The 144,179-nt window shown below is 43.3% G+C and overlaps 3 protein-coding genes across 3 annotated transcripts in view; all 3 read left to right on the top strand.

The window, feature by feature from the left end:
- Window positions 1-1,204, top strand: part of LOC115097566 (keratin, type I cytoskeletal 18-like) — a 19,926-nt gene extending 18,722 nt beyond the window's left edge. The window contains exon 8 of the mRNA XM_029613503.1: window positions 955-1,204. Coding sequence (XP_029469363.1) covers window positions 955-1,094 — 140 coding nt within the window. The 3' untranslated portion in view covers window positions 1,095-1,204. The remainder of the gene's footprint in view (window positions 1-954) is intronic.
- Window positions 1,205-21,660: 20,456 nt separating this feature from the next.
- Window positions 21,661-27,843, top strand: LOC115098168 (zinc finger and BTB domain-containing protein 26-like). The gene is made up of 2 exons (XM_029614554.1): window positions 21,661-21,851; window positions 24,771-27,843. Exon 2 carries the CDS (start codon window positions 25,092-25,094, stop codon window positions 26,286-26,288), a length of 1,197 nt encoding a protein of 398 aa, XP_029470414.1. The 5' UTR covers window positions 21,661-21,851; window positions 24,771-25,091; the 3' UTR covers window positions 26,289-27,843.
- Window positions 27,844-45,872: 18,029 nt separating this feature from the next.
- On the top strand, window positions 45,873-142,837 carry LOC115097565. Its single transcript, XM_029613502.1, has 7 exons — window positions 45,873-46,317; window positions 49,019-49,112; window positions 49,239-49,374; window positions 78,661-79,876; window positions 97,284-99,069; window positions 132,386-132,474; window positions 138,324-142,837. The coding sequence occupies exons 4-7, from the start codon at window positions 78,671-78,673 to the stop codon at window positions 139,623-139,625; spliced, it is 4,383 nt and encodes a 1,460-aa protein (XP_029469362.1). The 5' UTR covers window positions 45,873-46,317; window positions 49,019-49,112; window positions 49,239-49,374; window positions 78,661-78,670; the 3' UTR covers window positions 139,626-142,837.
- Window positions 142,838-144,179: the final 1,342 nt, after the last annotated feature.

Raw genomic sequence — 144,179 nt, 5'->3', positions numbered from 1 at the left:
ATTTTAAAAACTTTATTCGCCATGCAACCGGCAACCCGTGTAATTCTAACAGCACTGGGGTAATATCAGGGGAGGGGAATAAAAGTGAACTGGAGGGCTTGAGCCTGGGCAGCAGAAAGGAAAGTGAGCACTGAGCCTGGAGAGGAGGGAAGAAAGGAAACTGTGGGGCGGAACTCAAGCTGGAAGTCAAGGTGGGAGGACGAAGAACGAGCTGGGGAGAGGAAGAGCTCTGCGGGTTTCAGGGACCCTGCCTGATGTAACTTTTACGGTACTCTTAGGAGAGTTCTGCATCTTTGAGCGGTAACTTAAAATGCAACACCAAAAAGTTCATTATTACTCAAAGCCAGTGAATACACTGCTTACAAAACAGAATGGAGGAGGGCAGCACAGGGCTTAGCATTGGCCCTGAATGCAATTACACACGCATGTTCAGCTTCACGTCAGTACACATATAGAATGTACCAGTGTTGTGACCTTTGCTGCATATGAAGATGTGTTACTTCTGGTCACATTAGAGGCAGTGAGCAGGGGGTGAGGGAAGGGCCCTTTAGGCAGCACTAAGCAGTAGCACTGATCTGGCTGCTGAGCTCTGAGGGGACCCCCAGTCTATGCTTTGCACTGGGAAGATTCAGGCTGCAATGCTTGCACCCTCATCTGTACTCCTGAGATGGAGGGCTGGCTGCGATGCCCGATCTGAGACTGGGATGGAGAATGAATAAAACACGGTGAAATCCCTGACTGGTGTGTGTACAGGTCCCTGCCACCCCCATTAATATGAAAAAATACAGATTATGTTTGCCAAAACCAAAAGGAAAAGGCTGGAAGCAAATATAGACTGTTTCTAGAATGGAAATTACAGCCATCATATTTTAAGCTTGGGGCAGTGTTTTTTTTTCGATATAAAGTCTACTTTTGCTCTGTTTGAATAATTAGTATGGCTTTTCTTTTCTTTAGAAGAGCCTAATGTGACAACCAGGAAGATTGTGAAAGTTGTCACCCAGACCGTGGTTGATGGAAAAGTTATTGATGAATACAGTGAAGTAGAGGAAATGGAAGAAAGCAAAAAACTGAAAGCCCCATCATTCCAGGAATGAGCATTACTTTTCCTTACAGATCCTCCGGCATGCCTGGATTCAGGGCAGGTGCACTACCTCCCTCCTTGATTTATGTTCTCAGTCATCAAGGCTGAAATGATTTTTAGACTAATGCATGTTATAAAATAAACACTTTAACAATAGAATAATTTCTGTGTAGCTCAGTTTGACCTGTTAAGATATAGAAGCTCTTTGTATTCATTCTACAAATTACAAGCAGTCAGATATTATTTCAAGGGTGACTGCGATGCTCACTACTCTTTGGTAAACAGCATGTTCTTGCTTACCTTTTTGGAGATGGCCAATGTTTGGACCCAATGGCTTTCTCTTCTGCATGCCTGGGTGTGTGTGAAAAATACTATTCACAGGAGCTATATATAATGCCTGTGGTATGGAAGTAATTCAGTGACAATACCAAAAAAAACCCCCCAAAAAACTTGGAGACCATACATAGATAATCCTGGATTTAGGCATAGGCAATTGCCGAGGGTACCAAAACTTGAAGGCACCAAATATCCAGGCCTAAGAGGAGCCTTCTCCCATTTTACTTTAAGGATGTATATGCCACTACCATTTCAAAGAGGCATCACCGTGGCACTCTGAACACCCCCTCCCCTGCTTTCCAATCTAACAAAGTAACAGGTGGCAGCAGCAGAAGACCAAATGGTCTATCCAGTTTGCCCAGCAGACTGTATGTGGTGGGAACTGCTGCTCTCTGCAGACCATCCCCAGGCCCTCTCTCAAGGGTAGCAACTGCCAATGCAATGCAGGTTTCCCCCCATTTTATTAATGGCATTTAAAATGACCAAACTTGAAGCCATCTAGTGGTTCAGATGTTAGAGGTACAATCTGCCCCTCTACACCGACCCAGATTTGAGTCCCACTAAAGCTCGACAGATTGTGCTGCTCTTATCTTTAAACTGAATCAGAAACTATGTCTTCTGGTGGCTGTATAAAAGAGCCTTCCAGGGGAGGTGAAGGAGACAGAAAGACGTAATGGAATTCAAGAAACCCTGGGGTAAACAGAAGGTTCCCCAGCTGTGAAAAGAAGGCCAGAAACAGGGCCACTGGAAGGGATGGGAGAAACGGGTGGCCGGACTTTGTGGCATCTCGCCGCTGCTGTGACTGCAGATTTCCTGAGGAGCCGGGCCTTGGGAAGAGGGTCATATCAAAAGACACCCCCTCTCCCTGGCCTGCCCCCGCCCACTGCAATAGCAGAGGAGGGTTCCCCTCATCCACCATCTGAGGTGCCCGACCAGAGGTAACTGGTACCTATGGCACTGCAGCAGGAATTAAATTGAGCAGACTACCTTCATGTTCTTTGTCTCGGTTTCTACGAAGGTACAAATTACATGGCACTAACGGCAGCATTAATACTGAGGTATAATTAGCAACTGTAATATCCTGGACTGTTGCATGCACAAGGCCAGTTGTGAAGATGAGAACAGGAGGCAAAAGGAACACATCTGAGGCAAAGATTCAGTGGAAAAGGAGGGGAGAGGACTGCACAAAGAACAAGGATAGTTGTCAGAAAGAATCAAGAGTATGTTATCAAAAATGCAAATATGTTGGGTTTCTATGCTATCCAGTGCATTATTTTTTTATAAAGGGTAAAGTATCACTGTCCCACATCATTGCAGGTACAGTTTATTTTTCATATAAATGCATTTACTTATTCCAGAACTTATTGATATTTATTTTTAACTTTTATATACCGATCTTCTTGCATGATATAAAAGGTACCACTGTCCCTGCTGGTTCTGTAACCCAGAAACTAGAGGAGAGAATATAGGGCCTCTTTAAAATAAAAAAAAAAAAAAAAAGTCTGGCAATGACAAGCAAAGTCAAGGAAGGTAAACATTCAGTTTGAAGACTCTTATATTCATAAGTTTTCCCATTCTGTGCCTACTAAAAAAAGGTTTGAGAGAACACTTCCAGTTATCATTCTTATGCAGTTTCAGGTTTCCTGACTATGTGTCATGTAATGGTAAAAGGGCACCCTTCCATTATGTAGTACTAATTAATGCACTGAAATCAAACACCCTCCCTTCAGCTCCACACTCCTACTTCCTGCCTTTGAAAGGACCATTTGAGAATTAAGTTCCAAGGACTTACCGTATATACTTGTGTATAAGTTAAGCTCGTGGATAAGTAGAGGGTATTTTTTGGGCCAAAAAATTAAAGAAAATTGCTGTGACCTATGAATAAGTCAAGAGTAAAAAAAAAACCCATGAAATCAAGATGAAATCATAAGAAACATTTTCATTTAACAACTTTAGAAAATCTCGTTTATTATTACCATACACGAAGAATAAAGGGTCTCATTCAAATCATTCCAAGCCCAAGAGTTTGCTGTTGTCATCTGTTGAATCATTATCCGATGCTAGTTAGTCTTTGTCTTCGTAGATGGCATCTGATTCATCCATAGCATTGCAAATGCTGCATTTCAACCATGACTTCTTAACCATTTCTGGTGGAATTTGAATCCCTGGAGTTCTTTTCCCATTTCGCTACCAAATCAAATGTCTGGTTCCATCAGGTTCCTTCCTTTTGTTAACTTTAATTGACCAGAACACATCCAGTGTTGCCACATAGGGTGCAATTGGTCCTTTAACGACTTGTTGAGACAGACATTTAATGGCTAGAGCATTAATGCCAGACCTCCTGAAATCACTGCGTCACCATTCTCTGTTATATATGCGCGTAACATATCCCACACCAGTAGCGACTGGCGTTCTTCTTAGCCCAGCGCCTGGTCACCTATCCTACACATCGCACAGCCACAATTTAATTCCCTCCTCATCCATTCAGCCTTTAGGGTGAAACACGAACAGTTATGCCTGCTGGAATTTTTAGGTTTTTGGGCATCGTTTTCCTCTTGAATATTACCACCGGGCACAGTTTTGTGCCATCTGCCAGGCAAGATAGGACTACCATGAAATGAGTCTTTTCATGACCAATTGTTTTCAGAAGTCTGGTCTTCTCACCAATGCTGGCTACAGCTACAGATTGTTAGGCATATCAACTGTCATTGGTGTTTCGTTCATATTACTAATGTTATTCATATCAAAATGATTCTTTATTCTGTTCCATAAATTCATTATTCAGCAAACTGACCTTTTCATTAAGCTTTTTAGGCAGTTTCTGCGACATCTTTGGGCACTGATAAAACACACAATCCATATTGGTTCATGAACTACGAACACCAGCCAGCTGACGCTGTAAATTGTTTCAGACCTTCGGTTGCTTAATACTTTTCTTCTTTTACCATTTTAAGCGCCCGTATCCGAATGCTGAAGCAAGTCACAATGTAGCCAGTCTATCCGCATTCCCTTATCTAGTCATTCAAATCCTTTTCTATTCCAATCAAAAGACACAATTTTGAAACATAACACTTTCCTTGACTTTGGCATTTCTTGCAGCTTTTCCTCATTTTTTCTCCAATCTATGATGCATTTCCTACTAAACGTCAAATTCTTTTGCAGCTACACCATTCTTGGCCTCCTTTGCACTTTCAATAATTTTCAGTTCAAGCGATGCAGTGCAAGATGCTCTCTTTTTCTACTCCGATCTCATTTTCCTGAGGGTAAAAAGTCATGGCTATCCCTGGATGCTTGACTCCTTCCTTACCTCCCGATCCCTGAACTCACCTGCCGCTATCAGGACGACGACGGGACTTGCAGTTGCTCGGGGATGTCCTCCCTCCTTCCCCATAGGGTCACACTGTGAACCCCATAGTTCTAAGTGTGCCAATCAGGCCCTGGCAGGGGAGGAGGGAGGACATGCCTGAGCAAACAAGTCCCGTCACTGTCCTGATAGTAGTGAGTGGGTAAGTTAAGAGAGTAGGAGGAAGTGATGGAGTCTTACTGCCACCCCATGTGGGAGGAGAGAGGATGCACCTGAGCAATCACAACTCCCATCATTCTGAGAGCAGTAGATGAGTTAAGGGACTGGGAGGGGAAGGGAGCAAAAGGAGTCCACCACTGGGGACAGTCATCAGAATAATTAATGTGGATAAGACAACACTGTTTTTAAGGATGAATTTTAAGAGCTTAATTTCTCGACTTATACATGAGTATATTCAGTAGCCCTTAACTCTTTCAGTGCCCCAGGGAAAGGGCTGTAAGAGGGAAGAAAAGTAGATGGGTGCTGCAAGGATGGCCCTTCCAGTACAGTGAGGTGTTGCAAGCTTTAATCTTATTTATTTATTTAGAAGCTTTTATATACCGATGAACGTTGGGAACATCTCATCGGTTCACATTAAACAAAAAAAAGTAGCTAAAAGCGCTTTACAAGGAACAATGAACAATGCACATAGTATTGATAAAGCGAATAAAGTCACTTAACATACAAGGGGGGAACCAACTAAAAACATGAGGGAATAATAAGAAATAGACAAGGTACGTGGCCTCAATAAATAACTATTTACAGGTAGAATGTTTAGTTATATAGTTAATTAAATAATTAATTACAGGCAGAAGAAGTAAGAGGATAAGATGATTAAAGGTGGAGGGAGAGCTGTTATGAAAATGCTTGTCTGAAGAGGCAGGTTTTCAGATTCTGCTTAAATTTTTTTGGGCAAGGTTCCTGCCGAAGGAAGGGAGGGAGTTTGGAGAAGCCTTTCCTTCCAGCCCTTGTAAGTAAGCGCTGAGCAACTGCCCTGTCAGTCCAGAAAACTGAGGCAGAAAATGGGATAGAAATTTAAAAAAAATAGTTGTCATAGCATGGAACTGATTTGCAAAGGAGTTATATAATTAGCATGTAGGTGCTTAAGTACGTAGACTGTATTCGCGTACATGCCATTTTATAGTCAAAAGTACCTGCATATTTTTTGTTTTATGCACGCATTTACCTGTGCAAAAAAGGGGTGGACTGGGGAATTTCTGGGCGGGGCCAAGAGGTAAGCACAGAAGTTGCTATTTCATAAGATTTCCAGGAATACATGATGTCTGCTATTGTTGGGTGGGAAGTCTGGGTGAAGTACTAGACGTGTCTCAAACTGAAGGCAGACCAGGTGAATGAGTGGAGGTATCAGCAAACTAGTAATTTAAAGGTACACAAACAAATTTTAAAATTTACCTAGGTCCACATATAAATCAGGGTTTTATGTGAAAAAGTTATATTTTTTCCTGCATAAAATATGTGTATGTTTATAAAATAGGTAGAAAAAGTATTTACTTTCCATGCATTACGCACTTTTGTGCATACTGAAACATATGCGCATTGGTTTGATGGGTGGCTCATTTACAATGTGTGGATTAGATCCACACAGCTTATAAATAGTAGATCTCTGCATGCCCTTATTAATGTGTATATGGGGCTGTGTGGCATTCTTTGAAAAAGTTAGCCTCAGAGACTGATGTGCAAGAACCATTCAGATACTAGGCTAAAGGCAGGACATATTAAGCACAAAATGGGAGAAAATGTATAGCACATGGGTGTCTGTGGATGAACTAGATCCAGTTTGGATTCCCGGAATAGACTCTCAGCTCTCTACCAGGCTGATACTGCCAAGTGTGCTCAGCTGAGCGCACTTTTTAACCTGTTTTTTTTGCTGGCGGGTAAGGTTAGGTAAACAGACGCTCAATTTTACGAGCGTCCATTTTCCTAACCAGTGCACGGTCACTTCTCCTGGGCCAAGGAGGTGTGAAGGGTGTGCAATTATCCCCAGCACCTTCTTTTAGCACGACCCCTCATTTGCATTCTGTGTCGCATGCCCAGGAGAAGGGGCTGAGCGCATGTTCAAAGAGCAGGTGCCGAAAACAGATGCGCTTTTTTAGCTCGTCCGTACTGTATCAGCCTGTAAGCCGACCGGGGTTGGCTATCGCTGGGAAGACAAGAGGGGAGAGAGTCGGACTCAGTCATTATGTAACAGTGATATCTAGTGGTCAGACTTAAGGACCACGACTGCAGGGTTCTAGAAGGACAGGAGTATCTGACAGAGGAAAGTTGCTGCGATGACTGGACTGAAGTAAGTTGGGAGGAGACAAAGGAAAAACTTTTCACATAGTTGCAAATGATGGTTCATGGCACCAGATCCCAGACCCTGTTTCAACTGAGTTAGGTCAAAAAAACCAAGTCAGTAAATTCGAAGCTAATATACAACTGTAAACCAGCTTACAAATCAGTCGGGCGGATTTTAAAAGCCCTGCTTGCGTAAATCCGCCCGGATTTACGCGAGCAGGGCCTTGCGCGCCGGCGCGCCTATTTTCCATAGGCCTGCCGGCGCGCGCAGAGCCCCGGGACTCGCGTAAGTCCCGGGTTTTTTGTCTGGGGCGTGTCGGGGGCGGGGCCGATCGACGTGGCGTTTCGGGGGCGGGCCCGGGGGCATGGTTTCGGCCCGGGGGCATGGCCACGCCCTCCGGAACTGCCCCTGGGTTGCGTCTCGGCGCGCCAGCGGCCCGCTGGCGCGCGTGGATTTACTTCTCCCTCCGGGAGGCGTAAATCCGTGGACAAAGGTAGGGGGGAGTTTAGATAGGGCCAGGGGGGTGGGTTAGGTAGAGGAAGGGAGGGGAAGGTGAGGGGAGGGCGAAAGAGAGTTCCCTCCGAGGCCGCTCCGATTTCGGAGCGGCCTCGGAGGGAACGGAGCCAGGCTGCGCGGCTCGGCGCGCGCCGGCTGCCCAAAATCGGCAGCCTTGCGCGCGCCGATCCTGGATTTTAGAAGATACGCGCGTATCTTCTAAAATCCAGCGTACTTTTGTTTGCGACTGGTGCGCCAACAAAAGTACGCGAACGCGCATTTTTTAAAAATCTACCCCAGTATGTTTTGCCTCACTATTATACAGTACTATAACTGCATAAAAAATACAAAACCAGAAAACAAGGAAGAGACATGCATAAGAACCCCAACAAGAAACAGGTATGAATGGGAGGAAGATTCTTTTTCCAAAGGGCTTACAAAGAAAAATAGTATCAGACAAGGTATAGTCAGGGCTGCAGCTTCCATTAGGCAGTCACCTAGAGTTTCAACATTTTGGGGGTAGTAAAATCCAGCCAGTGTGAAACCCAGAGGAGTGCTGTGCCAGAGCCAATACCACCAATAGAAGGAAGCACTGTTCTGGAGCTGGGGGATGAGGTGTATGACCAAGTGTTTATCTAGGGCATAGAATATTCTTGCACTGGCCCTGTAATGATTTTATTTATGAAATTGTAACCAAACTTTATTGGCACCTGTTAGAATGTACAATATCCTAAATTTATTAACCTTAGTCTATGTGCCTATTTGTAAACCGTTGCGATGGTATATAACTTAGCAACGGTATAGAAAAGTTTTTAAATAAATAAATAAATAAATGGTGTAGCACTGTAAGAAGCACAGTTTATGCAGTTCCAACAAATGATGGAATAGACAGACAACCTCAATTATCACACTGCCAGTAATTTTCAAGCTATACAATTTCATTTGGCACTGATGAGAAATTGCAGGTCTTGGTGCCTTATACAGAGACATAAGTTCTCTGAAGAGTGCCTCCTAGCCAGTCTGTCATAAATCTTTCAGGTATTTCTGTGTGTCAATTAGAATCAACAGAATTCACAAAAGCATTTAAAATGCTTTTTGGGGGTTTTTTTTAAACTTGACCCCCATCTATACTGAAATATTAAAACAAGCAAGAACCTCACACAGTGTTCCAAAGGTATAAAGTTATATACAGACGTTGAAATCTGTCAGGTGTAGACAAAATTATTAAGTGAGCATTGTACTTTCAGTGCTGTGTGGAATAGACACATCACTTTCCAGCTGTTTCCCCTATTAAACTGCATATGGATTCATTTATATCAAGAACTCAACCAAAGAAAAGAAAAAAATGGAAGAGTAAAACAGCCAGAAAGTTTACTGATTGAAATAAGTTGGGTATCCCAACTATCCAATAAAGAATCTAGGGCAGGGATGGCAAACTCCAGTCCTCTAGGGCAGCAAACAGGCCAGGTTTTCAGGATATCCACAATGAGCGCGCATGAGAAAGATTTGCATCCAGTGGAGGCAGTGCATGCAGATCTTTCTCATGTATATTCATTGTGGATATCCTGAAAACCTGGCCTGTTTGCGGCCCTAGAGGACTGGAGTTCGCCATCCCTGATCTAGGGGATCCATATTCAGCCACGGAGCAGCTAGTTAAGTAAGCTGTATATACAGTACCTATCTGGCTAACTTAACAGGGTTATACCCGGCTAACTTAAAATTAACCAGCTAACTTTAGGACAGCCCTACAGCGTGACCAGAGTTAGCCGCATAACTTATGTGGCTAATTCCAACCCACTCCAGACCACCCCTAAATTATGCGGCTAGAATTTAGCTGCATATGGCTTCAAATATTACCACTTCACCATTTAGACAGATAACTTTTTAGTTATCCATCTAAATGACTTCTAAATGTCGGCCTCATAGTTATTAGACAAAGTTAGGAATGTTTCAGTCACGGTCATCAGCTAAATGCCTCCTCGGTAGAATCAGGCCCAGAGCGACCTGGTGTGCACACCGTGCATTTTCACGGGGCGGCAGCAGCAGGAGAGGACGTGAGGCTGCTGGCAGAGCTCAACTTGCCAGCAGCCAAAAACGAAAAAAAGGCCATGAAGAGAGGCAGGCTGCCGGCACAGCTCAACCCGCCGGAAATCAAAAGTGAGGAAAGGCTGCAGCCGTTTTCCCTTTTAGCTGCACGCGTGCGCTCACAGCTTTCCAGGTCCTCTCCCCCCCCCCCCCCCCCCCCCCCCCAATTGCAGAAAGGCCAGTGCGGCAGAACCGAAGGAAAGACTAGCCTGCGGAGCTCATCCCACCATGGCCTGAAGTGAAGAGGAGGATGGTGAAGTCCATGATCATCCCACCGTGGCTTGGAGAAAAGAGGCTGTGTGTGTGTGTGTGTGTGTGTATGAGAACCCGTGAGCATGTTTCTGTGTGAGAGCTTGTGTGTCTGAGAGCTTCAGTGTGTATCTGTGTCGGAGCTTGTGTTCGTGTGTGTGTGTCACATATAGGTTCTCACAGGCATGCTCTCACAATGTGTTTAAGGGAGAGAAAGTGAATGTGTGTGAGAGCACAGGCATGAATATATGAGATGGAGTGTGTAATGATAAAGTTTGCGTGGCCCTACTTCCCCCCATCCATGACAATCTCAGGGTGACTGGAAATCAAAAGATCTCAGATATAGGAGCACAGGAGATTTTTTAATCCTTATTAGTTTTAATTATTGGGTGTACTTTGATATTTCTGCTGTTTTGAAATATTCTGTTTTTTTCTACGAAATATTAGAAAATATTTTAATTATTGGATTTTTTTTTAATTCTTCAGATGTTTTGAAATTGGTGTTTGGGTAGGGTTTCTGTTTTTCCATTGTTGCTCTGCTTACAGAGGCTGTCTTGTGGGTTCCAGTTCAGTTCTTCTCAGCATGTTTCTATTTATATTTTCTGGTCTATTTATTCTCTATCTGTGTTCTCCATATGTGACCTAGGTGAGGTACTCTGCTACCATAGATTTTATCTGTAGGGATCTACAATAATCTGATTTGTTCTGTTTTCCTAGTAGGAAGTGTACTGATGTTCTAGGGCCTGGTGTAATATTTGCAGTGTTACCATTTTGTAGATAAGGTTGCTATTGTTTGAGTGCTGGCAGTTAGGTTTGATTTCGTATGGGAGGTTTACAAAAAAGTCTAATTCCATAGGAGTTCCAACCATCTTTTTTCCAGTATTTTCTGGTTGGCACCACAGCAGTACATGTAAATATAATATGCATGTTGTAAGTGATATTTTTACCTCAGAAGACGTACTTTTGAATGTTCTTTTCTCATGTAAAACCTATTATAAATGCATAATTGAATTGTGTATGTGTGCAAGGCTGTAAGGTTTTTGGGGAAGGAGTGTCAGTTTTTAAAATATAGACTGCTGGAGGGAGCTGGGCTTTTTTGTTGATGGACCCGGGTCAGAGACTGAATGAATTGAGTGCAGGGGGTGAGGGGAAGCACAGTAATTGTTTGCACAGTGCAGAAAAAAAAAAGCTAGCACCAGTCCCGAGTACAATTCCAGTCTAGCACCACCTTCAAGGTGGTGAAATGAGGTCTTTTCTTTCTAAAGACAAGATTGGAGCACACACAATGTCTAAAGGCTTTATGCAGAGTGCTAATTTCCAAATTGTGTCCATGTCCTTTTGCAATTTGTGTATTACTTCCACATAAGATGTGTACCTCTCAAACAGGTCAATACAGTAAAGTGGGGCCGCTGTTACCCCACTCCTAACCCACTTTCTACTCACTTTCCGGCCGCGTTAGCCCTTCCTGCGATACACAATCCCCTTTAACCGATTCTTACCGCCTCTTTAAATCACTGGGTAACCCCTTCCACACGCGGCATGTATATTACATGTAAACGATCAAATTAGCTATTCCCTCCCATCCAGTAACGCGCGCCCCAACTATCGCTATTTTACCCTGCTGTTTTGCCGCGCGTTTAACCTGCTAACTTACCGCCTACCCTTACCCCTGCGTTAGAGGCAGGGGTAAGGGTAGGCGGCAAACTTTCCCCCAAAAGGAAACCTCTAAAACCTAAAATCCCCTCCTCCCGAAGCGACTCGACATTACTTTTTGTTGCTTTCAGCTCCTTCCCTTCTCTGCCGCCCTCCGGAGGGGGCAGCCGGCGGTGAAAGCGGCTTGCAGCGTTCCCCCCCGCGCAGGTCCCGGTTCTCCTGGCTTGGCCCTCATCAAATTGTGAAGACAGGTGAGAGCCCACTGTTCTGTGCCCTCTCCAGTCACGGCGCAAGCAGAACGAAGCGAAGCGTACTTTCATTGGCCTGAGCACCCGTCAATTTGGGCGCTCCAGCCAATGAAAGCACATAGACGGGCGCGCAGCCAATGAAAGCACATAGACGGGCATGACGCACGCCGTGATGTCACGCGCGCCCGTCTATGTGCTTTCATTGGCTGGAGCGCCCAAATTGACAGGCGCTCCAGCCAATGAAAGCACATAGACGGGCATGACGCACGCCGTGACGTCATGCGTGCCCGTCTATGTGCTTTCATTGGCTGGAGCGCCCAAATTGACGGGCGCTCCAGCCAATGAAAGTACGCTTCGCTCCGCTCGCGCCGTGACTGGAGAGGGCACAGAACAGTGGGCTCTCACCTGACTTCACAATTTGATGAGGGCCGAGCCAGGAGAACCGGGACCTGCGCGGGGGGGGGACGGGACACCGCTGCGAGCCGTTTTTGCCGCCGGCTGCCCCCTCCGGAGGGCGGCAGAGAAGGGAAGGGGCTGAAAAGCAACAAAAGGTAAGTTGGCACATGTCGAGCCGCTTCGGGAGGAGGGGATTTTCGGTTTTTAGGTTTTCATGGGTTAAAGATGGGATCCACTTCCTGGTGCCTGTCATTTCAAATGTCATTTGAAATGACAGGTACCAGCGTACCCAGGATACTGTATAGGCGCTGTATTAAGCGCCTATACAGTAAAATGGGTTGCGCGGGCCTAACGCTTCGCCTAACCCTTCGCAGACGCGGCTTGCATTTGCAAGCAATTTAAATAGAATATCGAGTGGTATGCGATCAGAACAGTGCGTGGGACAAACGAGGGTGCGCCCAGCCCTGCCGCACTCTAACGCGGCCTTACTGTATCGACCAGACAGTTACAAGCCTCACTTTCAACTTTTAAGCCTCTCAAAAGGCACTTTTCTATCACTCACGCACAGAGTCTAACCAGGAGGGCCATGAGAGTTTAAGACGGACCTTAACTGCAAAGGGTCCATAAAGACATACATCTGTTCTTGAAATTGTATACAGCACTTACAAGGGAAATTAAGTTTAAACTTTGCTCTTATATGTAACGCCTCCTCTCTCATATTCAAAAACAATTTCCTTCTAACCTGAGTTTGTTTTACTAGATCGGGATAACACCAGATTTTATGGCCGAAAAATAAAACATGGCTGTTTCGGAAATAATGCTTGAAAATATTATTTTTATCAATCAGAAAAGCAAAGGAGACTAATAAAGATCTTCTTTGCATTACTACCAAGTCACGTGACAATTCCAATAGCAGTGACAAATCAGGTAAAGATTGTTCTTCTTGATTTCCAGGACTTTGTTGTCTTGAATAAAGATAATAAGCCTTTGTTGTTACCGGCTTAGTTTCTTCAGGTACTTTCAAAACCTGTGCAACATAAAACTTGAACAAATCAAGTGGTGCTATGTTTTTCAAAACAGGAAAATTTAAGAAGTGCAAATTATGTGCTCTAATATTGTTCACTACTTTTTCCAGCCTTCTGTTTACTTCATTTTCACTTTGGATTATAGTCGATTGTACTTTCTCCATTTCAGTTATCCGAACCTCCATTTTCTCCAGATTTTGTTTCTGCTGGGCAATTTCACCAGCATTTTGATTAACTTGATATTTTACGTCCATAACTTCCTTGGTGAGTCCCAAAATAGCTCTCAAGAGATTGGAGTGCACCCCCTATTGTCAAAGATATTTCCTCTGTAGGCTGGATTAGATATAAAAGAATTACATGTTAAGATGTGCTCCTATATTTTCTTAGCTCTCCTGAATTTCTTTTATTATTTTAAGTACAGGAAATTAAATTAATAGTTGATGGAATTGCTGATTTTGGAATATGTAAGTCTATATTGCCTTTCAGTACTTAAGTAATTATCTTACGACTGGATACTTGTATTATATGTTAAAATTCAATAAATTAAAAAAAAGGCACTTTTCAAAAGTTAAAAAGTCTTATTTAATCCATACATTCAACATGGATCACAGTATTTACATACATAAAATAATACTCAACTACATACAATATATTGACACCAATAAAATATCAATAAAATAAAAATAAAAGTCAAAACTCTGCATCTATTTGTCAACAGCTTATTCTTGTGTGTATGCTTATTTAAAAAGAAAAGCCTTCCCTTTCTTTCTAAAGCATAAATAGTCTTATCAACTGAAAATTAGGCATGCACATTGAAAGCTACGTCTGGGAGTTTCAGCACATGCACAGTTGAACAAGCGACCACATTGCCAGACACATGGCATTCCACAGCATAAAGAGCACCTAACAAAGGAACATTTACCAGTGCTAAGTGTTATGGAATTGGAGCGTACCCCAGTTCAGTGACATATGAAGAAAAAAGATGTTTACTACCATTTTCCTCATCAAATGGAGGAAGACCTTTGTACTGGGAACAGCTAAGATGTTGGGTAAGCTGCTTACTGAGCCTGTCCCGGCAAGGATGTTTGAAAATCCTCTGTGAACTAGATGAATTCTTGCTGCTTACAATGGCCTGAATACTTGGGCTTGCCAAGGATCTAACTACTAGTTGTAGATCCAATAGTTTGTTTTCCTCCTGTGTAAGAAACTGCCCCACAAAATCTTAAATGGTGTTTTGGGATTACAATTCTTTTAAAGAAAAGAAAGCTTTGCATTCTTGTAATTCTGTTGTAACTTTAGCTTTCATCACTGATATTAAAAACTTTTGTATCTCTTTCCTCAAACAGACATAACAGAATTGATTCCATTAACCAGAAATCCTAGTCTACAAGTATTATTACATTATTCCTCACCTCTTAACATGTTGTTTTCAAGAGAGGCAATTCCTGCTACAAGATCATTTTGGACCACAGACACAAAATGGAAAAAATAAATACTTTAGTACATCTGTCCCCTTTGCTAGTAGGAACTTGTTTGGTCTTGGTCATCTCCTCCTCTGGCCTCCTTGAGTTGATTGCTTGTGTGAGCGCCCTTGTTGGCCATGAGCTGAAATAACTCTTCAAGGTGAAACTTGTTGGTGTCAAATTTTAAAAAATTCTTTCCTTGTCTTTTTGGCCACCATCCAAGCACAGGGTCTGAGTGATGAGCGGAGGATAATCCCTTCTTGATCTTTTGGCCAAGATTGAGAACCTGTATGATATGGAGAGGAGAGAGGTTAACATCCTGCTGCCTGCCTCCATAAGGGACACAATTACACACCCATAGCCAAAGAAGGATTAAACTTTCTGTTGGGGGAGGGGGGGGGGAAACCTGTTTCCTCTTCCCTTCAGTGCCTAGGCACAATGTTACCTCACTGCCAGTGGTTAACTGGCCTCATTTTTTCAACATAGACTAATCCAGTCCTGCTTTTACCCTCATTGAATGCCTGGACTTGTAGTTCTGATTTCTGCATTTTGCCATGCTTTTCTTACAATGGGGTAAAACCAAGACTTAAATCAACCTGTCCTAAGTCAATTGGCACCACAAAGGCATCTTTCTGCCCCCTATAAGCTCTGACAAACAGGAGACTCTTCTCTTGGGTCTTCCTTGCTGCAGTAAAGAGGAATAAGCTGATTCATATGGATGACCCTTTTAAAATACATGTTTCTTTGGTTCCAAAGATATTGTTATAGCAGGACTTGGATTTTTCTAATCAAACCCATTTTCTCACATGGGCAAAATTTTCCGATGCTATTGTTATAAACTTATAAAGTATTTAGCTAACTTGGGAGAACGAGTCCCTTAAAAACTTTTCACTTGCTGTAGATACCTTTCTAAATGATTACAGCATGGAAATACCTAAATACTTTCACAACTCTGTTTGCACTGAAATTGTGCCTCCAACACACACCCACCACCGGAATTTGTCTTTTTCCCCATTGTCATAATGATGTTAAAACTGTTGAAGGAAATGGAAGACATTTTCTCTAGTTTGCACTTAAAGAAAACTACAATAGCACATTGGTCAAAGGAAAATTTGCCAAAAAAATATTGATACTAATAAGAAAAATAGCTGCAAACGAGCCTCTCACTGTTGTAATGAAGAACAGAAAAAGCTCTCTCCCCTTTCCCTCCACAGCACTCTAACAAGTTGCAAACTTGTGCTAATTCATCCTAAATTCGGACTCCTGGATAAACACTGCCACCTTCTGGCAGTCAGGAGCTTGTAATTCCAAGTCTTTGCGAAGCACCTGCCCTTTGATGCTTCCATTTCATACTTTTACAATCATTTTAGGCCTTTCAGGTATCAGGACCCTCACTCTGCCCACAAAGTCAGATTCTGCATCCTACAGCTTCCTTCTTTCCAAGGGCTTAAAAGATCAAGTTGGGAAAAAGATACTGGCACTATGACAGTTTAGGATTTGGCAGCACCTATTTTATTTATTTAGTTGTAATACTTCTATCCTGCATTATCTACAATCCTAAATGAATTACAATTAAAAAAAAAAAAAGTATAATATATAAAACTATACAAAACTGGTCTCTGACTCTAAACATACATAGGGTGAATGATCGACTGTCTATATCCTCAGCCTGTCAATTGCAAGCTGTTATACCTTTATCTGCCTGCACAAACAGGTAACCCTTTAGTTCCTTCCCAAATGCAGGTCTTGGTGCTCAAATTCTTTGGCAATAAATTCCAGTCAGTCCTATAACTGCAAATACTCTTTTCTTAGTTTCACACAGAATCTTGGTAAATCCAAAAATATTTTGTCTTTGTAAAAATTTGAGAAACTGTGAGTACTCACAGTTCCACAACAAAGCATACAGGGACCACTCTGCAAACCTCAGATAGTTGGGGTGACCTACATGGAGGGGCCATAGTTAAATCTCATAATGAAATGGCCTGGTAGTAGAGATGTTAGAGGCCATTGCTTTGGCAGATTTTGGGCATCTTTGGTTCAGATGTTGAGGACAGCATTAGGAAACGAGTTTAAAAGACAGGTAGAAACACCTGGAGAAAGGGAAGCTGTGCTCAGTTGTATAAGGGAACTTATCTGTGCAAACTGATTGAATCTCAGCTGGGCAGACTAGATGGTTCACTTTGGTTTTTATCTAATGACATTCACCATGTTATACTGATATAAAAAAAAAACCAAAACAAAACAGATTAAGATTTTAGTATGACACCATAGAGCTGCTAAAAAATATCTCAGCTGTAACTATTAGAATATTTGAATAGCATACCCAATCCTTTTGATATCTTAAATTTAGGATTATACTTACTGGAAATCTGTACAATTTAAAGTACAAGGCTGTTCATTCATGTACTCTCTAGATAAAAATCAAGGAATTTAGCGTCATATGCTGTTAATTAAATTTATTCACCATCATTTTTTTTTTTTACTGAAATGAATAACAGTTTACCCACAACTTAATTGTAAATGTTTAGCAAAATCCTTACTTTTAACTAGCTCTCACTGCTACGTGCAGAAAAAATCATAAATGATACTATTACAAAAAAATCATCTGCTTCATTTTGTCAAGCCTTCATGTATGGACTTTAAATATTTATGAAACACTGTGCAAAGATTTAAATATTAAGGGGTAGATTTTAAAACATGCGCGCGTGTCCATGTGCACGCGGTCCCCATAGTGTGCCCATGGACGCACTGATTTTACAACATGCGCGCACATGTTATAAAATCAGATGGTCGCACGCACGTGTGCAGGCAAATTTTTGCTAACCACGCGCGGTGACGCAATCGAGCCTCCCCCAATTCCCTACCCAAACTCCCTCCCTCTTCCCCTCTCCACCTCCTAAACCCTTCTCAGCAACTTACTTTTTTTTTTTTAATTTTACTACTTACTGCTCCCGTGGAGAAGTAGTTTGTGTGCGCTGGCCGGCTGCTGGTGCGCACTTCCCCAGCACAGCGGCTAATGGCTGCTGTCCCGGCCGGCCTCCTTCCAGCCCAGACCATGCCCCCTGGCCTGCCCCTTTTTCTGGACCCGGCCACACATGTAAGTGCCGATTTTTATGCGTGCGGCCATTTTAAAATTCTGCCTTAAATGTTTTAGGGTTCAACCAATCTTGTCTCTATGGTCTATCCCACATTTTTCATCAAGGATCCCAAAAATTTTTACCAGTTAAAATCATAAAAGTAACATTTTCTTGTGTCTGTCTAGAACAGTGGTTCTCAACCGGTGTGTCGCGCACTTGCTGCTCTTTCCCCTCAGCGAGACAAGCACTGCTGCCATTCCTGCTCGGGCTATCAGCACATTCAAGCTCGAGGGGGAATGGCAACAGTGTTTGTGGAAGCCAGCAATAGGAACATGATCTTTTCTTCTTCCTGCCCCTGTGGCCCGGAAGAGGAAGTGATGTTTACCGGGCATGTGGGAAGAAGAAAAGGCCATGCAGTACTAGCAATCGCATCCCAAGACTCTCCCCGGCCCTGCTACACTCAGCAGTTTGCCTGTGCTGCGATCAACGTGGCACAGAGTAGTCAGCTGAGAATGTGACCGCCGGGATTTCCTGCCGCGCGGCTGTTGGGGAAAGTTGTCCATCAGCTGCCCTAAGCTGAAGCTTGGTGCTGGCTGGCCACTTTGCTAGGGGCTGCAGGAGTACGGTGCCAGTGCCCCCCCGGCTCTGACCTCCCCTTCTCTCGCCAGCGCAACACCAGCAAGAAAACATAAAAATCATAATCAAATTGCAAAAAAATAAATAAATAAAAGGCTGGGGTGGGGAGAAGAAAAAAAAAGCAAGTTTGCTTACCGTAAACGGTTTTTCCGTAGATAACAGGATGAATTAGCCATGCTGTCATGGGAACTGTCCATCAGGGCCCAGGAGGCGGAGCTTCTTCGTAGAATACAGAGCTTTGCTCTGTGCGGCGGCACGTGCCTTCCCATGCAGAAAAACAGTCTCTCCTCAGTCTGTGATGTAGCAGTTGGTTAAAACTTGTTGACTATCCAGGGTGGTGGGTGGGTCAGCATGGCTAATTCATCTTGCTATCTATGGAAACACCATTTACGGTAAGCAAACTTGCTTTTTCCCGTTGATAGCAGGGCTGAATTAGCCATGCTGTCATGGGAGTCCTAAGCTCCCGATCATGCTGTTACAATGCTTAGTTTTAAGATCTTTCTTTCCTTTTTTTTTTGCGTGATCCCAGTGTGGATAGTCAGCTGTAACTTAGGTGGATATCGTCTGTAACACAACTTTCCCCAGTTTAGCATCGTCCGATGTCTGTTGGTCCAGACAGTAATGCGACAAATGTGTGTAAGGAAGACCATGTCGCTGCTTTACAGATATCTATTGGTGGTACTTGTGAAAGGTGGGCCAGTGAGGTTGACACTGCCCTTACTTGGTGTGCATTCGGGCGAGAGAGTAAGGTTAGTTTCCTCTTGTCGTAGCAAAATTGAATGCATTGGGCGACCCAGCTGGATATAGTCTGTTTTGCTACTGGGATCCCAGGAGTGTTCGGGTTGAAAGAAACAAATAGTTGGGACACCCTTGTGTCTGAATGTGTACGACGTTTATAATATGCCAACGCCCTTTTGCAGTCCAAGGTATGTAGTAATCGTTCCCTTTCGTTCTGATGTGGTTTGGGGAAGAACGTTGGTAACTATGGATTGGTTTAAATTAAATTGTGTGACTACTTTTGGTAGGAACGATGGGTGTGTCCGCAGTACTACCTTGTTATGGAAGAATTGCAGGTGTGGGGAGTAGTGCACCAACGCTTGGAGTTCACTTACTCTGCGGGCTGACGTTAAGAGTGATGAGAAATACTACTTTCCAGGGGAGGTATTTGATGTGAGCCTCATCCATCGGTTCAAATGGCAATACCATCAATTGCTCTAGCACTAAATTGAGATTCCATGGCACTGGAGGCTTTGAGTTGGGGAGGTCGAAGATGAGTGATGCCCAGAGATGGGTTGTTCGTTAAAAGGCTGGTGGTAAGCGGCTATTGCACTGAGATGTACTCGAATCAACGAGGTAGCGAATCCCGTCAGGTACAATGAGTGTAGATAATCCAGTAATTTCTCCGGTAAGCAGTCTAAGGGAGGTATTTGTTCAGAGGAGCACCATGACATATACAGTTTCCACTTGAAACCATAGTTTCTACAGGTAGAGGGTTTTCTGGAGGCTAGGAGAACAGTCCGTGCGGACAGCAATATCCCATGCTCCCTCAAGAGGATCCGCTCAATCTCCACGCCATCAAGTGTAGGGAGCTGTACATGGGATGTAACAGGGTTCCCTGTTCTTGCATCAGGAGGTCGATGCTGTCCGGAAGCAATATCGGATCCGCTACGGACAGATGAAGCAGATGAGTGTACCAAGGTTGGCGTGGCCACGCTGGTGCTATCAAGATCAATTGTGCTGCATCTCTTATGCACTTTTGTATTGTTCGTGTTATAAGGGGGATCGGAGGGAATGCATACATGAGAGGTTCTGTCCATGGAAGGAGGAATGCATCCTGGGCTATCCGGTGTTGGCTGGCCCAAACTGAACAAAAACGAGGGAGTCTCGTGTTGAGTTCTGCGGCAGAAAGGTCCATGGTCGGTTGCACCCACGTATGGAACAACATTTCCACCACCTGCTGGTTGAGTGTCCATTCGTGTGGGTAGAATATCCTGCTTAGACTGTCGGCTTGAGTGTTGACGGCTCCCGGCAGGTATGTTGCTTACAGGTGATTAGAGTGTCGAGCTGCATGTTCCAGAATTTGCAGGGTTTCTTTGCACAGGGACCAGAAACCTGACCCTCCTTGTTTGTTGATGCAGAACATCACGACTTGGTTGTTGGTGTAGACCATAACCCTTCGTCCTCTTAAGTGCGGAAGGAACGTGTGGAGGGCGTTCTTTAATCGCTCTGAGCTCCAATAGGTTGATTTGCAGGTCTTGTTCCTGCGCAGACCACAGACCGTGTGTTTGCAGGTGGTCCAGGTGTGCTCCCCCAGCCCTTGCGGGAGGCATCTGTAGTCAGGACCGCATTGTGCCGGGGAGTGGAGAACAGTGCTCCTGTTTGAAAATTTTTCCCCTTGAGCCACCACAGTATATCCTGTAGCATTGCCTGAGTGAACTTCACTTTGGTTGTTAATGGCTATGGGGCGGATTTTCAGACTCCGCGAATAGGCCTACTTTTGTTTGCGCTCCAGGTGCAAACAAAAGTACGCTGGATTTTAGTAGATACGCGCGGAGCCGCGCGTATCTGCTAAAAACCTGGATCGGCGAGCACAAGGCTATCGATTTTGTATAGCCGGCGCGCGCCGAGCCGCGCAGCCTACCCCCGTTCCCTCCAAGGCCGCTCCGAAATCGGAGCGGCCTTGGAGGGAATCCTCTAACGCCCTCCCCTCACCTTCCCCTCCCTAACCCACCCGTTACCTTTCTCCGGGGATTTACGCCTCCCGGAGGGAGAAGTAAATCCCCGCGCGCGAGCGAGCCTCCTACGCGCCGGGCCGCGACCTGGGGGCGGGTACGGAGGGCGCGGCCACGCCCCCGAACCGCCCCGGGCCGTAGCCACGCCCCCGTACCATCCTGCCGCAGCATTTGCCATCCAACAGTAGCACTGAGCGTGTACTACCTTGAATCATCCTAGTAACACCCAGAGCATGCCTCCACAGGACCAGCTAGCATGTGCCATCCTGCCCAAACAAGGCACCACACAGCGGCAGCGCCATCCAGCATGTGCAATCCCGGCCCCATCCTACCACAGACTCATCATTTCAGAACAGAGCGCTCAGCAAGCAAAAATAAATCGCTTGAACTTACCATCTTGGGAACCTCTTCACGCTGCAGTGCTAAAAAAAAAATCCAAGTCCTCCGTAGCCAGCGCCCGCTCGAGCCTCCTAGTTTAGGAACAGGGCCGGCAGGCACCCAGCGCAAGCCGCCAGCACGGGCTTTGCATCTCATAGCAACGGCCCCGCCCTACTCATGCACCCGGCTGAGCGCAGGCCCGCCCCGCCCCCCTGGGGTCTCGCTTCCGGTTTCCGCTTGCTGCTGTTAGCGAACCGGCTCGCGGGAAAGAGAAGGGGTCGGAGGAGGTTGTTGCGTCCGGGTATGCGCTGGACCAGCAACCCATGCTTCTCTCCGCCACAGATCGGTGCACATTGTGAGTACAGCGGTAACCTTTATGAAGACCTGAAGTTTAGGTGTTTTTATTCTGACGCTTGTCTTGTAATTTCTTTAACAACGGTGTTCCTTAAAGAAATGTGCAATAAATGCCGCTTTCTAATGAATATTTTTTCTAATATATGATAAGGAAAATAAAATGGCTTTCTTGAGTCTCCGTGAAGTAAGATCGCGCTAACTTGCCTATGCAAATAGTTTCGTAGGGAGATTAAGAAAAGGAAAATAATACACTGATTTTGTAACGTGGAAAGATGGAGTAAAATTATGGCACGATTGAAAGGTGTATTGACAGCTATAAAAATAGCTGAAGTAACATTTTCTAAGCAAAACGAAATGTGCTTCCAGAAGTTGTTAGCGAGTTTATCACACTTGAGATGACAATTCCTGAGGCGATGTAATAACGTGTATTCAGTAGAGCACACAGTTTACCGGCAGTTGTGCATATAATTTGTGAGTGTAAATGTTACTCCCAAGCAACTTTTGGGGGTAAGCTTATAAATGTTTTTGAAAATTATTCCCATAGTATACAAAAAATGTTCTTCCTCTTCCACCTGCCAGACCAGTAACCTGTGGGATTCTCCTTCCCACCAGCAGATGGGGGCAGAGTGAAAAAGCTTTTTCTCTGAGGTCAGTACCATAAAGGCTGGCCCAGCAGAGGGGAAGTTAATAGTCTCTGCCTTCAGTAGTTGGGTCAGAGCACAGATCTCGCTGGTCCAACAGTGTAAGAAGGGCCCTAGGGCAAAGGCCTTCCCTAAGGTCACTTTCTTTAGGAGTCTGGGCCGGGGTGGGGACTCCATGAGACGACAGCCTCCGTAGGTCTGATCTTCCCTCCCCAAGACAACCAGTTGTTTTGGTCTCCTGGTTTCCAGATGAAGTCATCTATCTGAGTTAACTTTTTTTTTTTTTTTTTAAGTAGCCTGACCCAAACCATTGCTATCTCTCTGCCTGGATTTAGGAAGGCGGAATGCATAGGGAAACAGGTTTGAGGTTCCTCTATGTTCTCAGGTGCCTCTTAAGGTACCTAGAAGTGACCAATGACTTTGGGAAGTCAGACTATTTCTTGTTCACAGGACCCAGAAAAGGGCAAGTAGCATCCTATATAATGAAGAACAAACCAGTGTCAAAAGGGCTAAGGGTGCATTCCACAAGAGCACAAGCATCATCTTGGGCAGAATACAGAGCAGTTACGCCTAGGGACATTTGCAGGGTGGTCATGTGGTCGTCTATCCACACTTCTACAAAACACTATAGATTACACCTTCAAGAAAAGGACAAGATGAGTTTTGATATTGGGGTCTTGGAAGCAGCACTAGGATCTCACCTGGGGCAAGAACAGCTTAGGTACATCCCACAGATTACTGGTCTGGCAGGATGAAAAGGAAGGTTCAGTTAGGTCTTACCTGCTAATTGGCTTTCCTTGAGTCCTGACAGACCAGTCTAGATCCAGCCCGTAACTAAGGAATAAACAGGCATGTGAATAAAGGAATAGAGTTTAAGTAAGTTAAAACATAAGGAACATGGGAGCACAGCTGAATGCGAAGGTAGGCTGTTCTTCACGTACCATTTTCTTTCATTTTGTGATGTGTCCAGGATCCCTTACTGCAGAAAGTAGGGAACCAGTGTCTTATAATACCATGGAAAATGCTACCCTGGGGAGGACAAGACAGACTAAGGAGCAGGTCGGGTAATGAGCTAAGTCTCCTTAAATTTAAAAAAAAAAAAATAGGGATGTAAGAAAACAAGCAACAAGCCACGCTTTGGCAAAAGGCTACTGACTTCCCCTCTGCTGGGCCAGCCCTTATGGTAGTGATGTCAGAGAGGAAGCTTTTGCACTTTGCCCCCATCTGCTGGTGGGAGGGAGAATCCCACAGGTTTCTGGTCTGGCAGGGCTCGAGGAAAGTCAGTTGACAGGTAAGACCTATTTGAACCATGTAAAACTGTTTTCTGCTTAGTGACCTCACATGGAAATCCCATGTAAAAGAAGGCATTAACTAATACTCCCAAATGCAGAGAGATGACTGGCCCAACTCAGGTTTTCTTTAGTGCCAGAAATTTTACTCCTGATCAGAGGTGGAGTAAGTTTCCAGTGCTTGTCAGTCTACAGACAGAAGCTGAAATTCTGACACACAGACAAGGTAATTAGGATTTATGCACAGAAAATATGCTTTGTGTTCTCAAAGCATGTTTGTACATAAATATGCTTTATGTACGCAAAAAAGGTTTTCTGCACTGAAAGCATTTTTGTGCACATAAATCATATTTTAAGGGCACAAATTGTATTTTTTGCGCATGAAATTCCATAAATCACAGCTGAGAGACTCCCCCACTTCCCCAAGTTTAAAATGAAACTGAAGTTTTGGCACACACTTTGAACCTACACTTTATTGCTTTGGCCCCCCTGTTCAGTAAAACTTTGCTTTAATGACAAAATATGTAAAGGTACAAGTCTACAGCAGGTGAAATGGTTAAGATTTTCCTTGGGTGATTAAACTATTGTGGATGTTGGGTTAGTCCACTTTTATATGATATGCAGAAATAAGGGTTAACGAATAAGTAGGTGAGACCTTTTTAAATACATCTGTGGCCAGCTTTCTAGAGTTATCCTCTCTCGATCAAGTTGGTGAGGAAGCTGTGCAGTAATACTGGGGTTTAACCCTCAAGTGGTTGGTTGACTCTGAAACTGAACATAGAAGTAGCTGCCCTTCAAGTGCTAAATAATGAATTAACTGCTAATAAAAATGAAAGTTCATCAAACGGCAGAAGAAAAAAAATGTGGAAATGATGGCATGCATAAAAAAATGTCTTGTGATGATAGCTGCAAAGAACACACTCTTTACTTGAGACTACCATATTTTGGCACAAACATTTATCTTTATTAATTTTCACCTTTTTGTTGCAGGCGCTGTGGGGCACTCTATAATTTAAACAACTTTAGAAAAGCCTTAGGAGCTGAATTAAGGATGATTTCGTTTGATTGCTTCAAATAAGAATCTTTTCACCCCCATATCAAAATATGTTTTAAGATGAGCCCTGTGTGGACTGTGACTTAACCTTGATCTCCCACTTGCTAAGCCATCTGCTAACACAGAAAGATCAAATTTTGTGTGTAATATTAGTTTTGCTGATTCTCGAGCAGTTAGATCCTGAGTGAGGAACTCTTCAACATTACACAGTATTTGGCCCTTTTAATGATTTTGCTTTAATTCTCATATAAACAAAAATGAGTCCACACCCCGATATCTTCTGTTTTCAGTTTGACAGCTATGGGGACTCCATATTGCAAAATATGAATAGTCTGCGACAACAGAAGCAATTCTGTGATGTTACAATACATATTAATCAGACTGAATTTCATGGCCATAAGGTTGTTCTAGCCTCCAGTTCTCTCTTCCTAAAGAACCAGTTTTTGCTGAGTAAGTCCGTGGATATTAAAATCTCTACACTGCAGAGTGCTGAAATAGCAAATCAGTTGCTGCTCTCTTGTTACACTGGCATCCTCTATGTTTCCAAGAAAGAATTGTTCAGTTATCTTTCTGTGGCAAGCTATCTTGAAATGGGCCATGTGGTAAAAAGATGCAAACAGGTGCTGTCACTGAATCTAAAGGATAATATCTTTGCCCAGAGTCAAGGCCCGAAAAAAGCCCAGGCTCTTTCCCAGCCCCAAGTGTTAGGTAGGGATTTTGAAAGGGCTAGGAATCCAGATTTTAGAAATAAGGAAAGTAAAGATCTCTCTAGAACTGATGTACAAGAGCTGGATATTCGAATTATCAAAGTGGAAGATGAGCAAGGTCTTCTGTTTGAGACAAATGATTCTGGAGAACAAACCTATCCTCCACTATTTGAACCACAGCAAAGTGGCAGCATTTCAACCTTTGCAGACAAAGAGGTGGAGCACAGCTTTCATAGCTCCAGTGGTGACATGGAGATGGTAAGTAATATTAACTTTATTGTCGCTGCCAAAGAATTTGAAATTCAGAATCTGAGTCTCTCCCAGGAGAGCCCATATGTGGCACAGGATATTGGGTTTCTTGGGCCCTACCACTGCACAAAGTGTTACAGAGTCTTCCATCGTATAGAAAACTACATCTGCCATATTAAGGCACATGACCTGTATGTGTGTTTGCGGTGCGGCAGAATTACCACTCAAAGAAGTAACCTTTCAAAGCATGTCAAAGTACATATGGGCATCAAGCCTTTCCAGTGTTCGATCTGCTTGAAAATGTTCACCAACAAGCGGAATTGGTTGGACCATTTGAACGTTCACAGTGGAGCCAGGCCCCACAAGTGTAAATACTGCAACATGAACTTCGCTTATAAACCTGCGCTCTCTCGACACGTCAAAGATGTGCACTGGAAAATCATTTCAGCCAAGCCTTTTACTGGAAATAGCCAGGAAATAACAATGAGCAGTAAATAAAGATGTCAGCGTCTTGCTGTGTGAACTGGATAAAGAATGACAGATTAAACATTTTGCTGCTGCTTGGGAGAGCAACGAGCAGACACTTTTGGGTCTAAAGAATCCCACTGGAGAATTATCATCTTTATTTTGTTTGCCTAACTCCTGATCTCAGTGACCTAAATGAAAGAAAACTGAGCCCTTCTGCAGAGGGGCTTAAGCCAGACTGAAACAGCAAAGATTATTCCCCTGGTGGAGCCTCCCATTCACCTAGATGGCCCTTGTAACTGATGCTCGGGGAGGAGGAGGGTGTTTTCAGATAAAACAAAGAAATCGCTGAATTTCCATGTTTGAATGGATCTGCACTGAAGTAAAGTGCTAATCTTGTGCTGAGATGAGATGGCATTAAAGTTGCTTCACTTGCAGAGCTGAAGGGCCCTGATAAACTGGCCCACATTTCTACCCTTTAATCTAGTCCTGACAGAAGGAAACTTTTTTGTATCCTACAGCTGATCATGCCATGCAGAATTCCTTCTGGTGATCTTATCTCATTGTCTTCTAATTATTTCCCGTATGGTTGATTTGTCACTTCACTTTTGTTTGACTCATAGACTTTAGTAAATGTTAGAGAGAACCTGCATATTGGGGAACAAGACTAGACAATGATGCAGAGAGAGGATTATTGGAAAGCCTGGTAATAAGACAGCATATTGGATTTAGTGTTGATCTTGTAACTATCATAGTCAAAGATGACTAGTCCTGAAGTGGCCTACCAGTGGAGGCTGGCACTTTAATAGATTCCGGGCATGCTTGGGACTGATGTGGAGAGTGGTGGTTGGAAAGGGGTTGGGTAGAGGACAAAGTGGGTAGGGAAACAATTGTGAATTGAATGCAGTAATTTTATATACTCATTTACATAAAGTAGAAGAATCACAACTGGGCAGACTAGATGAGCCAATTTGGTTGTCTTTTTTACAGTCATTTACTATGTTGCTAAGTAAGCTGATATCCGATGCTGTACCAATAGACGAACATAAGGGAAATGACAAACCCAGCCACATATGAAGACAAGTAGAAGAGAGGAATTAAAGATGGCAACTCCCAGCTTCTTACATGGATTTATATTAAGGTGTGATCCCCTAGAGTCTGGCAGTAGGCATTTTGCCATACTCTCTCTTAAGCGTACTTCAGTTAGGCCTTTATTAAAAAGACCTGGCCTTGATCCTTTGTCTCAGTCTAATTACCAGCCTATTTCCTCCTCATCATTTATCTTAAAGGTTATTGAGGTGCTAAACAACTTTGAGCTTCAAGAGATCTTTGACATCTATCAGTTTGGATTCAGAAGATCTCTTAACTCAGATCCTTCTTTCAAGCCTGGGTACAATCAGGAGAGGCCATGATTCTACTTTTCTGGCTTAGAGAGAGTGGGATCTCAGGTGTGGTACTGAAATAGTTGGAATGCTATCTTAGTCAGGCCAATACAGTAAAACCCGCGGGAGAGCCTGCACTCCAAGGCGAGCGCCCACTCTCCTGTGCGTGCAATTTAGTATGCAAATGAGGGCCCACGGTAAAAAGAGGCACTAAGGACACTAGCGTGTCCCTAGCGCCTCTTTTTTGACAGGAGCGGCGGCTGTCAGCGGGCTTGAAAGCAGATGCTCAATTTTGCCGGCATTGGTTCTCAAACCCGCTGACAGCCACGGGTTCGGAAAACGGATGCCGGCATAATTGAGCATCCATCTTCCGGGCTGCGGGCCGATTTTAAATTTTTTTTTTAATTTTGGGGCCTCCAACTTAATATCGCTATGATATTAAGTCGGAGGGTGTACAGAAAAGCAGTTTTTTCTGTACACTTCCCCGGCACTGGCAGAAATTAACGCCAGCCTTTGGGCATGCATTAATTTTTTAAAGTAAAATTGCGGCTTCGCTGCACATTTTGCTTTCTGTATCGCGCGGTAATAACTAATAGGGCCATCAACATGCATTTGCATGTTGCGGGTGCTATTAGTTTTGGGGGGGTTGGCCCTTACTGTATAAGGGGTAAAGCTAGCGCATCAAACGCGTGGCCAAACCCAGGCTAACAGTGCACATTGGAGCGCACTGTACTGAATCGGCCCGAGTGAGATCTCAAGTTCACTGGCATCAGATTCATTCTGGAGTTCCACAGGGCTCAGCTATGTCAGCTTTATTTTTCAGCATTTTCATGACACCTGTTTGCAAGCTTCATTCTGGCCTCTGTGAGAGTTACAGATTATATGCAGTTGATATTCAGTTTTTTCAAACCTTGCATTCTATTTGGGAAGAAACTATTGCTGATATTTCAAACTGTTTCTCTGCTATTAATCGGCTTCAGCAAAACAGGCTGGTTTTGAATTTAGCTAAGAACGAAATTTTAGTTTTACAACGTGATGGTGTAGCATCAACAACATGGTCATACAAGTGGCTGAATCTAAGAGCTTGAGTGTGCTGACCGACTCTAACGTTTTTTCCCCCAGATAAAAGCGGTAGTTAAAAGGGCTTTTTAAAATTGCATGTCTTACGTGGCTTGAAATATTTTCTGGGCCAAGCAAGAGTTTTGTTCAGTGATTCAGACCTTTATTTTTACCTCTTCTAGACTACTGCAATTCTGCTATATGGACTCCCAGCACTTGCTCTGAAGGCTCTGCAACTGTTGTAAAATGCAGCTGCTCGGTTCATATCTGGATGTGGTATAAGGGAACATGTTACCCTGGTTCTTTTCAAATTTCACTGGCTGCCTGTAGCTTGGCAGGTCAAATACAAAACAGCAGTGTTCATAAGTTATTTGTCTTTGATTCTTTTCCCTGGGCTAATGCAATGCTCCATATCTATAACCCCACCCATGCACTGCATTTAGCTCAAAGGGGTCTATTAGATAGTCCATGTTTGCGCATGGCTCATCTAGCTGAGACCAGAGAAGGCATTTTCTGTTGCAGTGCCAATATTTTGGAATCACTTCCTGCTGACCTGCTCCTTATGACTTGTTTGAAATCTATCAAGGCTATGCTTAAGACTTTCTATTTTCAGCAAAGCATATTCTAGCTGTCAGGATAGTTTATCAGTTGATTTTTATTGATTTTATTTGTTTTAGTGTTTTATTGATTATGGATGTATATTTTGTTTGTCACCTAGAGCAGTGTTTCCCAACCTTTTCAAGCCCAAGGCACACTTACATTAACAAAAATGTTGGGTGGCAAGCCAACTTCCATGGAGTAGGCAGTGAGGACATGGAGAGGACTCGTATGGCTAAAAGAAGTCTGAGGAAAGCATTGAAAGCCCCACCAATCTCTCTTCCAAATTGTAAAACAAAAGAAGAGGAGGGGGAAGAGACACACATGAACCCATCACAATGGACCAGCTCCCTTTATATACAGTTGCAAGATAAGGGAGAAGTCAGTTTGGTGAAGGCAGCTGGCTAAATTAGTTACCTTGGCTGCCACATGCAGCTGCCAAAGCTCCTTCACTGCTGCTACTCCCAACACTCAGGGTAAGTCACATCCAGTGCTCGGTGCAGGCTTCCCCCCATCTGCCTAGGGAAAGAACAGAAGTTGGAAGGACTCAAAGGAGGAGGCTCAGGATGGGGAATATGAGGAGGTGCTGTGTGAAATGTGTACCCCACAAAAAAGGGACCAGCTATTCATTCCCTGATGCTGTCCATTAATTACCACACTCTAGGCTTGAGAGAAGAGGTATACATGTTCTCAGAAAGAAGCTCCTATATGTTTAAGAACTACCGCTGGTTTCTCTTGATGTTGCAAGTTGCTAAGAGCAGAGCTCAGGTGCTGGCCTGGATCTGAGCATCAGGCAGTGGTGATTTTTCTGTGGCACACCTGATCAGGTCAGAAGACGCATCAGTGTACCACAGCCTAGAGCAACTGCACCAAGTGACAGAAAATAAATAGAATTTAGAAAGAGACATCCTCTAACCCCCTCTTTACTCCTGCAATTAGCCCATGTGCAGACAGTGACAGTATGCTTTAGAAAACACTCCATTCTACTTGATCTATTATAACAGCAGACCAAGGCTTCTTGTAACACTAGGCTGTACAGTTCACATGTAGTCTTTAGAAATCCCATTTTGAGCCAGTGTAAAATTAGTTTTGCTTTTTTCCCTGCTGTTAGTTTGAGAATTGTAGCATGATTTTGGCTACTCTCATCAGCTAACAGTGAAGGAGATAAAAATTCACCTGCAGGTGACCACAGTTGTACATCTGATGACTGGGAAATCACTATAGAGCAGAGGGATTTAGTAAGAGCAAAGAGTTTTATAATAACCAGAGCTAGAGTAGTGTAGACTTGGGTAACTCCTTATCTGCCAGCATCTATTGTGTTAGGTGTACTCTGTCTTATGTACAGAACTATGTATGCCTGGTGGTGCTAGATAAATGATAACCTGGGCTTAGTTCGTGTGACCGCTCCTGTTAATCATCATGAGGCTCGATTTAGCATTCTGTTTTATTTTATTAAAATACTTGATTCTTGGTAGGACTGTACATGGATTGTTCTGTCTTATGTTACTGGTTTAGTTTGAATATATGGAAATGATCTTTGCAGTGCATATGTGTTTAATAAACTGTTATAAAAATTGTAAATCTTGTTGCATTCTTCAGGGACTGGGAAAAGCCCAGAATAACAACTACTTGCTAACTTGAATCGTGCAAAAGCCAGAAAAGCTTTGTAGAGAAGTCCTAAGAGATGCTAGCATTCATTTATAGTAACTGACCAAAAACAGTAGTTTTTGAAGAACTGGCCCTGTCCTATTGCAAGCCAAAGATGTGATCATGGGCATTTTGTGAAATGATTCCCCTCGGAACACACCACTCCCTGTGGTACCTAAATGCCCCACACAGAGCTGGTGTTAGACACACTGGGGTCCAGGGTGGAAACTAAAGAGTGGGCCCAGCCAGTGCAAGGGGGAAGGGGGCCCTTGTGGACTCTGGCCCCCAGGAGGTTGCCCTGCTAGTGCCTCCTCTTTAAAAAAACAAAAAAAACCAGTCCTGGCTCCATATTTTGTTTGGTTACTCAGTGATCACTTCCTACTGTATGTCTAGGCAACACAGTGTAGGCATTTGCTGATAATATTCAACTGATTTCCACAGTAAAATTGGATCAGGTATCAATAGTTTCCAAAAAGAGTTTGTGTAGCTTCTTGGTTGTCTTGCCGTAAACTCAAATTGAATCCTGCAAAATCAGAATTATTGTGGATATGCAGGCAAAAATGAGCTACTAGTTCTTCTCCCAGATTGCTTGAGTAGAGTTAAAACACCCAAACCTTTTGCATTTTTTTATCTATTTTGGATGCCCAACTGGATATGTGGGAACAGATTTCCCATGTGTGGTATAAACCACATTTATTAATTACAGATTAATACATCAGATGTGCCTATTATTGTCTGAAAGTGATCTACAAACACTGGTGGTAGACTGAATTGATTATTATAATTCATTTTAGCAGGGGTATCCAGGAATTAAAGCAGTTGCAGCTCCTGTAAAATACTGCTGCAAAGTTAATAGCTAGGAAAAAAATTTTCAACCATGTGACACCAATTTTAAGAGAGCTGCAATGGCTTCCAATCAAACAGCGAATCTAGTTTAAAATGTTTTTCTCTGGTTTTCAAATATCTTCATTTAGTAATACGGATGTATTTGGCGGATTTGCCCTGCATTTACCATCTACCTAGACTACTGACTACTTCTTGGCAAGCACTGGGCCCAGTGTAAATAAGGTATGAGTTAAAAACTGTATGCTGAAATTCAGCACACAGTTTCTTAACATGAAAATTTAGAAAAATGTTTTTGTGTCGAGCAGGGCTAAATTAGCCATGACACGTGAGGTGATGTGATCTGATGGCACCAAATGGACTGTTCTGTCTAGCACAAAAGAGCTTTGACCTTGCTGAGCATGCACAGATGTTCCCATGTGAGTACTACCTTGTCAGCCTCTTCAGTTTCATTTTGTCTGCACAGATGGTTACCCTCTAAAACTCTCCAAGATATTGGGAAAGGGCTCTGGCCCCTATGGATTCTGGGACTGCGATTATGACCATATGTCCATCTCTGGAGGGCATGCTGTCTGCTACTGCTACTGTAGCCCTGACCATGACTCTGCCAGTTGCAACCATTGTGGCAGGATATTGCTGAGGGCACAGAAATACATGCTTATAAAATGTTTGAGCTCTTCCAGTCCCTTGAGCATGGGCACCATTCTTCCTCCCACTCCTTGGGTCGAGCAAGGCATCCTCTCTTCATTCTCTCCTGGACCCCTTGGAATCCTCTGGGGCCTTTGGGTCAAACAAATCAAAGAAGCATGGGGTGCCAGAGCATCCTAGCTCTGTGCCCATTCCCAAACCTCAAGCCCTACCGGGGCTTCTGAGGTCTCTTGCAAGAAACCACACTCCTCTTTGGAGAAATCCACCAAGCAAGTGAGTCATAAGGAGCATTTGGTGCCGTCGACATACAAGACAAAGCAACTGACGTCATAATCACTTCCAGTGCACCCAGCACTATCAAAAGCAACACAATTGGTGCATTTTGTGCTGTCAACACACTTGGTGCAGATAAGGCAGCCAGAGCCATAGACATTATCATAAGAACATAACATAAGTTGCCATATTAGGTTAGACCAAGGGACCATCAAGCCCAGCATCCTGTTTCCAACAGAGGCCAATCCAGGTTGCAAGTACCTAAACTTTAAGTAGATCCCATGCTAGTAATGCCATGGCTATTCACTCAGTCAACTTGATTAATAAGTTATTGGACATCTCCAAGAACTTAACCAAACTTTTTTTTTTTTTAATCCAGCTACACTAAATGCCCTAACCACATCCTCTGGCAACAAATTCCAAAGCTTAATTGTGCATTGATTGACAAAAAATGTTCTCCAATTTGTTTTAAATATACTACTTACTAACTTCATAGAGTACCCCCTAGTCCTTCCATTATCTGAGAGTAAATAACTGATTCACATTTACCTATTCTAGACCTCTCATGATTTTATAGAACTCTATCATATCCCCCCCTCAGCTTTCTCTTCTCCAAGCTGAAAAGTCCTAACCTCTTTAGCCTTTCCTCATAGGGGAGCGATTCCATCCCCTTTATCATTTTGGTCGCCCTTCTCTGTACCTGTAACTATATCTTTTTTGAGATGTGACCAGAATTATACACAGTACTCAATGTGCGTCTCGCCATGGTGTGATAGAGGCATTATGACATTTTCCGTTTTATTCACTATTCCCTTCCTAATAATTCCTAATATTCTGTTTGCTTTTTGATTGCCGCAGCACACTGAGCCAACATTTCATAAGAACATAAGAAATTGTCATGCTGGGTCAGACCAAGGGTCCATCAAGCCCAGCATCCTGTTTCCAACAGAGGCCAAACCAGGCCACAAGAACCTGGCAATTATCCAAACACTAAGAAGATCCCATGCTACTGATGCAATTAATAGCAGTGACTATTCCCTAAGTAAACTTGATTAATAGCCGTTAATGGACTTCTCCTCCAAGAACTTATCCAAACTTTTTTTGAACCCACATCCTAACATTCCTAACATTCTGTTTGCTTTTTTGACTGCTGCAGCACACTGAGCCGACGATTTCAAAGTAGTATCCACTATGATGCCTAGATCTTTTTCCTGTGTGGTAACTCCTAATATGGAACCTAACATTTTGTAACTACAGCCTGGTTATTTTTCCTTATATGAATCACCTTGCACTTGTCCTTATTAAATTTCATCTGCCGTTTGTATGCCCAATCTTCCAGCCTCGCAAGATCCTCCCTCAATTTATCACAGTCCACTTCTGATTTAACTACTCTGAATAATTTTGTATCTGCAAATTTGATTACCTCACTTGCGTTATTCCTTTTCAGCTATATATATATATATATATATATATATTCCTTTTCAGAGATATATATATATCTCTGAAAAGGAATAAGGCAAGTGAGATAATCAGTGAGGGTAAACAGTGAAGTGCCTTAGTATGTTTGTATAGAGATATAGATAAGCACCTGTCCAGGTACAGATAGATCCCTGAGGCACTCCACTGTTTACCCTTTTCCACTGAGAAAATTGGCCATTTAGTCCTACTCTTTCCTTCTTTTGACCAGTTTGTAATCCACAAAAGGACATCGCCTCCTATCCCATGACTTTTTTTTTTGTTTTCTTAGAAGCCTCTCATAAGGGATTTTGTCAGACGCCTTCTGAAAATCCAAATACCCTACATCTACTGGTTCACCTTTGTCCACATGTTTATTAACCCCTTCAAAAAATGAAGCAGATTTGGGAGGCAAGACTTCCCTTGGTAGATCCATGCTGACTGTGTTCCATTAAACCATGTCTTTCTATATGTTCTGTGATTTTGATCTTTAGAAGAGTTCCCCCTATTTTTCCAGGCACTGAAGTCAGGCTCACTGGTCTATAGTTTCATGGATCATCCCTGGAGCCCTTTTTAAATAATGGGGTTACATTGGCCACCCTCCAGTCTTCAGGTACAATGGATGATTTTAATGATAGGTTACAAATTTTTATTAATAGATCTCTAATTTCATTTTTTAGTTCCTTCAGAGCCCTGGGGTGCATACCATCTGGTCCAGGTGATTTCCTACTCTTTAGTTTGTCAATTTGGTCTACTACATTTTCCAGGTTCACAGTGATTTGGTTTAGTTCATCTGACTCATCACCATTGTAAACCATCTTTGGAACCAGTATCTCCCTAATATCTTCCATTATTAAGCACCGAAGCAAAGAATTAATTTAGTCTTTCTGCAATGGCCTTATCTTCCCTAAGAGCAGCTTTAACCCCTCCGTCATCAAACGTCCAACCGACTGTCTCGCAGGTTTCCTGCTTCGGATATATTTTTAAAAAATTGTATTATCAGTTTTTGCCTCTACTGTGGGAAATATGCGCTTGCCAGCAAGCCATTTCATCAGGGTTAAACACTAACTTCCCTTCTCCCTGACCTTTGCCTGAATAAAAGCATCACTTGTGCTTAAGTCTCTGCCTAGGAAAGGATACCTGACTATCATGTATTTCTCTGGCTTGTGCTTAGCCCTGAATTCCTGGGGGAGGGGCTGGGTGTTCCCTAGTCAGAGGCAGGACAAAGTCAGGAGGTATGATTTCAGCAGCCAATGAAATGATCCGGGCACACCCCCTGAGCCAAAGCCAATAGTGTAGGGACTCGTCTGTTGCTATGGGAAAGTAGCCAATCATGTAATGACACATCATCTGCCTTTGTATGAATGTACAATAAAAGAGAGTGCTACACTGTGCTCAAGTCCTTTTGACCTGCCTGCCATGAAAGTTGCCTCAAGTGTGTTCTTTACCTCCATACTCTATACTCTACAGCCAACTTCATTTCAAATTCTCTTAGCCTGTCTTATCAATGTTTTACACTTAACTTGACAATGCTTATGCTTCTTCCTATTTTCTTCAGATGGATTTTTCTTCTAATTTTTGAACGATGCTTTTTTAGCTAAAATAGCCTCTTTCACCTCATCTTCTAACTATGTCAGTAATAGTTTTGCCTTCCTTCCACTTTTCGTAATGCGCGGAATACATCTGGACTGCTGTTCTAAGATTGTATTTTTAAACAGTGTCCATACCTGTTGTACACTTTTAACCTTAGCTGCTGAACCTTTCAGTTTTTTTCTATTTTCCCTTTTGAAAATGTAGCGTTAGAGCTATAGATTTACATGTCCACATTCCAGTCATTAGTTCAAATTTGAGCATGTTATAGAAACATAGAAGTGACAGCAGAAAAGGACCAAATGGTCCATCTAATCTGCCCAGCAAGCTTATGGTACTATCTGCCACACCATACAGGTCACCTCTGTACTTATCAGTTTCCCAGACCGTCAGTCAGGGCCCTTGTTGGTTGCTGAGTCCAGTTCCCTGTTACCTCTAGCCATTGAAGCAGAGAGCAATGTTGGAGTTGCATCAAAAGTATCAGGCTTATTGGTTAAGGGTAATAGCTGCATCAGCAAGTTCTCCCCATGCTTGTTTTCCCAAACCGTAAAATTCAATGTACTTGTTGATTGCCCTCTGAATCTAATTCCCATTTTCCTCTTTTCCACCCTGCTGTTGAAGCAAAGAATAATAATGGAGTTGCATCAAGGGTATGAAGGCTTATTGATTAAGAGTAGTAACCAACCCACCAGCAAGTTTCCCCCATGCACTCTTTTCTTCATTTCCATCCTCTAGCCTTTAGGGATCCACAATGTTTATCCCATGCCCTTTGAAATCTTTCACTGTTTGTCATCACCTCCTCCAGAAGGGCATTCTAGCCATCCTCCACCCTCTCCATGAAGAAATATTTCCTGACTTTGGTTCTAAGATGGCCTCCCTGGAGTTTCATTACGTAGCCCCTAGTTGTAGTGATTTCTTTCCAATGGAAAAGGTTTGTCGATTGTGCCTCATTACACACCTTCAGATAACGGAAAGGTTTTATCATATCACCCCCTGCTCCTTCTCTCTTCTAAGGGTATACATGTTTAGGTTCTTCATCCTCTCCTCAAGTCATTTGGTGGAGACCCCCCACCATTTTGGTTGCCTTTCTCTTGGCTGCCTCCATCCTGGCTCTGTCACTTTTGAGATACGGTCTCCAGAACTGAACACAATACTCCAGGTGAGGCCTCACAAGACCTGTACAAGGGGATTATCACCTCCTTTTTCTTTCTGGCTATTCCTCTCTCTGTGCAACCCAGCATACTTCTGGCTTTAGCTATCACCTTGTCACATTGCTTCACCATCTTCAGATCACTAGACACTTAACCCCAAGGTTCCTCTCTTGCTCCAAGCACAACAGCCCTTCACCCCCCCAACACATACAACTCCTTTGGATTACCGCATCCCAGTAGTACTTCTGAAAAAAACAATAGTCTTTGACATATGTCTAATCTTCTCCCCTAGATTTTGGAAATCTTCCTGTACCTAGTGGACACCGTTTATGAGGTCATTGGTTCCCAGATGGATGATAACTTTTATTTCAGCGTTCTTACTTTCTTCTTTAATTGCACTGACCATCTGGTTTGCATTTCTATTAGTTGAGCATCCTGGAATGCATTTAACCATTGTGTCCCCATCAAATTTAGTTCCCAGATTGGTTCCTCTGACAGTCTCCCAGAAGAAGCAGCTTTCTTTTATGACATTTGACCATGTTAGATGGTTTCTGGGTGCATTTGGTGACTCTTCCCTGTTGCCAAGTGGCCCCTCTTCACCAAATCCTGCACTCCACTAAAAATTAGATCTAAAATAGCTCGTTCTCTTGTCTGTTCTTGAACAAGTTGCTCCATGAATCAGTCGTTGATTCCATTCAGGAACTTTACATCTCTAGCATGTCCTGATGTTACATTTACCCAGTCAATACTGGGGTAATTGAAATCACCCATAATTAGTGCACTGCCAAATTGGTTAGCTTCCCTGATTTCTCCTAGCATTTCATCATGCATCTCATCATTTTGGCCAGGTGGTCGATAATAAACTCCTTTCATTACTCTTAGCCTACACACTTGGGAATTCTATCCATATAGATTCTACTGTGCTTTTAGTCTCTTGTATGATCTTTATCCTGCTGGACTCTATGCCTTCCCGGACATAAAGCGCCTCACCCTCACCAAATTCATCCTACCTATCATTGTGATATAATTTGTACCCTGATATAGTATTGTCCCATTGGTTATCCTCCTTCCACCAGGTCTCTGTGATGCCCATTATATCTATCTCATTATTCACTGCTATATAGTTAAATCACAAGCATATTGTGATAAATTGCAGGAAGGTCTTGTGAGACTGGAAAATTGGGCAGCCAAATGGCAGATGAAATTTAATGTGGATAAGTGCAAAGTGATGCATATAGGGAAAAATAACCCATGCTATAGTTGAACAATGTTAGGTTCCATATTAGGTGCTGCCACCCAAGAAAGATCTAGGCGTCATAGTGGATAACACACGTTGAAATCGTCAGTTCAGTGTGCTGCGGCAGCCAAAAAAGCAAACTATGTTGAGAATTAGAAAGGGAATGGTGAATAAAATGGAAAATGTCATAAGGCCTCTGTATTGCTCCATTGTGAGACCGCACCTTGAATACTGTGTACAATTCTGGTCGCCACATCTCAAAGATATAGTTGTGATGGAAAAGGTATAGAGAAGGGCGACCAAATTAAAGGGGAATGAAATAGCTTCCCTATGAGGAAAGACTAAAGAGGTTAGGACTTTTCAGCTTGGAGAAGAGACGGCTGATAGAGGTGTTTAAAATCAAGAGAGGTCTAGAACAGGTAGATGTTAATCAGTTATTTACTCTTTCAGATAATAGACTAGGGGCCATTCCATGAAGTTAGCATGTGGCACATTTAAAACTAATTGGAGAAAGTTCTTTTTCACTCATCGCACAATTAAACTCTGGAATTTGTTGCCAGAGGATGTGGTTAGTGCAGTTAGTATAGCTGTGTTTAAAAAAGGATTGGTTAAGTTCTTGGAGGAGAAGTCCATTACCTGCTATTAATTAAGTTGATTTAGAAAATAGCCACTGCTATTACTAGCAACAATAACATGGAATAGACTTAGTTTTTGGGTACTTGCCAGGTTCTTAAGGTCTGGATTGGCTACTGTTGGAAACAGGATGCTGGGCTTGATGGACCCTTGGTCTGACCCAGTATGGCATGTTCTTATACACTCTAACTCTCTCATCTTACTTCTTAGATGTCTGGTATTGGCATACAGACATTTCAAAATGTGTTTTTTGTTAGTATTAACAACCTGCTTTTCAGTTGATATGGATAATTTGGAATCCTTTAGCTCAAGTGATTTACTTACAGGCACATGGACTGCTTTTGCTTTTATTGGAACCTCTATTGGGATGCCCTAACTCTCTCGTTTCATTAGTATCCTTCACAGATACCTTCCTCCAAACCATGCACTACTGAGTGACTGACTGCTTTAGCCCTTGTTCTAGTTTAAAACTGCTCTGACTCCTTTTTAAAAGTTAGCACCAGCAGCTGGTTAAGGTGAAGCCTGTCCTGGAAAAGTCTCCCCCTTCCCCAAAAGGTTATCCAGTTTTTTACAAAACTGAATCCCTCTTCCCTGCACCATTGTCTCATCCACGCATTGAAGCTCCGGAGCTCTGCCTGCCTCTGCCAACCAGCATGTGGAACAGGGACCATTTCAGAGAATGCCACCCTGGAGGTTCTGGATTTCAGCGTTCTACCTAAACTTCTAAATTTGGCTTCCAGAACCTCCCTCCCACATTTTCCTATGTCGTTGATGCCCATATGTACCACAACAGCTGCCTCCTCCCCAGCATTGTCTAAAATCCTGTCTAGGTGATGCATAGAAACATAGAAATGACGGCAGAAGAAGACCAAATGGCCCATCCAGTCTGCCCAGCAAGCTACGCAGTTTATCCATTTTTTTTTTAATATCTTTCCCCCCCCCCCCCCCCCCCCCCCTTTTTTTCTCCCTCCCACCCGTCACTATTGGCTTCCAGCACCCTCCGGCCCCAATTCCCTTCCACCCCTCCACCAATGCAGAGAGCAGCGCCGTATCCGCATCCCAGTGAACATCCAGCTCAATCAGGGGTAGCAACCGCCGCAACAAGAGGCCACACCCCTGCCCCATACTCTTACCCACCTCTGTTTTGTTTGTTTGTTTTTTTTTTTGTTTTTTGTTTTGTTGTTTTTGTTTTTTGTTTTTTTTTTTTCAGATGGCAGCCCTCCATCCTTCCGCTCTGTGAAGGTGGAACACAAACCACTGGCCACTGGCATTCTGCTCCGTGAATGTCTCTGTGGCTACTGCCGCTCCGTGCAGTGTTTTACCGCCTCCTCTATATTTACGCCCACTAGACTTGATGGATCCACAGTGTTTATCCCACGCCCCTTTGAAGTCTTTCACAGTTTTAGACTTCACCACTTCCTCCGGAAGGGCATTCCAGGCATCCACCACCCTTTCCGTGAAGAAATACTTCCTGACATTGGTTCTTAGTCTTCCTCCCTGGAGCCTCAGCTCGTGACCTCTGGTTCTGCTGATTTTTTTCCGATGGAAAAGGTTTGTCGTTGTTTTTGGATCATGAGGTCTGCCAACTTCGTACCAAGCAAGCAAGTTACCGGGCAGTCCTCACGTCCACCAGCCACCCAGCTATTCGCATTTCTAATAATTAAATCACCAACTATGATGGCTGACCTCACTCTTCTCTCTTGGGCAGTAGCCCTGGGAGCCTTGTCCTCTGTGTGAGAGGACAGTGTATCACCTGGAGAGCAGATCCTTGCTACAGGATCACTTCCTGCTATACTAGGGTAATGCTCTCCACCAGGAGACCTTTCTGATCCAAGGCAGCACCGGGGCTTCTAAACTGGATTTGCTACTTGGCTACTATGTCCCTGAAGGTCTCATCAATGTACCTCTCTGTCCACCTCAGCTCCTCCAGGTCTGCCACTCTAGCCTCCAGAGATTGGTCTTGTTCTCTGAGAGCCAGGAGCTCTTTGCACCAGCTGCACACATACAGCCTTTCACTGGCAAGTAAAAAAAATCATACATGTGACACTTGATGCAAAAGACTGGAAAGCCTGCTGGACTGCTGCCGTCATCTTAATTTTGTTGAGTTCCTAGTTAAGTGTAGGTTGCTATGGGAGTTGGAATGTATACAATTAGAGTCCTTTAAATATACTCCACTATTTCACCTTCTCTCCAAACTAAGTCCTAATATTTCCCAAAGCTATACTTACTGATTCTCTTCAACCACCAGCAAGTTGATCCTCTCTCAATGGATGGAGAGGTTTGAGTTTTGCTCATTGTGACCTCTGGAGTCCTCTCCCAGGGGATGCGGGGAGCAGTATGAGATGAGCCTTCCGGTCCTCTCTACTCCAAAGAGTGTAGGGCCTCTGGAAGCTGGGGCTGGAGTTGAAGCCTGGTCGCTTACTGTGACCTTTTGGAGTCCTCTCTCGGGGGCTGCTGGAAACAGTGTGCAGAAGCGCCTTCCAGTCCTCAGTTTGTCGTATTTCTTCTTCTGTTATTCGGATGGTTGTTGATCTGGGTTCTATGCTGGGAAGCTCTTTTCGAGTCCCCTCATCCTTCCTGGCTTGAAAGTTTCCAGTGTCGCCTTCCTTCTTATCTGTTCTGTCCACATCCCAGGCTTTCTAGGACCCCTTCACCCCCCCCCCCCCCCTTCAGCCTCCTGATATCAAGTTCAATATGCTGGATCTGATATGTTTCCTCCTCCTCACATCCATCAAGTAGGCGGCTCAAACCACCCGGAGCCCTCTAGGGACATCTCAGGAGGATGAACAGATTTTGGTCTTGGAGGAGGATGCTTCTTCCTCAATGCCAGCCCAAAGATCAGAAAAATCCATCAACCAAATAATTGAGCTGGTAAAGAACTTCTTCATCTTGCTCATAGACAGCTGAGAGCACTTTGCAGCCACTCCTATCCCGGTTGTTGACATTACAGACAAAGGGAGCCCCACAGGTGCAGGGACACTCTGGATGGATCTTCCAGAGCTCCTGCTGCAAACACTCAGCTCTCCTGGGGGAGAGGCCGGTCCTGTTTTAGAGAACAGCTGGATGAATCCGCAATCACCTTTTTTGTCATTGGGGTCCTGGGTCAGGGTTCACCCTACTTATGCCTCTGAGGGAGAAAACTCAATCAGAATACTGTCTGATCCTCCTCCGGATCCCCCTGAGCACTCCTCCCCACCCAATGTTAAGTTCCATCTGAAAATGAGAAAAGTACAATGGGATCTTTATGTGGCAGGACATAAACCAAAGGCTGGAAGTCTATGGTCTTTTGATAATCCTGACAACACCCACAGGGTTGGCAATCTCCATTCATAAAACTCTACTCAAGAGGTGGTAGTGTCCCCTAATTTGTTTACCAACTGCCTGGAAATTCAACCTCAAGTATAGAGGCCAACAATTCCCCAGGATTTAGTCATTTAACTCCTTCACCAATTGGTGATAGTTGAATCACCCCTGAAGCAGCCCAAGATCTGTCCCTTTTCCCACTCCCCTCTGGGTAAGGATCCTCATTTGCTGGACAACTTCAGGAAGACTGTATTCCACAGCTGGATGTTGAATTCTTGGAGGATTGCTCACAGTTATACATGGTGCAATATCTGCACAACCAAGACTTCTAGTTCTTTCTGTGGAGGGGGAAGATGAATCCTTCCATCGGGTCCTCCTGGACACAGAGGCATATCTATACCATTTTATTTACTCTGTCAGCTGCCATCATTGCTGCCCATCAGATGGCTTGGCTCTGGGCCAGCAGTCTCAGGGAAAAAGCTCACCAATTTACCATGTGTGGGCAATAACCTTTTTATAACAAAGTCTGAAATACAGTAATGCAAATCAAGGAATCGGTATACACTAAAATCACAAAAGGGCACACACCTCCCACTAAATATCCATTTACAAAAGCAAAAAGAGGTGTATTATCAAATCCCAGCAATATATAAAAAAAATCGTTAACCTTGCATATATTTTTTGAAAGAGGGATTGTCAGATTTAAATGCCAGATGCAATCTGCAATCTTTTGCCTGCAGTGGGCTTTAAGTTGTAATCATATTAACACTTTGTCTTTTCCATCATTTCCAATCTTCCTTTATTTTATGGTGAAAAAATGTAAAAGTTTAACTGTAAACCCTATTAACTTTATATTCCATTATATTATTCTCATAAAACAAACTTATCTTTTTCACATGTCAAGAAGAAACTTATGTTCTCAAGATAACACTGATGTGTTGGCATGATTGTGCCTGCCTCAGGGGAACAAAATGAACACTGAAATAATAAATATAAACACTGAAATATTGCAATGCTACCCTCTTATTTAAATCTGTCTCTAAATTATTTTTAGCAACTTTTCACCTTCAAAAATGTAATCCTCCCAATTAAAGGTTGATACAACAAACTTTGGACCAATCCCTTTTCAAAATGTAAATGGGCAAATCACCTGATTCTTTCCCACCTATCAAAATAGTCAAACCTAATTTTAATATATGGAACCCCATAAGGAATATTGAAACATAAAATGAACACCATGTCATAGCCAATCAAAACATAGAAATTGAAGATGGCCGCCGAGGAGTGAACAGCAAATGCTGAGCTCCGAGGCTTTTGAATTTTTTTTGGCGTTTTCTCTTATTTCCTGGAAACTTTTTTCCTCTTTGGTGGCATAATGCCACATACTAAACGAAAAGCCAAAATAAGAGATTACCTCCGATACAACTGACTCGTCAACCTCGGATTGAAGAAGCTTTTGCTGGACTGTTGCAGATACCGCCGGGAGGAGGGGCCGCTGGAGGCGTCAGCGTGGAGCAGCCATTGAGCCCCCTGGCCATTGAAACATCTTGGAGCTCTGGCGCGCCAACGACGCCTGAAGCTCTGCTTAGGAGAGTGGAATCTTCCTTAGATATTTCTGCTTTGCTGGAAGAAAAATCGGCCATTCAGATGACTGAACCCCAGAGAGGAGGTGAGGTACTAGTAGTATCCTCGGTGAGCCCAGAGATATTGGGCTCCAGGGAGTTACCCGCTGCAGAGACGCAGCAAGCTGTGGAAGGATCTACCTCCCTAAAGCCGCGAATGAGAGGAGAAGATCATATTCAAGTGGTATGTGGAGTCCCTCAATCTATCCCCTTTAAAGAAACTTTAGAGGAAATATTAAAAGCAATTTCCTCAATGGAGAATGTGATTGCCTCTCTGACTTTGACTGTGAAAGAGTATTGAGAAAAACCAATCTTTAGAGAAAAGAGTGGAAAAAAATGAATCTTTAACACTTGGTTTGGAAACTAAGGTTATTGAAATGGAGAAGATCCAGGGAAACCTGATAAAATTGGAGAATATACAAATGGTCAAAATGGAAAATCTAGAGAATTACATAAGAAGGAATAATATAAGGTTACTAAATTTTCCTAAAATGCGATTGCTATCCCATCGAGAACTGCTTAAAGACTAAAGAGGTTAGGACTTTTCAGCTTGGAGAAGAGACGACTGAGGGGGGATATGATAGAGGTGTTTAAAATCATGAGAGGTCTAGAACGGGTAGATGTGAATCGGTTATTTACTCTTTCGGATAGTAGAAAGACTAGAGGGCACTCCATGAAGTTAGCATGGGGCACATTTAAAACTAATCGGAGAAAGTTCTTTTTTACTCAACGCACAATTAAACTCTGGAATTTGTTGCCAGAGGATGTGGTTAGTGCAGTTAGTATAGCTGTGTTTAAAAAAGGATTGGATAAGTTATTGGAGGAGAAGTCCATTACCTGCTATTAAGTTCACTTAGAGAATAGCCACTGCCATTAGCAATGGTAACATGGAATAGACTTAGTTTTTGGGTAATTGCCAAAAACTAGCTATAGGAAGAAGGGGTAGGGGAATGAGGTGAGGAGGGGGCTGGATTAGGGAATATATGACTTTTTGCTTTGGTCTGTGTGTTACTCACTCCCTCTCATCCTTTTCCTTGTATACTTCCTGGGAATGAAGGGGCTGGAGCAGGATGCAAAGGGCTGTCCTCTGCTGCCTGCAATTTGGGGCTCTGGCCCCTGTGCAGGGTGAAGAGCCTTATGTGTTTATGTCTGTATCTAAAAGTAGCCCTGCTGAGGATGCCCTCTTTGCCCCCCTTCTCTTAGTCCGTGCCCTGATCAAATGTTTGACTGGCCAATATAGAAAAATTATATTTTCTTAATATTATCTAAGGGTTTGAAAAGAATGAATTTCTAGAATAGTTGTTAGCATTTTGACTGAGTTTGCTGCTCTATTCTAGCAGACAAGAGTATGAGGTGTTTGTAAAATTGGAATCTACAAACTCCTGTAAAAGCCAGCTCTTAAAATGCACTGGGGTTAGGGAAATGTAGTAGTATGAACTGTAATATTTTTTTTATATTCTGTTGTTTTGGCACTTTGATGTACACAGTAAAGTGTATTATATTCAGGTACTATAGGTATTTCCCTATCCGCACAGCGTTTACATCTAATTTTGTACCTGAGGCAATGGAGGGTAAAGTGACTTGCCCAAGGTCACAAGGAGCAACAGTGGCATTTGAGTCTTGGGTTGTAGCCTATTGCTCTAATCACTAGGCTAAAAATACGAGAATGAGGATTTCAGTGTAAAAAGTTTATCCTGTAAATTAAATGAAATAACCCTCCTCAATGAAAGTGAACGGACAGTGAACTACTTCATCCCAAAGAAACCACACCATGGGGAGAAATATTAGCACTGAATGGTCTTGATTTAATGACATGCTTTGCTAGGTCTCAAATGTGGTCCTATTTCAAGCAGCAGACCACCTCACCGGCCTGGATGATCACAGGGTTAAGCTCCGCCCCCAAGCCAACCAAACGGGCTCTACGAATTCTGCTTTTGCCCCCTGCCTGGAGTAGTTCTTATGCTCCTAGGACAAACAATGGGAAAAATGAGGACTACAACTTCGTGCATGCTATGGGGCAAAAGCAGGGCCAGATTAACCAATGTGAGCGAATAATCGCATCGCACGGCGGAGAAGAGTCTCACCCGGCCACTGACGCAATAGGTTTCGTAGACGTTCCTTTCGACCCGGCCCTCTTCCCTCGCGCATGCGTGCTGGGATACGTCATCCCCCTGACATGGGCCGGAGAAAACTCTTCCCTCCCACCCCCGCGTGCGCATCACGTTATTGTAGGACGACAGTCTCGCGATGCGCCCATTAACGGGATATTTCTCCCCAATGGAACCTGGGGAAGAACAGTCTCGGTTGGCGGTAGTAGTAGTGTGCTTCCTCTCCTCCCGTAGTGCAGTTTGAGCGAGCGGGGCGGATAGTAGGCCCCCTGGACCGTCAGTGCCCAGAGCATACAGCATCTCGAGATGGGAGGAAGGGAGCCTACGCTGATGCGGTTTCGGAAGATTAGGCCGGGTAACTGAGGATGGAAATTTTCCAGGGATGTTCTAGAGTTTGGAGATGCAATTGCTTTGCTGGGAGGCATGCTGACTATGGGTTGCTACCTTACTCTCTGGTGAACCCAACAACCTGGGCCGGCCCTGACCCTTCCACCTCGATCAACTGAGTACTTAGGTTTGTAGATCTGATTTTCTCAGGGCATTCAATAGGATTACCGGCACTACAACTTTCTGCATGGAATGGGACAAAACCAGGACTGAATTAGCCTGTTTGCCCGACCTGGGTGAGGTGGCCACCCCTCCTCTGATGCATGCTTTCTAATGGCATACAATGTCGCTAATGTATTTACTGGCAGTGATACGATTCTCCCCTTTGGGCTTCTGATGTGCATCCTTTAGCCAGGGACTGGAGTTGGAGTGATGCTTTTCTCTGGTGATGGAGTTCATCTGCGCTGAGTGGCATGCTGGCAAACTCCCCCTTTTAAAAGAAGACCGTTGTACATATTTTTAAAGAATATTACCGTATGATAAATGAACCCTGTAAATGCATATTATAAGAAGCTTTGGTTTTGGAATGTCAGTCTGTTAAAAAAAAGAAATCCATTTCATTTTTGAAATACTTCTTAATGTGATGATAGCAGCATTGCAGAGGCGAGAACTGGGGTGCTGATGCCACTGAACAAAATTTATGGCAGCATAAATATTTTTTTTCTTTGGCCAGCCTTTCCAAATGGTGCTCAAGATGACTTACTTGCATTATTAGAATTCAGGTATAATAAGTCCCTGTCCCACTGTCTGTCTTAAGTGAATACCTGAGGGAATATGAAGTGCTCCTTGTGCCTATGGACAAATCATTTTGTAAGTAGCAGCAGCTTTAAAAGTCAAGTTCCCATTGTTACAGTTTATAACCATAGCCTAACACAGCAGGAGGACAATTCCTGTCTGAGATCCTCCAGTCAGTCAGGTTTTCAGTATATCACTAATGAATATGCATGAGAGAGATTTCCATCCACACTTCTTCAGTTGCAGGCAAATATGTCTCGTGCAAATTCATTAGAGATCCTGAAAACCGGATTGGTTGGTGGCCCTCGAGGACCAGCATTCCCACTCTTGTCCTGAAGTGATTGTACCATTCATTTATAGGCATAGTTTTTAAAAATCGGTAGTCCTCCTTTAAGATGAATGTTGCTTATGATTATAATGTCTTCTCCCTCAAACATTTCCAGTTTTGTACATTTCAGTAAGAAGTTAACACTCCCCCCCCCCCCCTTTTTATTCTGCCCTCTCTTCTTCATGTGTCTCATGCATATTCATTATGGATATTCTGAAAATCAGACGAGTTAGATATACTTCCAGTATGGGGCTGGGAAACACTGTTCTAAATCAGGGCGGCAGTTTTTGTAAAGTAAAAGTGAATGTTGGGTTTTGTTTTGTTTTTTTAAATAGAATGGTTTGCTTAAAGCTTTCAGTGAGTATATATGTAAAAGTAATACAGTTACAAGGAATGTATTTATATACACAACCATTATGTCTAACAGTAGGAAAACAATTCTTTTAATTGCATCTGAGGGCCACAGCCAGGTCTGCTTTTCAGTATATCCACAATGAATATTCGTCATATTTGGTCTAAGAACACAGCTAATTTGCATAGCATGATTACTCTGAAAACTAATCCTGTTTGCAGAGCTTCGGGATTGGATTTCAGAATCCAGGGGTTCTTTTAACTTTTGAATTGGACTGTTTGTGTAAAGAAAAAGTAAAAAAAACAATTGTTAGATTTCAACTTTTCCTATATCACTCACTGCACCAAAACAAATAGTATCAGCAATGCCATTTTCTTGCACTTAATATTTCAAATATGCCACCTCCTGCACAGTCTTGTGACATCACCATGCATCATGGTATTTGAGATTCTTAAAGCAGAAAAATGGCTATCCTCCTGTCCTTTTCCATTATGCTCTTCATTTTTTTTTTTTTGTCAAATGAGGCATCAGAAATTTATCAACATATCATAGATATTGAAAACAAGGGAAAATGGTTTTTTGCTTGATTTTTTTTTTTTTTTTTTTAATGGGTCTTATGTTGTACTGTGTTCTGACTGTATTCCACATTAAGCCATTTTAAACCTTGGAAAGGCAGATCACTCTTAAATTACATCTTTTCTTTGATATGCATTACTTAATAAATCCTGCTTCTGATGTTCTTCCTATAACATTTACCAAAATATTAGATTTTTTTTGTTTATAGGTTAAATAAGTGTGGCAAGGCTTATTTCCTCTTGGTGTACAGAAGATGGCCAAATATCTAAGTACCATAGGTCCTCCTTTCCAACCTAGACCCTGGATTGTGGCTTTCTTGAAGTGAGCATGTGAGCCAGACCCTCCATTCCTGAGTCCCTTGTACTAATGGACTTAGCTATGTAAATCCATTGTGCCAACAGACTTTTAAGCATGCATTGGGACGGACATTGTCCTCTATATGTGTTCACTTTTAGTACTGCATAAAGAATGCATAGAAGAATATATTTTCTCATTCAAGAATTTCCTGAGAATTTGAGTAAAAAATGAGAAAATACTGATTTACTTCTTTTCCACTTAAGTATATTTCCCACTCATGTGGGATCTGCTGCTCTGTGACAGTAATAATCTGGCAGTATGGTTTTTATGGCTGGGTGCCATCTGACCCCAATTCCCACAGAAAGCAGTACTATAATGGGATTACATTCTGGCAGAGTTCAAATACTGATTTTATTGATACTGAATAATGCCCCAGTCTCAGCTGTGTAGGGCTGACTGCTGTCAATACTACATATTTTCTTTTTCTTTCTTAATGTCTTGTACCAATTATTAGTTCTTAAATGTTCTTTTTTTCCTCAGATGACTGACCCCATCAAATATTCCAAACTTGGAAATTATATCTTGAAGAACTTGGAGATGCTGGACCTTTGATTTTAGATTTAAAAGAATTAAGGTACTTTAATTGGTGATATATGTAATGGGTTAAACTGGGTTAATTAAAGATTTTCTGTCAAATTCAGGCTATGTAGATGGGTGGAAGGTGAAATTTATTCTTACCCATTAATTTCCTTTCCTTTAGTCCTAGCAGATTAGTCCATACAGATGGGATGCACCCTCCAGGCAGCAGATGGAGGCAGAAACAAAAATTCAAGAGCTGACTTCATACCCTATAAAAGGCCTGTTTCTTAGCATCCACTCAGATGAATCCAGAACAGGTGGGTTAATCACCTCTATCAGCAGATGGAGACAGAGCAAACTGACATAACAGGATATATATATATCCCTGCAGTGACATCAATCTGCCAGTATTCTCCGTCTCCAGCAGATGGTGGACGTGCATCTCCCTACTGGAGAAATAAGGAAAATAAATTTGCCCCACTCACCTACAGTGATACCAAAAGATCCCTCCCCCAGTTGTGAATTCCTGAGGTGATTTCTCTGGTTCCTCAGATGAGTGCCTTGGTCCAGTAGCTGGTTTTTCAGCCGGTGTGAACTTAACTGTTAAGCAGCTGAAAGGCAGCGAGTGCAGGAAGTTGAGTGTGGCGGTGACAGCAAATGCCCTCTCCCCCCCACAGCTAGAGACCATCTCCGTACTCAGCCAGGTAAGTTTAAAAAAAAAAAAAAAAAAAAGACAGAGAAGGAGGGGGTTTTTTTTTTGTTTGTTTTTGCAGTAGGGCTTCCTCCTTCCCCTGGTCTCCTTGCTCAGCACGCCGTTCCAATGTTCATCCTGCTCCGTGGGAGGTCGAGGGACGTGGGCAGCCTGGTGGGTTGAGTGGGCTCTGTAGGCTAGGCCCCGCTCTGAGGCTTTTTTGCTGCATGCTGCCTGGGGGGCCTCAATGTCATTGTGCTTGCTTTCTTTAGGCTGCCCTCTACAGGATTGCCGGTTTGGTGTATGTGTCTAGCTGTGCATCCAAGTTATGCGTCCAGATTTTGGACGCTTAGGCAGGCCTAGTATTCTATGCGTCCAAGTTAAGGGTGCCTTAGGTAACTGCCGTTTATCTGTGCGCACAAGTTGAATGCTGCTTTTCGCTTAATTTTTTACAGTGTCTATCTTACAGGCTGATAAAGTAAGGGCGCGTAAGAAAAAGTGCGGCAGTGCCGGGCACCCGCTCGTTTGCCGCGCGCACAGTCTGGATCACATACCACTCGATACAGTATTTAAATGGCATGCAAATGCAAAGCGCGTCCATGAAGCGCAATCCATTTTACTGTATAGAGCGCTATACAGTATACAGCGCCTATACAGTATCCTGGGTGCGCTGGTACCTGTCATTTCAAATGACATTTGAAATAACAGGTACCAGGAAGTGGATGGTTCTCCTACGCTCGGGCATTGGGGATTGCCAGTCCTCTCTCCCCGCCTCCCGAAGCAAGGCGCAGGGCGAAAATCGACTCGACATGTTATTAAAGCAAATAGAAATTGTAACAAAAGTAAACTTACTGCATGCTTCCAGCAGCCCCAGTCCTCTCTTACCCTCCACTGAGGCGCCCACCGCGGCTCCCCTGCCTCCCGGGGGCAGCCGGCGGCGAAAGCGACTTCCAGCAGCCCCGCCGGCAAAGGTGCATGAACGCATGTCCAATTTGAGCGCTCAAGCAGCGAAGGCGCATGAGCGCACGCTGTGACCTCTGACGTCCATCTGGGCGCTCACGGCGTGCGCTCATGCGCCTTCGCTGCTTGAGCACCCAAATTGGACGTGCGTTCATGCACCTTCGGAGGGGCTGCTGGAAGTCGCTTTCGCCACTGGCTGCCACCGGGAGGCAGGGGAGCCGCGGTGGGCGCCTCGGGAGGAGGGAAGAGAGGACTGGGGCTGCTGGAAGCATGCAGTAAGTTTACTTTTGTTACAATTTCTATTTGCTTTAATAACATGTCGAGTCGATTTTCGCCCTACGCCTTGCTTCAGGAGGGGGGGAGAGAGGACTGGCAATCCCCAATGCCCGAGCGTAGGAGAACCGGGCCACACCATGTTACTCGCTTGCTCCAACCCACCCACTTATTTGGCCGGAGCCTGCCTATTGCTGTCACATCCCTCTAACGTCAGGGTAGGCGGTAAATTAGCGGGTTAAAGACGCGGCAAAACAGTTGGTTAAAAAGGCAATAATCGGGCCACACGTTACTGTATGGGAGGGAATAGCTAATCCAATCATTTACATGTCATATACATGCCGCGGGCAGAAAGGGATACGCGTCGATTTTAAAGAAGCGGTAAAGATCCGTAAAAACGGATAGTGAATCGCGGGTTAGACTTACGCGGACAAATTGTGGGTAGAAAGCGGGTTAGAAACAGGGTAACCGCGGCCGCGCTTTACTGTATCGGCCTGTTAGCTAGGGATGCCTAGGTGTTGGATGCCTATAAAAATATAAATAAATGTTAGACACTAGCTTCCAGCTGCCAGTCAGCACACTGCCGGTCTAATGGCGCCTATATCTAAGAAACCTAAGTGCCTTTCTCTTTGCATATTCTGGCATCTCAACCTGGAGTGTCTGCTGACTTGTGCCAGCACTGTTTGGAGGCTCAGGGAGAATTATCGTCATCTGATTTCACTAAACCTGGTTCTTCCCAGCTGGATGTAGGTCTGGGTAAAGACTCTTCAAGTGCGGCACCTTATTTTGGAAATCCCCTAACTGATTCTTCAGTCAGGGAAGGCAGTTCAGTGAGTACCCCTCAGGTACCTGCTGGTCTGGAAATCTCTAGATTTTCATGGGTAGAATTTTTCTAGGGATTGCAATCCTTTTTTCAGGCACAGGCCTCAGCCCCGTCCAATGCTCCCAGGGAAAACTTGTAGGTGCAGACCTTGCCTGGACCTACAAATAAGCACCGGAGTACTCCTAGAGCGGCAGCAGAATTACCCGGATAGCATGGATGATGCCGATCCTCACTTGAGGATGGTGAAAGTCCTCCAGGATTAGAACTATATAAGACTATGCTATGGTTCTTCCATAAAGATTAACTGCCGGCCCTGAATTCCCAGATCTTGAAAATGCTGGGAGTACCTGGGACAGATTCCATGTCTGATCCAAAGAAAAATCCCATTTTGGTTTCTCTGCGTAAGGTCTCTTGTTTTTTCCCTGTGATGGAGGCCATTCAAGAACTGAGTGATCTTGAGTGGGGTACCCCAGATGCTAATTTCAAAGGTTGATTTTTGGAAGGCTTGTACCCTCTGGATCCAGTGATGAGAGAGCATTTAAGTTTTTCGAAAGTGGATGTACTTGTATGTGCAATCTCCAAGCGGATGACTAGCCCCGTGGAAGAAGGAGCGGCCTTGAAAGGATGTACATGATAGGCGGATTAAAACTATCATTAAACAGGCATTTGAAGCAGTGGCAATGACTTTGCAAATAGCTTCTTGGTGGCTCACTCGTTTACTTATCTCTCAAGAAATTGTTGACTCTGGTGAATTCCAGGGCAGTTATGGAGCCAGCGCCCGCCTTCTTGGCAGATGCAGGCTGTGATTTGGTCCACGCCTCAGCCAGAGAGGTGGCTTCGGTAGTAGCAGCCAGGCATCAGCTATGGCTGAAAAATTGGTCGGCTGATGCGACCTCCAAGGCTAACCTCACGAAACTGCCCTTTAAAGGCTTGCTTTTGTTTGGGAGCGAGTTGGAGAAACTGGCCAGTAAGTGGGGTGAAGTGTAAGTAGGGTTTATCGATTACGGAGGATAAGAAGCAGATGCCTCTCTCCTTTAGCATGAGAGGTTGTGCTATAGAGGATCCAAGCGGTTTTGACCCTATAGAAGAGCGACCTTTCAGAAAACTCGAACTTGTGGTAGGTCTCAGTTCTTTCGTCCCAGACAGCCCAGAAGGGGCGTGGGCTTGGTAGTGCATCTTCGCGAGCCTCCCAACAAAGGTTTCCTGATCCACCCCCGCGAGCAGGAAATTGGAAGATGCCTCTCTCTATTCTAACAGAGGTGGGTCGAGATCACATCGGATCAATGGGTCCTGGAGGTGATACGAGAAGGATATGCGCTAGAGTTTCGCAGTATTCCTTGGGACGTGTTCATGATCTCTCCCTGCCGATCCCCCCGTGTGAAGGTTCATACCATCATCAGTCTAGAAAAACCAGGAAATAAATAAATAAATAAAGAAGAAGCAGGCAGTGGAGGATTCATTGGCAGGGCTCCTCAGTCTAAGGGCTGTGATTCTGGTGCCCATGTCTCAAGAAAATATGGAGCGATATTCAATTTATTTCATTGTAACCAAGAAAAAAGGAACCTTTCGGCCCATCATGGATCTTAAGGGTGTCAACAGTCACCTGAGGGTGATGCATTTTCACATGGAAACCTTGCCCTCGATTAATGGCCATACAGTCAGGGGATTTCTGACCTCTTTGGACCTGTCTGAAGCGTATCTTTATATTCCCATTCAACTAGAGTATCGATGCTTTCTGTAGTTCACGGTTCTGGGATGCCATTATCAGTTTTGGGCACTGCCTTTTGGTCTGGCCACCGCTCCCAGAACCATATCCAAGGTAATGGTGGTAGATGCAGCAAAATTGAGAGAGGATGGAATCCTAGTATGCCCATATTTGGACAACTAGCTAGCTGATTTGAGCCAAGTCGCTGGAGCAGAGCCACCTGGTGATCTCCCTGTTGCAGGAATTTGGCTAGGTTGTGAACCTGATCAAGAGCAATCTTTAGCCTGCTCAATTGTTGGAATACTTTGGGGTTCAGTTTGACATGAAGCAGGACAAGGTTTTCCTGCTGGAAGCTCGTATTCAAATGTTGATGGCATAGATACGTCTACTGATGACCACTCTGTGCCCGACCTTATGGTCCTACCTGCAGGTACTTAGTTTAATGGCGGCAACCTTGGAAGTGGTTCCATGGGTGAGAGCGTATGTGTATCCTCTTCAATGCTCCCTGTTCTCTTTGTGGAACCCACAGGCTCTGGACTATTCGATTTGGCTCCAGCTACCGATGGAGGTCTTCTCAGACTGCAGTGGTGGCTGCAGTCATCATCTAAGGAGGGGAATTTCCCTAGCACCACGGACCAGCTAGTACTGACAACGGATGCAAGCCTCCATGGTTGGGGAGCTCACTGTAAGGAGCTGACAGTGCAAGGCTGCTGGGATATAGAAGAGTCGCTCTGGAACATAAATCGTTTGGAAGCCAGGGCAGTCCAGCTGGCATGTTTGCAGTTCAACAACAGGCTGCGGGGTTGAGTGGTCCGGATAATGTTGGACAACACAATGACTGTGGCTTACATAAATCGGCAGGGAGGCACCGAGAGCCAACAAGTGTTGCAGGAGATAGATCAACTTATGGAATAGGCCGAACTACATCACCAGATGATCTCAGCCTCGCATATAGCAGGAAAAGACAATGTAAGAGCAGACTTTCTCAGCAGGGAAAGTCTGGACCCAGGAGAATGGGTGCTATCAAACGAGGCATTTCAACTGATTCTGGATTGCTGGGGTCTCACATTTCTAGACATGCTGGCTACTTCTCACAGAACGAAAGTTCTGCGATTCTTCAGTCGCAGGAAATCTGAAGTCATTAGGGATAGATGCCTTAGTGTAGGAATGGCCAGAAGGCAAGTTGCTGTACGCCTTTCCTCCATAGCCCATGTTGGGCAGATTAGTCTGAAGGATCGAGTGCCACAGAGGGATGGTGCTCTTGGTTGCTCCATATTGGCCCAGGAGACCATGGTATGTGGATCTGCGGCGGTTCCTGGTGGAATCACCCTTTTGGCTTCCGGTGAACAGGGATCTGTTGCAGCAGGGTCCTATTCTTCATGAAGATACAACTCCCTTGAAAGGGCTCGCTTGCTGAAACATGGATACACTGCGGCAGTGATTTCCACCTTGCTAAGAGCTAGAAAGTTCTACACTTCCTTGGCCTATGTGCGGGTTTGGCGAGTGTTTGAGGCCTGGTGAGAGGAGCGAGGTATTCTTCCTTGTTTGGTCAAAATCCCGTGCATTTTGGAATTTTTGCAGGATGGCTTGAATAAAGGCTTGGTATTTAATTCTTTAAAGGTACAAGTAGCGGCTCTTGCTTGTTTCAGAAGTCTGGTGAATGGTGGAGCCTTGTTGGCTCATTCTGATGTAGCCCGTTTCCTGAAAGGAGTGAAACATCTTCGTTCTCCTTTGCGGTTCCTGGTGCCCTTATGGAGTCTTAATTTGATATTGGAATTCTTAGTGGGCCCTACATTTAGACCGATGTGTAACCTGAACTTGGGGTTATTGACTTTGAAAACTTTGTGGCAATTTGTTCTATGCGTAGGGTTTCAAACTGCAGACCTTGTCTTGCCGGGAGCCATTCCTCCGGGTGATTCCAGCTGCATACTGTTCCTTCTTTTCTACTAAAGGTGGTCACTGACTTTCACTTGAATCATTCCATCTCCCTGCCCTCTCTGGACAAAGAGAAAGTATGTAGAGGAGTATTGTCTGTTGCGACCCTTGGATGTCAAGAGACATATTGTCTGGTATGTGGAAGACTGATCACCTGTTTTTGTCCTTCACCGCGGTACTAGGCAGAGAGAGCTGGCCTCGCAGGCTACCATAGCTCGCTGGATTAAGGAGATAGTCATGGCTACATACATTGATGCTGGGAAGCCTTTATCTACTCAGGTCAGGGCTCATTCCACCAGAGCTCAAGCAGTGTCATGGGTGGAAATGAAATTGTTGTCTCCCATTAACATTTGCTGAGCTGTGACGTGGTCCTTGTCACGTACTTTTTCCAGGTATTATAGTCTGGATGGGAAAGCCCGGGAGGATGCAGCCTTTGCACATGTGGTTTTGACTGGACTGCAGGCAGTCTCCCGCCCTATTCTGGAGTAGCTTGGGTACATCCCACTTGTTCTAGATTCATCTGACTGGAGGCTAAGAAATGAGAAATTACTACTTACCTGATAATTTCCTTTTCTTTAGGATAGTCCGATGAATTCAACTTCCCTTCCTTGGCTGCCAGATAGTTGTATTATGGTCCTCCTCTATGGCTACATGTTACAGGGCTTACTGGAAAGGGTTCGTCCAGTTCCTAGGCTAGTGTTTATACATTCTTGTCTGAGCTCAGTGTTGCCTGTTGGCTGAGTATTGGAATTTTTATCTGTTTAATCAAGTTTTGCTAATCTGTCCTCAGTTGCTTTTGAAGACAATACTGGCAGGCTGATGTCAGTTTGCTCCATCTCCATCTGCTGGTAGAGGTGCATAACCTACTTGTTGTGGATTCATCTGATTGTCTTAAAGAAAAGGAAATTATCAGGTAAGTAGTAATTTCTCAGTGCTGCCTCAGTTCCTCAGTATGTTATGTTGCAGCTAGAAACCAGCTAGGAGCCATTGTTAATTCTGATTCCCAATTGCTATTATAACAAAATAACCTGTCATCACCAACATCTCCTTCTTTTTGGATAGTAGCCTTAAAACCTGAATACCAATTCCAAGTTCACAGACAGGACTGCTGTAATCTGCTGTCACACTTGCTGTTGGCTCTTCTGAGTGTAAGATTCTCCTGGAACTGCAAAGAGAGCAAACAAAAAAAGGACATTATTCCGCAAGAATAGTTTTCTTAGTCATACCACAAAGGTCAAGGACTGAGGATATGTTCGATGAGTTTCTTCTCCAACAGAAGAAACAGGCAGCGGTGATTACATGTGCATTATAAGATCAATTATGTGATACTGGAGGAGGGCGTTTGTCAAGATGCCCTTGAGTGGAAATTATATCTTGGAATAATGTGGAAAGCATTTCATGCAGGAGTTAGTAATTAATCAGCTGGGGATGAAGTCTGAACTACTTCCATTGAGGAGATAACTCGTCTCATGCAGTTGTCAGATATGTAATTTATAGCACATGAAGAGAATGATTTGATTCTACCTTCATGGAAATTTATGTGAAATAGACCAGTTTTTGAATCTCATCTAAGAAGAAACTCATCAAATGTAGCTTTTGAGATTGAAATTTTAAGAAAGGCAGTGTAGTATATGATATTAACAATAACATCTTGATTTTTTTTCCCCTTGAAGCCTTGTAGTGGTGAAACATATTAGATCCTGACGTCAGGAGTTCACTGATGAGAATTTAATCTTGTGTGAATGTGGTATGGTAAATTGGGATATCGTTGGTGGATTGTGGGAAATTACCTTTTTAATAGATGTGAGATGAGTGGTATGCATGAGATGGTGAGACTGCATCACTTTTATACTTTTATGAGGTCTTTTGTATATTGGGGCCATGTTAATTGGGGATTTTATATATATATTTTTTTTTTCCCATATAGATTCCTTTTTTTGGATAGTGTGTACATATAAATAGGTACATTTCACTATATGAAAACCTCCACACCAAAAAATGTTTTGCTTTTCTTTTTTAGCATAAACAGGTAACAGGCTAATTCCTCAGTGTTCGAGCAGGTCAGTCCCCAAGAGTGGGTTATGCACCTTTGCCAGCAGATTGAGACTGAGCAAAAGCTAACATTATGGCTATATAGCCCTACCCCAACGACAGCCCCCCAGTATTCTCTATCTCCAGCAGATGGTGGACATGCCTTGCCTTTCGGAGGATTGTCTGTGAGTTTAAAAAAAAAACAAAACAGGAAAGGAGATATCGGAAAGACTAGATGTCTATGTAGCATCACTTGTCTCCTGAGGTGATACCATGCAGTCCCTCCCTCAGAGTGCCTTCAGTCCGGTAGCCTTGACTGGTGTGGATCTAAATTCAAATTAGCGGTTGCAAGCTGAGAGATGCTCGGCGGTGAAGGCTTTAGCAATCTCCCCCCATAGCCAGGACCTGTTCCTGCTCTCAGCCAGGGAGGGCTGAGCTTAGGTAAAAAATTTTTACTTAAAAAAAAAACAAAAGGAAGAAAGCAGGAGTAGGGTCTGCAAAACTATCCAGAGGCCTACTATGCGGGGCCTAGCCAAATGGCTGTTCAACCCACCGTGCCTGCACTATCTCCTTATCTCTGGGAAATTCTGTAAGATAAGGAGATAGTGCAGGCACGGTGGGTTGAACAGCCATTTGGCTAGGCCCCGCATAGTAGGCCTCTGGGTAGTTTTGCACATTTATTCCTGCAGGCCGTTGGCGCGCGGCTGTGTGTGCATCCCTTCTCGTCTGTGCATTCAGTTTGGGCGTTGTTCCTTCTAGACGCACATCTTTGTCCAGCTTAGGTGTCCAGTTGGATGAATGGCCTAGGCGCATGTGCTTGGACAGGCTTATACATGCGAGTAATGTAGGCATGAGCCTTTATCGGTCTGCATGTTTATAGCCCATGGTGCCCACGGCGAAGAAGTCTAAGCGGCTATCTATTTGTGCTGCATGCCACATCATGGCCATTCAGCCGGAGCTTTCTTTAAGCCTGTGTCAACGCTACCTGGATTCTTGGGGAGATTTATCTCCTGATTTTGCCAGCGATGATCCATCTCCTCTGAGGGGGTGTCCTCTCCCTTGATTGATCCACAAGTCGAGTTCTCAGGGGCACTAGCTCTCAGTACGTCAGGTTCAGGCCTATGGGTCCTGGAATGAACCCAGCCTCCTTTTCCTGGGTAGAATTCTTCCAGGAATCGCAGATGTTTCTGCAGGACCAGTCTTCTGAATTGGGAGAGATCAAGTGCTGAGATCAAGCTCGAATGCAGGTGTATCATGATGATATCGATGATGAAAGGGGTGGCTCTCCTCCTCCCCACATTTGGAACCATATAGAACTCTTCTCCATTTCTTTCAGAGAGATGAGTTGCTGGGATTGATCTCTGAGACCTTGAAGACCCTTGGAGTGGCTGGGCCTGACTCCTTGGACACAGAGGAAGGATCATATTTTGGTTACCCTGCAGAAGGCTTCTTGTTTCTTTCTCCTCCTGGATGCAATCTAGGAGTTGATTGATCTGGAATGGAGTGCACCAGAGGCGTCTTTTAAAGGAGGGCAGGTTTTTGGCAAGTTTATACCCCGTGGATCCACAGGCCAGCGAGCAGTTGTGCTTCCCTAGGGTGGATGCCTTGGTTTATTTTGTCACAAAATGTACTACCATCCCAGTAGAGGGAAGTGTGGCACTGAAGGATACTGAAAATAGGAGGACTGAAGTCAGCCTTTGAGGCAGTGACAGTGAATTTGCAAATTGCTTCTTGTTACACCTTGGTAGCTCGGGCTACCTTGCGTCTTTGTCAAGAATCTGGTGGCACTGGGTCCAATCTTAGACCTATGGTAGAACTGGGGGCTGCCTCCTTGGCTGATGCGGGTTGTGACTTGGCACACACAGGTACCAGAGGAGCTGCTTGTTATCGCAGCTATCTTGTTATCTGTGACCAGTTGCACAGCTGTGGCTGCGCAACTGGTCACAGATATTATTTCAGAGTCCATTCTTACCAAACTGCCCTTCAAAGGCTTGCTTTTATTTGGCAGTAAATTGGAAAAAATGGCAAGTAAATCGTCATTGCCAGTTTCAGGCCTTGCCTTTCAGTCTAGCCACGGTGCCCCGGACCTTTTCTAAGGTCATGGTGGTAGTAGCAACAACCCTTCGCAAGGAGGGCGTTCTAGTTAATCCCTATCTCGATGACTGGTTGATTCAAGCTAAGCCAGTGGGAAATAGTCTTCCTGCTTCCCGTTGGTTGGCCAGATTCACCACCGAGCTAGGCTCAGTGGTGAATCTGGCCAAGAGCAGTTTGCAGCCGTCTCAGATCCTGGAGAATCTCAGGGTTTGATTGATGCAAGCCAGTGAAGAGTATTTCTGCCGGAGTCGCGGATCCACATGTTGATGCTGCGAATTTGATCTCTGCGGAAATCTGTTCGCCCGATTGTGTGGTCTTATCTACAGGTCCTGGGGTTGATGGCTTCTGCATTAGAAGCAGCCCCCCGGGTGAGGGCACATATGTACCTTCTTCAGCATGTGTTGCTTTCTCAGTGGAGTCTGTAGTCGCAGAACTATGTGATGAGGCTGCTTTTTCTGTTAGAAGTGAGATCCCAATTGGGCTGGTGGTTACACGCGGATCATCTCGGGAATGGAATTTCCTTGACAACACTGAATTGGTTGGTACTCACGACAGATGCGAACCTCCAGGGCTGGGGCGCTCACTGTCAGGAGTTGGTGGTGCAAGGGTGCTAGAATGCAGCAGAGTGGCAGTGAAACTTCAACAGACTGGAGGCACAAGTGGTTCGGTTGGCGTGTCTGTGGTTCGCCGAGCGGCTAGAGGCTCGGGTAGTCCGGATAATATCAGACAATGCGACAACGGTGGCTTACATCAATCATCATGATGGAACCAAGAGTCAATGTGTCGGAGGAGATAGATGTTCTCATGGTGAGGTCGGAGCAGCATCCCCTAATCATATTAGTCTCTCATGTTGCTGGAAAGGACAATATCGGAGCTGATTTCCTCAGCAGGAGAAACTTAGACCCAGGAAAATGGGAGTTGGCAGATGAGGACTTTAAGCTCCTGCTGAACTGCTGGGGCCTAAAGGATCTAGACCTGTTGGCAACCTTCAACAGTGCAAAGATTCCATGTTTCTTCAGTCTCGGGTGAGACCCAAAAGTGATGGGCATTGACACTCTTGTTGGGGCCTGGCCACGCGGTGCCCTTCTGTATGCGTTTCTGTCCTGGCCTTTGATAGGCAGGCTGGTCCAGAAGATTGCAAGTCAAACCAACACTGTGCTTTTAGTGATTCTGGATTGGGATTGAGGGCTGTGGTACGTCGATCTCCAGAGGCTTCTGGTGGGCAGTCCCCTCAGGCTACTGTTTTGGGTGGATCTGTTTTGTCAGGGGCCCATTCTGCACGAGGATGCTGGTCGATTCTATCTTACGGTTTGGCCACTGAAAGGGCTCTGTTGTTGAAGCAGGGTTTTTCACCTGCAGTAATTTTCATTCTTCTTCGGTTCGGAAAATTTCTACTTCTCTAGACTAGTTTGGAGGGTCTTTGAGGTCTGGTGTTCTGAGCGAGGTACTCAACCACTCAAGGTGGATATTCCTTTGATTTTAGAATTTTTATAGGATGGTTTGCTTAAGGGTTTGGCCCTGAACACCTTGAAGATTCAAGTTGCTTGTTATAGGGGGGGAGAGTTCATGACGGGCCTTTATCTTCCCATCCAGACATGTATCATTTCTTGCAGGGAATTATATATCTGCGCCCCTTCATTGTGGCTTCCAGTACCTCTGTGGGACCTTAACTTGGTCCTCACGTCTTTGGCAGGTCTGACTTATCAACCACTGCGTACTCTTTCCTTGCGGCTGCTTACCTTGAAGACAGTTTTTCTGGTGGCAATCTGTTAGGCATGTTGGGTCTCTGAGCTGCAGGATCTTTCCTGCTGTGAGCCTTTTCTCAGTATGACTCCGGGTATGGTTCAACTTTGGAATGTGCCCTCCTTTTTGCCCAAAGTGGTTTCGGAATTTCATTTGAATGATCCATTTGCCTGCCTTGGACAGGACAGAGGTGAAGCTAAGTAAGGTCTTTTGCGTTATTTGGACATCAAATGCTATTTACTGCAGTACTTGGAAATGACTAAGGCTTTTCGGAAGTCTGATCACCTGTTTGTGCTCCATGGTGGATGTAAGCACTGAGAGGAGAGGATCACCTTGCTGGTGGCTGAAAGGAATCAGTAAGTTTTTGCTTGGGACATTGTCTTTTTCAAAAGTATTGGGGCAAAATTAACTATTTGGGAATATTATTTAGTGTGTTTGTGCTTTTAATAGTCAGTAAAGCAGTGAATAAACAAGTTAGACTGTATTTTTAAATGGTCAGTCTGTAAGGCAACTAGTAAGCAGAACTGAGTGTTTGTATTTAAAAAAAAAAAAAAAAGTAGCCAGAAGCTAGAAATAAGCTAGGAGCAGTGTATACCTAAGTAAAAAGGTTGAAAAGTTCAGCACTCACCTTGGGAAAAGTGTTAGGATAGTGTGATTTGGTTTGATTAGGTACCAACATTTGTTAATCAAGAGAGCAGTGAGTCATTCTGGCTGACTAACTGAAGTTAGACTGTTTGGATTTCCCAACCCTCCCCTAGCTCATCCTTTAATTTATAGGCAGGTGCCACTTTCACCAAAAAAAACAAAACAACAAAAACTTTATTGAGAGTTTGATCAGTCCCTAGTAGGCCACTACCAGACATATAGTGAATTCACTAATACATTTAAAAGACGTTAATTAGACACATTCCTATTCTCATAGCTACCTAAAACTTAACTAGGAACTGAACAAAATTGAGATGAAGGCAGCAGCCCAGAAGCAAGAGGGGGGCTTCCCAGTCTTTTGCATCGAGTGTCACATGTATGATTTTTTACCCGCCGGTGAGAAGTTGTAAATGTCCATTCGATGCAAAGAGCTCCTGGCTCTCAGAGAACGAGACTGGAGTGGCAGACCTGGAGGAGCTGAGGCAGAGAGGTATATAGATGAGGCTTTCAGGGACATAGTAGCCAAGTCCCAACTTCAGACTGGCAGCCCTGGTGCTGCCTTGGAGGAAGAAGGTCTCATGATTGGAGGACATCAACCTGATGCAGCAGGAAAGGATCCTGTAGCAAGGACCTGCACTCCAGGTGATGCATTGTCCTTTCGCATCGAGGATATCTCCAAGGCCTACTGCCCAGAAGGGAAGGGTTAGATCGGCCGTCATAGTTGGTGATTCGATTATTAGGAATGTAGATAGCTTGGTGGCTGGTGGGCGTGAGGATTTCCTGGTAACGTGCCTACCTGGTGCGAAGGTGGCGGATCTCATGCGTCACCTAATTAGGATTTTAGACAGTGCTGGGGAGGAGCCGGCTGTCGTGGTACATGTGGGTACCAACGACATAGGAAAATGTGGGAGGGAGGTTCTGGAAGCCAAATTTAGGCTCTTAGGTAGAAAGCTTAAATCCAGAACCTCCAGGGTAGCATTCTCTGAAATGCTCCCTGTTCCACGTGCAGCTCACCAGAGGCAGGCAGAGCTCCGGAGTCTCAATGCGTGGATGTGACGATGGTGCAAGGAAGAGGGATTCAGTTTTGTTAGGAACTGGAGAACCTTTTGGGGAAGGGGGAGTCTCTTCCGAAGGGATGGGCTCCACCTTAACCAGGGTGGAACCAGACTGCTGGCGCTAACCTTTAAAAAGGAGAGCAGCTTTTAAACTAGAACAAAGGGGAAAGCAGACAGTCGCTCAGCAACGCATGGTTCGGAGAGAGGTATCTTCAAAGGATACTAATGATGCATTAGAACTAGGGCATCCCGACAGTGAGGTTCCAATAATAAGAAAAGTAGTCCAAGTGCCTGTAACTAAAAACTCACCTGAGCTAAAAAATTCTAACTTATCCCTATCAATTAAAAAGCAGAATGAAAATACAAACAAAAAACAAACTTTGAAATGTTTGTATGCTAATGCCAGAAGCCTAAGAAGTAAGATGGGAGAATTAGAATGAATGATGACAGACTTAATTGGCATCTCAGAGACATGGTGGAAGGAGGACAACCAATGGGACAGTGCTATACCGGGGTCCAAATTATATCGCAATGACAGAGAGGAGCACCTGGGAGGCGGTGTGGCGCTTTATATCCGGGATGGCATAGAGTCCAACAGGATAAACATCCTGCATGAGACTAAATGCAAAATTGAATCTTTATGGGTAGAAATCCCTTGTGTGTCGGGGAAGACTATAGTGATAGGAGTATACTACCGTCCACCTGGTCAAGATGGTGAGACGGACAGTGAAATGCTAAGAGAAATTAGGGAAGCTAACCAAATTGGTAGTGCGGTAATAATGGGAGACTTCAATTACCAAAATCAAGAAGAAGCACAATCCTTGCACATTTGCAAGTACTAGACAACACTGGTGCAAGAAGAATCTTACTACCACCAACAGTTTCAGTAAATACTATTTTATTCTAAACGTATTCAGTGTATCAGAATTTTTGTATTGGCAACTCCGTAGTTCATAGTAGTGAGTTATAGCAGTCCCCCGACACGGTCCCGTGTTTCGCTATGGCTGCATCGGGAGGGACCAAAACAATTTATAATCTGCAATACAAGGCAAATATAAATAAATAAAAAAATGGTGGAACAAATGGCTACTCAAGCATTACAACTTACAGTTCACATACCTTTGACAACAGTAACCGGAGCGCGAGCGCCCTCACAGGTGACAGTCATTTAAAGGGGAAGAAAGGCGCGAAAAACGGCTGGTCTCGCAAGAGCTGTCTAACCCAATTACCAAGAAGCGGATCCATTCACTCAGTCAGTCAAAAAGATACCATTCAATATCTTTATTAAGTCCTTTAGGGGAAACAGCGTCAAGCGTAAAAATCCATCTCTGTTCCCTCCGACCAAGAATCTCAGGGAAATCACTTCCCCGAGATGGGCGATGAACCACCTCTATCACTGTGAAGGAGGAAGGAGAGATCAGAGATGGTGTGGCCGAAGTGGGACCAGTGAATCCGCTTCTTGGTAATTGGGTTAGACAGCTCTCGCGAGACCAGCCGTTTTTCGCACCTTTCTTCCCCTTTAAATGACTGTCACCTGTGAGGGTGCTCGCGCTCCGGTTACTGTTGTCAAAGGTATGTGAACTGTAAGTTGTAATGCTTGAGTAGCCATTTGTTCCACCATTTATTTATTTATATTTGCCTTGTATTGCAGATTATAAATTGTTTTGGTCCCTCCCGATACAGCCATAGCAAAACACGGGACCATGTCGGGGGACTGCTATAACTCACTACTATGAACTACGGAGTTGCCAATACAAAAATTCTGATACACTGAATACGTTTAGAATAAAATAGTATTTACTGAAACTGTTGGTGGTAGTAAGATTCTTCTTGCACCATTGTTGTCTAAGACTTCAATTACCCCAATATTGACTGGGTAAATGTATCATCGGGACACGCTAGAGAGATAACGTTCCTGGATGGAATAAATGATAGCTTTATGGAGCAATTGGTTCAGGAACCGACGAGAGAGGGAGCAATTTTAGATCTAATTCTCAGTGGAGCACAGGATTTGGTGAGAGAAGTAACAGTGGTGGGGCTGCTTGGCAATAGTGATCATAATATGATCACATTTGAATTAATGACTGGAAGAGGAACAGTATGCAAATCCACGGCTCTCGTGCTAAAGTTTCAAAAGGGAAACTTTGATAAAATGAGAAACATTGTTAGAAAAAAACTGACAGGAGCAGCTACAAAAGTAAAAAGTGTGCAAGAGGTGTGGTCATTGTTAAAAAAAAAAAATACCATTCTAGAAGCACAGTCCAGATGTATTCCACACATTAAGAAAGGTGGAAAGAAGGCAAAACAATTACCAGCATGGTTAAAAGGGGAGGTGAAAGAAGCTATTTTAGCCAAAAGATCTTCATTCAAAAATTGGATGAAGGATCCAACAGAAGAAAATAGGAAAATGCATAAATGTTGGCAAGTTAAATGTAAGACATTGATAAGACAGGCTAAGAGAGAATTTGAAAAGAAGTTGGCCGTAGAGGTAAAAACTTTTAAAAATATATCCGAAGCAGAAAGCCTGTGAGGGAGTCAGTTGGACTGTTAGAGGATCGAGGGGTTAAAGGGGCAGTTAAGAAAACATAAGAAAATGCCATACTGGGTCAGACCAAGGGTCCATCAAGCCCAGCATCCTGTTTCCAACAGTGACCAATCCAGGCCATAAGAACCTGGCAAGTACCCAAAAGCTAAGTCTAAGTGAACTTAATAGCAGGTAATAGACTTCTCCTCCAAGAACTTATCCAATCTTTTTTAAACCCAGCTATACTAACTGCACTAACCACATCCTCTGGCAACAAATTCCAGAGTTTAATTGTGCGTTGAGTAAAAAAGAACTTTCTCAGATTAGTTTTAAATGTGCCCCATGCTAACTTCATGGAGTGCCCCCTAGTCTTTCTACTATCCGAAAGAGTAAATAACCGATTCACATCTACCCGTTCTAGACCTCTCATGATTTTAAATACCTCTATCATATCCCCCCTCAGTCGCCTCTTCTCCAAGCTGAAAAGTCCTAACCTCTTTAGTCTTTCCTCAGAGGGGAGTTCTTCCATTCCCCTTATCATTTTGGTAGCCCTTCTCTGTACCTTCTCCATCACAATTATATCTTTTTTGAGATGCGGCGACCAGAATTGTACACAGTATTCAAGGTGCGGTCTCACCATGGAGCGATACAGAGGCATTATGACATTTTCCGTTTTATTCACCATTCCCTTTCTAATAATTCCCAACATTCTGTTTGCTTTTTTGACTGCCGCAGCACACTGTACCGACAATTTCAATGTGTTATCCACTATGACACCTAGATCTCTTTCTTGGGTTGTAGCACCTAATATGGAACCCAACATTGTGTAATTATAGCATGGGTTATTTTTCCCTATATGCATCACCTTCCACTTATCCACATTAAATTTCATCTGCCATTTGGATGCCCAATTTTCCAGTCTCACAAGGTCTTCCTGCAATTTAGAGAAGGTAAGGCCATCATGGAAAGATTAAATGATGTCTTTGCTTCGTTGTTTACTGTTGAGGATGTTGGGGAGGTACCCGTACTGGAGAAGGTTTTCACGGGTAATGATTCAGATGGACTGAATCAAATCACGGTGAACCTAGAAGATGTGGTAGACCTGATTGACAAACTGAAGAGTAGTAAATCACCTGGACCGGATGGTATACACCCCAGAGTTCTGAAGGAACTGAAAAATGAAATTTCAGACCTATTAGTAAAAATTTGTAACCTATCATTAAAATCATCCATTGTACCTGAAGACTGGAGGATAGCTAATGTAACCCCAATATTTAAAAAGGGCTCTATGGGCGATCCAGGAAACTACAGACCGGTTAGCCTGACTTCAGTGCCAGGAAAAATAGTGGAAAGTGTTCTAAACATCAAAATCACAGAACATATAGAAAGACATGGTTTAATGGAACAAAGTCAGCATGGCTTTACCCAAGGCAAGTCTTGCCTCACAAATCTGCTTCACTTTTTTGAAGGCGTTAATAAACACGTGGATAAAGGTGAACCAGTAGATGTAGTATACTTGGATTTTCAGAAGGCATTTGACAAAGTTCCTCATGAGAGGCTTCTAGGAAAAGTAAAAAGTCATGGGATAGGTGGCGATGTCCTTTCGTGGATTGCAAACTGGCTAAAAGACAGGAAACAGAATAGGATTAAATGGACAATTTTCTCAGTGGAAGGAAGTGCCTCAGGGATCTGTATTGGGACCCTTACTTTTCAATATATTTATAGATGATCTGGAAAGAAATACGATGAGTGAGATAATCAAATCTGCAGATGATACAAAATTGTTCAGAGTAGTTAAATCACAAGCAGATTGTGATAAATTGCAGGAAGACCTGTGAGACTGGAAAATTGGCAGATGAAATTTAATGTGGATAAGTACAAGGTGATGCATATAGGGAAAAATAACCCATGCTATAGTTACACAATGTTAGGTTCTATATTAGGTGCTACAACCTAAGAAAGAGATCTAGGCATCATAGTGGATAGCACATTGAAATCGTCGGTTCAGTGTGCTGCGTTAGTCAAAAAAGCAAACAGAATGTTGGGAATTATTAGAAAGGGAATGGTGAATAAAACGGAAAATGTCATAATGCCTCTGTATCGCTCCATGATGTGACCGCACCTTGAATACTGTGTACAATTCTGGTCACCGCATCTCTAAAAAGATATAATTGCGATAGAGAAGGTACAGAAAAGGGCTACCAAAATAAGGGGAATGGAACAGCTCCCCTATGAGGAAAGACTAAAGATGTTAGGACTTTTCAGCTTGGAGAAGAGACGGCTGAGGGGGGGATATGATAGAGGTGTTTAAAATCATGAGAGGTCTAGAACGGGTAGATGTGAATCTGTTATTCCCTGTACGTACCTGGATCAGTCCAGACCCTGGGTTATGTCACCAATCCAGCAGAGGGAGGCAGAGAAAACATTCTAATGACTCTGACGTATATCCTGGAGCACCACCTGCAGTCAATCAGTATTTCTCTGTCTCCCAGCAGAGGTGGACGTTCCTAACCCCTGCAGTCTGTGGTAGTTTATTTTTTAGTCAGGTAGTTTAGGAGTTCATTTTTTGTAGACTTTCTTTTTCTTTTGAAGAGAGCCTGTTCTTTTCATTTAAGTTATTTAAAAAAAAAAAAAAAAGTTTTTATTTTTCTTCACAGCAGTTTCACTGCCTCCCGGGAGGATGCCATGTCCTGGGAGGACTATCCCTCCTGGTTTTTGAGGCTGCCGGAGTTGGGGAGGTTTTGAACCCAGCAACCACTCCTGGAAGGGGTGATACTGGGGGGCCTGGCTCACTCACCCTACTCCGAGCAGCTCCTGGAGGCCGCGGCGTTTGTCAGGTTAAAAATAAAAATAATTCTTCACAGCTGAATCGTTGTTTACTTACCTTTTGGTGTTCGGTGGGCCCGTGCCTTTGTTTTTTGCCAGGGTTTCTTTTAGTTTTTTAGTTTATTTCATACTTTTTATTTCGCGCCGTTTTTTCTTTATAATGCCGCGAGGCACAGCCTGCCGCGCTTGTGGAGATGCGTGCGCTTTTCTCCAGGGAGAGTCTCTGTTCATCCTGTCTCCCCGGGGGGGAAGGCCCATCAAGTTTGCCGATAACAAAAGGGACTCAGCCACTTCACGCGGCCCCAAAACCTCGGCCCAGCTGCTCTCCTGACCTGGACTCATTTCGCTGCAGTGCTGGAACTGAGGCACTCCTATCTACTCTGAGGGTGGCGACACAACAAGCTGTTCAGGGTGCTTTTGACCTACCTACGCTGTCGCCGCAGCCGGCGGTCCCTGGGAGGGACAAGCCACGCGAAACAGGGCCATATTTATCGGCTGAAAGCCTGGAGGAGATTTCAGGTTCTTCCTCTTCTTCTGCCTTTTCAGGGGATTTTCTTCGTTTTCTTCGCAAAGCTTACAAATCTAAGAAATTTCATAAGGGACATAAGAGTCTCTCATCAGAACAGAGGTTAAAGCCAGTTCCTCTAAAAGGGCTAGTTCCACAGATTTAGGAGTGGGGTCAGCTCCGAAGCGCCCCTTCGTCCAGGTCCGGATCAGACAATTTTTTCTTCTTCAGATGATTCTGAGCATGGCTCTTTACCTATCCCGGACAAGTCCTTGCGGGAGAGGGATTTAAATGAAGACCCTGCTTTGAGTATTAGTTCAGACCCTCATGTTGCGGATGGGGATGACCCCAAAGTAGTCCACCTGTTTAGAAGAGAGGAACTTAGTCCCTTAATTCCAGCAATTTTACTGGAATTGGGTCTTGAGGCTCCAGTGAAGGATTCTCGGATGGGTGGCGTTGACCCAGTGTTGCTTGGCCTTAGAGGTCCCACGACATCATTTCCTTTTCATCTTTCTCTCACAGACCTTATGTACCGGGAGTGGGATACTCCTGAGTTGGGGCTTAAGGTAGCATGAGCCATGGAAAAATTGTATCCATTACCTGAGGAAGCTTTGGAAATTTCAAAATTCCCTAAGGTAGATGCCGCTGTTTCAGCCGTCACTAAGAAAACAACTATTCCAGTAACTGAGGCTACAGCTCTTAAAGATCTCCAAGATCGTAAGCTGGAGGTTCAGCTTAAGCGAATTTTTGAGGTTTCTGCTCTTGGTGTGCAGGCGGCCATGTGTAGTAGCTTGGCTTTGCGAGCTGGACTAAGATGGGTCCAGGCTTTACAAAACAATTCTTCCCTCTCTGAAGAGGAAGTTGCTCCGGCTGGTAGACTGGAAGCTACAGTTGCTTATAGTGCAGATGCTTTATATGATCTCATTAGGACCTTGGCTCGCTCTGTCGTTGCTTCTGTATCGGCTCGCAGACTTCTCTGGTTGAGGAATTGGTCCGCAGATGCATCCTCCAAAGCTCAATTAGGGGCTTTACCCTTTAAGGGAAAATAATTATTTGGTAAAGAACTGGAAGATTTAATTTTGTCCCTAGGGGAAAATAAGATTCACAAATTGCCAGAGGACCGTCCTAGACCTAGAAGCTTTTTCATCTCGCTCTCATTTTGGGTCTAACAGAAGATTTCATTCTTCTCGTCCAGCTCCTCCAGCTAAACAGTCTTCAGGTAGACAACAGAATTGGTCTCAGTCCTTTCGTGGCCACCGCTTTGGTAGACCTGGAACTTCCCAAGTCTCAGGAGGCACAAAGTCTATCCAATGAGATAAGGCCGGTCCTTTCTCCAGTTCCCGTCATAGGGGGCAGGCTGTCTCTGTTTTACGGAGAATGGACCAGATGTACGTCGGATCAATGGGTTCTATCAGTGATAAATCAAGGTTACGCTTTAGATTTTGTTCAGCGGCTTCACCACCTGTTCCTAATTTCACCGTGTTCTTCCCTACAAAAGCGTCTCATAATCCAAGACTTGCTTCAGCGTTTAAGCGACCTAGGAGCTATAGTTCCAGTTCAAACATCGGAAAGGTCGTTATTCAATTTTCTTCGTTGTTCCCCAAAAAGGAAGGAACCTTTTGTCTCATTCTCGATCTCAAAAGGGTCAACCGTTGTCTAAGGATTCCATAGTTCCGGATGGAGACTTTTCGGTCTGTCATAGCTTCGGTTCACAGAGGATAAAGGGGGTGGAACAGCTCCCCTATGAGGAAAGGCTGAAGAGGTTAGGGCTCTTCAGCTTGGAGAAGAGACAGCTGAGGGGGGATATGATAGAGGTCTTTAAGATCAAGAGAGGTCTTGAACGAGTAGATGTGACTCGGTTATTTACACTTTCGAATAATAGAAGGACTAGGGGGCATTCCATGAAGTTAGCAAGTAACACATTTAAGACTAATCGGAGAAAATTCTTTTTCACTCAACGCACAATAAAGCTCTGGAATTTGTTGCCAGAGAAGGTAGTTAGTGCAGTTAGTGTAGCTGGGTTCAAAAAAGGTTTGGATAAGTTCTTGGAGGAGAAGTCCATTAATGGCTATTAATCAATTATACTTAGGGAATAGCCACTGCTATTAATTGCATCAGTAGCATGGGTTCTTCTTAGTGTTTGGGTAATTGCCAGGTTCTTGTGGCCTGGTTTTTGGCCTCTGTTGGAAACAGGATGCTGGGCTTGATGGACCCTTGGTCTGTCCCAGCATGGCAATTTCTTATGTTCTTAAGCTTATCTTCATATCGGCATTCGATCCGATCATCAGAAGTTTCTCAGGTTTTGCATTCTAGTGCAACATTATCAATTCAGGGCTCTCCTGTTCGGATTAGCCACAGCTCCCAGAACATTTACCAAGATAATGGTTGTGGTGGCCGCTCAACTCAGGAAGGAGGGCCTGTTGGTACATCCGTACCTGGACGACTGGTTGATTCAAGCAAAGTCAGAATCTCTTTGTTATTATACAATAATCAGCCTTTTGCAGTCTCTAGGCTGGGTGATCAACGAAGACAAGCATCACCTATTACCTTCCCAATCTCTGGAGTTTTTGGGTGCACGGTTCGTCACTCTTCAAGGGATAGTGTTCCTTCCGGAGCATCGCCTTTTAAAGCTTCAATCACAAATTCGAGACTTACAGTCTATTCCTATTCCTTGTGTGCGGGATTACTTGATAATTTTAGGTTCAATGACCTCTACTCTGGAGTTGGTTCCCTGGGCCTTTGCGCACATGAGACCACTTCAGTCTGCATTGCTTTCACATTGGAATCCGGTTTCGGAACTATACCACGTTCCCCTTCCTCTTACAGAGACGGCTCGTTCCAGCCTAGATTGGTGGTTACAGACAGCGAATCTGCAACAACGTGTACCACTAGAGATTCCGGAATGGACTGTGGTCACTACCAAAAACTAAGTCCATTCCATGTTACCATTGCCAATGGCAGTGGCTATTCTCTAAGTGAACTTAATAGCAGGTAATGGACTTCTCCTCCAAGAACTTATCCAATCCTTTTTTAAACACAGCTATACTAACTGCACGAACCACATTCTCTGGCAACAAATTCCAGAGTTTAATTGTGCGTTGAGTAAAAAAGAACTTTCTCCGATTAGTTTTAAATGTGCCCCATGCTAACTTCATGGAGTGCCCCCTAGTCTTTCTACTATCCGAAAGAGTAAATAACCGATTCACATCTACCCGTTCTAGACCTCTCATGATTTTAAACACCTCTATCATATCCGCATCCGGATGTAGTGCGTTTTCTCAGAGGTGCGCAACATTGAAGTCCTCCATTTCGGAATCCTTGTCCTGCTTGGAGTTTGAATTTGGTTCTTAGGGCTCTGTGTTCAGCTCCCTTTGAACCCCTTAATCATGCAACATTGAAGGTGGTGTTTCTTGTGGCCATTTCTTCAGCTCGTAGAATTTCAGAGTTGCAGGCCTTGTCTTGCAGAGAGCCTTTTCTTAAAATTTCTGATACAGGAATTTCATTACGGACTGTACCATCTTTTTTACCTAAGGTAGTATCTTCTTTCCATTTAAATCAGTCCATAGAGCTTCCGGCTTTTTCGTGTTTGGATCCTTCCTCTAGGGATCTTAAAAAAATTGGATGTACGACAAGCTCGTTGTGTTATCTTGAAGTTACAGTTTTCAATTGTCTGATCATTTGTTTGTTCTGTGGAGTGGCCCTCGCAAAGGTCATAAGGTTTCGAAGGCTACGATTGCTCGTTGGTTAAAAGAGACAATTCATTCAGCTTATCTTCTAGCTCGTCGTGACCTTCCTGAAGGGTTGAGAGCTCATTCTACTAGGTCACAGGCTACCTCTTGGGCAGAATGTCAGTTTCTCCTCAGGAGATTTGTAAAGCAGCGACGTGGAAGTCGTAGCATACTTTTGCTCGTCAATACCGCTTGGATGTTCACGCTCCAAGTTCGGCAGCCTTCGGAGAGAGTGTTCTCCGAGCGGGACTCTATGGGTCCCACCCTAATTGAATCAGCTCTGGTACATCCCAGGGTCTGGACTGATCCAGGTACGTACAGGGAAAGGAAAATTGGTTCTTACCTGCTAATTTTCGTTCCTGTAGTACCATGGATCAGTCCAGACGCCCACCCTTTATGTCTGTGTATTATATTTATCTTTTTGGAGAGTCAGCTCGTTCACTGTTTGGGTGATTAAACTGCCTTTTCAAGCTGTCTATTTTTCTTAATATTTTCTTGTTTATTCCCAAGATTTTTTGGGGGGATTCTGCTTCCATTTAGGATTTGTGAGTTGGAAATTCATTCTCCTATTTAGATAGCTAGTTAATTTGTTGGTAGTTAAATTTCTGCTTTGATACTGTCAATACTGATTGACTGCAGGTGGTGCTCCAGGGTATACGTCAGAGTCATTAGAATGTTTTCTCTGCCTCCCTCTGCTGGATTGGTGACATAACCCAGGGTCTGAACTGATCCATGGTACTACAGGAACGAAAATTAGCAGATAAGAACTAATTTTCCTTTTACTCTTTCGGATAATAGAAAGACTAGGGGGCACGCCATGAAGTTAGCATGTGGTACATTTAAAACTAATCAGAGAAAGTTCTTTTTTTACTCAACGCACAATTAAACTCTGGAATTTGTTGCCAGAGGATGTGGTTAGTGCAGTTAGTATAGCTGTGTTTAGAAAAGGATTGGATAAGTTCTTGGAAGAGAAGTCCATTACCTGCTATTAATTAAGTTGACTTAGAAAAAGCCACTGCTATTACTAGCAACAGTAACATGGAATAGACTTAGTTTTTGGGTACTTGCCAGGTTCTTATGGCCTGGATTGGCCACTGTTGGAAACAGGATGCTGGGCTTGATGGACCCTTGGTCTGACCCAGTATGGCATGTTCTTATGTTCTAAGCAGGGAGCACCAGCAATGCGAGCAACAATTGCCCACTGGGTTAAGAAAATCATTATGGCAGCCTATGTGGCTGCTGAGGTTGCCTTATTGAAACAGATTAGACCACATTCATTACGTTTCAGGCAGTATCATGGGTAAAACTTTGTTTTTTGTTGCCTGCTGAAATTTGCCAAGCGGTGATATGATAATCTTAGCACACCTTCTCCAAGCATTACTCCTTGGATATTAGGGCTAGTGAAGATAGTATTGACTGGACCGCTGACAGCCTCCTGCCCTTTTCAAGATTAGCTTTGGTACATCGTGGGGATTGACCTGCCTGAAAGCCTAGGAAGGAGAAATTACTACTTACCTGATGATGATTTCCTTTCCTCTAGTATAAGGGCAGGTCAATCCCTGACCCGCCCTCTGCTGCCGCTGTTTTAATTTGTGGTTAGCCTTTCTTTAGGCAAGCTATGCAGACTGGTTCCTGCTCTTAATTGAAAACTGGTAAGTGGCTTCTCTAACCTTAAGTTTGCTAGATATGTTCCTTCTTTTGGCTGAGCTCAGTGTTCCTGTTGGTTGAGAAACATGAATGGTTGGCTGTTAATAATAATGTTCAAGTATAATCAGTTTTGTCCACAGTTTGACTTTTCCAGAGAATACTGGCAGGCTGATGTCGGTGTGGGACTATATAGCCATGATGCCAGCTTTTGCTCTGTCTCCATCTGCTGGCAGAGGTGCATAACCCACTTGTGGGGATTGACCTGCCCTACTAGAAGAGAGGAAATTATCAGGTAAATAATTTCTCCTTGAACCTGCATAAAGACTGGGTTTCACTGCCTTTTCAAAGGTTCTGGCTTCCTCTTATTCCATTAGATAGAGCCTATAAGGTTCAAATATATATTCAGTACCTTTTTTTAATCTTAGATATCTATCTATATATATATATATATATATATATATCTATCTATCTATATATATATATATATATATATATATATATATATATATATATATATATAAGATTAAAAAAAAGGTACTGAACCTTCTAAAATCTAGAACCTGGACAGGAGCTGGAGTAAGAAAGGGCACTGGAACTTGGATCTCACAACCAGGTCCCAGGATTATAATCTGCCACTCTGCATCCAGGTCCAGCCCAGAGGGTTACTAGAGTTCCAGGGAGGTAATCAGCCAACCATACAGGCCGGTACAGACAGAAACGCGGGAGAGCTGGCGAGTGCACAGTAAATAAAAAATATGCTAATTAGGGCCTGCGGTAAAAGGAGACGCTAGGGACACCAGTGCATCCCTAGCGCCTCCTTTTTGACAGAAGCGGCAGCTGTCAGCGGGTTTGACAGCCGACGCTCAATTTTGCCGGCGTCGGATCTCGGACCCGCTGACAGCCATGGGTTCGGAAACCGGACGCCGGCAAAATTGAGCATCCAGTTTTTAAGCCGCGGGCTGATTTTAAATTTTATTTATTTTTTTTATTTTTAATTATTTTTTACTTTTGGGACCTCTGACTTAATATCACCATGATATTAAGTCGGAGGTGTACAGAAAAGCAGTTTTTACTGCTTTTCTGTACACTTTCCCGGTGCTGAGGGAAATTCACGCCTACCTTTTGGATAGGCGCTAATTTCTGAAAGTAAAATGTGCAGTTTGGCTGCACATTTTACTTAGTGCAGCCACATATCTCCTATTCTCAAAGACTTGCATTGGCTGCCAGTTCACTATAGAATCTTATATAAGTCCATTACCACCATCTACAAAGCTATCCATCAACTCTCTCCGCTTAACCTTCAAATCCCATTTAAAAAACATACCTCCACCAGACCGTTCAGAGAGTCCTACAGAGATTCATTACAGGTTCCTCCTTCCAAAACCTTTCAGCATATGACTCTCAGAGACAGGGCATTCTCCACAGCAGGACCTACTTTGTGGAACTCCATCCCACCAGAACTGAGACAGGGAACCCTGCCTTCCAAAATTTAGAAAAAGACTTAAAACCTGGTTATTTATGAAAGCCTTTCCAGACACCAACTGAACCTTAAATCACCTTAATTAACTCTGACCACCAAACAGAGCAATCAACAACTTTGCCAACTCCTTAATCTTTTCAATCTCTTTTAAATCTCTTTTTATTTTTCTCTGTTAAATTTACTATCACCTCTTTACCGTTCCAAGTTGTATTATGTCCCTGTTTTATTGTAACTGCTATTTTTTTCTTTTAGCACTTGTTAATGTTCTTATTATTTTCCTTTTGTCACTCCTTGTTAATTGTAAACCGGCATGATGCGTTACCCAACGCGAATGCCGGTATAGAAAAAACTAAAATAAATAAAATAAATAAATAAACTTAGTGTATCGCGCGGGAATAACTAATAGGGCCATCAACATGCATTTGCATGTTGCGGGCGCTATCAGTTTCTAGGGGGGGGGGGGGGGGTTGGACGCGTGTTTTCGACGCGCTATTACCTCTTACAGAATAAGGGGTAAAGCTAGCGCGTCGTCAAACAGCCTGATAGTCAGCTGCACAACCTCTTTATGAGCACTTCTGCAGCTCCTAATTGGCCTTGCCTGCCTTTTTGGTAAATCCCCTCAAAGGAATTTCTCACAGCTGAGAACATGTTACTCCAATAATTAAGCATAGCTACCTTTATTTGAAGGTGGCTCCCAAAGTAAATGGGTACCATAGCCCAGGTAAAACATGCCAACATTCTCTCATTCAAGCAGACATGCCAATATCCTGAGCCTTACTCATGGGGTCTTCTTATTCGATTCCTGCTCATACCAGGCACAAATCAGGCTCTCTGCCTGCTGTCCTGGGTGCCCACTCAACCAGGGAAATCAGGTCCTATGCCTGCCATTCTAGGAGTCTGTGTTCAACTGCTATGATAATTACATACTCTGTAAACCGTTATGATGGCTCTACCGAATAACGGTATATAAACTCAACAAATAACAGGACATTCAGGCCCTTTACCTATTACCACGGAGACCACTTCCACCAGGACCCTTTTCTTGGGCTTCTTCCGGCAGGACATATAGGATCCTTTGCCTGTATTCAGGGCTCTTTAACTATTTTCCTAGGCTTTTTGCTTCTTATAGGATATTTCAGGGCTCTTGCCCGTTTTCATGGAAGCCCAGATTGCAGCTCCTGCTGCTGAAGACACACACAGGAACAAGTTACTAAGAATCCATCTTATCTGTCACAGCACCAGTCCACACATCTGCTGAGGCAGAGACATAGTGAGGAGCTGAGGCAGCATCAGAGCTTTAATTTATTTTTATTTTATTTGCTTTTATATACCGACATTCAACATGTGTTATCACATCGGTTTACATGAAACGAGATAAGTGGGTTACATTGTAACAGGGTGTGGAACTTGGAGAACATAACGGGGGGAGAGTAATTTAACAAGCTATTAAAGGATAACTTTAACTCTTATCATCATTTAGGTATATAGAAGCTTAACATTCTGCATTAATTGGGTTTCAAAATATGGCTTGAGTCTGTGAGGGGGAAGGAGGAGGGAAAGGTAGAGGGGCGGGGGGGATGGGAGGAAGTGAGATGAGTGTTGGTGGTCCTTAGTATGTTGCGAAGGTTTTTTGGAAGAGCCATGTTTTTAGCTTCTTTTTTAAGGTTTGTGTCGTTGGTTCAAGTCTTCGGTCTGTGGGGACGGTCCGGCTGTGAAGAGGGCATGTTCCCTGGTTGAGCTGCGGTGGGCTAGTTTTGGGGAGGGGATGGTCAGCTCTTGAATTTGTCTTTGCCTCCATCTGCTGGCTGGAGGGCACATACCACCTGTATGGACTAGTCTGCAGGAAAAAAAGGAAATATATTTAGAAAACATAGGTGCCAGTGAACATTTTTTAGGAACCAGGGAAAATCTTTTACTTTCTTCTCACTTTTTTCACTCTGTGTTGATATTTTGGCTTGGCTATTTTTTCTTTTTTGTTCATTTTGGGGCGGATTTTAAAAGGCCTGCGCGCGCAAAGCCCCGGCGCGTGCATAAGTCCCGGGGCTTTCGAAAAGGGGAGGGAGGGGGTGTGTCCGGGGGCGTTCCCGAAACGACGTGGTGTTTCGGGGGCGGGCCTGGGGGGCGTGGTGCCGGCCCGGGGGCGTGGTCGAGGCCTCTGGACCAGCCCCCGGGACCGGAGGACGGAGCGGGGCTGCCGGCCGACGCGCGCCAAGTTACGCCTGCTTTCAGCAGGTGTAACTTTGCCGACAAAGGTAGGGGGGGGTTTAGATAGGGCCGGGGGGGTGGGTTAGGTGGGGGGAGGGCGAAGAAAAGTTCCCTCCGAGGCCGCTCCGAAATCGGAGCGGCCTCGGAGGGAACAGGCAGGCCGCGCTGGGCTCGGCGCGCGCAGGTTGCACAAATGTGCACCCCCTTGCGCGCACCGACCCCGGATTTTATAAGATAACTCGCGGCTACACGCGTATCTTATAAAATCCAGTGTACTTTTGTTCGCGCCTGGTGCGCAAACAAAAATACGCGATCGCGTAGTTTTTAAAGATCTACCCCTTTGGTATTCTTTTTTTTTTTTTTTTCTTTTCCTTTTTGTATTTTGTTTTCTTGAATGTTAGGTTCCTGGTACCAAATTATAGGTGTCAAGGTGGCCTGGCTCCCAGGAGATTTCCAGCTCTAGGGGTGTGTGTGGGTCCTGTTGAATCACTCAAAATGGGGAAAAGTGGGTTCTTAGAGAAGAAGTATGCTTTCTCTCAAACACATAATTTCAAACTTTGATTTCATGTGACTTATCCTTATTGGGGAAAATTGTTATGATTATCGTCTGATCAAATCTAAAGAGTACATCAGACTAAATGCATATAAGTGGAAATGGTTATTAAAAAAAAAATGCAAATGATAGATCTTTAAGTGAAATTCACATGACTTGCTCTACATTTGTATTCTTTAGGTCTGCCAAAATGAGTGAAAAAGCAGATATACTTCATTTCCAGTTTGAAAATTATGGAGATTCAATGTTACAAGAAATGAATAAATTGCGAGAAGAGAACAAGTTCTGTGATGTTACAGTGTTCATAGATGATGTGGAGATCCATGGACATAAAATTGTCTTTGCTGCAGGATCCCCCTTTTTAAGAGATCAGTTTTTATTGAATGATTCAAAGGAAGTGAAAATCTCCATCTTACAGAGCTCTGAAGTAGGACGACAGCTACTGCTGTCCTGTTACAGTGGTACACTGGAATTCCCAGAAATGGAGCTGGTCAACTACTTAACTGCTGCAAGCTTTCTGCAAATGCGTCACATCGTGGAAAAATGTACACAGGCCTTGTGGAAGTTTATAAAACCAAAAGAGCCTTCAGAAGCCAGGGATCAGGGTGAACAGAAAATGGATTCTTCAGAATCGATTAAGCACCAAGATGATGAGCAAGAAAGGGAAGACTCTTTGACACAAGATTCGCCATGTATTCAGCCATCAGAAGACAGTCTGGATATGGAGGATAGTGATATCCAGATTGTCAAAGTAGAGTCTATTGGAGAAGTATCAGACATTAGGAATAAAAAAAATCAGAATGATTTCATTTCTTCAGAACAAAATGCCTTGCATTCATCAGAACCACAACACTCCTTAATTAATTCTACTGTGGAAAACAGAGTTGGGGAAATTGAACAGAGCCACCTTCACAATTATGCCCTTTCAGATATGGGTATTGATAATGCAATTCTAGCTACGAAGGAAATATTTGGACCTAATAACAGGACATTGGACAAAGGTCTTCAGTGGCATCACCAATGTCCTAAATGCACTAGAGTGTTCCGACATTTGGAAAACTACGCCAACCACTTAAAAATGCATAAGCTGTTTATGTGTCTGCTTTGTGGCAAAACGTTTACCCAAAAGGGGAATCTACACAGACACATGAGGGTGCATGCGGGAATAAAACCTTTCCAGTGCAAAATATGTGGAAAGACATTTTCTCAGAAATGCTCTTTGCAGGATCATCTTAACCTTCACAGTGGAGATAAACCCCATAAATGTAACTACTGTGACATGGTGTTTGCCCATAAACCTGTGTTGAGGAAACATCTTAAACAGCAACATGGAAAAAACAGTTTTGACAATGCAAATGAAAGAAATGTTCAAGACATCACAGTGGACTTTGATACATAGGGACCTTATTCAGAAATAACTTTTTTCACGTTTTGTACCTGTGTGTAAAAACCTTTCTTGGTTAAGGCCCATAGTCTACACAGCAGTGCAAACATAAGTTGATTTGATTTTCATAAAATAGATTTGTACAGTGATAACTTCCATCCTGATTCTACATCTAGTGTGGTAGATATCCCAAACTGAAGCACACTGTAGACTTCAAAATGAAATTGTTGAACTTTTCTTGCAGAAGTTTTGATTTGTTTTATTTTTATAGCCATTTGTTTCAGGACTATATTTGGTACTGTAAAATTGTGAGAATGGTTTCAGACATTGAAATGCAAAATGTTATCTTCTATTTAAGGTGCCTATGATAAGCTGATACAGTTGTCATTCAGCTTTCCAAAAAGATGGGCAAGCTCATATCAGTAAACTTGTAAAATTATTAGTGTGGTACAAAACTAAAAATGACCAAAGGTAAACAGAAAAGAAGTGAAGCGTTAAATAGATGCCTATTGATGACCATTCTCCATTGTTGTCTTGTGAAAGGCTGTATCTCACTGCTAGTGATAAAACTTGTAAGATTCACTATGGCATAAATTGTAAGAGTTGCTTGAGTTAAAAGGCACATTTATTTGAGCATCTGGGCCGAGTGCGAACTCGTATTTTAAAATGGCCCAAATATGAGCAGCCCAACATGTGGGGAAAAAAGAAGCAGAGTTAGTGCATGTCAGGGGCATTCCGGGGCAGGGCCAACATTTACTCATGTAAATATGGATTTTAAATCCCATGCCCGTAGCACACATTGGGCTGTTACCCACACTTATTTACTTTTGCTCTTGATGAGGCGTAAGTCTAAAGAAAACTTATTTTAAGCCTAAAACAAATGGGTGAGGGGTCTGAGTAAACCGGAGGGAGTGGAGGCTGATGAACTAGAGGGATCTGGATGACACAGAGAGAGACTGGGCCAACTGGTAGACTAATTGGTCAAACTGGCTTTTCCTAGCGTGTAGCAGATGGACTCAGGACCAATGGCTATAGTGTACTCCTGAAAGCAGTTGGAGACGGATCAAATTTCAATCTGACGTCAGCCCTAGTACATATACCCCTGCAGGAAGTGCGCTCTTCAGTATTTTCCGTCTCCATAGTAGTTGGGGACTACCTGCACGCTCTCACAGCGTTAGAACAAATCCAACGGAGAAAAACCCAAATTCAGAAGAAAACTTACCTCTACAGACGAGCCCCGCTCTCCTGCGGTGATAGCCTCGGGTCCCTCCCTCAGTTGAGAATTCCCGAGGTGATTTCCGTGGTCTCTCGGAAGTAAGCCTCGGTCCGGCAGCCGATCCTCGGCGGGGACCTAGCCCCGACTTCGGGTGCAGCTGAAAGGCAGCGGGTGCATCCTCGAGCGCGGCGGTGAAGGTATTTGTCTTCTCCCCCCCCTCGCAACTGGAGACCGCCCGGAACGAAACCGGGAAGCGCCGAAGACAAGGTAAGGTAGAAATCTTCTTCTAAGACTCCGGTCTCCAAGGTTCGAGGAGTCGCACAGGTCGCCGGCCGGGACCAGTGCCGCTGGGTTGATCCACCCTAGCAGGGCTAGGCCCCGGTCATATCCAAGGGTCTTTCCATGTGGAGACCCTCCGAGGTGATCGCCGTCGCCATTTTGGCCCTGTTCGCCGCTCTGTCCACCACCTCGACCCGGGCGCACAAGGCTAGCTCGGTGCACAAAATATATGTGCGCATAAGGTTGCACGCACAAGTGCCACGCGCATAAGATACGCGCGCATCTCGCACTTACTGGGCTGGGCGCATAACTGCGGCTTAGGCGCACACCTGCGCACGCCCAACCCGCACGCACATCCTCGACGCGCCTATATCCATGGCTCCACCGGAAACGGAGAGCAAGGCTCAAGGCCTCTGCCCAACATGCCACATCAGAGCCGCACAAAACGAAGAGGCCAACGCTGTGTGCACCCAGTGCGAGGAGGCCCTGGGAGATCCAGCCCAGGGCCAGTCCCACCCAGGGCCGAGTACTAGCTCCTCAATGAGTACCCAGGACCTAGCAAATTCCAGCGGGACACCTCCTCAAACGGGGACCCCCAGGGACTCAGCGCCCCCTAGCTTGGACCCAGCGTCTATCTCATGGGTGCAATTCTTCAAAGGCCTACACACCTTCGTTCACATGCAGATGGAGCCTCCGGCAAAACAGCCACAGCCTCCACCAGAAGACCTTTATGCCCCAGGCCCCCTCTAGGCCCAGACAAATGTTTCCACCGCCCAGAAGTCCCACCTACGAGGACACGGATAATTCTGAAGAGGAATCAGAGCCCCTAGAAGAGGGGGAACTCCCCCCGGGGACAGAGCCTCACCGGACCATGAGACACTTCTTCACCAAGGACGAGCTCCCAGGCCTGGTCACCCACAGCCTGAAGGAGCTTGCTATCCCGGGCACAAGCGCTTCAGGGGAACCTAAGACAAATACCCTGCTAGAGGGACTCTGCCAGACCTCCCGCCATTTCCCTCTGTTACAAGCCATCCGGCAGCTAATTGACCTGGAATGGAGTGCTCCAGAGTCCACATTCAAAGGGGGATGGGCCATGGCAACCATGTACCCTCTGGACCCGGTGGCCAAAGACCTTCTGACATGCCCAAAAGTGGATGCCATGGTCTGCGCGGTCTCGAAGCGCACCACTATCCCAGTGGAGGGAGGTGCAGTGCTCAAAGATGCTCATGACCAACGTCTGCAATCCATCCTTAAACAATCCTTTGACGTCGCTGCTATGTCCTTATAAATAGCGGCCTGCTGCACCGTGGTGACACTTGCCTGCCTATCACAGACCAGGAGCAACACCCCTGGGGAAGCCATGGACCCAACAGTATCATTCCTTGCGGATGCTGCTTCCGATCTGGTGCGCACAGCGGCTAGAGGAGTACCATCAGCTGTGGCAGCCAGGAGGCAACTCTGGCTCCGAAGCTGGTCGGCCGATGTATCTTCCAAAACATGACTCACAAGGATGCCCTTCAAAGGATCCCTCCTGTTTGGTAGCGAACTAGAGAAACTGGCTAACAAATGGGGCGAGTCCCCATTACCGCGACTACCGGAGGACAGGAATAAGAAAAACCAACGACCCTTCCCCCGATCTTCCAGGGGCAGAAGTTCACAGTGCTTCAATCCATACAGAAACTCTTATCATGCGCCTCTTCCTACAGGCAGGAACCAGTCCTTTCGGAACAAGCACAACAAAAGGGGAACCAGCTCGGGCCGTGGCCCCATCCGCACCCCACAATGAGATTCGGCCGACCCGTCCAAAGGAAGAAGTCATAGGGGGCAGACTTACCCTATTCTACCAAAGATGGGTTGAGAGAACTTTGGACAAGTGGGTCCTAATCATCATTCGAGAGGGAAACGTCCTGGACTTCCACCGAACCCCTCCGGACAAGTTCATGGAATCCCCTTGCCACGACCCCTCCAAGAGGGTGGCAGTGGAAGCTACACTGACCAGATTACTGGCCCTCGAGGCCATAACCCCAGTACCTCCATAGAAAATAAATACTGGGCAATATTCCATTAATTTTATTGTCCCCAAGAAAGAGGGAACGTTCAGGCCCATCCTGGACCTCAAGTCTGTCAACTGCCACCTGAGAATCCCCCGCTTCCGCATGGAAACCCTACACTCTGTAATAAGGGCGATACAACCGGGAGAGTTCCTCACATCCCTAGATCTGTCAGAAGCCTACCTACACATTCCAATCCATCAAGAACATCAGCGTTTCCTTCGTTTCAAAATCCTGGATCGTCACTACCAGTTCCGGGCATTACCCTTCGGGTTAGCCACAGCGCCCCGGACGTTCACCAAGGTAATAGTGGTGGTGGCGGCAACACTGAGGAAGGAAGGAATCCTCGTACACCCTTACCTGGACAATTGGTTGATCAGGGCGAAATCCCCAGAGGAAAGTTGCCAGGCAACCAGCAGAGTCAAGACCCTACTGGAGAGCCTCGGATGGGTGGTCAACACAAACAAGAGCTGTCTGCAACCCTCACAGACTCTCGAATACTTAGGAGTCCGATTCGACATCAAGGAAGACAAGGTCATCCTGACACCGGCGAGGAGATTAAAACTGATGAGCCAGTTGCGAACCCTGCTGAGCGAACCTCGCCCCACAGCATGGGATTACCTACAAGCCCTCGGTCTCATGGCATCCACACTGGAAGTAGTACCATGGGCACGAGCTCATATGAGGCCCCTTCAGCGCTCACTCCTATCGCGATGGAGCCCACTGTCTCAGAACTACACCGTACGTCTACCGCTTCTGGGCAAAGTTCGAACCCAACTACGCTGGTGGCTACAAGACGGCCTCCTGAGCCAGGGAAAGAGACTGTCCTCACCGACCTGGATCCTGCTCACCACGGACGCCAGCCTACAAGGATGGGGAGCACTCTGCGAAGAGCTAACCGCCCAAGGGCAGTGGAATGCAGAAGAGTCGGGGTGGAACATCAATCGCCTAGAAACCAGGGTAGTCAGACTAGCCTGCGTACGGTTCGGTCACAAACTCCGAGACACAGCTGTCAGGGTAATGTCGGACAACGCCACAACAGTGGCCTACATCAATTATCAGAGAGGAACCAGAAGCCAACAGGTGTCCCTGGAAATAGACCCCCTAATGTCGTGGGTGGTAAGGAACCTCCAGGAGATCTCAGCCATCCGCATCGCCGGGAAAGACAACGTCACGGTGGATTACCTCAGCAGAGAAAGTCTAGACCCAGGAGAATGGAAGCTGTCGACCACAGCGTTCCAACTGATAGTGTACCATTGGGGAACACCAACCATGGACCTTCTGGCAAACCGGTCCAACGCCCAAGTACCCAGTTACTTCAGCCGCAGGCGGGAACCTCAGTCCCAAGGCATCGATACCCTGGTTCAGACATGGCCACAGGAGACTCTGCTATACGCCTTCCCACCGTGGCCCCTACTAGGCGCGATCATTCACAAGCTAAGTCTATACAGGGGACAGGTACTTCTGGTGGCCCCGGACTGGCCAAGAAGACCATGGAACGCAGACATGCGAAGATTACTGACAGGGAACCCCCTGCCACTACCTCCACACAGAGACCTGCTCCAACAGGGACCGTTCCTCCACGAGGACCCAGCTCGATTCTCTCTTACGGTCTGGCCATTGAGAGGGCTCGCCTGAGAGCGGATACTTGGAGGCTGTAATCGACACCCTACTCAGAGTATGCAAATTCTCCACATCTCTAACATACATAAGGGTAAGGAGAGTATTCGAAGCCTGGTGCAAGGACCACATCATCATACCTTGTTCAGTCAAAATTCCTGCGGTCTTGGAATTCCTACAGAACGGCCTAAAGAAGGGATTGTCCCTCAACTCCAAAAAAGAATATAAATAAATAAATAAACTCCATTAAGATACAGGTGGCCGCACTGTCATGCTACAGCGCCAAGAATGAGGGCAGCAGCATAGCCTCTCACCCAGATGTCTCCCACTTTCTGAAAGGAGTTAAGCATATCCAACCACCCCTAAAGTGACCGGTACCTCTTTGGAACTTCAACCTGGTCCTGGATTTCTTAGCAGGAGCCTCGTTCAGACCTCTCTGCAGCCTGCCTCTCCGACTGTTAACATTGAAAACAGCCATTCTGCTGGCAGTCTGTTCAGCCCGTCGCATATCCGAGCTGCAAGCACTGTCCTGTAGTCAGCCATTCCTCAGGCTTACCCCTGGAACCATCCAGTTGCGCACGGTTCCCTCGTTCCTCCCCAAAGTGGTGTCTCACTTCCACCTTAACCAAACTATCTCGCTACCATCGCCAGATGAACATAAGAATTCGGAAGAGGCCAAAAGTCTACGCCACCTCAACATCAGCAGACTCCTAGCCAGGTATCTAGATGTCAGAATCCATACGAAAGACAGACCGTCTGTTCGTCCTTCACAGCGGGAAGAAGCAAGGGGAAGTGGCTTCACGAGCAACCATAGCCCGCTGGATCAAGGAAGGCAGCCTACGTAGAAGCAGGCAAGCCGCCGCCTCTACAAATCAAGGCCCATTCTACTAGGGCCCAGGCAGTGTCCTGGGCAGAAACCAAGATGCTATCGCCCGTCGAGATCTGCAGGGCGGCGACATGGTCCTCCATCCACACCTTTTCCAGGTTTTACCGCCTGGATGTTAAGGCTCGGGAGGACACAGCATTTGCAAGGGCAGTACTAAGTGGGTCACGGACAGCCTCCCACCCGGTTTGGGAGTAGCTTTTATACATCCCATTGGTCCTGAGTCCATCTGCTACATGCTAGGAAAAGGAGAAATTACTTATCTGATAATTTCGTTTTCCTTAGTATAGACAGATGGACTCAGCATCCCACCCATGGCTGCCATTACTCATGAAAACCTCGGGGGACAGCTCCGAGAGCAAGGGAATCAAGGGTAAGCCCTGCTTTCCTTCATCTAGGGCACCCATCCTACCGAGTGTCAATGTTTCCCGGTTGAGGACACTGGCGGTCTCCAGCTGTAGCCAATTCAACCAATTCAAGTTAATCGAATTAACCAAGTTATAAAGTTTATCAAGTTATTCAAGTTATGAAGTTATGCAAGTTATTCAAATTAGTCAGTCACACATATATCCACAATGCTTTTCGAGGAGAATACTGAAGAGCTGCACTTCCTGCAGGGGTATATGTACTAGGGCTGACGTCAGATTGAAATCTGATCTGTCTCCAACTGCTTTCAGGAGTACACTATACCCATTGGTCCTGAGTCCATCTGTCTACACTAAGGATAACGAAATTATCAGGTAAGTAATTTCTCCAATTTCCTTCATGAATGCACATTTTAAAATCTGCTTAGCTGAATGTGTTAAAGCCAACAAATTTCTAAGGAAGATTTGCAGATGTTTACTCGTGTAACCGCTTAAAATTAGAAGCACACAGATGTGTGCTAGAGGTATTTTAAATCATATGCGCATACTTGCGTGGACGATTTAAAATTCCTGTGTCTTGTATGCACACGTGCTCATTTTAAAATGAACATCTATGCGTATACTTGGACGCTACAAGTTTTCTTCAGGTTTCTGCATTTTTAAGTGTAATACATTGATATGTTTAAATAACGTGTATTGATATATGTAAATCGATAAAGCACTCTACTGCAGGTATTTACAAGAATGCTCTTAAAATTGAAATGATTCTTCTCTGAAAATGTAAGAGACCATTTCCATGTTAATAGTTAAACAAAAGGAGTTATAAATTTTTGGCAGTCAGTGCTCCTGACAATGGCTGCAGTTCTTTACATTTGAAAGACACAGTCACTGTGGAAATTTAAAAGTACTATATTTTGATGTATTTCTTCATAGATGAGAACTGTTTATCCATTGGAGCCACAACCTGTATCCCTCTACCCCCACCCCACTCATCTCCCATCAGATTACAGGCAAATTAGAGGAGAGCTTTGGGAGAAAAGACACTTCATTATTAAAATCTTGAAAACTACTGAAGACATGGACTTGATATGAACAAGTCAAAACTGCAGGGGAAAGACTTGTTTAGGTGTACCTTTTTAACAGTCTGAAGAGTAATGTTTCTTAGCTCAGCATTCCTTTATAGGGTTATTGAATGAAAGGTAAGCATGCATATAAACTGAAAAATCTTTCTTTTTACCTGAAAACTTGTGACCAGAAAACCTTGTGAGCCAATAGAAGCAATAAACCTCATGAATGTGACAAACTGTGACATATATGGATACAAATCTATTTTGATGACCTGTTTTTAAATTGGCTCTGCTGGAATAGTTTGACAGAGTTGATATAATTATTGGTGTCTTTAAATGGTGACATGTTAAGAGTCTTAAGAGATTAGGGCTGTTCATCTTGGAGAAGAGACAGCTGAGGGTGGATATGATAAAGATCTACAAAATCATTAAAGGACTTGAACAGGTAAATGTAAATCAGTTGCTTACTCTCAGACAATAGAAGGACTAGGGGGCACTCCAAGAAGTTAGCAAGTAACTGGTTTAAAACAAATTAGAGAAAATTCTTTTTTTCACTCAACGTGTAATTAAGCTCTGGAATTCAGTGCCAGAGGATGTGGTTACGGCAGTTAGTGTAACTGGGTTTAAAAAAGGTTTGGATAAGTTCCTAGAGGAGAATTTGGATAAGAAAGGTTTGGATAAGAAAGGTTTGGATAAGTTCCTAGAGGAGAATTAGTAAGGAATAGTAGCATGGGATCTATTTAATGTTTGGGTACTTGCCAGGTACTTGTGACTTGGATTGTCCACTGTTGGACACAGGATGCTGGGCTTGATGGACTCTTGGTCTGACCCAGTATGGTATGTCTTATGTTCTTAACAGTTTATGCAGAAGAAATGTAAAGCTACCTTCCTTCACTTATAATAACTTAGCACCTACAACCTACCTTCCATGGTTTTTTAATTTAAAATTTGCTTATACTTTTAAAATCTCTCAACTATTGTAAACCACTTTGAAGTAGCTGTGCAGCCATGAAAAGTGGACTAGAAATCGAAAATTAAAATTAATTTAAGATGGAGCAGAAAATCTGGGCCTGTAGAATTAAGCAGCTGCATGCAATTCCTATCATTAATTATGAATGGGAGAGTTAGACTATTATATTTGTTTACATGAGGATAGTTTTACTATAGAATGGTTGGAGGTAGAAAAAAGAAAAATTGGCATTAACTGCAACTGAAGTCCCAATCTGGTTTTCAGAACTACTTCTCTATGAATTAAAACATGTTTGGGTATAATTGAATTAGCAATTGTAAAGTTTTAAAAAAATGGTTAAGGTAGGTAATACTTTGTGATGGCTTAAGAGTATCATAGTTTTAGTTTTTCCAAAGAAGTCAAGTGTTCTCCATCTTTGGAAAGTTACCTTGGATAGAGCTTTGTTTAAATTAAAATTTACTACTGGTTTATTATGTAGAACAGATAATATTTAAGATAGTACCCTGAAAGCAAGTACTGCCACAGAGAACATTTGAAGAAACAATGTTTATTGTACAAACCTGTTGCAGGAGTTGTCTAAGCAAATTAATAAAATATATTAAAGGATATGGACCATAACTTTGTATTAAAGCTTGACTTTTTAGTGTATGTTATAATACTGTTCCCAGCATAACAAGTTGGTTAGTAACAAATGTTTAAAAGTCCCAGTCCTTGCTTTTTATGTGAAAAATAAATCCTGTTTCTCTGTCCAGGATACTCTAGCCAGGACACTTGGGTGACATCGGACAGTGAAGAATGGACCCATCACTCTAGCTCAGCATTTTTACTACTGAGCAAACGTGGAAGTTCCTGCACGTGCACTGCCTCATGAGCACTTCTGGGGTTTTTTGCCTGATCTTCTGCACCGATGTGTCTCTTGGTTTGTTTTTTTTCATTTTTCTGAAGTTCCTAACGTAACTCATTTCAGAGTTGCCTAGCTGCCTTGGTGGCCCTTCAACAGCACATTTTCAGTGCTACAAAAAAAAAGTCTGGCTTCGAGAAGGTCACTTCCAATGGCTTCAAGGACTGTAGCTGTAGCCAAAAGATGTCCATTGCAGACGGCCACGATATTGGTTACCGATATCTGTCCCAACAATGATTCAGCCAACTACTATGAGTGTGGTTGAATGTCACAGGTCCCAGAGGAACAGACCCTGAAAGATAGAAGAACTTCACTGGTTAGTTAAAAGTTGGAGCCATTCCTCCCACGGTGGGGCCTTTTTGGACTCCCACCATGCCAAATCAAGCAGGAACTTCTTGGGTAAAACTCCAACTGAGGTTCCAGATGTGCCATAGTTCAGTGATTGAATGAGGTACAGAAATATTGCGTGCAGGAGCCAGTGAGCTCCTTGGTGCACTGGGGAATTTTGTCGTCCTCATAGGACCTGTTAATTTAGAAGAAAAAAAGAGCTGGTAGTGCAGTCAGCACTGAAGCAGGCATTGACACATCACTGGTACTGTTGACACATTCGTTCCACTTGTTGCAAGCAACTGTAGGAGACTTCTTACAGTTACCTTTTGTCTATGCTGGTGCCCTTGTCTCTGTTTCATCTCCTTTGGTCCTGATTCTAGGTCTCTTGGAGTTGCTTCCTTTCCATTGGACCATGGGCTTTGGAGACTCTGGACCCCAATGCTCCCTTATGGCTTTGGTGTGGCTGCCAGCGCAGTTGACCCAGGAAGAGGCCACATTCTGGAATTCAGTATATGCTTCTTAAGAAGATGAGAACCTATATTGGTTTCAAAAGTGGATATTTCCCCCCAACTCTGGGCCAAAGGGCATAGCAGCCCATGAACCAAGTAGCTAAATCAATCAGACGTTTTCTGTACCTTGTTAGCAGCCAGTGACAAGGAAAGCATATTTCAACCTCTCTGGAGTGGAGGAGTATTGTAGTGGTTAGAGCAGAGGGGCTAACAAACCAGGGAATCAGGATTCAAATCCCACTGCTGTTCCTTGTGAACTTGGGCAAGTCACTTTACCCTCTGTTGCCTCAGGTACAAACATAGCCCTAGATTAATCCAAAAGCTATAATTATTGTGGAATATCGTGTTAAAAGGGGCATGGTTTTAGAGATGCCGCATTGTGCAGCAAAATATACCTCACAATAACTTTTTTTTTTTATTGCAGAATGGCTTAAGGCTGTGTGCAATGCATTAGTGGGTCGTGCACCCAAATCAGGAGGTACACAAGTCGGACCAATACAGGCAGAACACTTTTTTTATGCTTCCTGAGTATGTGCACATATCCCGTTATGTGCACATGTGAAAACTAGCAAAAAAAAGGGCAGGACGTTGGTGTGTGGAAGACACCAATAGATATGCGCCCATAAACTTAAGTGCACATGTGCGCACCAGCATCCCCACCTCGTAACTTTACTACTGGTATGGAGGGCTTTTAGATCCTCAAAGAAAACTTAATAGGCTAGTCAGCATGTTATTACGGGTTAGGACTAACAGAGAAAAAGGAAGAAATAAAAACTAGTGTTGGGTTTGTGGCATATTGCGGACTCTTGGTAGAAGTGGCGATGACTCCTCCCATGGGGAGGGGCCCCGTGGGGAAGCACGACGATAGGTTAGATTCAATAGCAAGCGGACACAGAGGAAAGGAAGCTTTATTATACTGCTGTGATGAAGATTATTCTTGTCCGAGGAACGGACAGTGCTGTAGTCCAGCAATATCACAGTAAGGCTCCAGATTAGTCTCAGTAGTGATGTAGTTGATTATCTCACCCAAATGTAGCGAAGGTCCAGTAGTGTTCCGCAGCGCGGGATAGGCCGTAAACCTGAAGGGTGGAGTGAGGAGAGCTTGGAGCGTAGAAGTACTCACAGGGTAGCAGCGATGATAGCTTCCTTCGGTAGTCGAGTGAAGAGAAGGACCTGTGGTCCGAGATGCAGGATACCCAGAGCAGGCTAGACCCTTGAGGAGCGAGTATCTAGGAGCACCAAGGGTACCTGGAATAAAGCAGACAAGACCCCTGAGGGGCAGGTGTCCTGATGGTTAGGTTAAATAACCCTGGAGGGCAAGTGGAAGCGAGGGGCCCCCGAGAAGTGGATACCCAGAGCTTCAGTAGGTAGCGAAATACCCCAGAGGTAGTGAGGAATCCAAGCGAGCAGCTTAGAAGTGGTCAGAGTAGCAAAACCGAAGTCCTTGCTAACTCATTGTATTGGAGCAGAGGTTTAAATACCTGGAGGTACTGACGTCATGCGGTGGGGCCGCCCCCAAGGTTCCCGCCATGACATGTTTAAGAACATGGGCAGCGTGTGTTTGCCCTAGGAGGCCTCAGGAAGAAGCATGGTGGACGGGGGGTGCCCATGCTGGCTCAGAGACGCCGAGGGGCTCTGCAAACAGCAGCAGAAGCAGCCATCCATCCGAAGGAGGAGGAGAAATGCAAAAGAGAGGTGAGGCAGAGCGGTCGCAGCCATCTGCGACCGATGGATGCAACAGTACCCCCCTTCAAAGGGCCCCCTCCAGGACCTCTTCCCGGTGGTCTGGGTTTTCGAGGATGTGCAAGATGAAATTTACTATGTCTTTATCCATGATGTTGGCCAGGGGCTCCCATGAGTTTTCTTCTGGTCCATAACCCTCCCAGGAGATGAGGTATTCCCATGTCTTGCCTCTCTTACGGACATCCAAGATATCATCTACAGCATACTCAATATCGTCCTCGGTGTCCAGATTCGTGGGTTCTGGGGTCTTCTTGGAGAACTCCGAGAGCATCAAGGGTTTTAGCAGACAGAAATGGAAGGCGTTGTGTATTTTCATTGATGGAGATAATTTCAAGCTGTAAGTTGGATTTCCCAAGCGCTGAAGGATTGCAAAGGGTCCTACATAGCGAGGTGCAAAACATGATGATGGCAGTTTAAGACGGAGGAACTTGGTACTCAGCCAGACTTTGTCTCCAGGCTGAAACTGAGGCACTTCTCAATGGTGAGCATCATAGATCTTTTTTGCTTTCTGTCCTTTGAGCAGATCCTTCGTTTGCTTCCAAAGCTGAGGTAACTCTGCTGCAGTGGCCTGTGCTGCAGGAGAAGCCACTGATAGGGACTTGGCAGAAGAGGGAAGTGGTTGTCATCCATAGACGAGTTGAAAAGGAGAAGACCCCGTAGATGTAGCAGGATGCGAGTTGATAGCGAATTCTGCCCAAGGTAGCAGATCTGCCCAGTCACTCTGTCTCGAGTTAACATAGGACCGTAGAAACTGTTTAAGCATTCTGGTCATTCTTTCAGTCTGTCCATTACACTGAGGGTGGTAAGTCCAAGGAGATGTCAGACTTTTGACATAGGACTCTCCAGAACTTAGCAGTGAATTGCTCTCCTCTGTGGGACAGTATATGCTTAGGCATTCCATGAAGGTGGAAGATATGTTTGATGAAGAGTCTCGCTAACTCCACGGCAGAGGGTAATCCTGGCAAGGCTACAAAATGTGCCATTTTGGAGAAGCGATCGACGGTGACCCAAATGGTATTGTTCCCGTTGGAGAGCGGTAAATCTACCATGAAATCGGTTGCTATATGTGTCCAGGGTTAATCTGGCGCTGGCAGGGGTTGTAACAGACCCCAAGGACGTCTGGCTGTCAGTTTTTGCTTGGCACAAACAGCGCAGGAACCCACATAAGCTTGTACATCCTTCTTCATGGTTGGCCACCAGTAGTACCGCTGTAACATGGCCAAGGTATGACTCTGTCCAGAATGGCCAGCCAGGCAGGAATCATGCGCCCACTTCAACAGTTTCTTCCTTTGATTTCTAGCCACAACTGTCTTCCCAGCAGGTACAACATTGAGTGGCTGCAAGAACCACCTTCTCGGGATCAATAATGTGACTGGGTTCGTCAGGCACATCCTGAGGGGAGAAGGATCGTGAAAGGGCATCAGCTCGGGTGTTCTTCTCTCCCGGACGGTATTTCAAAAGGAAATCGAATCTGTTAAAGAACAGTGACCGTCTTGCTTGACGGTGATTGAGTCGTTGTGCATGTCTGAGGTACTCCAAGTTCTTGTGGTCGGTGTACACTACTATCTGATGTTGTGCACCTTCCACCCAAGGACGCCACTCCTCAAAGGCCAGCTTAATTGCAAGCAACTCTTTGTCTCAGATTCTGTATTTTCTTTTGGCAGGCGAGAACCGCCTCGAGAAGAAAGTGCAGGGATGGAGCACATTGGATTCGCTGTACTGACTCAAAACCGCTCCCACACCAACGTCTGATGCGTCGACCTCAACGATGAATGGGCGATGTGGATCTGGATGGCGAAGGCATGGCTTCTTTTGAAAAGCCTCTTTAAGAATCAGGAAGGCCGATATTGCTTCAGGAGACCAGTTGGCAGGGTTGGCCCCCTGTCTGGTCATTGCAGTGCGAGGGACTGTCAATGATGAATAGTTCTTGATAAAGGAACAGTAGTAGTTCGTGAAGCCCAAGAAGCGGCGCAGTGCCTTCAGGCCTGTAGGCTGGGGCCAATTTTGGATGCTCTCTAATTTCTTGGAATTCATCTGAAACCCGTTTTTTGAAAAATGTATCCCAGGAAGGGTACAGACTCCTTGTGGAACTCACACTTCTCTAGTTTCGCTTATAAGCGGTACACCCGCAGGTGTCTTAAAACCCTCTTGATGTCCTCTTGATGTGTTTGTAGATCTTGGGAGAAGATCAAAATGTCATCAAGGTACACTACTACACATTGATATAGTAAGTCTCGTAAGATGTCGTTCATTATATTTTGAAAAACTGCAGGTGCATTACTTAATCCAAAGGGCATGACGAGATATTCGAAGGGTCCATCGTGGGTGTTACAGGCTATTTTCCATTCGTCGCCCTCACAAATACGCACCAAGTTGTAAGCCCCTTTGAGATCCAGTTTAGAAAATATCTTGGCTCCCTGGAGCGTGCCGAATAGTTCAGAAATTAAGGGTAGAGGATACTGGTCCTTGATGGTAATCTCCTTCAGATCCCTAAAGTCGATGCAGGGACGTAAAGTGCCATCCTTTTTCCCCCCACAAAAAAGAATCCTGCACCAGCCGGGGATTTGGAGGGTCTGATAAATCCTTTTTGAAGGTTCTCTTGTATATAAGCGGACATGGCCTTAGTCTCTGCTGCGGAAAGAAGGTAGACTCTTCCTTTTGGAGGCTCAGAATTGGGTTTCAGGTTTATAGCACAGTCAAAAACTCTGTGGGGTGGAAGTATATCTGCTGCTTGTTTAGAGAAGACATCCTGGAAGGAGGTGTATTGTGGAGGTAGGCCTGGTAAAGATGGTGTGGTGGGCATGCATATCATTGGAGAAACTTCCGCGAGACACCAGCCATGACAGCCAGGTCCCCACTGGGATAATTCCAGCGTTGCCCAGTTAAACTGTGGCATAACCTGTAGCCAGGGCAGTCTGAGCACCAGATGCATGGCCTTTTCCAATACAAGGAAGGAGATGGTTTCAGAGTGCAAAGCTCCGGTGCGCAGGCCAATGGCCTGAGTAATCAGCGAAACCTCTCCAGGAAGTGGCTCTCCATGGATTGAAGATAATAGCAATGGCGTAGCTATTGGTGTAGTAGGAATCCGTAGATGTTCCACTAAGCGTTTTAAGATGAAATTTCCTCCGGCCCCGGAGTCTACGAGGGCGAGGGTCTGAAACTCAAGGCTTCCGCAGATAAGTGAGACTGGTAGAGACAATGAAGGAGTTGGAATGGTGAGGCCTAGGAGGAGTCCTCCTGCAGATCCTAGGCCTGTATGTTTCCCGGACAGATGGGACAAGTTTGGACGGTGTGGCCCGATTGGCCACAGTACATGCATAACCCCATGCGTTTGCGGAATCGTCTCTCTTTAGAAGTTAAATGACTTCGTTCTAACTGCATAGGCTCGTCGTCTTCTATGGGAACAGATGGTAGACTTGAGACAATTGGCACAGGTTTAGGACGGTTAGCTCCTGAGACGGACTTCCAAGGACTCTTAGCCTCCTGAGTCTGGTCTCTAATACGGCAGTCAATTCTCCCGGCCAGTTCCATGAGAGACTCAAGGTATCAGGCAGATCGCGAGCCACCAGTTCGTCCTGTAAACGAGAGGTGAGACCCTCCATAAAGATAGCACGCAAACATCCTATGTCCCAGTGTAGTTCGGATGCTAAAGTCTTGAATTCAATCACATAAGAACATAACAAATTGCCATGCTGGGTCAACCAAGGGTCCATCAAGCCCAGCATCCTGTTTCCAACAGAGGCCAAACCAGGCCACAAGAACCTGGCAATTACCCAAACACTAAAGATCCCATGCCATTGATACAATTAATAGCAGTGGCTATTCCCTAAGTAAATTTGATTAATAGCCGTTAATGGACTTCCCCAAGAACATATCCAAACCTTTTTTTGAACCGAGCAACACTAACTGCACTAAACACATCCTCTGGCAAAAAATTCCAGAGCTTTATTGTGCATTGAGTGAAAAAGAATTTTCTCCGATTAGTCTTAAATGTGCTCCTTGCTAACTTCATGAAATGCCCCCTAGTCCTTCTATTATTCGAAAGTGTAAATAACCAATTCACATCTACTCGTTCAAGACCTCTCATGATCTTAAAGACCTCTATCATACCCCCCTCAGCCGTCTCTTCTCCAAGCTGAACAGCCCTAACCTCTTCAGCCTTTCCTCATAGGGGGAGCCGTTCCATCCCCTTTATTATTTTGGTTGCCCTTCTCTGTACCTTCTCCATCGCAACTATATCTTTTTTGAGATGCGGCGACCAGAATTGTACACAGTATTCCAGGTCCGGTCTCACCATGGAGCGATATAGAGGCATTATGACATTTTCTGTTTTATTAACCATTCCCTTCCTAATAACTCCTAACATTCTATTTGCTTTTTTGACTGCTGCAGCACACTGAGCTGACGATTTTAAAGTATTATCCACTATGATGCCTAGATCTTTTTCCTGGGTGGTAGCTCCTAATATGGAACCTAACATTGTGTAACTACAGCAAGGGTTATTTTTCCCTATATGCAACACCTTGCCCTTGTCAACATTTACATTTCATCTGTCATTTGGATGTCCAATCTTCCAGTCTTGCAAGGTCCTCCTGTAATGCATCACAATCCGCTTGTGATTTAACTACTCTGAATAATTTTGAATCATCCGCAAATTTGATAACCTCACTCATCGTATTCCTATCCAGATCATTTATATATATATATATAAGGGGTGATGAGCTCCGCGGCCACCTTTTTCCCCGGCCGTCCAGCGTCCTGCAGCCTTCCGGCTCAGCCTTCAGCCCTGCGATCGCCTCCTCAGCCGGCCGCAGCTTCTCCGGCCTCCCAGCCGCCGACCCGAAGACCACGCGGCTTTCACCAGCCCTCCCCTTCCCTGAGCTCCGCTCCACCACCAATCGTAGGTGAGAGAAGGGAACTGCGCTTATGTCAGCACCTGGGAGGGAGGGGAAACAAAGAAAGAAACGAACCCTTTAAATTTTGAGCAACGCTCTGCGGCGCCGGCCGTCGCGCGCACAAAGGAGCGCGACCTAAGGGGCTTGCCCCTTAGTGTGCCCCTTTGTGCGCACTTTGTGCTTAAGGTACTACAAAACCTTATCATTGTGCTTACAGTGACGCATTGTTCTCACCTTGTCCTTCTGTGTTCTCCTTGCTTACAGTGCCATTTAATCTTATCATTGTACTCACAGTGCCACTCTATGATCACTTTATCCTTTGCACTTCGGTCCCGCTCCTTCTTTACTCCTCTCACACATCACTTACCACCAAGTGCCACCTTTTCCTTCTTTCCTGAGTCACCAACATGGCCTCCTATCCCATCCCTTGTATCCACTGTCCCACCTCCAGACTCCTTGTCCCACCTATTCTCAACATGCAGCCTCTACGCAAATCCTTAATCCCCATTCTCACCTCTCCCTTAACACAACTCCTGGGCCTTGCCACTTTCACTCTAATCCTATTCAACTCTCAATCGCTCTCAAAAAAGGTACCCATACTCAATGACCTATTAACTGACTGCAATCCAGATATCTGTGCTATAACCAAGACCTGGTTTAAAGATACTGATACTGTAGACATTAATCAACTTCCCACCCTGTCATATGACATCTTCTCAATCCCCAGACCAAAGAAAAGAGATGGCGGCCTCCTTCTTGCAGTAAAAAAAAATCTAAACTTCAAACAGACCCACATTACCCCTCCTTCCAAACTAGAAATTGCTCTCTTCAAATCCCCAGCTCTACAAATGTGCCTTGTATATGCCCCGCCAGCCCTGCTTGAATCCAATCCCTCTCCCATTATAGAATTCATAGTGGACTACATTAATGTTGACACCCTGGCTATTATCCTTGGAGATTTCAATCTCCATGTTGTCTCTCCAGCTCCCTCCTCTTCCTGTGACACCTTCCTTCGTGCTCTCCATGCCATTGGATTCCAACAAATCATCACCTTCCCTACCCACAAAGCCGGCCACGTGCTGGACCTAATTTTCATTAATTCATCCATACAGTCTGTATCCACTCCATCATGCACCCCAGTCCCTTGGTCCAACCATTATCTGATTAAAAGCCGTCTTACCTTCAATGCCTCCCCTGTCAGAACTAATCCACAACACACTACTATAATAGCTAGAAAATCCTGCCCCAGTGAGGAACTTGCCACAGCCCTTTCCATCGCCCTGCTCAACCTTGAGTGTTCTGACCCTGCCTCTGCTTTATCCTCTTGGTGCAATCTTACTGAAGAGATAGCTAATAAATTCTGCCCTATCTTCAAACATGTCATAAATACTGCCTCCAAACCATCCAATCCTTGGTACACCACGGAATTAAAAACACTAAAAAATAACCTCAGACTTAAAGAGAAAATCTGGCGCAAAAACCCCACTCCTCAGCATGCCGCCAGTTATAAAACCGCTCTACACCATTACAGGCTCTCTACCTTGAAGCATAAACGAGATTTCTATGCTGCCAAGATCCATGACTACAGACTCAACCCCAAAGCTCTCTTTGCATATGTTTCCGATCTCACCAAACCCTCTTCACCTGTCGTACCGGACTCTGAAGCTGATGCCAAGTGTAATGAACTTGCTCAGTTCTTTCACAACAAGATCATGAACCTCCTCTCCAGATTCCCTGACTCTACTACTTCTCCCCTCTCGAGACCTTCTCCCTCCTCCCCCATCCTTCTCTCTTTTGACCTCACCTCTTCCAAGGAAATCAAATCCATTCTTAGAAAACTTAAGCCCGCCTCTCACCCAAGTGACACCATCCCTGCCAAAGCGCTACTTGCCATTCCCAACACCATATCAAGAGCAATTGCTGACATCATCAACTGCTCACTATCTACTGGTTCTGTCCCTGACACTCTCAAACAAGCAGTGGTTAAACCCCCTAAGAAGCCATCCCTTGATCCAGAAGACCCCGCAAACTTTCGCCCTATTTCAAACTTTCCTTTCATTGCTAAGATAATGGAAAGAGTTGTTAATTCGCAACTCATGGATTATTTAGAAAATCATGACATTCTGCATGCTTCACAATTCGGTTTCAGAAAACATCTCAACACTGAGTCCCTTCTGCTCACTCTGACAGACCACATCCTCATAGGAATGGATAAGGGTAGCAGCTACCTCCTTGCCCTCCTTGACATTTCTGCAGCTTTCGATACCATATGTCACAACCACCTTCTAGACCGCTTAGAAACCATTGGCATTGCGGGCCTAGCGATTGCATGGCTTAAGTCTTACTTATCGAACAGAAAATTCTCTGTTAAAATTGGTAACGCTATCTCTGCCTCCCACCCACTACAACATGGTGTGTACCACAAGGTTTCCTCCCTCTCGTCTACCCTCACCCCTTTATGCCATCTCTTAGCCGAGCTCAAACTCAAATTCTACCTATATGCAGACGACATTCAAATCGTTATCCCCATCCACAATTCCATCACTGATGCCCTGGAGCACTGGGAATCCTGCCTGGTGCCCATAAATGCTCTGCTCACGAACCTCCATCTTGCTCTGAACACAAACAAGACTGAACTCCTCTTTATTTCCCCCCATCCTCATTCTAAACCACCCCTACTTCATGACCCTACTAAACCCCTCCTACTGCCAGACTGTACTTGCAAATACAGTATAAATCAATCCTCTGTAAGAGATCTTGGAGTCCTCCTGGATCCTCAATTGAACATGAAAAAATATGTGAGCTCCATTCTCAAAGATGGTTTCTATAAGCTTAATGTCTTAAAAAAAACTCAAGCCCCTGCTTTACTCTCAAGACCTTCGCACTGTGATTCAAACCACCCTCCTATCCAAACTTGACTATTGCAATTCCCTCTTTCTTGGACTCCCCTATGCAACAACAAAACCGCTCCAAATGTTGCAAAATGCAACTGCCAGAATCATAACTAACACCCGTAAAACGGACCATATCACCCCTATTCTGAAAGACCTGCACTGGCTCCCCATACCATTCAGAATAATCTATAAAACACTAACCACGATACACAAATCCATTCACTCTCATAACTCCCTGTGGCTGGATATACCTTTTAGTGCTGTGCAACAGAGCCGCCCTACAAGAACAGTTCACTATGGAACCCTTCATGTCCCTTCTCTGAAAATAGCACACCTCTCTTCCATTAGGGAACGTGCTCTTTCTATCGCAGGCCCCACACGTTGGAACTCCATGCCCATGATGCTACGATTAGAATCCTGCCCGAATAAATTAAAAAAGAAATTAAAAACTTGGCTGTTTCAACAGGCCTACCCAGATTAGTCTCCTTGCTTCCCTGCCTCTGAGCCCTCCCTCTAGACCCTCTTTCCCTTGAAGCCTTCATTCTCCCCCTCTGCCTGCTCCTCTCATCTCATTCCCCTCCCCCCCTTTTCCTTCAGGGACCCAACCTTCCTTGCCGAGAACTCCGTGCCCTCTTTTTCTTTTCCCCCTTCATTATTTAGTAATCTCTTCATATTATGCCCTTTTCTGTTGTAATTATCTTGCTGAATTGTTGTAATTAGTTTCAGTTTTTTAATTTGCATTTTGATTTTGTTTATTCTCTCTTTCTTCTCAAACCTACACTCTCGTTGCCCAGTTGGCTTCGTTTTTCCCCTCCCCCATCTCCTTGTTTTAATGTATTTTCCGCTCACTTTGTTAAAATGTGAACCGGCATGATGTCTCGTACTAATGCCAGTATATAAAAGCTATTAAATAAATAAATAAAATAAATATATTGAAAAGCACTGGTCCAAGTACAGATCCCTGAGGAACTCCACTGTTTACCGTTTCCCACTAAGAAAATTGAACATTTAATCCTACTCTCTGTTTCCTGTGTTTTAACCAGTTTGTAATCCACGAAAGGACATTGCCTCCTATCCCATGACTTTTTTTACTTTTCTTAGAAGCCTATCATGAGACTTTGTCAAACGCCTTCTGAAAATCCAAATACACTACATCTACCGGTTCACCTTTATCCACATGTTTATTAACTCGTTCAAAAAAATGAAGCAGATTTGTTAGGCAAGACTTCCCTTGGGTAAATCCATGTTAACTGTGTTCCATTAAACCATGTTTTTCTATGTGCTCTACGATTTTGATCTTGAGAATAGTTTCCACTATTTTTCCCGGCACTGAAGTCAGGCTCATTGGTCTATAGTTACCCGGATCGCCCCTGGAGTCTTTTTTTAAATATTGGGGTTACATTGGCCACCCTCCAGTCTTCAGGTACAATGGATGATTTTAATGATAGGTTACAAATTTTAACTAATAGATCAGAAATTTCATTTTTGAGTTCTTTCAGTACCCTAGGATGCATACCATCCGGTCCAGGTGATTTGCTACTCTTTAGTTTGTCAATCTGGCCTACTATATCTTCCAGGTTCACAGTGATTTCGTTCAGTTCGTCTGACTCATCACCCCTGAAAACCATCTCCAGAACTGGTATCTCCCCAACAATCCTCATTAGTAAACACAGAAGCAAAGAATTAATTTAGTCTTTCTGCAATGGCCTTATCTTCCCTAAGAGCCCCTTTAACCCCTCTGTCATCTTATGGTCCAACTGACTCCCTCACAGGTTTCTTGCTTCGGATATATTTTAAAAAGTTTTTATTATGAGTTTTTGCCTCTATGGCCAACTTCAATTCAAATTCTCTCTTCACCTGTCTTATCAATGTTTTACATTTAACTTGACAATGCTTATGTTTTATCCTATTTTCTTCAGATGAATCCTTCTTCCAATTTTTGAAGGATGTTTTTTGGCTAAAATAGCCTCTTTCACTTCACCTTTTAACCATGCCTGTAATCGTTTTGCCTTCCTTCCACCTTTCTTAATGTGTAGAATACATATAGATTGCACCTCTAGAATTGTAGACGATATAGTTTTTTTTAAAAAAGGGGGGGTGGTTATTATTTTTTTAATAAAAGGGGGGGTTATTTTTTTAAAAAGGGGGGTTATTTTTTAAAAAGACATAATCAAGGCAAAAACCCCTTACTCTTAAAAAGTAAAAAACCATCCAAAATTGTTCAGTAAAACAGATAAAAGAATGAATAAAAAAATAAATAAAATAAACCTATAAAAGAAGTATAGAAAAAATATTGTTATTGAAAAAATATTATATATATGCTTAGTGAAAAATAAAAATTGAAACCAAACGGTGTGTCTAAAGATACACACTGAGATCTGTTTCTCCATTGAGACCCATTGGGGAAATGGTCATAAATTCAAAAATGAACTGTTGTTCAAGCCTTAGCAACAGATTGTCAAAATCTCCTCCCCTCCAATAACCCCCCCCCACCTTTTTTTTTAAAAAAACAACTATATCGTCTGTTTTGATAGGTAACTATATGTACCCGGACATTTGGCTACCAAATTTTTTGGACTCTCAGTGCTGTTTATCATAGTCTGAACGAGATTGAAAGGACATGTAATGAATATAGTTGTTAGGTGAGAATTGAGTCTTCCTTATTTATCCAGATATATACATTTTCACTCCCATTTTTACTCTAATTTATGTTTTTATACTTAAATTTGACTCCCCCGTTCTGAATCACTAATGACTCTGGCTATAGATAATTTAATATAGGTGGTGATGTTATCACGAGCACTAGAAGGAGGGGTGGGGTATATTTAAGCCCCGAGCCGGCTCAGTCTAGTTTCACACAGCATTTGCTAGGGCGGCGAGTAGCTGCATGCCGTTCTATCCAAGGTAAATATCTGAATATGTATGGCTAATACTAATTTGTTTAGAAAATGCTAGTTTATTGTCAGAATGGTAGTGAATCTTAATCCTCTACAAGGTAGAATTTGCATCAGTTTGTCCCGTTTTTTAATATCTTCTTGTTTAAAAGAGCACTGTCATTTTTAACAGATACAAGCCAAGCACTAGTGGCACACCTCATTAAAATCATGTGAGTTTGCTATCGCGATCATCAGAAGGTGAGGTGAAGCATAAGTGTGCCGCAGGACGGCTGGTTTAAGCTCCTTTAATATATGTTTTAGCGGAGAGTAGCAGCATGCGGTCTGCTTAAGGCACGAAAGACAAGGGTTCTACATTATTTAATGTTTATTTAGAACATAATTGACGATTTATAAAAAAAAAATTGTCTTTGTGTCCTTTGTTTCTCAGGGTTAGATGTAAGGCGCATGATATACTCCACCTTTTTTTATGGAATGGTATTTAGTTTCTATTTTTAATGACTACATATTAATCTTTAGTGACTACCCTTCTTACAGAGCTTTTACATATTCAAGGTAGAGTGTTTGAAATAACTGCCATACAATCCTACATTTATTTAGTTTTAAAGTTGTAAGGAATCATACATGATCCTAGTGAAAAAACCTTGGATTGTTTTAACGTTTATTTTTTTCTTTTGAAAGAATTTACGATATCACTGCCTGCATAGTGATCTATGGTTGAAAGTATCTGTTCTTAGAACAGGTTGATATTCAGCTTGCTTACTCATGTCTCTTCAACTACGACACATATGATACCTGCACTGATCTGAGCCAATTCAAGTGGTTCAAAAAGGTACCTTTGCTATATAATTGTTATCACCTTCATTATATACAGTTCATTATATGGAGCTCAAATAGTGACCTACAAGTAAAATCATCCATTCTAATTCATTGATTCTTTTTCACTTTTTTTCATTGCTTTTGGTTTTTTCCATCTTTTCATTTTTTTCAGTGTTTTCATTTTTTTCTAGATTTTGGTTATCATTTTGTGTTTTTGATTTCTTGTTTTTTCGTCTTTTTCTAATTCCATTCGTTCACATATCTTAATTTACTTTACTTTAAGTTACACATATAATATTTCTCCATTTTTTAACAAGGCTGTTTGGTTGCACTCATTTTTTAGACTCTGAGGTTTTTACACCCATACATGTACTCCTTTATATGTACCTCAGATATTTGTAATTGTTTCTATTCATTATTTTTTTATATATATTTCATACATTTTACAGTTAATTCTGTTTGTCATTTTTTCATTTTGTTACATTAACATCTGTACATTCAATACACACTTGTCTTATTGGATTTTTATATATGTATTTTCTACACACAAACCTGCTATCAATTTAAAGTGCAATATGTTTATTATTGTTACATTTTATTTTTATCATTTTATATGATTTATACAAGTTTTTATTGCATTTTACTTGTTATTACAATATTTATGTTTGTGTGTCTTTTTATTTGTTTTTTATTTGTTTGCAATAGCCCCTGAGGCAGCTCGTAGAGCGAAACTCGGCCAGAGTCGGGCAAGTTTCAATAAAGTCCATGTTTTACCAATTCCACCTCGTTGTTCTTTGCTGCTAAACTTTCAATAGGACTGGTACAATAGTATGATTTAGTTAAGACCTTGATTGAGTTTTAATCATAAGAACATGCCATACTGGGTCAGACCAAGGGTCCATCACGCCCAGCATCCTCTTTCCAACAGTGGCCAATCCAGGACATAAGAACCTGGCAAGTACCCAAAAACTAAGTCTATTCCATGTTACCGTTGCTAGTAATAGCAGCAGCTATTTTCTAAGTCAACTTAATTAATAGCAGGTAATGAACTTCTCCTCCAAGAACTTATCCAATCCTTTTTTAAACACAGCTATACTAACTGCACTAACCACATCCTCTGGCAACAAATTCCAGAGTTTAATTGTGCATTGAGTAAAAAAGAACTTTCTCCAATTAGTTTTGAATGTGCCACATGCTAACTTCATGGAGTGCCCCCTAGTCTTTCTATTATCCGAAAGAGTAAATAACTGATTCACATCTACCCATTCTAGACCTCTCAGGATTTTAAACACCTCTATCATATCCCCCCTCAGCCGTCTCTTCTCTAGGCTGAAAAGTCCTAACCTCTTTAGTCTTTCCTCATAGGAGAGCTGTTCCATTCCCCTTATTTTGGTAGCCCTTCTCTGTACCTTCTCCATCACAATTATGTCCTTTTTGAGATTCGGCGACCAGAATTGTACACAGTATTCAAGGTGCAGTCTCACTATGGAGCGATACAGAGGCATTATGACATTTTCCGTTTATTCACCATTCCCTTTCTAATAATTCCCAACATTCTGTTTGCTTTTTTGACTACTGCAGCACACTGAACAGACGATTTCAATGTGTTATCCACTATGACGCTTAGATCTCTTTCTTGGGTTGTAGCACCTAATATGGAACCTAACATTGTGTAACTATAGCATGGGTTATTTTTCCCTATATGCATTACCTTGCACTTATCCACATTAAATTTCATCTGCCATTTAGATGCCCAATTTTCCAGTCTCACAAGGTCTTCCTGCAATTTATCACAATCTGTTTGTGATTTAACTACTCTGAACAATTTTGTATCATCTGCAAATTTGATTATCTCACTCATAGTATTTCTTTCCAGATCATTTATAAATATATTGAAAAGTAAGGGTCCCAATACAGATCCCTGAGGCACTCCACTGCCCACTCCCTTCCACTGAGAAAATTGTCCATTTAATCCTACTCTCTGTTTCTTGTCTTTTAGCCAGTTTGTAATCCACGAAAGGACATCGCCACCTATCCCATGACTTTTTACTTTTCCTACAAGCCTCTCATGAGGAACTTTGTCAAACGCCTTCTGAAAATCCAAGTATCCTTACCAATGCCAAAAAAAGGGACCATATCACCCCAATCCTCCAGCATCTCCACTGGCTTCCCATCAAATATAGGATTCAGTTCAAGACTTGCACGATGATTCATAAGGCACTACATAACATCTCCCCCCTCAACTTAACTTTCCAGCTTCAACTACACTCTTCTAACAAACCAACCAGAAGGGCATACCAGAATAGAATGATCACCCAACCTGCTAAATCTACCCTGAGGAAACGTGCTCTATCCACAGCAGGCCCGTCACTCTGGAACTCACTACCACCGGACCTCCGCCTTGAACCGTGCCATACTACTTTCAAAGTGAAACTCAAGACTTGGCTTTTTCATCAAGCTTTCCCAGAGAGCTAAAAGCAAGAAGAACAAACTTTCAGCCTTGTCTTACAGCATTATTGTAATGTTCATATTGTGTCAGTTATATGTTTCAAGTTGTTTTCTAAGTTGCTCTCTAAGTTGATCTTAGCTGTTTCATAATAGATTTTACCTTGATTATTATCCGTTCATTATATTCGATATGTTCCATGTAAACCGCCTCCCCGGCGATAGTTATTTCTGTTAAATGTGAACCGGAGTGATATGTATTGTATACAGGAACTTCCGGTATATAAAAACCAAAAATAAATAAATAAATAAAATAAATATACTACATCTACTGGTTCACCTTTATCCACATGTTAGAACATAAGAACATAAGAAATTGCCATGCTGGGTCAGACCAAGGGTCCATCAAGCCCAGCATCCTGTTTCCAACAGAGGCCAAAAGAACCTGGCAATTACCCAAACACTAAGAAGATCCCATGCAACTGATGCAATTAATAGCAGTGGCTATTCCCTAAGTAAAATTGATTAATAGCCATTAATGGACTTCTCCTCCAAGAACTTATCCAAACCTTTTTTGAACCCAGCTACACTAACTGCACTAACCACATCCTCTGGCAACAAATTCCAGAGCTTTATTGTGCGTTGAGTGAAAAAGAATTTTCTCCGATTAGTCTTAGATGTGCTACTTGCTAACTTCATGGAATGCCCCCTAGTCCTTCTATTATTCAAAAGTGAAAATAACCGAGTCACATCTACTCGTTCAAGACCTCTCATGATCTTAAAGACCTCTATCATATCTCCCCTCAGCCGTCTCTTCTCCAAGCTGAAAAGCCCTAACCTCTTCAGCCTTTCCTCATAGGGAAGCTGTTCCATCCCCTTTATCATTTTGGTTGCCCTTCTCTGTACCTTCTCCATTACAACTATATCTTTTTTGAGATGCGGCGACCAGAATTGTACACAGTATTCAAGGTGTGGTCTTACCATGGAGCGATTTAGAGGCATTATGACATTTTCCGTTCTATTAACCATTCCCTTCCTAATAACTCCTAACATTCTATTTGCTTTTTTGACTGCTGCAGCACACTGAGCTGACAATTTTAAAGTATTATCCACTATGATGCCTAGATCTTTTTCCTGGGTGGTAGCTCCTAATATGGAACCTAACATCGTGTAACTACAGCAACGGTTATTTTTCCCTATATGCAACACCTTGCACTTGTCCACATTAAATTTCATCTGCCATTTGGATGCCCAATCTTCCAGTCTTGCAAGGTCCTCCTGTAATGTATCAGAATCCACTTGTGATTTAACTACTCTGATAATTTTGTATCATCCGCAAACTTGATAACCTCACTCGTCGTATTCCTTTCCAGCTCATTTATAAATATATTGAAAAGCACCGGTCCAAGTACAGATCCCTGAGGCACTCCACTGTTTACCCTTTTCCACTGAGAAAATTGACCATATAATCCTACTCTCTGTTTCCTGTCTTTTAACCAGTTTATAATCCACGAAAGGACATTGCCTCCTATCCTATGATGTTTTAGTTGTTTGTTTTGTTTTGTTTTTCTCTTTATTAGGTTTTTAAAACAAATCCATTTACAAAAATTCCTTTGTTACAGAAATATGAGTATTATATCAAGATTGAAATAATCCTAAACCAAAAAAATACATCTTTCCAGAAATAACAAATTCCTTAATTCATCCATTAGACCCCAATACAAAGCAAGGGTGAAACAACATATATAAGGAGATAATATAAGAAACATTATATCTTTTTTAAGGAAAAACAGAGTATTTCAAGCATTCCTCTCTAGACTAATTGTACTACCCCTCCCCTGATGTTCTAATTTCTTAGCATCAACAAAATCCTTTAATTGCTCCGATTGAAGAAATATATAGGTTTCACTTCCATACTTAAGAACACACTTACATGGGAACCTAAGTATGAAGGTAGCTCCAAGCCTTAAAGCATCCTGACTCAAAGCTAGAAACCTCTTTCTTTTCTGTTGAGTCTCTCATGTTAGGTCTGGATATATTCGTAGACGGGAGCCCATAAAGGGTACATTAATCTTTCTAAAATAAGCTCTCATTATTATACCCAAATCATTTTCATTAAAAAATGAAATCAAAAGGGTTGATTTTTCAATAATCTCATATGTGGATGATTCCAGAAACTCAGTTAAGTTCTCTAGTATATTCTGAGTAGGTGGCGTTGGTTGACTCTTCCTTATAGGCAAAAAATACACTTTTTCTAGGGGTGGGACTTTATCTGGGGAAATTTTCAATACTTCTCAATATAATGATTAACAGTTGTTCTAGGCAATTCTCCCACTACCCTAGGAAAATGTATAATTCTCAAGTTTGAATGCCTTAGGGAATTTTCAATATTTTCCATCCTTCTTTTAATCAACCCACAATCCTGTATTAATACTGTTTGAACATCTCTAACTTGCTTCAAACCTGTTTCCAATTCAACAAGTTTCCCAGAAACTTCCATTTTATATCCATCAAAATTAACATTTAAGGTCTCTAGCTGATTGCTGTCAAAAGATTAATGTAGTATCCAATCTGTTATGGATTTCGCCATTGCAGATGACAAACTCCACAAGCTGTCTAAAGTGTCAACTTGTGGCCTTTCCAGAGCAGTCTCAATAATGGGATTGGGAGGGAAATTCTGTCCCAAGGCCTCACCTCTATTGGGCAGATGATCTTATACTCCTCCCAGATGTTGTCTCCTCCTTGAGATTCTCTATTCTCCACTGGGTTTCGTGCTCAAGCTCCTTCAGACTCCACCCTCCAGACTGATCTTCTTGAGCTGACACTTCGGGGCTCTGAGACAGTAGTGGTGTCGATGTCACTCGGGCAGATGGTGGTAGACGGTCATCTAATGGGCTAAGGGAAACTACCAAAGCTGAATCTCCAGCTCCTTCCTGGAGTTCAGCAGCCGGACCTCTTAGCACCCTTGTGCTTGAAACTGTGGCACATTGCGCGATTGTTTTCTGTCCAGCTGGGATCTCTGAGATAGAAGGGTACGCTCTAGGTCTCCCCTTTCTTTTTGCCGGCATTATCACTTCAAAGAAAAACTTTACTGAAATAAGAAATTAAGACGCTATGACAGAAGCGCTGTTGCCACAGAGTCTGAAAATTCAAAGTTCACCCTTGCTGTGGTAGCCGAAAGTTCAAGAGCTTTGCGCCTACTCCGTCTATTCCGGACTAAGCCGGACAAAGCCATGCACCGGCGGTGGCGGTGCGCCACTCTCACGCAGATTTTATGGCGTTGGCCCCTCCCAGCCATCGGGGCAGGCGGGAAGACATAGCTGTTTCTCTCTGGCTCAATTTCACCAGTTAAAGCGTCCTGCTTCTGCTACAACGTAGCTCCGCTCTCACGCAGATTTTATGGCATTGGCCCCTCCCAGCTGTCGGGGCAGGCGGGAAGACGTAGCCGTTTCTGTAGCGATGCAGGAGACGCAGGGAAAGGAGAGACATGTCAGACAGGATTCTTATGGGGCCATCATCCTCTGATCATCCTCTGAGGATGTTGTTTTTATTATATCGAGTTACAGAATTCCACAGCATCTACTATACAGTATATGATTGGTTAATACGTCCTACGTGCTGGTATATGTTGTCTGCGTCCATACCTACGTTGCTATGGCTACAATCTCTCATGCTGTGCCGGTTTCTGTGTCAAGCAAGCATACTGTATCTAGGGCTAAAGGTTATTTGTACTAAGAGTAAAGTCTGTAAAAACAAGAGCTTAAGAAATGCAGACTCTGTGTCTGTTCAGAACGAGATAAACAAAATACTGAAAATGTTTATTTTTTTTATTTTTATTTGTGTTTTATTTGTGTTTTATTTGTGTTTTTCTATATCGGCATTCACGGCAGATTCAGCCGAGATGTGCTGATGTAGGCCTTTCAGTGAGAAGTGCTAATGCAGGCACTTCAGCTCCTTCGTGGCTTGCCAACCAAAAGAGAAAAGGCTTGCATCTCTACATCTCACCTTTTCTTTTTAAATTTAAAGGAAATCCTTACTTAGTGAATTAGGTAAAAGTATGTTAGCAAAATTGGGTAAGCAATGAACACAGCAACAGCAACATATTAAAATAACAATACAAAGTAATACAATGAGAATTGTCTTTCTGAGACCTGCCAAGTCAGATGTTATGAAATTGTGCATGTGTTCAGTAATGGTTACATTAAGGAAGGAGTGTATTCTGGACATGTTGTGGTGCAGGATGAATGTGTGATTGCAATATGGGTATTTCCCTATCCTGAGCCCTGTCATACTGTTATTAGTATAATCCCAACAAAAAGCAGCGTTCTCTTGTACCCTACTATCCAAATGCATTACTGTGTAATTGGTGAATTTATAAAGACCGTTCTGTAAGTCCACGGGTAAGTAGTCCATCCTGATAGGTTAAAAAGAACTGGATGCATCAATAGTCCTCCTCTGGAATGGGTTGGCATGTGCATGCAAACCCAGCAATCTGTTTGGTTCAATAGTTGTGATAAAGTCTGTGCATCGGTAATGTACATATTGGATTGCCAGTAGTTCTTGTTCAGACATCGCCATGGCAGGAGGGAGAATGCAGAGTAAGAAGATGCACATCACAATTGTCAATGAATTGGTGTTCAAGCAAGAAAATGTAGCAGGCAAAAAGTTCTCTGGAGTTTTTTCAAGTCCCTGCTGTTCCAGGAGCTGTGTGGATTGGGGGTTCTGAAGACTTAGGGAGAAGTTTGAAATCGGATTCTGCAGTTCTTGGTGCTATGCCATCTCTCCACGGCTTAAGGAACCCAGACTGAACCTGCGGGAGCAAGCACAATAGCATATCCTCTTCCCCATGATAACAAGGGGACAGGACCATGCCAAACAGAGTTAGATAACATTCTATACAAAACTGATGGTTATGGATTGCTAATCCTGTTCCCAAAATGATTGTCCACAGCTGTGGCCTGAATGGAATATGATATGTTTAAATGATTTAAGGTAAACAGTACTAGGGGCAATTCTTGCTTTTAGTTTGTGTTTGTCAAAGGCTGTCTTACTCCACGATGGCCTGTCAGTGAGTGGAGTGGTAAGGGATGCCAAATATGTGTTTGATGTTCCAATGTTGACAAAAATCAATGAAGGAACGGCTGCTATAAGCAGGGCCATTATCAGTTTTTAAAACAGATGGCAATCCCATGACCGAAAAGGTTCTTATACAGTGATTAATAACATGCTTGGTGGCCTCCCCTTTTTGGGGGGTGACCCATAGAAAATGCGAGAAAGTGTCAATGGTTACATGTAAAAATTTCCAAGGGGCAAAAGGAGGATAGTGAGTAACATCCATTTGCCAGATAGCATTAGCATGTAAGTGGCTCCTAATGTGGGCAATGTAAAGTTGGTGTGTGCAACCTTTGGAGGGCTGATTGTAGTGTCAGAAGGATAACAGGTTCTCATCTAAGCAAGGGAAACACATCTAGAGCAAAACAAATGCAAAGAGAAAATTAGGCAAAAAGTATCAACAGTGCAGTTCCTAATGATGGCTGCAGGATGTCCTCTGTGGTAAAGGCATGGAAAAGGCTTGATGGGATGATTTCTGAAAATCAATGGTGTATTCAGTCAAATTCAAATTAATTAATGAGAAGATTTCATCATGACTATAACTCTACTATTACTAATCTTATATAATGTTTTCCCACTTTATTATTATTTACAATGAAGAAACAACTTAATTGTATAGACAATTACATAAAAAACATATTTCACTCACAGCATGTTCAGGTGTCAGGACATACACATAGCACAAAAGACAGAAGGCAAACAATGAACACATATTTTTGAGCAAAAAAAATTAAATCAAAATGTGGTTGGAAAATATTTGGAAAAATGTTGTAGTCAATCTTTCAGCAAGGTATATCAATTTTTCATTCATCAAGGCCTAAATGTGATATGTGTTCCTTATGGTTTTGACTACCTAATATAGTAAAATAGCATAAATTCAAATTAATCATGTGAAGGAAAAGTCAATTGCAGTAGGCTGAATCACAAACAATAAGTATTTCAGACATTACATTAAACATATGTTACACAAGACTGACACATATTCATCCATCCTACAAATATTCATCTTCTTATCATCAAACAGACAACAGATAACACATAATTGGAGCTCAAAATTCATATCAAGAGGTATCAGAAATAAAATTAGATCAAAAATCAAAAGATGTGTGAAAAAAATATTTGAAAAATGTTAAAAAAAAAAAAAAAAAGTTTGGAAAATGTGAAAAAAAAATTTTGGATTGATCCAGTAGAAAACAAAAATCAGAATTCTGTTTAAAAATGAAAAAGAAAATAAGCTGCAAAGGGTTCATCTTCACATCTCTCATGGCGGGAAGGCTGTCAATCTGGAAAATATTAAAATCTGGCACACAGGAAAAAATTAGAATTAATTCTACTATACAATTTAATAAAATCAATTTGGATTTGCAAGAAAAAAAACTTGGGGGAGGGGTTGCATTAAATGTAGCAACCCCTAACAGTGATTGCTTGTCAAAGAATAGGAATCATAACTTTTTTCAATGTCTCTCTGTACTATCAAAACAATCTCAATTCTCTGTCTTTTCTCCCATAATTACCATTCACAACTCTCTTATTCACATACGCACACCTTTTAAACAACTTCCAATAACGACGCTCTATTTAAACAAAACTTCTTTAAAAAAAAAAACCTTTTCAACTCCGCACTTCCTATACTAGCAAGACACAGATGTTTTATTCACTGTAAAGAAAATTAAACTTTCTTGCTAAATCATGGCTATATTATTCTCAATATCTTTAACTGCTTCAGGAATCTGTTTCTAAATTTAAAGGATTAATTCATTGAATCAAGTTCTCTCCTCTGTTTAAACCAAACGAAACCTAATTTTTTGCTGGAGAAACGCTGTTCTGCCCACACTAGCCCCCCCCCCCCCCCCGCTCTCACTCTGTCTTTCTTGTTGTTAACTCTTAATTGCCTCCTGTAAGATGAAGGGAGAACCTTTGAAAAGAAAAAAACCCCCTAATACTTAATACTGCTTGTAACTTTCAGTAACCTCAGCTCAGTATTAAAGAAGTTTGAAAATAGCATTGAAGGTTGAGGGCAAAAGAGGTTTGGAGCAGGAGATAATTCAGGAAGAAAAGGTATTAAGTATGTGTTATGAGAGAGAAATATCGCATGCGCTTGATAATCAGATAACAGATACAGAAATTAGGGAGAGAAACTTAAAAATCGGTACAGTGTAACATTAACTTACTTAAACTACAAATCCTTATACAAAAAAAAATGTACCAGCAAATGATAACATAACTAGATAGCGTCAACCAGAAACTAGCAAGGATTTGCTGGTCTCTTGGAAACAGATTCTATCTTAACCTACTCTGTCCTAAAATGAATATTGCAGTAAAAATGCAAATTATGTACACTTGCAATGCAAGCTGAAAGCCAACAATCATTCTGCGAAAGAGAAATGAGAGAGAAAAAAATAAAGGACAGATTACACATGCATATAAAATAAGTATCTCAATTATTGAATTGCATCAGTAATGCAAGCATTACATTTGCTTCATGTTTTAAACCTACATAAACTGCCTGCTGTGTTTAAACAAAACGAAACTTTTTTTTTTCTTCAGCTGACTAGAGAAAGCACTCGGCATTCACCCACATTAGTTCAACCCCCCTCTTCTCTCTGATCTTCTGCTGTTAACCCTTTAACTGATTTAGCATTTTCAAGTTCTAAACTTTTAAACATTAGTAAGTACTTTTTCAATATCAAACAATGCCTGAAATTAAATCTAATTGTTCTTACAATGTCATAGTACAGGGCAGAAAGCAAAAAAGTGAGACTAAACAAGATAGGATAGGAAGGAAGTAGAAAAAGTAAAAAAATTATTTCATTGCAAAATTCTGCCAAATATTCACTTCGTTCAAAAAAAATTTCAGAAATTAAATCTAAACATGGCAAATAAACTAGTATCACTTCTGATTAAACATTCATTAAGTATGCTGGACAATTTGAAAAAGAAAATCTTTTACTTCTATAAGAGAAACAGGCTTCCTTGTGCTATAGCTTAGCCAAGGGTTAAATTCTGAGTCCGAGGACTGGAGCGTAGGACTGATATGGCCACTTGGGAATCTGATCCTATAAATCAGACAAAAGGAGTAAGGATATTATGTTCATTTTCAGAGCACTGCGATACTCTGAGATTTCAAAGGAATCATTACCTGCTTTTTGCAGAGAGTTGTGGACTGTACGCTTACAGAAAATTCAAAGAAGGCCGGCAGTTAATCTTAATTTACTATAGAAAACACTCGCAGTCTTTATACTTCTCAATAATACTCTTTATGATAGTAAAGCAAAGAAAAAGTCAGAAAAAGAATTTCAGGAAAGATAGTTTTCCTGGGAGTTACTTTCTGCTCTGTAATACATTCTGCTTCTAGTTTTTTTCCTGCTGCTGATATAATGACATTCCTAAGGGCGGGGTAATGTCGCTGGCCCGGAATCCAGTTTCCCTGACTGACACTCTACACTGATTTGCCCAATGGAAACCCTTTTTGCATTTCGGGCATACTGTTTTCGGACGGGATTTGGAGGCGCCGGCGGAGTCAGTACCTTTATAGGCACCGCCACCCGGGGCACGGCACTGCTGTTTAAAATGGCCAGGCTTATTACAATTGAAACATGTCCCTTTTGCCTTTTGAAATTGACCTGTGTGCAAGTTGGCTGCCAGTGTGTCCATAAAGGCATGAGTGCCAATGTCTATGCAAGCCTGGAGCATGTCTAGTTTACTGACTATGGATTGCAGAGTTTTCCTACAATCTGCATTTGCATTTTCAAAGGCTAATTTCTTTAGTAGGTCAGCGCTCGCTTCTGGATTGTTTACCTGACACTGAATAGCTTTTTGCAGCCGTTCTATAAATTGTATGTAGGATTCTTAGCTGCCTGATGAGTCATTGTAAATGATTTTGTGGCTGAACCTGAATCAGGAACCTGCTTAAAGGCTTTGGACACACAGCAATTGAGCGCTGGAAAGGCTGCAGCAGGTGTCCCCACTGCATGCTGTTCCAGCGCTGCAAATTGTCCCACCCCGTAAAGTTGATCAGGGATATGTGCCAGATCTTTCCAATCTTGGGGAATTAATTTATAGCCTTTCGCAATTCCCTCTAACAGCCCACGAGAATAGGTGGAATGAATGTCTGTTTCTGTTAAAATAGTGTAAGGCAGTGCTGACCACTGATACCGAATCTCACCCTCGGCATGAGGTACCTCCGTGATGGGAAATGCTTGAAGCCCCTCTAAGAATTCCTCCCCTGTGAGATTTTCTTTCACCTGTTCTTGTTGAAACTCCATGCAGACTGCACCACATAAATCATTACTGGGAGCGGTGTTTTGAGATGGTAATTCATCTGAACAAGTCGATGATGAAGGGGTTGGAGGGGGAGGTGGAGGAAAGTTAGTTTCTTTGATTTCAGGCTCTTTGATTTGTGGCTCTAGATATTCTATGGCTTCTGTGCATTTTTGCCAAAGTAAGAGATGTTGTAGTGAGGCACGCGGGGATGCGTGCAAAGCATTCCCTAAGTTAACCCAATTCTGTATCTCAAAAGAACCAGCTTTCGGATACCAAGGACATCTGTTGTTTATTTCTTTCAACAGACTTTTTATATCTCCTAGTCTGACATTAATAGCCTCTCCTTTGTTAATCAAGAAATGATTTCTTACTATTTGCGCCACCTCTTGTGCATGACACGTCTGCTGAGCTGACTGTTGTCCCCCCATACTCACGAATGTGGGAGCAAACTCGCTGAAAAAATACTTACAACTGTGGGAGCGAGTTTTGCTGAAGAGGTGCACCTAAGCTTTTCCAGCTCGAGTGAGTAGGGGTCTTTCACGGCTCGGGGTCACCAGATGTAGCAACGCAGGGAAAGGAGAGACACGTCAGACAGGATTCTTATGGGGCCATCATTCTCTGATCATCCTCTGAGGATGTTGTTTTTATTATATCGAGTTACAGAATTCCACAGCATCTACTATACAGTATATGATTGGTTAATACGTCCTACGTGCTGGTACATGTTGTCTGCGTGCATGCCTACGTTGCTATGGCTACAATCTCTCATGCTGTGCCGGTTTCTGTGTCAAGCAAGCATACTGTATCTAGGGCTAAAGGTTATTTGTACTAAGAGTAAAGTCTGTAAAAACAAGAGCTTAAGAAATGCAGACTCTGTGTCTGTTCAGAACGAGATAAACAAAATACTGAGAATGTTTATATAAACAGATTCAGCCGAGATGTGCTGATGTATGCCTTTCAGTGAGAAGTGCTAATGCAGGCCCTTCAGCTTCTTCGTGGCTTGCCAACCAAAAGAGAAAAGGCTTGCATCTCTACAGTTTCTCTCTGGCTCAATCTCACCAGGTAAAGCGTCCTGCTTCTGCTACAACATAGCTCCGCTCTCACGCAGATTTTATGGCGTTGGCCCCTCCCAGACGTTGGGGCAGGCGAGAAGACGTAGCTGTTTCTCTCTGGCTCAATCTCACCAGGTAAAGCATCCTGCTTCTGCTACCCGTTTTTTAGTTTTCTTAGAAGCCTCTGATGAGGGACTTTGTCAAATGCCTTCTGAAAATCCAAATATACTACAGCTACCAGTTTACCTTTATCCACATGGGATCTTCTTGGTGTATGGTTACTTGCTAGGTTCTTGTGGCCTGGTTTGGCCTCTGTTGGAAACAGGATGCTGGGCTTGATGGATCCTTGGTCTGACTCAACATGGCAATTTCTTATTTTCTTATGTTCTTATGTTGTGTCAACCACGCCACAGCCCAACGGCTTAGATCCATGACAGCATGTAAATATGTGGTGTGCTATGTGATGAAAGCTATTAGTCTAGCTGCACTGAAAAAAAAAATTTGGACAGGCTTCTAGAGGAAAATTCCATAAATCATTATTAAGGTAGAGTTTCAGAAATCCACTGCTTATTCTTGGGATAAGCAGATAGATTCCAATCTACCCCTTGGGATCCTGCCAGATACTTGTGATCTGGCTTGGCCACTGTTGGAAACAGGATACTGGGCTTGCTGCATCTTTGGTCTGACCCAGTATGGCAAATCTTATGTTCTAAATATAATATACATATTATATACCAACCAGAAAATCCTGCTAAAAGGCATAAAAAAACACTTGAAAACCATATGGTATGAGGCTTATTGTAATGCGTTTTGGATGTATGCATAGCACTCAAAGCCATTTGGTAAACTGAATTACAATTACAATATCATAAACTCATACCAAAACAGCACTAACTGCCAGCATTCAAACAATAATGTCTACCTCTGAAAATGCTAAGCTGTAAATATTACAACAGGCCCTAAAACACAAATTTATCACCTATCAGGAAAACAGAACAAGCCTATCTGCTATAGAAACCTACACAGAAACTACAAGTTTGATCACGCATGTAGAACACAGACCAAATACAGAATAGAGACCATAAAGTAAAAATTAAAAATGTGCAGACAAAACTGAACTGGAAACCACAACATTAGACTCTGTATGCAGCACAACAATGGAAAAACAAATACACTGTCATTCTTCATAAAATATCAAACAAAATCAAAATAGTAAAACCATACTATTAAAAAGAATATTTCAAAATAGTTGACAAATAGAATGATATTCAATAATTAAAAACTCATATATTTTTTAAATGTTCTAAACTCCAAAAAATTGAAAAGCAGCATCTAATAATGCCTAATGATTAAAACTAACTAGGATAAGAAAATAAATTGCTCTCCATTCCAGGGAACATTTGATTTCCAGAAGCACTCAGACTGTCACAGATTAGCTGATGGGGTAGGGAGGGAGGGGATTGTTGCACACAAACTTTCTCATCCACATACACACACATTCGCTCTATCATTCTCACACACTCAGGCCCACTCACTCATGCAATCACTTATATGCACACATGTGGTCTCTTGCTCTTCTACCCCTTCGTCCTCACACAGATCCTCAAACTTTCTTTCTTTCACACATCCTCACAAAGGCTCCCCCTCTCTCTCTCACACATCCACATACAGATTCCCTCACACACATAAACTCACAGACTCCCTCTCTCATACCCTCACCCAGACTACTTCTCTTTCACACAAACACTCACAGAGGCTACTCTTTCTCTGACACACCATACACAGAGGCTACCTCTCTCACACACACATGCACCCTCACAATCCCTCTTTTACACATACCCTCACTAAGGTACATAGGCTCCCAATCTCTCACTCAGATAGTATCTGTGATTTTAAAATGCTGATGATTTTATGTTTTTGTATGATGAGTTTTATGATTTATGAATGTTTTCTTATTGTGATCCGTGCTGAACACTTGTTGTGTAAGTAGCGGAATATAAGTTTATGTAAATAAATACATATACTCACTCCTTCACACAAGCTGTGTCTCACACACACACAGAGGCTATCTCTATCTCTATCTTGCGCACGCACACACAGGTTCCCTCTCTCTCACGCACACAAACTCAGAGACTGCTTCTCTCTCTCACACAATCTCTCACACACATACATATGCACCCTCACAATCCCTCTCTCACTCAAACACTCACTCAGGAACATAGGCTCCCAATCTCTCACACAGATACTCCTTCATCCCAAAAGAGAGGTTCCATTAAAAGCAAACATAGCCCATGTGCATATATGTAAAAAATCACTGAAGCTAATGATTTCCGAATTATCTCTAACAACTGAAAAGCAGGTTGTTAATACAAACAAAAAACACACTTTCACATGTCTGTATGCCAATGCTAGAAGTCTAAGAAGTAAGATGGGAGAATTAGAGTGTATGGTAGCAAATGATGAGAGTGACATAATTAGGATCCGTCTTTACTCTGCTTAAGTTTTTCTTTCACCTTTTTTACCATTCATATGGCCATTTTGTCTGCCACCTTGAAGAGAAACCTGTCCATGCACACAGAACACCTTCAGATAGGCAATCATGGGGTCTGTTAAAAAAATAAATAAGTAAAAAAACTTTTTTTTTAAAGCAGATACTTGGGGGTGTTATCCAAAGCCAAAGGACACCACAACTTCTCTGGTTCACTGCATCACATGATCTCATGCTTTGATTTTACTTGCCATGGATTGTTAAAATGTATGTGATATTGGTGCTGTGCATCTCAACTTTGGGTACCATCTTCATAAAAGGCCATTTTGGCATGTCATGGCATGGCAAGTAAAATCAAAGCACAAACTTTCTGGGTATGTACCTAATACTGAAAAACACACTGGCACTGTGCACCCCTACCTTATAAACATATATATAGGGAATCTACATACTAATTTTAGACACTTTTTTAATATATATTCAATCTAGCATAAACAATATTTTCTTCAATGATATAAACTTACATCATGGAATATCATATTACATCTTTTTATTCATAAATACAGTATCAAAATACACTTATTAATCAATAATACAATATCAGTACAAACGTGCAAAATACAAAAACCTGAGTAGGAATTTTTTAATCACAACATCTCTATAACATAGATGTCCCAGAGAACATAGATGAATTATATCTATTCAGAATCAATATACTAAAACACCCCTTCTACACACATACTCATTCATTCATCATACAGACCCCCACCCAATATAAAATGACCATGTATCAGTTTTCTGAACGGACTTAAAAGACCACAATCTGCCTCATTAATATTTAACACCTATCATTTTAATTCATCTCAACATGATTATAACTAACCCCACGCTGATTATTTCTCACCACCCTGTTTTCAATTAACCAAATACCCTATTATCAATTCCCTACACTGGATTCTATCACTATATCAGCCAGGGTCTTCTCAACCCTATTATCAATTTCCCACACTGTATTCTGCCACTTTATCATCCAGGGTCTTCTCCATATTTCTGTATCCACACAGGATCACTCCAATGTGTCCCAACAAGGATCCTTGTTTCACCTCAGCTACTTCAGGGGACGGCTTAGACCCAAGCCAGAAAATAAATCAGCGCCTCCTTTCTCCCCAAGAACCTCAATTACAGAGATAAAATTGAAGAACAATTAAAAAACAATAACTCCCAAAAGTATCACAATACCCTTATTCAGTTCACAACTCACTTCCTCCAATATTCTCAAAAAAAGCGGCTTCCATTCACCAGCTTAACTTCAATTCAACCTATAATCGAGACAGATTAAAGATCTTTTTGCAAATATCACAATTCACAATTCTTTGTATAAAATATCAATGAACTCTAAACTTTCATGATCCTTCAACATTTCTCAAAACATCTTCAGGTAATGACTCCCATCATCCGTTTCACTATCCAACTCACGTGTACCTATTCAAACACAAGGTACACAAAATAACATCCACTACAAAACTTCCAAATAGCTCGTTGACACAAAAAATTCTAAAAATCATTGATCCGGTCTTACCTTCCGTACAACTTCCCCGGTTTCACTTTCCACTATACGAACCAGTATCTCACGCCGACCAGAACCCGTCTTTCAATACAGCAAATCAGAATAGTTTAACTCATGGCGTCAGTAACCAAATGGCATCTAACCGTTTTAAGAAAGCATTCATCAACCACACCCAATAAGTCCACCCCACATCCAGCACGCACACAAACAACCAATAAAGAACTAGAACATCTCCACTACCTCACAACGTATATCAACGTACCCATTCACAATATAGCTTCAACGAAACCATTCATCACGCAACTCCAACATACCCATTCACAATCTAACACTGGAATGCCAATGTACAACATAACACTGACATGCCCCATTACACAACATAACTCTAACATACCCATTCATTACATAAATCCACCGTGTCGATACACTGCACAGCTCCAACATTCCCAAACACTACAAGTGCACCCATTCATAACGATCAACCAACTGACCGATCATACCCAATAACCCAACCCCTACTCGCAACCAAATAACACTAGAAAGAACACTCACATACAACCAACCATCTACTAATCAAACATACGACCACACTACAGTTGACCAAAAATAACAAAAACATTCAAACCTATTTATAGAACGCCTCCCAATCAATCCCCACATTCAAGCCATAAGGTTGAACCGATCGCCACCAAAATATAAACTTTTGCTCCAGCTTCCACAACATACTTGTAACATCTACTTGGAAGTGAGGTTTTAATTGAGTGATTACAAAGAATTGAAGTTGTTCAACCTCATGTTTCAATTGGTGCCAGTGCGCCAACAGCGGTGCCCCTTCTCTTTTAATCCTCAGATTACTCTTATGCTCAGTAATACGTGATCTAATATGGCGCTTGGTATGTCCAATATACAACAAATGACAAGGGCAAACAATGCCGTAAACAATCCTCCTTGATGTACAAGAGTAATCCTCCTTAAATATATAGGGCTCACGGTTCTCATTATATTGATAACTACACAGTTTCAATCTATTCGGGAACACTGAACACCCAGAGCATGTATCCTCCGTTTCCACAATTCGAAGTTGTCTATCATCAGTCTTAGTCATTCTAGCCCTTAAATTTTGACCCTTAGAACAAGCAAAAACCGGACGTTCCTCACAGCCTGGAATAGTGTTAAGCAAACTCCAATGTTTATTAATAATTTTTCTGATGGACGCACATCTCACAGAGTATGGGAGACAACATACAATTCTTTCCAGTGGGTCTTTCTTAGCCTTCAAGAGTAAATTCTCCCTCTGAGCATACAAGCCACGCTTATATGCACGTTTCACAATTTTCTTAGGGTACCCTCGTGCCAAAAGGTTTTGGGATAAGGAGTCCGCCTTAACCTTATATTCATTAACTGAAGAGCAGATTCTCCTATATCTCAGAAACTGCCCAACAGGGACACTCTCTCTAAGCCTCCTTGGGTGGAAGCTCTCAAAATGGAGGATAGAATTTCTATCCATTTTCTTCACAAATACTGTATATCGGTCTTCTGATTCATACAACATATCCTCACATCAAGGAAACTAATATCATCCTTACTGCTTTGGAAAGTAAACTGAAGATTAATATCAGATGAATTCAACCGTAATTCAAATTCCTGTAATGAGAATTCATCACCATCCCAAATCCAAAAAAGGTCATCTATAAACCTCTTGAAGCATTTAATCTGCAAAAAAAAAACTGGCTAAAATAGATAAACCTCTCCTGTCTATATATGCACAGGCAATTGATAGGGCAACTGGCAAACCCATGGGGATCCGTCACTTGTTTGTAAAAAAAAAAAAAAAAAAATCCCCTGAAATGTGAAATAAAACTCACACAGAATAATTTCCACCAATTGTACAATATACCCCATCCTCACTGGAGAAATCTCATTACTCCTCACCCTTTCAGTCAAAACCTGAGTGACCACCTTAACAGCCTCAACCAAAGGGATATTAGTATAAAGTGCAGTCACATCCGCAGTTACAAATCGCTGATTAGATCCCATCACTCCTATCTCATTAAGGCACCCCAGAAACTGGGTAGAATCTCTTGTTACGGGCTTAATGGCTAGTATAACGGGCTGCATTTAAAAAAATGTTTTGGTCCATTTCCTTCACCCTCATTCTCCCTTCCACCTCCCCTCCCCATTCTCCCTCCCACTCCCTCTCACCTCCCTCCTCTGGTCTCCCTCCCTCTCACCTCCCCCCCCCTCCCCTCAGTTACTCCCCCTCTCTCAATCCCCTCCCCTTTCAGCTCATCCACAACCCCTTCCCTCAGATGGTGCAACCGGAAGATCTCCGGGGGGGTCCATCCCGCGCGTGTGCGCTGCTGCCGCCACTACTGCTCCTCGCCACTGCTCCTCCCAGCACCATTTTTTCAGGCACGCTCCGCTCTGACTGACGTGCTCACCCGCGCATGCGTGGTAGAGCTGCTCTCTACTGCGCATTTGCGGCACGTCGGTCAGGGCTCCCTTATCTAGTAGCTATGATCTAATATTAACCACCTTATCCTGCAACAAGCTGTCTATGAACTTAGCAATGGGTTCAAAGACCGAGCCAATACTTGACACAATAGGCCTTGACATCCCTACCTTGGCCACACTCTCATTTCCAAGGTCATTTTGGCAAGGCATGACCAAATTAAAGCATAAGCTCTCAAGGATAGGCACCTACAGCTGTTCCTACTTTCCATCTATTTATAGCACCTGCCTCACTCCTGTTTTTAAAACATGCTTCTGTATTATGTAAGTTTTAGCATATATTTTAAAGTTTACTTAAATTTTCACTATGGGTTTTCGTTTAAGTGAGTTTTTAAGTTTAATTTGTATGCTACTTGCCTACTGAATCAACTTTTTTTTTTAATCTATGAGTAAACAAAAATGTGCATGGATTAAAAACATCAGCCTCAGGGATGTGTTGCACTTGGAGGTTGACCCTTGTCCTGGAGCAGTGGAGAAAGGCTTCCTGGTAGGGACCAGGAAGCACCTGCCCCCAGGGGGTGGAGCACAGGAGCAGACATAGGCTAGGATGAGCTTCACCACTGGAAGCCCGTGGCCCCCCTGGGTAGAGCCCAAAGGGACCCGGGCCGCTTGGACTTAGGTGGGCCTTGCAGGGTCTCCCGGAGAGGAGGTAGAGAGGCGTGCCCATGAGCAGCAAGGGAGTGTGGTCAGACACTAGGCTGTAGGTCTGGAGGAGCAAGGAAAGCCAGTACAACATAGGCGATGACAAGGCAAGGGACAAGTCAGAATCAGGAGACGTCAATGGCAGCCGGGGTCAGAATCCAAGGATCAGTCCAAGGAGTAGTCAACGAAGCAGGGGTCAGGTTCCAGAGGTCAGACAAGGTCACAAGGCAGGCAGAGGTCAGGATCCAGGCAGCGAACAGAATGGTCAAGGAGCAGGCCAAGGTCAGTACAAGAGAGACAGTCCGAGGGTACTACTTGGGGAGACAGGACACTGGACAAGGCTGGAACAGTAGTATGCTGGAACAAGACTGTGAACGCGGAGGCAAACTAGTATACTTACAGTGCCGACCCGATTGCCAAGGCAAGGAAGTGCAGGCAGGGACTTCCTTATATCATATGTTCAATCAGGGCGCGCCGCGGAGCTAGGACCTGCCCCTGGCCCTACAAGAGGCCAGGCGGTCCGTGCATGTAGGGACGTGGCCAATGCCACTGGAGATGCCGAATTCCGGCGTGAGACCTGGTGCTCAGTGGAAGGCCCGGCGACCGCCGCCGCAGGACGCTGAGGTCTGGAGGAGCTCGCGGCTGCCACTGGGGAGGCCGACCCGTGACCTGCAGAGGAGCTAGCAAGGTGAGCAGGCTCATGCATGGGCTGGGCATGGACGGGGCACGCAACAGTACCCCTCCCCCCTTCTAGGCCTCCCTCTATGCAACTGTGGCTTTTCAGGATAGGTCCTCTGGCAAGTCCTGAGGAGCTCTTTATCAAGAATGTTGTGGGATAGTTCCCATGAGTTTTCCTCTGCCCCATAACCCTCCCAGGCTAAGAGGTATTCCCATCTGCCTCGACGCCGACGGACGGCGAGGACCTCTCTTACCTGGAGTGACGAATCTGGTTCGGTAGAGATCCGCGGAGGTGAAGGAAGTCTACGAGAGGGCCAGGAGAGGACCAAAGGCTTCAACAGAGAGACATGGAATGTGTTGTGGATGCCCATGGCACGAGGTAGCTGAAGTTGATAAGACACTGCTCCCACTCTTCTAATCACTGGAAACGGGCCAATGTACTTGGGAGCCAGGTGATGAGAAGGGAGTCTCAACCTTATGTGTCGGGTGCTTAACCACACCTTCTGACCAGGTCGGAAGAGTGGAGCGGGACGTCTATGGGCATCAGAAGTGCACTTGGAGCGCTCAGCAGCCTGAGTAAGGCATTCTGTGACTTGATTCCACACCTGGCGAATGGTGTGGGCCATGAATTGCGCAGCTGGAGAAGAAACAGTCAGAGGAACAGAAGTGGCAGCCGAGGTTGTCGTCCGAATACCACGGAGAACGGAGATACATCGGTGGCAGCAGCGACGTGGGTATTATGTGACAGCTCAGCTCAGGGTAACAGATCAGACCAGTTTCCCTGCTGGTCATTCACGTAGGAATGAAGGAATGTTTTCAAGGTCCGGTTGGTCCTTTCAGCTTGACCATTGGCCTGTGGGTGATAGGCTGACGTGAAATTCAAGACAATGTTAAACTTTTTGCATAGAGAGTGCCAGTACTTGGCGGCAAACTGTGGTCCTCAGTCGGATATGATTTTCTTTGGGAGTCCATGGAGATGGAAAATGTGTTTCAGGAACAACTTGGCTGGTTCTGGGGCCGATGGGAGGCCCGGCAGGGGCATGAAGTGACCCATTTTTGAAAAACGGTCGATGATGACCCAGATTACGGTATTGTTCTGGGACGGAGGCAGGTCTGTGATGAAGTCCATTGAGATGCTGGACCATGGCTCGGTAGGTGCTGGAAGCGGTTGGAGTAGGCCCCAAGGCCGTCCGGTAGGTGGCTTCTGTTGGGTACAGACGGGACATGAATCTACATAGTTACAAGAGTCTTGCACCATGTTGGGCCACCAGTAATATCTCCGCAACATCTCTAGGGTCCTGGTACGACCCGGGTATCCTGCCAACTTGAAATCATGGGCCCATTTCAGAACTCGTTCACGTAATTGACGTGGAACGACTGTTTTCCCAACTGGAAATGTAGTGGTCACGGCAAGAGATACGCAGGCAGGATCTATGATGTGTCTGGGAACATCAGGAACATCCTTTTGTTCGAAGGATCTTGATAGTGCATCAGCACAGAGGTTCTTGGAAGCTGGGCGATAACATAGAACGAAATTGAACTGTTCAAAGAAGAGCGCCCATCGGGCTTGTCTAGGATTCAAGAGTTGAGCTTCTTTTAGCGTCTGAAAGGCGGCTTGTGCTTTGGGTATCCACACACGAGTGTTAGCCCCTTTCTTGGTCATGGCGGTGAGCGGAGCAGGTAGGGTAAAATAATTGGCAATGAAGCTCCTGTAATAATTAGTAAAGCCAAGGAAATGTTGTAAGGCCCGTAGGCCTACTGGCTGGGGCCAGTCTCGGATCCCCTGGACTTTATCTGGATCCATGGAGAAACCTCGATCAGATATGATGTACCCTAGGAAGGGTAAGCGATTTCGCTCAAGGCACTTTTCTAACTTGGCATAAAGGTGATTTTCTCTTAGACGTTGGAGGATGATCTGAACATGGTCTCGATGGGATTCAAGGAAGCACCACAGTAAAGGCAAAGACCCTCCTTCCTCCAATGGAGACGTTCGGTCGGAGACAGTCGCCCATGGTTCACCTCCATAGGTTCCACCATGGGAGGAGGTGGTGGTGATGGATTCTTGGCTGGAAGACTCTGGACAAGCGTGGGACGTGGTGAGGGAGAGCGGGAAGCCTTTTCTTCTAGGCGTCTTTGCCGGAGACGATGGTCGATCTTCCTGGTGAGGGAAATCAGTTATCTAGAGATGTGGGAGTCTCATGGACGGAGAGTTCATCTTTGAGAGCACTGGAGAGTCCATCTAGGAAGATAGCTTGCAGACAATCTTCTTGCCACCTGAGCTCAGTAGCCAGGTTCCTGAACTCCACCGTATACTCAGAGAGGGTCTGTGACCCTTGATGGAGGTGGAGTAGATTATGGCTGGCTACAGCTTGGCGGCTTGGGTTTCCGAAGGTCTGCTTGAAGAGAGCAACAAACTCGGATAGCTTGGAAAGCATGGGATTACAGCGTTCCCATTATGAAGAGGCCCATAATGGAGAGGTGGGAAAGGATGAAGGTCACTTTAGTTTAGTTTATTGTTATTTGTATACCGTTACATCAGACATGCCTTCACAACGGTTTACATAAATCAAACATATAATAAATACAATACATTATAAAATAGTAACGACTAACTCTGTTAAAAGTAAGAAATAAGTTAGCAGTTAAGAACAGTAAAAGCAAATTTAAAACCAAGTAAATCTAAAAGTAAAATTCAAAAACTATCAAAAACCACTAACAGATAAACAGTAAAAATGGAACGCTCTTATCAATTCATAATGTTTGATTGACTGTGGTTCGCATCTCGCTACTAGTTTCATTACTTGGTGTTCGAAGCTGATACTTCATATTCAGTAAAGGCACATTTAAATAACCAAGTCTTAAGGTCAGTTTTGAATTGTTTTTTGTCTGTACATAACCTCAAAGACGTTGGTAGGGAGTTCCATAGCTTTGATCCTGCAACAGATAACAGACGATCCCTCACCTGGGTAAGCCTTGCCGATTTAATGTTAGGTATTGATAGAAGACCCTTATTAGCTGATCTCAATTCTCTTTGAGGTATGTGAAGGCGCAGAGATGTGGTTTCCTTCAGGAACAAGGAGGGTTGCAGTGCAAAATGCATGAAGCAATGATTGAGGAAGCCACGACAGGAGCCTGGGTCCCCGTTGTAACGAGGAGGTGCAGGGAGCGCCAACAATGCTTTGGGTAGCTTAGAGGCCGATAGGCCCACGGGATTGGCCAGAGCTGTATCTCGCAGCTGGGAACAAAGCTCTTCCACCAAAGAAGCTAGTGATTCCAAAGCCCTGCGATGTTCTTGGACCGTGGCGGCCAAACCTGGTAGGGCCCTGGAGGTGGGAGACTCGGCCGAGTCCATGGCCTTGGCAACCTGTTGTGCTTGGAGGTGGACCCTTGTCCTGGAGCATTGGAGAACAGCTCCCTGGTAGGGACCAGGAAGCACCTGCCCCCAGGGGGTGGAGCACAGGAGGAGACAGGGGCTAGGATGAGCTTCACCACTGGAAGCCCATGGTCCCCCGGGTGGAGCCTGTAAGGACCTGGGCCGCTTGGACTTAAGTGGGCCTTGCAGGGTCTCCCGGAGAGGTAGTAGAGAGGCATGCCCATGAGCAGCAAGGGAGCGCGGTCAGACACTAAGCTGTAGGTCTGGAGGAGCAAGGAAGGCCAGTATAGCATAGGCAATGACAAGGCAAGGGACAAGCCAGAATCAGGAGACGTGGTCAATGGCAGCTGGGGTCAGAATCCGACGATCAGTCCGAGGAGTAGTCAACGAAGCAGGGTTCAGGTTCCAGAGGTCAGATGAGGTCACAAGGCAGGCAGAGGTCAGGATCCAGGCAGCAAACAGAATGGTTAAGGAGCAGGCCAAGGTCAGTACCAGAGAGACAGTCCGAGGGTACTACCTGGGGCGACAGGCAGAACAAGGCTGGAACAGTAGGATGCTGGAACAAGACTGTGAACGTGGAGGCAAACTAGTACACTTACAGTGCTGACCCGATTGCCAAGGCAAGGAAATGCAAGCAGGGACTTCCTTATATCGTACGTTCAATCAGGGCACGCCATGGAGCTAGGACCCGCCGCTGGCCCTACGCGAGGCTGGTGGTCCGCTCACATATAGGGGCGTGGCCAACGCCACTGGGGACGCTGAACTCCGGCGTGAGGCCTGGTGCGCAGTGGAAGGCCCGGAGGAGCTCGCGGCTGCCACTGGGGAGGCCGACCCATGACCTGCAGAGGAGCTAGCGAGCTGAGCAGGTCCGTGTGCGGGCCGGGGTGCGCAACAGGTTGAGGTATGTGGTAAGTGAAGTACCTTTTATTAGCAGCTGATTTAATCCTGTTTGTCATCATCGTTGTTGTCACAATGGGATAAAATGTTTGTCCCTAGAAAAAGGAAGGGTGTTAGTAAAAATGTGATATGACTATAGGTACTTAAATACAAAAGTCAGATGAAGCCGATTCCAAAACCTAAACTATATTGAACATGAAGGAATCACATATGTTACAATCATATTTTGCAGTCTCATGTGTACACACTAGTTGTCACGTCATTTACTTCATCCTGCCCCTGAGCTTGTAGTATGAGCACTCTTTATTCTGATACCAATTCCCAAAATTTTAGTATTAGGAGTACTGCTGCATTAGAGCCAAGATCGGCCAACGATGTTCCTGTACTTGTAGGAATAACATCAAGTCCCCTGAAGAAGGCGTGAGTCGCACGCTGAAACATTGCCAATGTTGGGTGTTTGAGGATGTGAGCAACGCAGCGGGCGATAGTGGGCAATCGTAACACAAGCAGCAAAGTCGGAACAGCTCCGCAATTGGAAAATAAGCAGCCAAGTCCGAACAACTTTGGTTGTTAACAAGAGATTGAGATAAGTTTCGTTAGTAATAACAGGGTTTCACTTTATGGGAAATTATGAACAAATAATAAGTTAAATAATTTAAATAAGTGCTGGGAGAAAAAGATATAGCAATGTAGCGCGGCGCGCGTGAGGGATGGACCACTTCCCCGGCGATCTTCCGTCTGCACCATCCGAGGGAAGGGGTTGTGGATGAGCTGAAAGGGGAGGGGATTGACTGAGGGGAGGGAGGAAGGTGAGAGGGAGAATAGAGGTGGGAGGGAGAATGGGGAGGAGAGGTGGAAGGGAGAATGAGAGGGAAGGAGTGGGAAGGAAATGGACCAAAATTTTAAATGTAGCCCGTTGTTACGGGCTTAATGGCTAGTTTTATATATACTTTGTATTTACATTTGGGGAGTGGGTGTTACAATCATATTACTTACCACCTCCTTTGTTTTCCGAGCAGATATTTAGGAGCCAATGACACAGTGCGGCATGTTGTCTAGTAACGAAAATGCTTGGAGAGGTTACATTCAAGCAGGGATATACTCAAGCATTCAAGTATCAAAAATCATTAGTTTTAAAAATCTCTCATCTATTTGTGATAATTGAAACGTATTCTTATACACATTGTTTTACTGTTTTAAAAGGGTTTTATGCATACATTGTTTTCTGTGGTTGGTATGGGTTGATTGTGTAACATTATTTAGATAGGGTCTTTATGTACGAGTGCATGCAAGTAGTGTTTTTATAGAATATGATTAGCAGTCTTGAAGCAACACAGCACAGCCACTGAAGTAAGGCGCGTGCGCAGTTTCATGAGCAGTGCCAATGCTCCGGCTGTGAACGCGGTCACGTGATGACAGACGCGTGCGCAGTTTCATGAGCAGTGCCAATGCTCCCGCTGTGAACGCGGTCACGTGATGACAGACGCGTGCGCAGTTTCATGAGCAGTGCCAAGGCTCCCGCTGTGAACGCGGTCACGTGATGACAGGCGCTCCGGAAACCGGATTTTTTTTCCCCTCCCCTTCCCTCAGATTACTTTCCCCAAAAGCCGGAAAAATTCTAAGAGGAGTCTCGGCTGATAGCAGTAGCAACAACAACAACGCGGGCCCCAGGCGGTTTGAGTGAGTGCCAGCTTCCCTCCCTGTGGGGCGGAAGGTAGGCCTGTGTTCTGGTGTGCGTGGGAGTGGCGGAGGCTGCTGGAAGGCTCAGGCAGATCGTCGCCCTGTACAGATTCCGCCTTCCCCTACCCCTCCCCCCTTTAGTTGGGTGTCATGCAATTGCAAAGCGAGCCTGGCCTCTCTCACTCGGTGTTGACGCTGGCCCCGCAGACCTCTTTTTCCTACACATGTATGATTGCTACCTCATCCCGAGTCAACCACAACTGCCTGCTTGCAATGGGGAAAAAGCAGGGATGCATCAGTCTGTTCAGTTGTCTCAGGTTGCGGAGGCAATACTAGTAGTATGCATGTAAAAGGTGTGGGAGACCGATTAACTTCTCTATAATCTATATTCTGATGGCAAATAGATTTATGTATGGATGTCATTATATGACTCTTGTCATTGTCACAGAGCTATAATTCAGGTGTGGAATTAAAACAACAAACTTGTAAACTTGACCAAAAATAGCAGTTTTACTAAAAATGTTGCATAAAATGAAAAAAAATCAAAAAGAAAACCAGTGGCTGCCAACAGGGGAGAATGCGCTGAGCCTGTTGCTATGAGGTACTATGGAGAGGACAAAGTGCCCTGAGGACAAAATACGAGGAAAAGTGGAGAGATCTGAGTCAGGTACCCTGAGGTCCCGAGGGAAAGGAAGATCCACCAGACTTTAGGGGCACCCAGATTAGAATCTAGCTGAGTGATCAGTAGCAGAGGGTAGTGGTAAATGGAATTGACTCTCAGGAAAGAAAGGTGATTAGTGGCATGCCTCAGGGAGAGGACCTGGAGCTGATCTTGTTCAATATCTTTGTGAGCAATAATGCAGTGGGATTAGGAAAAAAATATTTCTTGTGTAATGTAGTGGACCCGTCCGATAGAGGAAATGGAATGAGAAGTAATTTAAGAAAGCTTAAAGAGTTGTTGCCTGTTTGGCAAAAACAAAAACAGATTTATGCATTTTGGATGCAGAAATTCAAAGGACATACTGATGTCTACAAAGCAAGAAAGAGATCTTGGGGTGATGATATCTGATGATTTCAAGGCAAGGAAGCAGTGAGACAAGGTAGTGCTCAGAGCAGAAGGGGTGCTAAGAGGCATAGTGATTATGCTGCTGTATAGGTCACTAGTAAGACCTCACCTAGAATATTGTGTCCAATTCTGGAGGCCTTACCTCTGCAATATTTAGAAGGGCTAGCAGAATGGTGCAGGATATGCATCAGATGCCCTGTGAGATGAGCCTAAAAAATCTGGACATATATAAAATATGATAGAAACATTCACATACTTGAAATGTATTAATAATGTATAAACCTGTTTCAAGGGAAAGGAAGTTCTAGATTAAGGGGTCATGATACGAGTAAAGTTTCATTGGGGTAGACTGAGGATAAATCTCTGGAAATATTTTTTCATGGAATGGGCAGTAGAAGCATGAAACACCCTCCCTGGGTGGATGGCAGCTAAGTCAGTAATAGTTTTCAGAGGGCATGATATAAGGATGGAGAGTCCTTAATTGTTAAAATTGGTGTGTCAGGGGAGCAAGAATAAATGGCAAATTGGTTAATATGAAATATTATGGTAACACAAGCAGCCACATAGCTGGGTTTGTCTGACAGGCTGCGATGGTAGAATTGATTAGCAGTTGATTCTATCTGGGAGGCTGCAAGTGCTGTAATAACTAGAAATCCTAGTAGAAATGTAGGTGTTCACATAGCTGGATCTGTCTGGCAGACTATGCAGGGGACCTAAGAGATCAGATATTTGAGCAATGGCCACATTAGCATTGCGTATTGAATAAATTATTACAGAATCTGATGGTTGTAAGTGGGGATCTTATATGCTCTTCTGCCCAGGATGGTAGAATACAAAGGAAGAAGACAAAAAAGATTATCCTTGATAAGGAGAAATTTTGCTGGTGGTCACACTCTGTGGCAGACAGATGGGATGTGTCCTTAACAGTATATACCGACATTCAAATGAATATCACATTGGTTTACATACAACTGGGGTACAAAAAAACTTAACAGATAGAAAGGAAGAATAGTAGTTACATCTTAACAGAGAAATCGTAAGGAATGGGGGCAAGAAAGAAGAACAGTCAGGGAGACCTAGAGAGAGAAGGAGGAGACCAGCAAGGAGGATGCAGTTCCTTATAATGACTTTAAGAATGCTTATATTACAAGATGTATATAACAGAACTTATATTACAAGCTATATAACAGTTATGTAGCAATAGTTATTACATTATATTACAATTATGTTACAAGGCTAGGTGGTCAGGGGTATGGTTGGATTACGTAAATGCTTGTTTGAACAGCCAGGTTTTTGACTTTTTTTTGAAAGTGGTTGCACAGTGTTCAAGTCGTAGGTCTGGTGGCATCGAATTCCATTACGTAGGACCTGCTATGGACAGGGCTCGTTCTCGGGTGGAGGTGAGCTGGGTGAATTTGTGTGGGGGGGTTGACCGGGCACCTAGGTAGGCGGATCTAGTTGGTCTGTTGGAGGTAAGAAACTGGAGAGAATCGTTGAGCCAATGAATCTCACTATTGTGAAGGATTTTGTGGATAATAGGCTTTTATGAAGGATTCTAGCTGGGATTGGTAGCCTGTGGAGATCTCTGAGGATTGGAGTAATGTGGTTCGATCTGCGTGAGTTGGTGAGAATTCTGGCTGCTGCATTTTGCAGCATTTGCAGCGGTTTGGTAGTGATCGCGGGCAGTCCCAGGAGTAGGGCATTGCAGTAGTCGATCTTTGTGAATAGAGTGGCTTGGAGGACTGTTCGGAAGTCGCTGTGGTGTAAGAGGGGTCTTAATTTCTTCAGTATGTGTAGTTTATAGAAGCAGTCCTTTGTTATGTTGGTTATGTGTTTTTGGAAATTGAGGTGATTAGCCAGGGTGACCCCTAGATTTCTGACATGTTGTGAGAAGGAATGTGAGAACAGAATAACTGTTAACACTGGATGGAGTAAGTGGTCTTTTTTTGGGGGGTGGGGGGGCAGGGTTTGCCATCATTTACTATGCTATTTTGTAACAAATGCACTGGTGCATCTCTGGGCTAATCACTTTCTTTATAGATCTCTTGTTATGCCTTTTGCTACTGACCAGTTATAAACCTTTTTGTGAAGAATGCTAGGGTGCATGGGGGTAGGAGTGGGGAGGAGAGAGGTTGGAGAGAGAGAAAAAAAGTGATTGTACCTTCATATAAGTCATTAATGAGAGCTTATCCTGTTTATTTATTATTTTAAATCTTTTCTATACCGTCGTTTGGTGTGGACCGTCACAACTGTTTACATTAAGGCACATAAAAGTAATAATGCTGCAATTTGTCCGATTACAAAAGTGCCATAAGGTTCGGTAACATAGTGATCAATATTAAATGTTAAATGTAATGAATCTTGTACAGGTCTCTCTATCTCGGTTTTGATTACAGAATTAACTTTAAAATTGTGACTGTCCTTTAAAAACCTCACATTTAGTGAATACAGCAGTGTGTGTGGGTGTTTTATTGTTCGTGCTTTGCTTGTCCCTGGTTTCTATTGACCCTTCTCTTTCTGAAAAGCTTGTTGAAAGAGCCAGGTTTTTAAACCTTTTCTAAAGGTTTTGCTGTCTCTTTGTAATCTTAAATCTAGGGGCATGGAATTCCATAGTATGGGTCCTGCCAGTGATAGTGCTCTCTCTCGTACTTGTGTTAGTCTTGCAGTTTTGACTGATGGAATAGTTAGGAGTGCTTTATTTGCTGACCTTAGGTTTCTGTTAGGGACGTGTACATGGAGGGCTGTATTTAACCAGTCTGCATGTTCGTTATGTATTAACTTATGTATGGTGCACAGTGTTTTGTATTGTATTCTTTGTTCAATGGGAAGCCAGTGTAGTTCAGCTAGTGTTTCAGTGATGTGATCTCTTTTACTTTTGCCAGTTAAAATTCTTGCAGCTGAGTTTTGCAGAACCTGCAATGGTCTTAGTGAGGTGTATGGAAGACCTAGTAGAAGTGCATTACAATAATCACTGCTTGCAAATATTAATGCTTGAAGTACTGATTGAAAGTTAGCAGTTGTCAGAAGTGGTTTAAGTCTCATGAGGACCATGAGTTTAGCGTATCCTTCCCTTACTTTTAGAGATATGTGTTGTTTTAAGCTTAGTTTGGTGTCAATTATTACTCCTAGATTCCGTACTTTCTCTGCAAGTATTATTTGTTGGTTGTTTTTTTAGTGTGATTGGGTTTTGTTTGATTTCCATATTTTTTTTTCTTTCTAAATGTAAGAATTCTGTCTTTTCTATATTGATTACTAATTCCATTTGGTTTAGTAGCTGTTTAATGATATCTAGATACATGTTGGCTAAGTTTAATGTTTTCTCGTTTGTATCATCAATGGGTAAAATTAATTGGATATCATCAGCGTATATATAGTGTGTGATTCCTAAACCAGCTAGCAGGTGGCATAGAGGTAGCAAGTATATGTTGAAAAGTGTGGCGGAGAGGGCAGATCCTTGTGTTACTCCTGTTTGAAGGTTTATTTTTTCTGATATAGCGTCTTTAATTTGTACCTGAAAATATGTCACTGAGATATGAACTAAACCACTTGATAGTTTTGTTGTTTAAGCCTATTTCTTCTAGTCTATTTAAGAGTATGTCATGATTTACAGTGTCAAATGCTGCTGACAGGTCAAGCATCACTAGAATGTAATGTTTACCGTTATCAAAACCCCTCAATGTTATCTGTAAGTGCAATCAGAAGTGTCTCTGTGCTATAGTGTTTTCGAAAGCCATGTTGTGAAGGATATAGGATGTTATTGTTATCAAGGTGTTCTGCTAGTTGCTTTTGTATAGTTTTTTCTATTAATTTTGCGATTAAGGGTAGGTTCGATACTGGTCTGTATTCTGGAGACCATATCTCTAGAAGGATATAAATGAAGTAGATGTAGTCCCAAGAACGGCTATCAAAATGGTACAGAGTCTGTGTGCCATAAGCTCCACAAAGTGAGACTTAAGAACCTAAATATGTCTCCCCTACTGACAAGACAGAGTGAAGGACATGATAGAGAGATTCAAATACATCAAGGGTATTCATGTGGAAGAAGCAATCATTTTTCAGTGGAAAGGAAGTTTTAATGTATGGGATCGAGATATATGGCTCAAAGGTATAAACTTGGGTACAGCACAAATAAGTATTTCTTCGCAGAAAGGATAGTGTATACCTGGAACAACCTCTCTGAGGAGGTAGTGAAAGAAAATACAGTAACAGAATTCAGGAGAGCTTGGGATAAGTACAGAGATGTGGCGATATGAGGGTAAAGCTTGAGGTAGGGTAAGGCTCTATAGTATTGCATCATAAGTAGGCAGACTTGCATGGTTTTAGGATCCTTATCTGCTATCATTTTCTCTGTTTCTGTTATCTGCAAGGTTTCCTCCCAGAAGCTGTTGCTTATCAGTATTTACTTTGATTATGGCTCTGTTGAAATTGGGCCCCAGAGTTGAATATTTGACTGTTCTTTTGGGAAACTGTACCCAAGTAATTGAATTCTTTATCTTAATTTTTTCTTTGGAGGAGAATTCCTTACAGTGGCAGTGTGAACTGGTAAAGGGTTTCGCATCCATACTAGGTGAAAGTATTACTTGAGCTATAATATGGATTTTATTATTTTATATGGTGCCAGCAGTGTAAGCTGCATTGTACGGTAGATATACATGGATTGTCAATGGACTGCAATACAGTTTAAATACAGCTGACCATATTTATAATGTTCAGGAAGACAGGATTCCCTACTTCATCAATCCTACAATGTTAAGAGTGGAAATTGTGATAGAAGGGACTAGAATTTGTGCATAGTGGTGTGACACAGTCTATTAGTTGAGGATTAAGAAAGGGAGACCATATGTCAGAAGATATTGGGGGGGGGGGGGGGGCGGCGGCAAAGGTGACCTATGTTAAAAAAAAAAAAAAAAAAAAAAAGTGAAATGGATGTGGTGGCAGAGGCACTTGCATGGGCCAGCAGAGCAATAAATGCTGGCTGGTAGAGAGAAGAAAACCAAACAAAAACCATTTTTCTCCAAAATAAATGAGCAAAAAAAGAGGAGAGTAAACCGGCACCCCCCCCCCCCCCCCAAAGCTCCTGCCCATAAGAACATAAGATTTTCCGTGCTTGATGAGATCAAAGGTCCATTGAGCTCAGTATCCTGACTGTGAAGATAACCAATCCAGGTTACTAGGAAGTACCCAGCAAATTCCAGAGTAGATCCAATCATTGTTACTTAGTCCCAGGGATAAGCACTGGCTTTTCCTGAGTCTGTTTGCCTAATAATTGTTTATGGGGACATTCAATGAAGTTACTACGTGATCTGTTTAAGACAAATTGGAGACCTTTTTTTTTTTTTTACTCTGCTCATAATTAAACTCTGGCATTCTTTGTTAGAGGATGTGATGAAAGCTGTTAGTGTAGCTGGTTTTAAATAAGGTTTAGACAAGTTCCCGGAAGAAAAGTCCATAAACCATTATTAAGGTGGACTTGAGGAAATTCAGTGCTTATCTATTGACCTTTTGGTTTCCTGCCAGATACTTGTGACCTGGATTGGCCTCTACTAGAAAGAGGATGCTGGGCTTGATGGACCTTTCGTCTGACTCAATATGGCAAATCTTATGTTCTTAAATATAAATCATATGACACAGTGCATTGGCCTCTTTGAACCCCTCTTTGTTAATTTCCATAATTCATGAAAAGAACTTTCAGAGCTTCTGGAATCGGTTTATAATTGTTCACAAAAACAAAGTAACTGGGTTTGCCAGAAATCTTTTGAAACAGCACTGGCAAATTTTATTTTTCTTTTGTAGTGCTAGGAAAAGTCTTGTTGCCTCTTAATCTGGAAGGGTTAAGGTTATATGAATAATCTGATTCTAGTTTAAACTCTCCTTCCACTAATCTTTAAAAATGCAGAAAGTGACAAAAGCGCTACAATTTTGAGAACACATTAAACTAGCCCACAAAAACGCGAGCTAAAATATGTCTATTTCATCTACTTTTGAGTAATTTTCACGATGACAGCTCCCATCCTATCTTCTTTCTGGCATGGAAATTGAATCCATTTGCCTTGCTCTATCAATGCCTAACATCGAGAGGGATCTTAATTGCTATTGCTATGCGACTGCAATACTTGGGATTATATATTTTAAAAAAATGCGTTTATTTGTCCTTTAAAATGTATAAATAATATGTAACATGTTTCCCTTGCTTTCTACCATTTCACTTCCCACATACCAGAAAAGCACTGGCTTCGAGTAGGATTCAGGTCTCATTTCTTTAGGTGCCTTGTTAGATGTGTGCCAAGCCCTTCTCTAGGAGACTGGGGAGAGATTTCAGCAGAAACCAGCAGTGAAGCGCTGGTGCTTGAGCTGGGGGTGCAGAGCACACAGCTCCTGTTAATTGGGCTGGTATAGATAATTCTGTTAACTGAATTGTAGTAACCCTGGCCGATTTCCATGCAGCCAACAGTGATTTTTTTTATTTTACTCCACTCCCTCCATAAAGAGGTTAGCTGGAATAATCCCATGAGTATTTGGGATTTATTGCAGAGCTTTATATACAAGCTAATCATTAAACTCCTTTTTTACGGTGTTAGAGCATTATCATTGATCTTTCTTGGCATTGTCTTGGGAGAGTTTAACTTCAGGTGTACAGTCAGTTCATGTTCTAGGAACTGTGAAAGTGTACAAGCAGCCAGAATGGTGGTAGCTGCTTGCTGATTGTTTACCCTAGAGTGAACATTAGCATAAACAACTTGCCATATACATCTCAAGCCACTAAAATAATACATACTACATTATTTATTGTAATTTCTTGTTCTTTTAACCCCGTTACTTAATCCAAGTTTATCCTCCTGTTCGATGTAATTGCACTCTGTCGTGCTTGTTTAATGTTACAATGTAAACTGAATTGATATGTAGCATTTGCTACATGAATTTCGGTATATAAAAATGTTAAATAAATAAATACATTTTAATTTTTTTCTGTTCTACATGTTCAGAATTTCCCTCTAAGGGAATGTATTCTCTCCTGTTAATGACTGGGGGACGGTTAACTGATGGTCCCTGGGCTCAGACCCTCTCAACTTGGTTAATAGCTTGCTGTGTAACTACTGGTGCTACCCTCCTCACAAAACATTACTTAGTTGTAAGCAAAAAAAGTGTTGGATTGGAATGGGATCATGCACATGGAATTTATCGCTCTTAAAAGGAACTAGTAATGAAAACTTTTGAGCTAAAATGTTTTAATTTTGTTTTTATCCAGTAGGATTTGAACATGGCTGCTGACTCTGAGGTCATTTACTTCAGGTTTGACCAGCAGGGGGTTGGAGTGCTACAGAAGATGAATCTCTTGCGAGAGCAGAATTTATTTTGTGATGTTTCCATCTATATCAATGATGCGGTGTTTCATGGGCACAAGGTGGTCTTTGCAGCTTGCTCCACATTCATGAGGGACCAGTTTTTGCTCAATCAATCCAAACAGATGCGAATCACCATCCTACAAAGTGCTGAGGTTGGGCGAAAGTTGCTGTTGTCCTGTTACACTGGTGTTCTGGAGGTCAAAAAGAAGGAACTTTTAAAATACCTTACTGCAGCAAGTTACCTTCAGATGGTCCATATTGTAGAAAAGTGCACCGAAGCTTTGTCAAGGTATCTGGAAAGTGAATCTTCTGTAGATGACAGCACTTCAAATATTCAGAATTGTCACTCGCCTATTATTGAACACGAAAATGAAGATGAGAGCATAGATAAAGACTGTGAGATTATCGAGCTCTCTGAAGACAGTCCTCTAAATTTAGAATTCCAAGTGAAACCTGAAAAAGAGAGTATTTTACAGCCTGAAATTCAAAGTTCAATGCCAGAGAAAGATGAGTTGAAAAGTGCAGATATTTCTGCAGTGGAAATGGATTACAAAGATAATGAAATTTGCATTTTTAGAATGGATGGTGTAACTAATGGTGCAGCCGGTGTGGAAAGCAGCCAGTTTGCCCAGCCATGTTCCTCCTCTAAAACAAATTTATATTTTCCCGAAACCCAGCATTCCTTAATTAATTCTACAGTTGAAAGCAGAGTGATTGAAATGCCAGGTAACCATTTCCAAGGATTTGTTCCTGAAAGTACAGAAGGAAGTTCCAACACAACCATGTTCCAAGGTTTTCAGAATGTGGAAGGAGTCCCTTCCTGGCGTCACCAGTGTCCCAAATGTCCTCGTGGGTTTCTGCATCTTGAAAACTATCTCCGGCACTTGAAGATGCACAAACTGTTTTTGTGCTTACAGTGTGGGAAGACGTTTACACAAAAGAAAAATCTTAACAGGCACATTCGAGGACACATGGGGATCAGACCTTTTCAGTGCTCAGTTTGCCTGAAAACATTCACAGCCAAAAGTACTCTCCAGGACCACTTGAATATACATAGTGGAGATAGGCCATACAAGTGTCATTGCTGTGACATGGATTTTAAACACAAATCTGCCTTGAAAAAGCATTTGAATTCAGTTCATGGGAGGCCTAATGGTGAGAAGCCAAGCCTTGATGCCATCACCAAGATCACCATAGACTATGATTAATGTTAGGTTGTAGAAAGCCTCTGTTACCTCAGTTGAGGTAAATAAAACAAGACTTAAAGCATTTCAGCATACTATGTTCATTTAAAGCTCTTTCTGCCTCATGCTGTACTACATTTTCCAAACCTAGCCATGGTATGTTTGTTTCTCCTGTCTGAGCAATTTAATACAAGGGATTATGATTTTTGTCATTTTCTGCTTTAGAGATGACCATTAATACAAGGGGAAAGCCAGAAACTAGTTGGGTCTGTGGCACTGCACTAGAAATTAAATTGGCCAGACTAGACCTAATAAATCCTTATCTGCCATCATTTCTTTGTATTTGAGTAGGTGGACCTTTTATTCTTTTTTTTTATGATAGACTGAAGTAGGTATTTTGAATACAGTATTTTTTTGTTTTTTATGTTACTTAAAATACGTTTTATAATTGTTGGGTATGAGCTTTTTATTGAAGCATTAATGTCACTATTTTAAAACCATTTTTTTGAACCGCAGCAGGTCATTCTGTGCATTAGAAGCTTCTCTTTATGTACTGTTGACATCAGCCTGCTAATCAGGAGTCCAAAGTCAACTAAAAATCAGTTTAAAAATTGACACTAAATTAAATTATACCTGAGAGAGCTGCTTGTTCAACAGCTACAAATCAGAAAATCATTCGAGCATAGATTTCCTGATAAAAGGGTTTGACATCTATCCATGGGACAATTAGCTTTTTTTTATATTCTGTGTTTTATACTGCTTAGCATTCTAAACTCTAAATGTGCTACATAATTTTTTTATGGCTTTGAAATCATTAGCTGCAGACTCAAGAGTATGTGATAACTGGTATTTTAAAGCTTGAATACATTTCTACTAAACGAAAAGCAATCTTTCGTAAAACCCATGACAACCACATTTGTAACGATGAGCATTAGCTGTTAATTTTAAACACTACTACAACAGTGAAAGCCTTTGTTGCTTTCTAAACTGTACAACTTTAAAAAAATATTTCTTACCAGCTTGCTTTTTCCATTTGTGTTCTGGAGCAAGGCTATAAAATACCTTTTTGGAAACGTAAGATAAATATGCTATGCATGTTTGTAAAGGGGAGTTAGTGTTCACTGGAGACTAAACTAAAATGAAAAAAATCTAGGGCACTGAAAAGATAGTGGCATTTTTTTATTTTGCTGTTTGGGAACAATACCTGCACATCTGTGTTCATGTTTCTTCATGAATGAGCTCTAAGCAAATAAACTATTGTGCTAAAGTAACTGTGTGCACTATGCCCAGGGAGATAAAGTATGTGCAGTCCATCTAGAATGTACTTGAATTGGTGATGGACCCTAGTTCTCAGTGTATGGAACTCATGCTTCACAAGGAGTGCATTTCAAGAATTATTGACTTGATTATACAACCCCCTATCCTGCACATAACATTTGGGTCTTACTGCCACCCAAGAACTAATACTTTTGAATTTTAGAAATTGTCATGAATTCTTTTAATCTAGAAGTGATGAATGTCTCAGGCTTGGGTTAGTTTTGATGCTGACTTGCTTCCTTTTCAAGAGGAAACGGAGAAACGAAATTTAGGAAGAAAGGAAGAATTTAAAACTAATTCTTAATTTCATTTATTAAATGTATGAATTGCTTTATACTAAATCCAAATTGATTAACATCATACATAAAAACATTTGCTCCACTAATTAAATACTTCAAAATACAAAAGTATGTTTAGTATAAAATGACAATAAATGAGGCAGTTATATTCTACTAGGAGGAAGAATAGTCAAAGTAAGATTTCTTGCATATTACATAGAAGAGAGTATCAGACTGTAATCCTCATCAGAGTCATAAAACAGAAAGTTATATCTTCTTTTCCCCTGGTGGGTTTCTTTCTTTTTTTTTTTTTTTAGTGCTTTTCATCACATGTGAAAAGTGCTTATAGTGTGGTTCTTTAGATTCATTTTGCCTGGAGGCATGACAGCTTTCATTAAAGCAGACAGGTCAGATTCAAACTTTGATGGTCGATCATCCATGGTCATGGAATTTATGATATTGAAATTCACCAGAACCTGATCAGTGGCTGTCAGAACATAAGGAGAAGTTCATCAAAAACTTGTTGTTGAGGATTTTCTTTCCCTGTGTTGTGTTATAGACAAAAGCTGGAAAGTGTTGCAAAGTCTATGTATATTCATGATTTTGGTCACTTTATTCCCTTACTGCTTTTTTTTTTTTTTTTTAATCTAGCACTTTCCTTCTGCTTCTTTGTACTTTAAGCTCAGTCAGAACCAGGGCTGGGATATGACTTAATGAATCTTCAATTGCAACTGCCCGGGAATTTTTTCCTATTTTATATTCCCCCCTCCACCCCAGCAGTGCTTGCAGTGACAGTCCTGGGTCAGGGACTAAGCACCAGATCTCCTTCCAGCACCCTTCAGTCATGGGCCCTGAATCCATTCACCAAGTGTCACCTTTGAGCAATAACCGTGCAGCATCCCCATCCCCTGCCAACCCTGAAAGCAGAAGACCTGACTCGAGGATTGAACTGGAGAACTGCTGTATGGTAGTGTACAGCAGTGCCACTGGGCCGGCCTCAAGTTCATTATTTTTAATAGAACAAGGTTTACCTCAAAACTTGAGGAAAGCGTATTTTCTATTTCTGTGCTAATGGCTAAGCCATCTTTTAATCTTAGCTCACTACATGAAAAGTAATATAAATGGTCTAAAAGTACATTCCAACATTACCGTGTTTTAAGCACTGCTGTGAAATTTCATTAGCATGGTAAGAAAAAAGACAAATGTGGTTGTAACTATAAAAACAAGTCTTGTATCAGTCAGTCACTAGCTTGATTTGTGCCACTAGTTTGTTACATACCTCTTTTTAATTGGGCTAACACTATATTTGTGATTAGTTCTAATTTAATAGAACTTAATTATTGAAAGATGGCATATTATCAAGTTATAACTCTAAAATGCCAGACAAGCATTAGTAAAATATTATCAGTTTGTTCACCTTTATTCTCTGTTAACAAATAGGACTGTACCCTCTCACTTTTTATATTTAAGTGATATGTCTTAGTATCTTTAATATTTTCTAAATCCTTCTTTACTGTGTGGCCTCAGCAGCTCCCCAAACAGCACTTTTCAGTTCTAATCATAAAAAAAACAAAACAATTTCTCCACAGAGAATATCTTTCTTTTTTTTTTTAAATTTAGATTTATATTCCACTTTTCACACTTTTTTCAGCACTTCAAAGTGGATTACATTCAGGTACTGTAGGTATTTCCCTATCCTCAGAGGGTTTACTATCTAAGTTTGTACCTGAGGCAATGGAGAGTAAAGTGACTTGCCTAAGGTCACAAGGAGAGACAGCGGCACTCAAACCCTGGTTTCCTGGTTCATAGCCCACTGCTCTAACCACTAGGCCACTCCTCCACTCCTGCCATGAAGAAACCCACTATGAGGCTGCATATGCGGTAGGAAAATGTCTTACTGATGGACATAGTGTCTAGGACCGAATCATATTCAGTCTAACTGCTACCTCTGTGGCTTGGAAAATGGAGGACCTGCATAAGTCTCTGAAGAACTGCAGTTTTTCCTCTTATAGCAGAGCCGCCTCAAACCTCAGGTGTTGTGCTGAGCAGGAGTGGTCGAGTAAGCCTACCCCCTTTTTGGAGCAACCCTGGGGTTTCTTTGCCTTTTTGGTGTTGCGTAAATAGAAAAAGCACTATTCTCAGGCATCAAGCCTGTGGCATATATCACGTGACTCGGAGCCTAATAAGCATCATTTCTCTGAGCTGACAGCACAATCGGCACCATTGACACACAGCACCGGTGCCGTTGACGCACCAATTGAACCTTGACATAGACAATGCTTCCTGCCTCGTGCCTCAGTGTGGCACTGTTGACACACTGAGCCTTGGTGCTACAGATGCAGCTTTTCATCAAGTCGCCACTTCCATACACTTAGGGAGAATGCAGGTGCACAGGGAAATAACTACTCCTATTTCAAGAGTAATTTCCCCATTGAAATTTCTGGAGCAAGGCCTGCTTCTGGATACTACAGATCCCATCCGCTCTGTGGTGCCTTTAATTTCTAACCTGCATCCAGGATAAATTTTGCAGGGGACAGAGGGTTTGCAAGAAGATTCCATCTTGGTTTCTGAAGAGGATGTTCCACCTCCAATGCTCGTCCAGAGAACACGCCCAGCCCTTGGACCAAGTGGCAGAGTTGGCAAAGATTTTCTTTACCTCCTTGGTGGATAAGGTCAAGGACAGCAGTTTTCAACTCTCCTTCCAGAATATCTGATTTGTTTTCTCAAGGAGGAGTCCCTTTTACCCCATCCAAGGAACACACCATTGGAACTCTAGCAAGGTGGATCAAATCCTCACTATTCTTGCAGCGGAGACCAGCCAAATGGAAGACATGTTTAAAAAAGGATTGGATAAGTTCTTGGAGGAGAAGTCCATTACTTGCTATTAATTAAGTTGACTTAGAAAATAGCCACTGCTATTACTAGCAACGGTAACATGGAATAGACTTAGTTTTTGGGTACTTGCCAGGTTCTTATGGCCTGT

This window comes from Rhinatrema bivittatum, chromosome 8, assembly GCF_901001135.1.
Source record: "Rhinatrema bivittatum chromosome 8, aRhiBiv1.1, whole genome shotgun sequence".
NCBI lineage: Eukaryota > Metazoa > Chordata > Amphibia > Gymnophiona > Rhinatrematidae > Rhinatrema > Rhinatrema bivittatum.
The sequence above is the reverse complement of the archived record's forward strand: the minus strand, read 5'-3'. Positions and strand labels throughout refer to the sequence as shown.

Bases quoted from the DNA above. Each gene is read 5' to 3' on its own strand.
- LOC115098168 (XM_029614554.1), top strand. From the start codon at position 25,092: ATGAGTCCACACCCCGATATCTTCTGTTTTCAGTTTGACAGCTATGGG.
- LOC115097565 (XM_029613502.1), top strand. From the start codon at position 78,671: ATGAGTGAAAAAGCAGATATACTTCATTTCCAGTTTGAAAATTATGGA. The intron at 99,070-132,385 runs GTAACGCTATCT...TTTTTTTGAAAG, and splicing joins AAAATTCTCTGTTAAAATTG to TGGTTGCACAGTGTTCAAGT. The intron at 132,475-138,323 runs GTGAGCTGGGTG...TTTATCCAGTAG, and splicing joins GGGCTCGTTCTCGGGTGGAG to GATTTGAACATGGCTGCTGA.